Source organism: Pangasianodon hypophthalmus, chromosome 19 (assembly GCF_027358585.1).
Source record: "Pangasianodon hypophthalmus isolate fPanHyp1 chromosome 19, fPanHyp1.pri, whole genome shotgun sequence".
NCBI classification, from domain to species: domain Eukaryota; kingdom Metazoa; phylum Chordata; class Actinopteri; order Siluriformes; family Pangasiidae; genus Pangasianodon; species Pangasianodon hypophthalmus.
In genome coordinates this window covers 9,979,992-10,081,550 of record NC_069728.1, presented here as the reverse complement: position 1 = coordinate 10,081,550, position 101,559 = coordinate 9,979,992, and the positions used below count along the sequence as shown (strand labels likewise).

The 101,559-nt window shown below is 38.6% G+C and overlaps 9 protein-coding genes across 12 annotated transcripts in view; 6 read left to right on the top strand and 3 right to left on the bottom strand.

The window, feature by feature from the left end:
* The window catches only part of LOC113545266 (G-protein coupled receptor family C group 6 member A-like), an 8,794-nt gene extending 6,484 nt beyond the window's left edge, over window positions 1-2,310 (top strand). The window contains exon 6 of the mRNA XM_034313835.2: window positions 1-2,310. This exon is cut by the window's left edge and continues 862 nt beyond it. Coding sequence (XP_034169726.2) covers window positions 1-40 — 40 coding nt within the window. The 3' untranslated portion in view covers window positions 41-2,310.
* A 7,947-nt stretch (window positions 2,311-10,257) lies between these two features.
* Window positions 10,258-15,815, top strand: pcare2 (photoreceptor cilium actin regulator 2). The gene is made up of 2 exons (XM_053242272.1): window positions 10,258-13,473; window positions 15,544-15,815. The coding sequence occupies exons 1-2, from the start codon at window positions 10,688-10,690 to the stop codon at window positions 15,653-15,655; spliced, it is 2,898 nt and encodes a 965-aa protein (XP_053098247.1). The 5' UTR covers window positions 10,258-10,687; the 3' UTR covers window positions 15,656-15,815.
* Window positions 15,816-19,842: 4,027 nt separating this feature from the next.
* ypel5 (yippee-like 5) lies at window positions 19,843-24,228 on the bottom strand. 2 transcript variants are annotated; one of them, XM_026944552.3, is made up of 3 exons: window positions 24,116-24,228; window positions 23,188-23,332; window positions 19,843-20,826 (listed from the first exon to the last, which is right to left on the bottom strand). In XM_026944552.3, the coding sequence occupies exons 2-3, from the start codon at window positions 23,326-23,328 to the stop codon at window positions 20,602-20,604; spliced, it is 366 nt and encodes a 121-aa protein (XP_026800353.1). In that variant the 5' UTR covers window positions 23,329-23,332; window positions 24,116-24,228; the 3' UTR covers window positions 19,843-20,601. The 2 variants fall into 2 exon arrangements, with proteins under 2 accessions (XP_026800353.1, XP_026800352.1); XM_026944551.3 differs by having other exon boundaries at window positions 23,976-24,203.
* Window positions 24,229-29,929: 5,701 nt separating this feature from the next.
* LOC113545259 (phospholipase B1, membrane-associated) lies at window positions 29,930-56,210 on the top strand. 2 transcript variants are annotated; one of them, XM_026944513.3, is made up of 43 exons: window positions 29,930-30,067; window positions 31,617-31,666; window positions 31,947-32,001; window positions 32,777-32,840; window positions 32,933-32,967; window positions 33,133-33,202; window positions 33,336-33,387; window positions 33,608-33,685; window positions 34,595-34,648; window positions 34,746-34,807; window positions 35,164-35,239; window positions 36,001-36,105; window positions 36,208-36,282; window positions 36,363-36,431; window positions 36,605-36,688; window positions 37,494-37,554; window positions 38,123-38,181; window positions 38,370-38,437; window positions 38,739-38,782; window positions 39,236-39,344; window positions 39,442-39,493; window positions 40,013-40,093; window positions 40,675-40,740; window positions 41,409-41,509; window positions 42,133-42,214; window positions 43,143-43,244; window positions 43,358-43,453; window positions 43,777-43,848; window positions 43,951-44,028; window positions 44,186-44,246; window positions 44,899-44,957; window positions 45,196-45,263; window positions 45,397-45,440; window positions 46,417-46,519; window positions 47,104-47,155; window positions 47,632-47,712; window positions 47,816-47,881; window positions 49,310-49,404; window positions 50,345-50,426; window positions 51,004-51,108; window positions 51,209-51,304; window positions 52,088-52,162; window positions 53,083-55,690. In XM_026944513.3, exons 1-43 carry the CDS (start codon window positions 30,016-30,018, stop codon window positions 53,344-53,346), a joined length of 3,303 nt encoding a protein of 1,100 aa, XP_026800314.3. In that variant the 5' UTR covers window positions 29,930-30,015; the 3' UTR covers window positions 53,347-55,690. The 2 variants fall into 2 exon arrangements, with proteins under 2 accessions (XP_026800314.3, XP_034169381.2); XM_034313490.2 differs by having other exon boundaries at window positions 29,963-30,070; window positions 53,083-56,210.
* A 214-nt stretch (window positions 56,211-56,424) lies between these two features.
* Window positions 56,425-61,117, top strand: fkbp3 (FKBP prolyl isomerase 3). Its single transcript, XM_026944545.3, has 7 exons — window positions 56,425-56,696; window positions 57,130-57,231; window positions 57,385-57,483; window positions 57,602-57,737; window positions 58,889-58,956; window positions 59,049-59,146; window positions 60,687-61,117. Exons 1-7 carry the CDS (start codon window positions 56,592-56,594, stop codon window positions 60,739-60,741), a joined length of 663 nt encoding a protein of 220 aa, XP_026800346.1. The 5' UTR covers window positions 56,425-56,591; the 3' UTR covers window positions 60,742-61,117.
* A 4-nt stretch (window positions 61,118-61,121) lies between these two features.
* Window positions 61,122-64,661, bottom strand: faua (FAU ubiquitin like and ribosomal protein S30 fusion a). Its single transcript, XM_026944547.3, has 5 exons — window positions 64,553-64,661; window positions 63,753-63,835; window positions 62,161-62,305; window positions 61,760-61,815; window positions 61,122-61,295 (listed from the first exon to the last, which is right to left on the bottom strand). The coding sequence occupies exons 2-5, from the start codon at window positions 63,825-63,827 to the stop codon at window positions 61,170-61,172; spliced, it is 402 nt and encodes a 133-aa protein (XP_026800348.1). The 5' UTR covers window positions 63,828-63,835; window positions 64,553-64,661; the 3' UTR covers window positions 61,122-61,169.
* Window positions 64,662-66,110: 1,449 nt separating this feature from the next.
* Window positions 66,111-73,395, bottom strand: prpf39 (PRP39 pre-mRNA processing factor 39 homolog (yeast)). 2 transcript variants are annotated; one of them, XM_026944519.3, is made up of 14 exons: window positions 73,238-73,395; window positions 71,126-71,697; window positions 70,914-71,039; window positions 70,679-70,797; window positions 70,395-70,562; window positions 70,081-70,252; window positions 69,566-69,673; window positions 69,230-69,394; window positions 68,690-68,816; window positions 67,725-67,993; window positions 67,318-67,502; window positions 67,032-67,106; window positions 66,738-66,855; window positions 66,111-66,547 (listed from the first exon to the last, which is right to left on the bottom strand). In XM_026944519.3, the coding sequence occupies exons 1-14, from the start codon at window positions 73,248-73,250 to the stop codon at window positions 66,458-66,460; spliced, it is 2,307 nt and encodes a 768-aa protein (XP_026800320.3). In that variant the 5' UTR covers window positions 73,251-73,395; the 3' UTR covers window positions 66,111-66,457. The 2 variants fall into 2 exon arrangements, with proteins under 2 accessions (XP_026800320.3, XP_026800321.3); XM_026944520.3 differs by lacking the exons at window positions 66,111-66,547; window positions 66,738-66,855; window positions 67,032-67,106 and having other exon boundaries at window positions 67,366-67,502; window positions 67,646-67,993.
* Window positions 73,396-75,126: 1,731 nt separating this feature from the next.
* On the top strand, window positions 75,127-78,384 carry arf6a (ADP-ribosylation factor 6a). Its single transcript, XM_026944546.3, has 2 exons — window positions 75,127-75,504; window positions 75,659-78,384. The coding sequence occupies exon 2, from the start codon at window positions 76,331-76,333 to the stop codon at window positions 76,856-76,858; it is 528 nt and encodes a 175-aa protein (XP_026800347.1). The 5' UTR covers window positions 75,127-75,504; window positions 75,659-76,330; the 3' UTR covers window positions 76,859-78,384.
* A 9,038-nt stretch (window positions 78,385-87,422) lies between these two features.
* LOC113545269 (E3 ubiquitin-protein ligase pellino homolog 2) lies at window positions 87,423-100,926 on the top strand. The gene is made up of 6 exons (XM_026944531.3): window positions 87,423-87,725; window positions 94,308-94,437; window positions 94,591-94,692; window positions 95,456-95,650; window positions 97,650-97,835; window positions 98,605-100,926. The coding sequence occupies exons 1-6, from the start codon at window positions 87,652-87,654 to the stop codon at window positions 99,196-99,198; spliced, it is 1,281 nt and encodes a 426-aa protein (XP_026800332.1). The 5' UTR covers window positions 87,423-87,651; the 3' UTR covers window positions 99,199-100,926.
* Window positions 100,927-101,559: the final 633 nt, after the last annotated feature.

The window sequence follows — 101,559 nt, the reverse complement described above, 5'->3', positions numbered from 1 at the left end:
ACAAGAGGATCCATGTGCTAAAGAGGAATTACAAAAGTAAATCAACATGTAGAACAACCTCATAAACCCAGCTTAACCCTCCTGACTCTTGACAGGCAGATGGTCAGAAGTCATTACTGTTTCCAATAGGCAAAATATTTAGACCAAACAAAAACAAAGCTGAATATGTTACAATATTAAAAAGAAGTAAATTATCTTAAAACAGGATATATTTTTCCAGGCACACTCATTGTATCTTCAGTTGCACTAAGAGTGGTAATGGATATTTTCATGCATGTAGCTAGTATTATTCCCAAAGCATGAATTATATACATCAATACAGAAATAGTTGCAGGGCACAAAAACAATGTTTCCCAAAGATCATATCATTGCAAGGATTTTAGCTCTGTTGAAAACACAATAAGAATATGTAAAGCCTCTTGAAATGCTGTGCATAGAGGAAAGGTCTAAGATCTCTCATCAACCTTATTAGACACTATAAGAAGAGAGGTTTAAAATAACACTCTACAGCATTCCATGGTATCTAATCTGACAGTATGAGTCATTACTCTTTTTTGTATTATACTTTTCATGAATGGTGCCAATAATTGTGGTATTTTTAATTTTACATAAATTGCATACTTTTGAAAACAATTATTGTATTTATTGTATGAAACAGTTATTGTACACTGCTCAAAAAAATTAAAGGAACACTTTTTAATCAGAATATAGCATCAAGTCAATTAAACTCCTGGGATATTGATCTGGTCAGTTAAGTAGCAGAAGGGGTTGTTAATCAGTTTCAGCTGCTTTGGTGTTAATGAAATTAACAACAGGTGCACTAGATGGGCAACAATGAGACAACCCCCAAAACAGGAATGGTTTTACAGGTGGAGGCCACTAACATTTTTTCCCTCTTCATCTTTTCTGACTGTTTTTCACTAGTTTTGCATTTGGCTAGGGTCAGTGTCACTACTGGTAACATGAGGCGATACCTGGACCCTACAGAGGTTGCACAGGCAGTCCAACTCCTCCAGGATGGCACATCAATACATGCCATTGCCAGAAGGTTTGCCGTGTCTCCCAGCACAGTCTCAAGAGCATGGAGGAGATTCCAGGAGACAGGCAGTTACTCTAGGAGAGCTGGACAGGGCCGTAGAAGGTCCTTAACCCATCAGCAGGACCGGTATCTGCTCCTTTGTGCAAGGAGGAACAGGACGAGCACTGCCAGAGCCCCACAAAATGACATCCAGCAGGCCACTGGTGTAAATGTCTCTGACCAAACAATCAGAAACAGACTTCATGAGGGTGGCCTGAGGGCCCGACCTCCTCTAATGGGCCCTGGGCTCACTGCCCGGCACCGTGGAGCTCGAGAATTGGCAGGTCCGCCACTGGTGCCCTTTGCTTTTCACAGATGAGAGCAGGTTCACCCTGAGCACATGTGACAGATGTGAAAGGGTCTGGAGAAGCCGTGGAGAACGTTATGCTGCCTGTAATATCGTTCAGCATGACCGGTTTGGTGGTGGGTCAGTGATGGTCTGGGGACATATCCATGGAGGGACGCACAGACCTCTACAGGCTAGACAATGGCACCCTGACTACCATTAGGTATCGGGATGAAATCCTTGGACGTATTGTCAGACCCTACGCTGGTGCAGTGGGTCCTGGGTTCCTCCTGGTGCACGACAATTCCCGGCCTCATGTGGCGAGAGGATGCAGGCAGTTCCTGGAGGATGAAGGAATTGATACCATTGAATGGCCCCCACGCTCGTCTGACCTAAATCCAATAGAACACCTCTGGGACATTATGTTTCGGTCCATCCGACGCCGCCAGGTTGCACCTCAGACTGTCCAGGAGCTCAGTGATGCCCTGGTCCAGATCTCGAGGAAATACCCCAGGACACCGTCCGTTGTCTCATTTCCCCCGACGTTGTCAGGCATGCATACAAGCACGTGGGGGCCATACAAACTACTGAGTACCATTTTGAGTTGCTGCAATGAAATTTCAGCAAAATGGACTAGCCTGCTGCATCATTTTTTTTTTCACTTTGATTTTCGGGGTGTCTTTGAATTCAGCCCTCTGTAGGTTGATAATTTTCATTTCTATCAAACGATGTGGCATCCTTTCGTTCCTAACACATTACCCAGTCCATATCAGTATAGATATCCAGCATGATATTTTTCCCCATTGAGATCTGATGTGTTTTCAAAGTGTTCCTTTAATTTTTTTTTAGCAGTGTATAATTAAAGTTTTGTTTAAATTATTTTGGATATTATTGAAAATTCTTTTTCTGTGGTGTAAAATTTTAATTATTTGGAAATGTATGCATATCACATAAATAAACAGTTGTAAATTCATATTTTTCTTTTTTGTAAAATTATTTTTTTATTTATCCATTTCACATAAATAGATTGCTGAAGTTAAAAAACAATTTTTATTAAAATGTGAAACATCCATAATTTACATTTACAACCTTTTCAGTTCATCTTGGTAATGAACACAGATAACACATCTGGCAGTCAATGGGAAACTTTAGTAGAGGGAAATCACTTGAAATACCAGCTTTGGTGCCAGTAAATATTTTGAGTGGTTGTTATGAGCAATAACAATAGAATTTAAACTAAAAGACATGTGCACACAAGAAGACAATAAGCAAGTTTATTATTGGAGCAGAGAGGAAAAATGTATTGAGAAGGTGGGTGCATAGTCAAGTGCCAGTTTGTGAATGGAAGGCAGAGCCGGGAAACGTGAGTGGTAAGGATCCAAACCTGTGCAGGACTGTGCTCTAATGTGTTCTGTGTTTCAGTGAGCGGCAGCAAGGATAAAGTTGAGAGAGACGAGAGACGCAGGAGAGAGGTCTGAGCTGCACAGAGATGTGTGTGTGCTCACGTGTGGATATGTGTGCAGAGTGAGATAAAATCATTGAAAAGCTACAGAACTAGTGAAGGAAAATAAAGAATCCTTTTTTTTTTATTTGTCCCAAGCCTGCCTCCCATCTCCTCATTTCCCTCTGAACCGAAGAGAAGTGTTACACCTGCATATACTTATACATGGCCAAATGTGTGTGGACACCTGACCATCACCATATGTGGGTCTACTTGCTGCTGCTACTGTTGGGGGAAGCCTAGTTCGCGGCCCAACAGTTTCCCCTAATGGCCGTCACTATCCAATACCAGGGACAAAAGCATAGAATGCAGCCGGTGGTTAGTCCCCACCTAACGCATTCACTGAATCTAGGGACAAATTGGCTGGCATTTCAGATGTTGTTGAGGGGAATGGGTGATGGGTCAGACTGAGGATGGGTCAGATGTGAGAATGGATCCTGCAGCATTGTAGCATGTTGTGGGATGTGTGCAGCATTGGCTGGGGAGGCGTTGCCTGGGCTGTCAACATCAGCTCTGCATCAGGAGGACACAGAGGATGGGGAGGGCCCTGCCCACTGCCCTTTGGTTGAATTCCCCTCGGGGATTTCCATCTGGAGCAGACAAGAGATGAAACCCTCAGGCATGCCTTCAACCAAGCGAAAGTAAATGATGGTCAGCAAGTTCAGCCCAACGTTGCGCTCTCCTTTAACTATTTCATGATTATTGAAATTATTCCAAGTGAAGCAGGACACTCAAACAAAAGAAGACATGACCCAGTTATCAGTCCCAAAGAGCCGTCGGGAAATGTTACTCCAGGCGGGGAAGTTAACAAGTTAATCCAATGGCGGGGCACTTAGGGGAGGACAAAAAACTGAACCTACTTATGGCCCATTTCTATTGTCTGGGTATTAGCAGCGATGTTCGCTGGTGGTGTGTGGCATGTCGCAAATGTCAGCTGCTGAATCCACCGGCCACCCCAAAAGCGCCTTTACACCCCCTTCCATTGATCAAGGTCCCCTTTAAAAGAATTGGTATGGACCTCATTGGGACATTGGAACGAACTGCATGAGGGCATCGCTTTCTGTTGGTCCCGGTGGATTATGCAATGCGATACCCTGAAGCAATGCTTCTTTGCAACACCTCAGCACACAGTATTGGAGGAACTCTTCAAAATTAGCTCCAATTACAAGTGCATCAATCCCGGCTGTATAATGGGGCTACATTAGTTTTCACTGGGAGACAAGGTGCTTGTATTATTACCCACATAAAACTCCAACGTACTCGTCAAGTGGGAAAGGGCCCTTCGAGGTCACACAGCAAGTCAGGAACATCGACTATATGGTAAGGCGAACGTATGAAGGAAGAGTGCAGCAGATATAGCACCTCAATCTCCTTAAACTGTGGAGAGAGGAGGTCCCTGTGGCTTTGGTGATGGTCGTTCTAGAGAGGGAAGAGCTAGGACCAGAGGTGAATCTAAAACAGGTGGCTCAATCCACCCCGGTCCCTTGTGGAGCCTACTTCTCACCATCCCAAATCAGGTTGGCAGGCTGGCAAACCTCAAAATCAAAGGTTGCCAAGTTGCAGGAGGAATTTTCAGATGTGTTTTTGACTCTACCCGTTCACACTAATCTCCTAGAACACCACATTGTGATGGTGATCTTGAGATGGGTGGTGGTATGCAGCCACCCCTATCATTTACCTGAACACAAAAAAACAGGTGGTGTGGGAGGAGCTCAAGGCCATGCTCGACATGGGGGTAATCGAGGAGTCCCACAGTGACTGAGCCAGTCTGGTGGTCCTGGTTCTCAAGGCAGACAGTTCAGTCTGGTTCTGTGTGGACCCGTGTAGAAAGGTCAACAGGGTGTTGAAATTTGATGCATACCCAATGCCCCGCTTTGACGAACTGCTTGATCAGTTAGGTGCAGCTCACTTTTACTTGACACTGGATTTGACAAAGGGTTAATGGCAGATCCCTTTGACTCCCATGTGTCAGGAAAAAATGGCTTTTACCACAGCATGAAGCTTACACCAATTTGTGACCCTTCCTTTTGGGTTGTGTGGAGCCCCAGAGACATTCCAGAGACTGTTGGACAGGATCCTCCACCCACATGCTGCCTACGACGCTGCCTATCTAGATGACATCATTATTTATAGTAATGATTGGCAGTGACACAATCAGAATCTAAGGATTGTTCTGAGATCATTGAGATGGACAGGACTCACAGCAAACCCAAAGAAGTGTGCAATTGGGCGGGTGGAAGTATGGTATCTGGGCTTCCACTTGGGTCATGGGCAGGGGCATCCCCAGATTGACTGTAGCAAAAAAGACTGTAGCAATTGCGGCCTGCCTGAGACCCAAGACCAAAAAGGAGGTGAGACATTTCCTGGGGCTGGCTGGCTATTATCGTAGGTTTGTGCCTAATTATTCAGATGTCTGCAGCCAGGAAAGGTGAGTGGTAAGGATCTACACCTGTGCAGGATTGCTCTAACATATGTTCTGGATAAAGTTGGGAGAGACGAGAGATGTGGGAGAGAGAGAGCTGAGCTGCACAGAGCTGTGTGTGCGTGTGTGTGGATATGTGTGCAGTCCACAAGCCTGTCCCAAGCCTGCCTGCCACCGAAGAGAAGTGTACATCTGCATATACTGTATGTATACACTACATGGCCAAAAGTATGTGGACACCTAACACCATATGTGGGTCTTCCCCAAACTGTTGCCACAAAGTTGGAAGCACACAATTGTATAGGATGTCTTTGTATGCTGTAGCATTACAATTTCCCTTCTCTGGAACTAAGGGACCCAAACATGTTCCACAGCCATGCTCCGAAATCTAGTGGAAAGCCTTCCCAGAAGAGTGGAGGTTTTTATAACAGAAAAGGGATACTAAATCTGGAATGTGATGTTCAAAATGCACATATGGGTGTGATGGTCAGGTGTCCACAACTTTTGTCCATATAGTGTGTCTACAGTCAGGTCCATAAATATTTGGACACTGACAAAGTTATTGTTATTTTAGCTGTCTACCACAGTATGTTGGAGTTGACATTAAGATTCAAGATACAAAGCGTTTATTGTCATGTGCACAGTGAGGAAACCAAGTTTCCCTGAACAATGAAATTCTTCCTTTGCTGTCCACATTGAATACCAAGATAACAGAAACTATATAGAAATAAAAAATAAAAACAGACATGCGCATACATAAAAACAAACATAATAAAGTGTAGACTATGTTACAGAAGTAGAAATATAGATTATATATATAGAAATATAGACTATGTACATCTGTATGTGTGAGTGTGCAATGTTGACTTGTGCATATGAAGTATATCTCTATGTGCAATATTGACCTATGTACAAAACAATACAATACAAATACAAAAACAAAAACAATAGTACAGTAGCCTGTAGTAAACTGAGTGCAACTACACAATAACAATAGCAGCTGTCACATTTAACAATGTGCAAATCGAAATGAAGCTTCTTGATAAGAAGTAGCAGCAATAACATTTACAAATGTGCAAATTGGGCTGTAGCAGTTCAGTCCACCTAATCTATGAGATGTGTGAGACTAGTCTGTGTCCACTGGCTACCCATTTAGAAGTCTAATGGCTGAGGGGAAGAAGGAGTTCCTTAGTCTGGAGGTTCTGCATTTCACACTCCTGTACCTCCGTCCGGAGGGCAGGAGTGTGAACAGTCTGCATTGTGGGTGGTTTGGGTCCTTAAGGATGGAGGCAGCTCTCCTGTGGACTCTGCGGTGGTAAATAGTCTGCAGAAAGGGCAGTGGAGTCCTGATGATCTTCTCAGCAGTCCTCACCACTCTCTGCATACGTTTGCGATCCCTCACTGTAGTGCTGCCATACAGCTGTAGAAGTTGTTGAGGATCTTAGGCGACATGCCAAACTTCCTCAGCCTCCTCAGGAAGTACAGCCGCTGTTGTGCTTTCTTAACCAGCTGGGTGGTGTTGAGTGTCCAGGTGAGGTCCTCGCTGATGTGGACCCCCAAATATTTAAAGCTGCTTACCCTCTCCACTTCAAGCTCTGAGATAAACAGTGGCTGGTGAGTTCTCCTCTCTTTCTTCATGTCCACAATCATCTCCTTTGTTTTGTCCGTGTTGAGGGTGAGGTTGTTGTCCTCACACCATGTCACAAGACTGGCCACCTCCCTCCTGTAGGCCGCTTCATCTCCGCCAGTGATCCGTCATATCACTGCGGTGACGTCGGCGAACTTCACGATGATGTTGTCCTTGTGGGAGGCGACACAGTCATGTGTGAACAGTGTGTAGAGGATGGGACTGAGAACACACCCCTGTGGGGTGCCAATGTTTGTTATGATGGTGTCTGAAGTCCTATTTCCAATCCTGACAGACTGCGGTCTGCCAGTCAGGAAATCTAGGAGCCAGTCGCAGAGTGTGAGTGTAGTCCAAGTGCAAACAGTTTGTGGGTGAGTTTATGGGGGATGACCGTGTTGAAGGCAGAACTGTAGTCGATAAAGAGCATCCTGATGTAGGTGTCCTTATCTTCCAGATGAGAGAGAGAAATATGGAGGGCAGCAGCAATGGCATCTGATGTGGACCTGTTGGTCCGGTATGCAACGATTAAATAATGAATCAAATCAGGTGAACGGTGTAGGAATTACTGTTCTTTAAGAGACCACAAGTAGGAAAGTCTCACTCTGAATGCACTCTAGTTCACACTTTGTATTTTTGCGCATGCTTTCTAGTTTTGACTCTCATTTTGATTCTCTGAAAGATTCTCTTGAGGTTTTTTATTCTGTTTTTTTCCCAAGAAAGTCTGTTTGCTAATCACCATTGCATTATAACCTGTTGTAATAAAGTCTGCCTGCACTTGCAATGATCTCTACTACCTGACAAGTTTAAAGGAGCATCTGCTTTTTTCAAAGGATAAAATCCAGCATCACCAGTATCAAGGGCCATAGTGGAGAAACGATAAACATTGTTTTTGTTCCAGAGAATATCTTTGACTACTCTGATCACTAGGGGTCAACATAAGGATCACATTCCGATGACCATAATGGGCTGCTCCCCTTCCAAAGGTCAATTCTTTGCTTGAATCTACAATCATCAAGACAAAGCTCTGCAGTTTGAATAATAAGAAAATAACAGTGATCACCTTATGAGCCAAACAGAGCCTCCTGAAGTACTGATTGACAATGAAGAGAAGGTCCTACTGGTGATGAATATAGCAGTAAAACCCAAAATCAGAGGTGTTTGACACAAGACAGAAGTCCTGTGTTTCTCAGTGTCCAGAAGCATCAATGCAGACAGTATTTTTACTCCCCAGCTCTCTGAATATCTTAGAAACCTGTCCTAATGGATAGGATTTTGTGGACAAAAGCCACCCAGAGCAGGACAATGACTAGCCAATTGGGGATAAAGATAAAGAGAAAGATGAAGTAATTTGTCTTTTCCAGCACTCTCAAAAATTATTCATTTGTGTCATTCCACTGACATTTTAGCCAAGACTGTAGTGCTCAGCATGAATTTCTTTGTTTTGCAGTTTTGTGTGTATTTTTCTACCCCTCTGTGTTAACTATCTTCACCCATGTTAAATAGTCATTGTGTTTACCTGTGTTCTGCCTATTTAAACCCTGTTTTGTGTTCAGTTCCTGGCTCAGTCTGGGGTCTCCTAGCCTTTTATTATGTTTGGAAGATTTGTCACTTACCTGTCTTTTTCATACTGTACCTTTGCTTGGATCTGTATTTGCTCTTTTTTATTTTGTGCTATAGACTGGCCACTCCCAAGGGAGATTACAAGCTACTTGCCTGCCCCAGACCTTCAGCAGAAGCACCCCCTTACAGGCCCACTCTTACTGACAACCAACTATTGTTATCTAGTGTCACATAGCCCCACTACCAGGACAGTGAAGCTACCACTTTAAACAATAAGAGGTAATTGCTTCCTTTACTACTACCATAGAGGGTGGTATGTTCAGCAGAATGTACCACTAGAACAGTACTGCCCTCCCTGCAGGACACTTACATCAGACAAATCAGAACATTATCAAGGACGCTTCCCTCCCTAGCAATGGTCTTTTGACTGCTAAAGTCAGGCAAATGCCTCTACAGACACATGGCCAATACATAAAAGCTCAGAAGGAGCTCCTTCCCACAAGCCATCAGGATCATGAACTCACACAAGTACTTTAAGATACCTGCACACAAATACATTCACTCTCAGGTTTTTTCAAGCACATTGCACATCATAGTATTCTGCAACCAGGTCCCAGCACCTGGTTGTCTACTACATACTGTAAGAAATTACAGAATCTGCTGGACAAGTGGGTTTTGATCTGATGGGATCTCAACCCACATTGTAGGGCTGATAAGCTGTTACAGCAAATGTCCCAATCATCATAGTCTCAAAAAAGGTCTGGCCTCAGTTTCCCATGTATACCAGGAATCCCCACTTAAATCAGGAAGTTGATGAAATCATAGGATGGAAATGGTTGTAGATTTAAAAGGACCGTCTCAGTCAAAAAAAAAAAAAAAATACCAGTGTTTGCATATGGGTAATAATTCCTGTTCAAGAAGTATACAGTTCCCTCCAAAAGTATTGGAATGGCAGGGCCAATCCTTTTGTTTTTGCTATACATTGTGGACATTTGGGTTTGTGATCAAAAGAGGAATATGAGATGATAGACTTTCATTTCCATTCATTTCCTAATATTTTCATCTAGATGTGTTAAAAATAACCAGGTCACTAATGTGACCAGGTGATTTTTTTTTTCTAATCTTCAACTATCCAGTTTCTATAAGCCTGTGTCCACTGTAGTCTCAGATTCCTGTTCATGGCTGACAGGAGTGGAACCCAGTGTGGTCTTCTGCTGTTGTAGCCCATCCAACTCAAGGTTAGATGTTTTGTGCATGCTGAGATGCTTTTTTGCTCACCATGGTTGTAAAGAGTGATTATTTAAGTTACTATATCCTTCCTGGCAGCTCAAACCAATCTGGCGATTTTCCTCAGACCTCTTTTTTCAACAAGGCGTTTTCCCTAACAGAACTGTTGCTCACTCAGTGTTTTTTGTATTTCGCACCACTCTATGTAAACTCTAGAGACTGATGTGTGTGAAAATCCCACAAGATCAGTAGGTTCTGAAATACTCAAACCAGCCCCCCTGGTACCAACAAGCATGCCATGATAAAAGTCACAGGGATCACACTTTTTCTTCATTCTGATGTGTGATGTGAACATTAACTGAACCTCTTGACCTGTATCCGCATGATTTTTGTGCTGCTGCCACATGATTGGCTGATTAGATAACTGCATGAATGTGCAGGTGTACAGGTGTTCCTGATAAAGTGGACGGTAAGTGTGTATTAGTATACGCATTAGTTATTACTAGTATTACATATTAGTAGTAATTACAATGAAGAATGTAAACCAACAGCCACCTTGTTTTTTTATGAGATTAGCCTCTTACATGTGCACTTTATTCTTTTAGTGTGGCCATCTGTACATCCTAAGACCAAGGATCTCCAATCCTCCTTTATCCTCTCAATCACTTGTCTATTCGAAGGCACAGCATAGATGAGAATGCACTGGTTCTATTCTTAGGTGAATACGAACTGGAAAAAACTCTTAATAAAGAACACCCAGACTAAAATCACAGCCTAAGGCATAGGGATTTTGGCAGATTTAAATAATTTAAAGGCGCATCGTTTTTTTTCAAAGGATAAAATCCAATAACAGCAAGAAGACAGCATCAGTGGGCATGGTGGAGAAAGCATAAACATTATTAAGGACTTGCTATTTTTGTTCTAGAGAACATCATTGACTACGCTGAGCACTACATCAACAGAAGGATAACATTCTGATCATCGTAATGGGCTGCTCACCTTCCAGTGGTCAACTCCTTGCTGGAATCTATAACCACCAAGACAAAGCTCTGCAGTTTGGATCATATGAAAGCAACAGTCATCACTTCTCTGGTGGGACAGAAATTAAGAGCCAAGCACAGACAGAAACAGTTTCCAGTGGACTAAGTTTATTACAAGAAGAACACACTGCTGTACAACTCCAAGGTAAAAGACCCACAGTTTGTGATATAGTTAGGGCAAGTGTAGATATAGGAGAGACGCAAGGGGAATTACTGACAAAAGTAAATACAGACAGAAAGGATGACAGAAAGATGAAAAATAATGGATGCAAAAGAAGCAGGCACAGAGAGAGACAGCAGGAAACTGTGTACATGCAGTCAAACTTAGATCTTCCACAAGCCATGGTAAAAGCTCACGAGGCAGCCTATGCTTATCTAAACCATAATATACCTAAATATGAATCCCTCTTAGGGCTCTTGGAAAAAGCAACACAGACCCAACTTTCTTTACAGCCTATGGTCACCTTATTAGCATTACAGTATGAGGAGATAAACCAGGCCTTAGATGAAATTGCAACTGAGGGAGAGCAGATGCTAGAAATACATGGAAACCGCATGGCCTTGCCAGCTGCACAAAATGATGTTCTGCTAAACCCAGACATAAAAGAAGCTGAGAGCAACTCAACTGAAGGTTCTCCAGACCTGCTGCAGCATATGCTTCATCACTTGATTAAAAAAATGACTTTAGTAGGGGATTCTGTAAAAGGGCTGGGGGACACATCCTTAGAAGAAACAGGTGACTACTTTGGCACACTCTCCCAATTGCTGGCAGAAAAGCTGGGGGCAAAGAGAGCAGCGGAGTTGCGTTTGAAACAGGTATTGGCTTGTGTGGAATCATATGCCTTGAGAAAGCTGAATTCAGAAGACTCTGCTCTGCACAGTGAGGACAGTGGCATTGGTGTAGAGAAGGAGTGCCACAATGGTTCAGTGGGTTGTTGCAGCCACCAGGAGAGCTCTGGATCAGGAGCTAGAACTCAGTCATCATATGGTTGTCCTGAGGGCAGTTTACCAGATCAGCGCTATGTTAATGAGGATGAAAATGATGATGATGTTGACAAAGATACTGATGCTGAAGATAGCAATGATGATGAAGCGCTAAAACATGAGCAGGGGAGCAAAACTGATATGATGGACAGAAAGATATCTAATTGGTCTCAGGCAGACCCTAGTCAGTATCCAGTCCAAGTCAATCTGGAGAACAAGAGGCCAACCAATTATACTTTTGAATGTAGTGATCAAAAAGAGAGAAACATCAGGCAGCCCAAAACTGCAGATGATTCGTCTGTGTCTTGTCACAGACATTTTAATTTATGGGGTGCAAAGCGGTCACGATCAGCAGATTTTTTATGTATAAGAGTGAATGACTATATGGTACAAGGGCAGAATAGATTTCCAAATGATAACCAAAAACCTGAATGGATTACTAAAAGACAGAATCCATCACAATTTTATTGTCTCCAAGATGGGAATAATGGGCCATTTAAGCCTGGGCTAATACCAAGCTTAACTCCTGCCTTTACACCTGTACCCCCTGGCAAAAATGCCGTCAGACGACTCATTAATACATTTAGCCAAGGGGTTTGTCATAGTTCCAACCAAAAACCCCTTATTGGGCCCAAAAGATTTAGAGGAAGGAAAAGGAGCTTTTTGCCTATAATAACCAATTGCGGGTCAGGTGTTTCCACCAATGGCAACAACAACAGTTATCCACTTGACCAGCAACTCTCAGAGAGACCTGATAATATAGATGTGAACAGCCTTCCACCTCCTCCTCCTGAAGTACTAATGGACAACTCCTTTGAGAAAAATGAAGGTCCTACTGGTGATGAATATGGAAGCGAAACCCAAAATCAGAGGTGTTCAACACAAAGACAGAAGTCCTGTGTTTCTCAGTGTCCACGAGCATCAATGCAAACAGTATCTTTACTCCCCAGCCAGGATAGTATTTCAATGGGCTCCCTGAATATCTCAGAAACCTGTCCTAATGGACAGGATTTTGTGGATGAAACCCATCCAGAGCAGGACAGTGACCAGCCAATTGGGGATAAAGACAAAGATAAAGCAATTGGCCTTTTCCAGCACTCTCAAACAATCAATCATTTGTGTCATTCCACTGGCATTTTAGCAAATTTAGGCCCAGGGGATGAGGGTAATATCAAGTATATATCTGAGAGGTTGGGACAAACAGTAAAACTGGGAAACAGGGACTCAAGTGAAGGAGAAGGATCAACCCTTTATGCTAACAGCCACCCTCCAATTACTCCACCAGTCTCCAGAGCTCGAATCCCACCCTCAAGTTATTCTACATGCCATAGAGTTCCAAGTCCTACTGCTTTACCTCCATCCCCTACCCGTCCTGTCATTGGTCAGGGGGAAACATCCACATCCTCATTTACTTCTCAAATCCAGACATCGACCAGGAGATACAGTGATGATGCAAATGGCTTCATGACTGCCTCTAGTTCAATGTCATTTTATGATGCTCGCTCTGTGTTTTGTCAAGTGAACCAATCAGCGTCCCTGTCTGTCAAGCCTTTCTGTAGATCCACACTACCAAGACCATGGGGAGAGTCAAAGCTCTCCAAAGAGAGACTACAAGCTACTTGCCTGCCCCAGACTTTCATAAGAAGCATCCCTTACAGGCCCACTCTTACTGACCACCGACTATTGTTACCTAGCGTCACACAGCCCCACTACAAGGACAGTGAATCTACCACTTCAAACGATAAGAGGTAATTGCTTCACTTACTGTTTCAGTAACAGACAGTGTGAATTGTAATTATTTGTGTGACAGAATGTGCATAATATCAAATTACCTACAAAAATGCAAATGAAAGATTATGTGATCACACAAATTCCAGCTCTCTGTTAGCTGTATCTTGACCCGACTGTGTAACATTAGTCTGCATATCAATTCAAGTGGATTTTTATTGTCGTTTATCTATATACAGTAGCTTGCATACATTGGAATGAAATGTAATTTCTCCAGTACCATGGTGCAACACATAAAAGTACAATAGCACAGTGCACAGATCTACATAATAGTACAGATACATGACAGTGTGAGACGAGTGCAAAAAAATGAACTAAGTTTTAATATTTATATTTTTATTTTTACTTAGGCAGCTCACAGGTGTTCATAAGAGTTTTATATTAATAATTTAAATTAATAATTTAAAATGAATAATTAAAATGAAAGCAATCTATTTCCTTTATTTCCATAAACAAATTATGAGATTATGGTTGAAATACCTGTTATTCAGTAGGAGGAAAATATGTAAAACAACCTTTGCATACTACTTACAGTATTATTACTTGCTGTTATGTGTCATATGATTCCATTTACTCATTTAGAGACAGCCAGTAAAGCACTATCATTACCATAAATGAAAAAGGGCTTCTGTTCCTGCAAGAAGCCAGTTTGTTGGAAACTGGTATGAGAAAGTAGAGGCTAAACAAGACACTCATAACTAGTCAATTACAGAAAGTTGTCCCAAATCTGACAGTTAATCTTTATAATAGTACAAATTAATTCCAAACCATATACATTTCATGTTAGTTTAATATATTTTTTCTATTGAAAAACCGTTACAAAATTGCCAAAATATTATTTTTATTAGCAAGTTATCTTTATTATCTAGCTCAAAAGTTTGCATCTCCATTGACACTGACAAGCTTAGTATTTTTTATGTGCCTCATTCAGGTGTCTAATAACTTAAGAGAGCTAACACATGATTACATAATTAAGTCCTCTTTACCGGTATGAAAGTTTTAAACAGGCAATACCACAAGCAGTCAAATTAGGAGTCAGTACAGAATCAGGAAAACAGCTATCACAAGGCCTAAAACTGAAAATACTGCCCTTTAACACAGCTGGAAAAGGGTATAAAAGGAGACCTCATTACTAACAGTGAAAACCATCATTAATAAATAAATATACAAAGATTGAATAGAAAGAGCTGAAAAATAACAAAAAATAAAGAGGCAGCCTTGCCATTATGTGACACACCTGAAAGCTTATTTAAAAAAAAAAAAAAGGCTAGTATAGTGTTCATACTAAGTGTTGTAGTGTAATAGCTTCAAACAGTAACCTAGTGACAACTAAATTATCTGTCAATGGATGACATAATTAAGATAGTTTTGTGAGATTCATACACATTATAAGAGATGAATATGAAAAAGTAATTCTTAATTACATGATGATAACAGCAGATATTTTCCTTTCGTATTTTGATTATACAAAAATCAAGACAGTTTCGGTTACTAAAATTCTCTGCATAACTGAAATCTTTTATAGACACAATGCTCTGAGGTACTTTCAAAATTGCTTGTAAACAGTTTTGAACTTGCTAACTGAACATACAGTATAGATGGACAGCAGTGGAGCAACAAAACCCCCCCTTGACATTATCTTAATGCTATTAATAAGATTAGTGCAGTTCAGTCTAATCCCACTAGATTAAGAACTCTTTCTCTCTCTCTCTCTCTCTCTCTCATTGCTGAACCATTGGTCTGTTTTCTTTCCTGATCACCTATAATAATGTATTGCATTCTTAAATAGGCAAGACAGTGCAACTGAGACACTCACAATCTTGTTTAAATTTTTTTTTTTTTAAATAAAAAAAAAACTGAAATGATAAAAAAAAATTGTGAAACAATTTGGATGTATATCAGCAGCCTTATGGCTATGAAGTATCTTCAAAATTATATCACAAATATAGTTGCCTTGATTTACTACTCATATATATCAGCACCACATATCTCAAAATTCCAGTCCCACTACTGTCTCTTCTCTCTTCCAGGAAAGAATATGTAGCTGAAACAGACCAGTGCTCGAAGCAGGAAATCCTAGTGAGCTGCTCGGTGTTTGGTCCACAGGAGGCCGAGGCCAACGTTATGGATAAAATGGATTAAAGCATTTTCTTTTTTTGTAACCTCTCTTCAGAAGAGAGAGCTAATTCTGAGAGGGGACACTGGAAAGTATTTCAAAATTATCTGGAGACAGCTTACAGATGAAACACTGTCCAGAATTAAATATACATTTTGCTAACAATTAAACTATACATATATAAATTGCTGTTGTTTATATTTTAATCTTTTTTTGACCTTGTGATATTTTCCTTTAGTTACATTAAAATATTTATCTAAATATTGATAGTTATTTTTAGTTGAATAATTCAAATACATCATGATGGTAGATACTAAAATGTGTTGCAGTATCTTGTTACTGCAAAATTCTTAGAAATTTCAAATGGTTTGTTTCCTTGTTATGATAATGCAGTTGTATATTTTTATGAAATTTTGAATCATGTAGAAATGTCTGTCACAATTGTGTATCACTGTTTATCATTTATCGGTATTGCTTTGTGGCTTTAGTCTTCACATATAATACAGAAAACTTGTCTAAATCGGGTGCTACGGGGCTCAGCACTTCGTGTGTACTAAAGCACTGTATAGGGACCGTTGTCCAAGAGGACAATATGTATCGCTTAGTGGAAACAAGTGCAGGAGCGGAGTGGACAAGGAAGGGCACGCTGGCCGCCAAACAGCTCCTCCAAAAATGAGCACCTCACTCAGGGCATGAACCAGTTAGGTTGTGCACACCACACCGTAGCGCTAGCCACCAGGCTACATCCAGGGATAGTAGATGTGAGGGTAGTAGTGTTTATGTGACACTGTGAGGGATCAGAAATTTGGGAGCTCCAGAGCCTATGGCTCAACACGAAAGCACCACAGTGAGGCGGGGAACAACAACTCAAAATGGCCTTATCATTGGCCGAACTTAAAGGCACCAAATGATAAAGGAGCAATTCCTTTTCTTTCTAAACCTCAATATTCCCTTCTCTACTTCTAAATCTCAGTATACTCTTCTCTACTTCTAAACCTCAATATTTTCTTCTCTAATTCTAAACCTCAAATTACCAACCAGAGTAACGTGAAGGTGCTCTGTTACCTGGCACAGATCTATGTCTGCACACGGAGTGAGGCATTCAGAGGGCTTATAAAGAGGCACAGCCAGGTCCATCGGTAAGCCATGGACCCAGACCACATGTTGCAGGAGGAACTTAACTGTCTCCATGCAGAGGAATGAACGTACAGGCCTTCAAGAAACGATCCACAATGGCCAGTATAACTGCCATCCCCTGGGATGTCGGCAGACCTGTAACAAAGTCCAAAGTACGATGGGACCATGGGCGAGAGGGTATGGGCAGGGGATGAAGCAAGTCAGGTGGGTGTGTGTGGGGCTCCTTGTTTTAAGCACAGACCTGAGAGGTTGCCACATAGGCCCGGACATCCTTATCCATATTGGGCCACTAAAAGTGTTGGCGCAAAAACTCCAGGGTTCTGACATCCCCGGGATGCCCAGCAAATGGGGATGTATGACCCCAAGAAAGAGCCTGAGGTCGTACAGTCTGAGGTCTGGCTTCTGACAGAGAGCATTGCAGATGGCTTCCTCCAGGCCCCAGCGCAAAGGAGCCGCAGCTACAGGGGGAGGGAATTATAGGCTGGTGGGTGGGTTCCCAAGAGTGTAGGTCAGGCGCTTGGACTCCTGAATGTAGGCCAGGTTTTTATGGTCTGTCTAAATAATAAACCGGTGCTTGGCACCCTCCAGCCAGTGCCTCCACTCCTGCAATGCCAACTTTACAGCCAGGAGTTTGTGGTCCCCAGTGTCATAATTCCTTTCAGGCCAAGTCAGACGGTGGGAAAAGTATGCGCATTGGTGAAATTTCTAGCTCTGAACGTTGGGAGAAGACTGCACCTACTCCTATATTCAAGCCGTTGACCTCCACTATGAACTGAGCCTCAGGGTCAGGCATACACAGCACAGGAGCTGATGTCAACCATCCCTTCAAGGTTTCAAATGCCTGCTGTGCCTCCCTCATCCACTTAAAACTGGCCAGGGACTTCTTGGTCAGTGCGCTGAGGGGAGCTGCCAGGGTGCTAAATTTCCGAATGAAGCGTTAGAAAAAATTTGTAAACCCCAAGACGCGCTGTCATATCCACTGTGCCATATCCAATACACTTAAATTCCTTTGTCCTGCGAGCTTCACATCCATTCACCCATGTTACGGCCCTGCTAAGTTCAGGCTCTGGCCTAGGGGAATAATGCAGGCTTAGTAACATGAGTTGGAGATAGATGATGAAAAGCTGGATTGGTGGGGAATGAAGAGACTTTGGAACTAGGGTATACTTACAGTGTTTATTTCAATATACACAGATATATTTATAAGTGTCTTCTCTGTGAATACATAATATTCACAGAGAAGGCACTTTGTAAAGCAGCTTTAATAAGTGGCAAGTTGAAGGGACAACCAGTGTAGCAGGTGGTCCCCTAGGGAGAGCACTAGACTGCACCAAAGGAAAAAACATAAGATACACTTCTACACCCTACTCTGGATTCACCCTCTTACCTAACTACCAAGAAAATACTAGCTACTACTTTACCTTAAACCTCTACAAAATACAAGGATTGGTACCTGTCCACTTACCTAGTGTGTCTAGACAGGGAAATTCCTGCATGAGGGTTATGTATGTGCACGCACATGGTGACCTGTTCATCCTCCCTAGGGTTGCACCACGTGATGTTGTTTTGTGCAGTGTTCAGTGATGAGTTAGATAATACAACACTAACATAGCAAACATTATCACGACATAGGCAAACAGAACAAATAGCAGAAACAGTTAGTGCAAAGCAAAGAACAGCACAGAAGTGCAGCAAAGCACACAGATGGTACATGGGTACATGCCCACATGAGAGTAAAAACCACCTGCTCCCATGACTGTGCACACCTCTGCAGACAATGCTAGCCAATGCCAGAGTGCCACCTAGTGGTCAAACAAACAAACAAACAAATAGCCAGCACTGTGTGATTTGATGGAAATAGGCTGTGGTACACTGGCTCAAAAATTCTCTCTAGGTTTTGTGCTTCTGAATTGGAGACTTTCATTATAAAGTGCAGGCCGTTCTATCTACTCCTGTATTCTGATTGCTGTCTATAATCCACTTCAATCCTTTGCACCCGCTGCCTCTCTGCAGTTCTCAGAAGCCTTCCCTGACTGGGAGGTCATAGTTCTTGGGGATTTTGATCACATGAACAAACCTAAGCAGAACCAAGCATGAAAAACTGGACTGAGCCTCTCAAAAGAATTGAAGAACAAAGAATTCAGTAAAATGGTAGAGCCCACGTTACACTGACCTCTTAATATGATTTTGTCTTTACGATGTTTTCAGGAAACTAGGCCCTGATGTCAACACATGGTTGCACAAAGAAGCCCTTTCAGAGAGAATCCCACAAAAGAGCTACCAAATGTCATAAGAACTAGCATTGGCATTGTGTGTTTTCGGAGTGCATACATAGAAAATCCCCCATAGCTACAGTAAAACATGGTGGTGGATCACTGACGATTCAGGGCTATCTTGTGGCTGGTAGTCCAGGAGTTCTTGTGCAGATTGATAGCATCATAAATTCCATACCAGGATATTTCAGCCCAAAACCTGGTTGCCTCTTGCAGGAGGTTAAAACCTAGTAATAGATGGCTCTTTCCACAAGATAATGACCCAAAAAAACTGTTTTGCAACAGTGATCTCAGTCTCCAGATTTGACCCTTAGTGAAGATATTTGAGGATGGGATCATGATGCAGTGGACAGTGTAGTTGCCTCACAGCTCCTGAGTCCCTGTTTTGATCAAAGACTGGAATAGGCTCAGCGCTGTTTAATACTGTTACCTAATACTAATTGGACAGAAAAGTCCAAAGCCCTGCTAACTGTTTATACCAGCTTCCACTGTTAGTCATATTGTAGTCATTTTTATACTTACATCTTTTCATACTTTTTGTACTCAGGGATATACGAGAGAACACACATTTCATCACTTCACTGTACCAATGATTCAACTGTTGAATTTACCAAAAAAATGTACAACAGTGTTGCCACAAAATATAATTATACAAAAATTGTCATGTTAATGAAGAAGTCTTCTTTCAGCTGAGTTATGTATTTATAATAGCATATATGAGCTAATGTTGTGACAATACATCATTATGACAGTATATATAGTGTGTCCTGTGTTTTATTTAAGACTCAAGAAAGACGTACTGCTTGAGCAAGACCATTTACTTTATTAAGATCAAATGAACACATTTTTATCATCATGTCTTAGGAAAAGAAAAAAAAATAAACAATACATACACTCAACTAAAAACAAGAAAAAGTATAACGCTAATTAAAATGGTGCTGGACTGAGTTTATCATTAACATAGGGTTCTTACTATCCACCAATTCCAAAACAATATATATATAAATAGCAAGGGACCATTGTCACTCTATCTTCCCCTTGTGTCACTCTCTATATTTGAGGGCTGAAATAGGACATGCTCTGAGAAAATGAAATCAGAGACATCAGCATCTTGGCAAAAACTGACATTGCATTCTGCCGAACTAGCAAATGCATCCCTCACAAAGATAACTCTACCTGCTCTAATCATTAATAGCTGGCTCAGATCCAGAACTATAAAGCCTAAATTGCAAGAGTATACCTAATAAACTTTGACTGGCTGCCAGATTTTTTTTGTTTGCTTGCTTTACTGATCTACAGAGTGGCTGCTGGATTGGGGGCTGGGTTTGCATTTTTATAGAGCCATACATGGGCAGCTGGATTGGTTTGTTGCTTTACAGAGCCATGGGTGGGCTGCTGAATCGGTTTTGTTGTTTATTAGCAGTCTCTATGCAAGGCCGGACCAGCTCGTGAGAAGCGGATACGTTGTTCAGATGTTCAGATCGTGTTCGGACACGGCAGTGACTGAGATGAGCAGCATAACAGAGAGAGATTTAGAGAGAGAGATAAAAGAGAAGAGAGATTCAGGAGGCATCAGATGGCACATGTTCCTCGAATCCCTCACTCTCTCTTACAAGTGCCCTCTCTAGGATGACACGGCCTTCTTTGTAGCGCTGACTGTCCTCAGTGGCGAACTCATAGATCCAGCCCAGCTTACTGTTGCAGTTTTTACAACTGACATCACGCACCATGTGCCTTCCTGTGAGCATCACCCGGTCCTGCACATCACTGTACTGCAGGTTCACCACCTGGGGAGAAAAAAGTTTTCATAAAATGAAAATCTCTTCCTCATGGGTTATCCCTAAAGGGACACCTCTAAATAGAAATTTATATCTGCTGTTCAAACTTTGACCACCAGGTGTCACTACTGTGCACCATATCAACTCTGTCCCAAAGTCCACACTAATAGTTTTGTGCATGGTTTATTTTGATTTGTTTGTCTCACTTCTCAAATCTCCAACAGTACAGTGTGTAACACCACGGTATGTGTATATATATATATATACACATACCGTGGTGTTACACACTGTACTGTTGGAGATTTGAGAAGTGAGACAAGTGAGACATTATATATATATATATCCCCTTTTATTTGAATCCTATAGTTCAATTTCAACTGTTTAAAAATGCTGGAAAACTTTTTTTTTTATAAAAACATGTACGATGCAAGACACTGCAAATTGTAAATACTTATGTGTAAGGTCATAGTCTCTCATTTGACACAGCTTTTCAGAACCAGAACAACTGTGAAATGTTTCAACGAAAAGCTAACAGAGCTTCTTTGCATTTGTATGACAGTTTCACAGAGACAAATATGCATCCCAGAACAAGTGGTCATCGTAGGCTCTCGACTTAATCCTCCAGATACACAAAAGGTACATGGGTAAGTATGTGAACAACGCTGCATGCATAGCAGCAGTTCACATATACTTGATATACAAGTATGTGTGTAACACTGGCTAACTGACTGTCCTGACTGTCTCTGTTGATCTTGAGATGGAAGGAACCTTTGTCTCATTTTATTTAGCTTGTTCTGGCACTGTATGGGGTCCTGTCAAACCCCATCACCTTCATTTTTTTTAAGAAAATCTGTTCAAACACTTGTAGTGTTTTTCTGATCTGTAACTTAATGGTTCCTTATATAATCCTCACCCCATATGTTGTGAATTGCCACTGTCTCCTCTGATCACACGAGTCTTTGCACTGCCATGCTTCACATTTTTGAGCTCAGCTCAGCTGTAACATCACAATTGAAGATCAAAAAGAAAAAGTGATTTTGAGAAGGATGCTACGCACACTTCATATTCACAGCGCATCAACAAATGAGACCACAAAGCACTTGAAACTCAGCACTTGTACTCAGACTACCTCCCGAAATGTTCAGAGTTCATTTGGAGAGTTCACATATGGTGCAGATTGAGGCGGAAAAGCACCAAGTCCACTTATATTGGCTGAAATGAGCCATGTGTGAAAACACATAGCTCCCTGTATATCTAGCCCCTTGGACATGTAATTTGCAATATTGGCTTTCAATTCTACTCTGATGATACACAATTATGTTTGTCCAAATCAGCAGCACAGCTATGAAAATCTGAAGAATGTGTAAAAGACAAAGGTTTGGATGAATAGATATTTCCTTCTTCTAAATTCTGACAAAACAAAAATATTGATGTTGGGCATTAAGTCTTTCTGCCATAAGGTTGCTGATTTCACCTTGGAGCTTAATGTCTTCTGTAAGTTTCCAAAAAGCTTCAGCTAATTCAGAAATCAGCAGCCCACATCCTTCTCAGTCAGAGCACACTACTCCAGTTTTAATAAAGCTACACTGGCTGCCTATAAAGTTCCAAATTGACTACAAAGTCCTGCCTACTACCTTTCAATCGCTGAAAAAGCTTTATTCTGTGGACCATATGTTTTGGATCACTGTCCTGCTGAAAGATCCAAATACTGCCTCTGCCAGTTGTAACTTGGCAAAGGCAGACAGTTTTGACCTCATCATACTTAACAGTGGGAATTGGGTTCTTTTCTTTTTAACACTAAACCCTTTTTGAGTTTTGCCAAAAAGCTCTATTCATGTCTCATATGACAGTATAACATGCTTTGAAAAATAAATTTGTTAAGCAGTGGCACTACAAAAGAAATAGTCAGTACACCATGTACCCCTTACCATCAATTTGGTCAATCAGGTACAACCTATTTGGTGTCTGAAGTTTGCTCGTTTGGCTTGTAATCTAGCAAACAAGCAATACATTTTTACAGTTACAAGATCATTACGACTCTGAGCAAGCAACAGACTTAGGGGGGAGATGTGATGTCTGAACTACACCGTAATGTTTGCTTGCAATGTTTAAACTACACCTTTCAACTGATCTGAAGTTCTAACAGGAACTGTGCATTTACTTTTTTGTGATATGAATGTATTCTGCTACTTTAAGAAACAAATTATTTAACATGCACATGTTACATGTGTACTTAAGCAAAACCAAAAAATGTGAACTTCAGGACAGGTTTCTTGATACAGTTGTAAGAAATGCTTTGTTGGTTTACAAACTTTCCTCTTCCTATCACTGGCTGTACAAAAACATACAAATTGGAGGTAATCGTTTGACCTTGTTGAAGAGGAAAGCACGGCCTGTTGCTCCTGTGAAGCGTGTGGAGATGAGCTCAGAGCGATTGGTCAGGATTGTGTCGCAGTTAGCACATGAGAAGAGGCGAGTGCCTCCAATGTGGTCCAGGAAGATACGGCCCATCGTGCTGCAACAAGGAAAACAACCACTCAGGACATGTAATATTATCATAAATCTCCTGTGGGTGAGTAAAAGGACGTTATAAACTCATTCATGTGACTCCATAAGATGTTACATGCCATCAGTCCTTAAAAAAAAAAAAGAAAGAAAAATAGGGTGGTTGATTGGTAATGTAGACATTCAGTGTTACTGAGCTTTCAGAGAGATCTCCAAGAATTTCAACTGAAACTTCTCACGTCATTAGAAAATTTCAGGTTTGGGGAAAATTGGGAAACCGTGGAGTTGGATATCAGGTTTCACGATAAATTTACAACATATCAGCTGCCAATTTGTCCTTTCATATGTTGTTACACACTGTTATGTCTTTTAGGCCTGCTGCAGACAGATACACAGCTAACCAAGTTTACAAACAATTTGTTTTTCAGTCAACAAAGTCGACAATAACATATCACTTAACATGTTACCTAACATAGACACTGAAACAAATAACAAGACATAGGTAAATCTAGATGAATCCAGCAGACAATAACAGTGACATCTGAGTCTTTTTTGAGATTTTTACGACAATAAAAACACAAAAAAAATTGCTAGTAGGTTTGCTAACAGCTAACGTTAAGCTAGCCAGTTGTTTGTATGTGACGACGTCTCACCGTTTTTTGTTCTTCTTGTAACTTAATCCGTTCGTTTAAAACAGAACCGTTTTGGCTGACAAGGCTTTCTACCCGATTTTTTTCGATGGTTCTTCTTTCTATGTCAATGTTGTTTTGTTTTGTTTTGTTTTTTCCCAAACCTTTCTTTCAAAGCGTCCGTCTGTTTTGGTGCTGTGTTGATATGCTCTCAGCTGTTCCGCAGCCTATAGCAACATCCGGTGTTGCGTCGGAAATCGCCCCCGTGCACAAAAAAAAAAAACCGAATCACATTGTGCGCATGCGTATTGTCATGCAATCAATCGGCTGGGTGTTGTGTCGGAAATTGTTTCAGTGTAAAGAAGGAATCACAAAGTGCGCGTGCGTGTGGTTTAAGATACAACATTGGACAGTATAAAACGTTTACTCTCATAGCTAAATGAGTTTGTTATTTGATAAAGAAATTTAATCAGTGTGGATAAAGGGGAATTTCAGAGTTGAGTTAACAAATTAACACTGTAAACAGCGCTGTTGCCACAACACTAGTGCAGCAAGCTATCACCTTGTGTTGAGACACAACATGTCAGATGAAAACGAAGACACAAGCCACACGACTTGGCTGTAACTTTTTACAAGCATGAAAAACTCGAGATTCAGTCCCCGGGAATTCAAATACTTATGGCCAAAAGTTTGTGGACACCTGACCAGAACACACATCTGTGTTTCTTCCCCAAACTGCTGCCACAAAGTTGGAAGCACACAACTGTCTAGAATGTCGTTGTATGCTGTAGCATTAAGATGTCCTGAAAGTAAGGGACCTAGCCCAAACCTAGCATGACATCGCTGAGTATGCGGTCCATAAAGACCTGGTTTGCCATGTTTTGAGTGGAAAATCTCGAGTGGCCTGCACAGAGAAGAGTGGAGACTGTTAAAGTTAATATAATTAATGTCCATGGTTTTGGAATAGCACTTTCAATGGTCAGGTGTCTACAGACAGTACTTTTGGCCATTTAGTGTAGTGCGCTGTGTGTGGGAATGTCTGAGTGTGTGTGCACTCTGCACCTATAAAAAACAATATAAACAATACACAGAGAAGCACTAAGAGAAGCTGAGTAAAATGACCTTTAAATACATATCCATTAGATAGTGTTTATGGGCTTCTGACATTATTTATTTATTTATTTATTTATTTATTTATTTATTTATTAATTAATTTTTTTTATTTGTTTATTTATTTATTTTTGCCATGCTGAATTGGTTGCCTTCTTGTTGTTGTACTCTTTATCAGAAACACCACCAGCTTTCCTTCTTTTGACTTCATTCACTGTAAAAGATAAAACCGGATAAACGGTCAATGCAGAGCTCTACATGTAGTGGCTTATAGTTACTTCGTGACCCTGGGATCTCTGCATTCTCAGCTAAAATGCATATCTGCACTTGCTATTGCAATTCACTAACTGCAATTACTAGTGACCTTTTTTCTTGCTTATCTGCAGCAAGAGTGAAAAGGACAGTGAGCAATAAACATGATCAGACTGTGTTGAATATAACACTAACTCAGCAACATTGTTTTGATCACTAATAATACACTCAGTCCTATTATGAGCTTCTACCTCACTAATTGCTATACAAAGAGTACATTGTATATTTTAAGTAAAATTATATATTTCGTCTATATTATTTTGCAAGTATAATTTGAGTTTCAATAATCCAATTTCATTCAACATTAATAATCAATATATTGGAGTGTACAATATAATCAGTTACTGCAGAACAACATTCAACTATATACACCTGGTGTAGTAGCTTATTTTGACTCCATAGCTCAACATAATTGTACATATGAGAACATATTAATAGCAAGGTTTACAGAGAAATTTGCTGAGTTTGAAATATGCATCTAATTAATATTTAGATCTCTGAGATACTGTTATCTGCACTGCCAACTTTACATTCCATAGAAACTGTGATTATTATAATATCTGATACAGTAAGTCAAGTGGGTTTGTCTATATGGCTTGTATACATTGGAATGAAATGTTGTTTCTCCAGGACCATGGTGCCACACATAACAGTAAACAAGACAACATAAAGTGCAAATACACAACAGTGTGAGGTGAGTGCAAAAATACATGACAAAAATTGGCCAAATTAGGCCAAAAATACATGAAACAATATGTATATAAAATAACAATAATAATAATAATAATATGAAATTAGATGTTAAAGGGGTTATTTATATACAGTCGAACTGAATATTAAGTGATAGATATGCATAAAGTGTGAAATTGGATATAGAGGCAATTTGATTTATATTGTAACATACAGCAAGGTAAAGTTAAAGCATGTTTGCCCTTTAATAACAGCATACTGATAAGCCAGCCATGAAAAATGCACAAAGCTGACAAAAACACAAGACCTGAGATAATAGGCAAACAGAATGAGATCTTTACACAAGAGTTTGATCTCCATGGCAGTCCACAGACCCACTTTAAAGGACCTCTGTTTTCTTTTCTTTTGGCCCTCAGTCCTTTATATAGTAATGCTAGGTTGTACTCCCAGCTTGTCCTGCCCATGCATAAGGTCTTGCTGATGGCAGACTGGATTGCCTATTATCTGAATGGGTAAACTCGTGATGGCAGCAGGCTGTCCCAGTGTGCCACAATTATACACTGGCCTTGTCCATCACCAGCTAGGAGACTACTAAAAGCTAACCAATATTTTGGGGTCTGGGCATTTTTTCAAATCAGAATAATACATATCTTGAAAAGCCTCTCAGCAGGTACATGTTTCTGACATAAACTAGAAGTCACCTGTTGAGGCCTCTGTCCACTCTGTACCCAGTTCTACTGCACTGCTCATGTTGCCTCTTCATTGCATTAATCCTGTAGAGGTCAGCTGTTGTCTGCTGTGATTCTTCTCTGATTCTTCTCTGGTCCCTCATAACACATGCATCTTTCATGCAGAGATGTCGTGACAAGGCATCAGAATTGGAATACAAATGCCAAGTATAGTGATGAAGAGAGAGGCATTTACAGTGATGAAGCGTGAAGCAGGAGGCCTGAGACACTTGCAAATACCTCACTATCTGACCTTCAAAAGCCAGGTAAGAAAGGCATGTCCTTGCCAGTTCAAGGCCTTGTACAAACACATGGAAGCTTTCCTATACCCTAATGACCACTAAACTCAGCTTCCTTCCCCATCTGTCAGTGCAAGGGTATGTTGATATCACTAGAAAATCAAGGTACACAAAGCAGTGACTGCATGGCACACCAATAAACAGTCTTCACTTCAGTTGCATAAGTGTATCAGGAGCATAACACTGTCCAAACAACTGCCAAAGAATAAATGCTGTCTTCTCCTTCACCTCAGGAGCAAAGGCCATCTGATAGTAGGTTACATTTACATTTACATTTATGGCATTTGGCAGACGCCCTTATCCAGAGCGACTTACAATAGTGCTTTGAAGTCTATCAAAAATACATTCTGATATTGGCTCGCTAGGTCACAAACTAGGAATACCATCAGTCCAAAACTCTGTTGGGGAGGTGTTTTTTTGTGAAAGTGCTAATTTAAGTATTTTATGAAGAGGTAAGTCTTTAGACGTCGTTTGAAGACTGCCAGTGACTCAGCTGTTCGGACATCTAGTAGCTGCTTCTCAATCCAATAGCTAAACCACTAGTACCCAGCAATGTAATCAAGAGCATTATCAGTTCAGAGCAAAATGTAGAAAGTTGCTGTCATCCCATCTGTTCGCAAATGTGAGAGACATCTGCTTCTCCAAGAGTAAGCTCTCAAAAGATGGTCCAACACCCCCACTGAGCCCCCTGCTCCCCGTCCACTTGACCCTGAGCTTATCTTTTCAGATCACCATAATTGATTGCTTCTTCCCATTCACCATGCTTTGCAAGCCAAATATAGCTAATGTGATCAGTCACTGAACTGAGCCCACTGGGCTGCTTGACCTCTTTCCAAAAAGTCTTATTTTATCCCATTTACTCCCAACATCTGCTGTTGAACTGTATCACCACTGAAAGGAACTGTCAGGTAGAGTGAATTCTTCAACCCTCAGGGATGATAGGAAGTCCATCCCAATTATGCACAAGACCTTGATTTTGGATAGCCAGAACTCATGCTAGCAGTAAATAAACCCAGTGATATCCTGAAAGTGCCACAATCTGTACAGCCTCTCCTGTCACTTGATCATTGGCTCAAAACTGTTGGCATTGCTTGGCACATTATCACCTTTCACTCAATAAATTTCTGGTTTTGTCAAATGAGTTAATTGAACAACACTGTTATAGTAATGTGGTTGGTCTTCTGAGACTTTATTAGTGACATTTGGTTTAATAATATAGTAGGCCAAGATTTCAGCGGTATCATCAGTTTTTTTTTTATTTCCTCAAAGTGGAGACACGTAGGCAGACAAACATATACTCTTGTCCTTTCGGGGAAAGTTGTAGGCTTTTATTCTCCTAATTGTGTGTCTTCTGTGTCAATCTTTCTAATTCTGTATGATAAGAAGGATTAAGGGCTTAAAGATGTACGATAACTTATCCTTTATCGCTGTCCTTAAGACTTCATTATCACAGAATAGTGAGTTGTCATTGTGCAACTGTCAATGTGTTTAATGGTAACCCACCTCCATATATCACTTTATCTTTTGCTTTATCTTTAGCTTCCTCAAAGCCTAGCATTCAACCTTTCTTTTTTCTTCCTCTTTATCTGTTTCTTTTCTCTCTTCTTTATGTTACTCTATCTCTCCAAGGACACGATAGCTGACACAATTGGCATTTTATATTCGGCCTGATCTTTCTCTTTGTGAAACTCACTCATCTTTGATCTATCTATCTATGTATCTATCTATCTATCTATCTATCTATCTGTCTGTCTGTCTGTCTGTCTGTGTGCCTGTCTAGCTATCTAGCTATCTAGCTATCATACTAACTTGAGTAAAAGTACTGCTACTGTAGTAATAATTCACTTGAGTAAAAGTAATATTAGTGATCAAGAATATTACTCAAGTAAGAGTAAATAAGTTGTCTGGTGAAAATTCACCTGAGTAATTACTTTATAAATAACCTTTTTACATGTCAGAAATTCTAATTCTAAAATATCTAAAAATGTTCTATATCTTAGGAATGTATTTTTTGAACAAATGCTGTTAAATGCTGTTGGGGTTTCAGTAGCTTGTTAGGTTCATTAGCTAGCCAGCTCATGTTAATTATAGTTACACGGTTAGCTATCTACCAAAGATGTCCCTTACACAATATTCTGAGCATTACCTATAGATATATATTTAACCCAACAGCCATTACCAAAACATCAAAAGTGACATCTTAAGTTTAATGCAGAGCTTTCATACTGTAAAACATTGAAAGATCTGGTTAGGTAGCCTAGCTCACTCAGCTAGCTAAAGGTTTACCTGTACATTTTTCTGCAGGTTGGATGGTGAGCTGTGAAATGCCATCATCACACTGTTGGCTTTGAAACATTTAAAACTGAAGATACCTGATAAATTGGGCCAGAGATGCTCATCTGTCTCCACTGTCTCAGACATTTCTGCCGCTAACTAAAGCATTTGGCACCTGAAGTGTAGACATTCAGCAGGAAACTGCTTTATTTTTGATTGGATTTTGAAATTGAATTATTTAAAAGTTGCACATACGGTCTTTTAATTGATTTACAGTCTTCCAGGGTTAAATGCATTGTTTTCTACTCTGTAACGGTGACTTTTATCAAGCAAAAGTTCAAGTACTATGATTTAATTACACTAAAAAAAGTACCATTATGGTGAACCATAAACTAGAGTACTATAATGAGAGTACATGTAATTCATTACTTTTCACCCCTGGTATTAGCCATTGCTGAGCTTTGCTCTACCTTTGGGTGATCAAGCCCAGCCTCCTCAATACTACTGAAATCCTTTACTGATAAGAGATGCAGCTGTCAATCATGTCTTAGAGGACCATAAATGATCATAAAAGACCATTAAGGACATAAAGGTGCAAGTGTGTGTGAGAATCTTTCTCTCACAAAGTCTCCAGAGTTTCGAGAGGCTAGTATGAAGATGATGGATACCTGTTGGATGTTCTTTCTCCTGTCCTTAATCTCAGGTTGTTGTTTTTATATCAATCTTATAATTTCAAAACACTTTTTTTGAGAGGTGGGTCTTTAAAATGAAGAAAGAAGAATTACATTTTGTGTGTTTTAGCAATAATGTAACAAACATTTTGCAAATGTCTGATGTTTCTCTGCTGAGATTGCTCTCGTGCTTTTGCTTCTTCATCTATGTGCAAACTTCACTAAGTAGTGTTTTCACTAAGTTTTGTTAACTTCCTGGTGTCAAATTCCATGATTCCAAAGCAAATCTCCTCATTTTTAAAATATCCTCTTGGCTAATTTATTGTTAGTCAGTATTTTTCTCAGTGATCATATAAATGGGGCATTATCATATCAAATAATAAATCAAAGCTGGTTTAGGATTTCAAGAAACCTAAACCTAAGCTAACCTAAACCTTGAATTTTAGCCCAATAATTGAGCAACAGCCTTCTTCACAGGGTGTAATGGTGGTTTTCAGAACAAGTGCACAGATGTGATATCATGCATTTCAACAAAAATGTGATTACTGAATAGCTCATGTAGACTGTCCTTTATCACAGTACTGGAGTACATTTGAACACACTGGATGAATTATTTCCCCAAAAAATTTTTTTTTCAATTGTCAGATTATACAGTAAATAACAACATAACTTGCTAGTTGATGCTTAGTTAGCTAAGTAATTATATTAACATTTCACAAGCACCAAGTGTATTTAAAAAGCCCAGCTGTGTCGGTATCTAACAATGACTAATAAAACTGAATCCTGAATGAGACACTGCTGAAGTTCATTTATGGTTAAAAGGATGTCCCACAATTACTGCCACAGATAAACATACTTTAAACAGCATTGTTAAATTATCATAAACTGTGATAAACTGTAATTAGATTGTGATAAACTGTAATTATAAAGTTATTTTACATGAGCAAAAAATGTATTTACAGTTTATCATTATAAACTGTGATAAACTGTAATTACATTTTTTGCTCATTGAGGAGTAAATATGTTAAGCAATATCTTAATTTAGACATTATATTGTTAAAAATGGTTCTACTGATGATTTTTCAAAATTGGAAATTTATAAAAAGAATCAAGTAATTGTCCATGTAATGAATTTAACGACTTGAAATCAGATCTCATTTCAAAATCCATGTTCATTATGTTTTTGAGACCATATCTGATGGGACAGGATGAGGAACTTAAAGATGAAAGATATTCTTTATCAGTGTCCTGTAGATAAGTCTGACTATCTCCACTATCACAGAATACCTGGTTGTCTTACTGTCAGAAATTGCAAAATAACTTTCACCTCTTTGCTTACTTTTGAACTTTTCTAAGCTTCGTATTTCAAAATGCCATAAGTGTAGTGTCTGCAGTCTTTGCTGTAGAATATAATTAATTATAAACCTGGTATCCGAATACGTTCATATGTAATTATATGGATGAATGTGATGTGTAACTAACACCAACCCCACCCCAACCATAACCTTAAACTTGGTAACTTATCAGACCTTGTAAAAGAAATCACTGATTGAGGCCTGTTTGGTTGTTTTCGTCTTGCAGGGTCAGTGTTTGGCCGCATTTTACCTCAGATTATTGAGGAACCCAATGAGGTGAGTTACAGAAGAGAGTGCACAAAAGTATATCTCCTTTAAAACATATAGCTGCAAAATTTGGTTCCAGGACCTAATAAATGAAGTGGGCAGTGGTGGCTCAGTGGTTAAGGTTTTGTGCTCGTGTTCTGGCAGTTGGGAAAGTCATTACACAGCAAAGCTACCACTAGTTGAGCATTTTAACAAGGACCTTCATGCAACTACTATATATGAATGTGCTGAAGTTGTGCTGTAAGTGTTCTTATCATTTTTTGCTATGTGTCTGATATCTGTCTGTTAGAGAATCTCCTGGCCTTGTTCTGACACTCCTGTTGGCACACACAAACCTTCCTCAGGTAACTCCCTTTTAATCTTACAGATGAACACACAGTCCAGTGACCTTGAAGTATAGTAAGGGGTTAATAACCCAAAACAGGCCTTCCCATCAAAAGTTTGCACTACACTGAACCTCTCAGTGCAACTGTAAATACACTGTGCATACACATATAGCATCTTCATCATTCCTGTACTGGTAGATATTGCACTATTTTACTCTATACACACTATTTATGTTTTTTTTTTTGCACTATTCTGTGATGAATACAATCATCCTCATACCTTTGTATCACTACTTGCACTACATTGTATGTTCTGTATCATATTACATAATTTGCACAATCCATGCTACATATGTGCAATCTCAAACTTGCGCAATACCTTTTCCCCACTTGTGTGCAAATCTCTCCTTATGTTGTTGTCTAGTATGTTTTCTCTGGAAGTTATGTTGTATGAATATTTGCTCCAGGAGTTTTAGCATAAGAATTTCATTGTATATACTTTGTTTCCTTGGAAAACATATGACAAAGCTGACTTTGTCATATGTGATTTGACTTCACTCGACTTGACTTGACTTTTTTTTTTTTTTTTTTTGCTATTTTAAATACGAAACAAATCATTGAAACCATCATCAAGTCAACAAGACCAACTTTTATTTTAGATTCATCATAGTAGCCTTGAAACGTTACACACTCTAGATTTGTGTTTATATGTTTATTCTTTTTGAGCTGTCTTTTATAAGAAAATATAATAGTGAGAAACTAATTTTTTAAAGCAAATATTCAAATATTGCAGTGCATTCACTGAGGCCTGCAGACATCACAGTCTTCTCTGCTGTTGGTCTCCCACATACACCGAGGTAAGACACAAAATCATGATATACATGTGTATGTGTTCACTATAAAATGAGCAATATCCATAAATTATGATGTTCCTCTTGTTTTCCTGCAGCAGTGTAATGTCATCAGTTATAAGCAGCCTTCACGGTAAGTTGATCTTACACTCACTCCTAATGTAGTGAGCCCACTGTGTATACAGTCAGACATGAACCGTGTGTGTGTGTGTGTGTGTGTGTGTGTGTGTTCTTTGGGGGAGCGAGTGTTTGTTTGTGTAATGAATGTAACTGATTGTTGCTGTTGTTGTTTTCTCAGATGTGTTGTCCATGTTCAGTCCTGAGTTTACCAGTGTGTCACCCAATGGATTTAACTCTGCACAATCCAGGTAGAGTGTGTGTATGTGTGTGTATGTGTGTGCGGGTGCATGTGTGTGTGCATGTATGTGTGTGTATGTGTGTGTATGTGTGTGTGTGTGTGTGTTGGTGTGCGTGTTACTCACTGCATCTCTTTGCTCCCAGTGGTCTGGTGAATCAGGCTGAACAAGCAGTTTACCTTCTGAACACTCAAAAGGTAATATAATGTAATTTCCTTATTATATTGTTGTTTATTTCCTTTTTATTTATGTTTTTATACAGTTATACAATATACAGTGTATATACATATATATATATATATATATATATATATATATATATATATATATATATATATATATATATATATATATATATATATATGTGTGTGTGTGTGTGTGTGTGTGTGATGTAATTTGCGTGTGTGTATCTTTTAGCCCTACATATCAGAGTCTGGCTGGAAGCTGGTGATTATCTTCGTGTCAACTGATCGACGGTGTATGTGTGCTGAGCAGGTTAGAGAGCAAGCACACAGTCTCTCTCTCTCTCTCTCTCTCTCTCTCTCACACACACATACACAAATCATTTATTACACATTCCCTAACACTAATTATATTAATTATTGTAAATCACATTAATAACCACAGTATAGACATAATTATCCAGCTCTATGCAATAACACTCATCTGTATCAGTTAGCACATGTAAAAAGCAGTGACACTGAGCTGCTCGTTGAGGTAATGCAGTGGCTTCACAACTCTCGAAAGAAGTGTATGTTAACCTCTACCCTCCCACACTGGTCATTGTTGTGCTACGGGGAGAGCTAACTAGTGGGTGGGAACTGGCAACAACAAATGATATACTAACTACTACAGATTTCCATGGTATTATGATATCCTGATATATTAATTTATTGTCACAGCCCCATACCCAGGGACTGATATAAATTTCTAGCCAATCAGAATTATTTTAAAAGCCTTATCAGGACTTTTTGCCACCTGTTGCAGCAGGGGAATCACAGTGGGAGGTAAGAAAATAACTCTCAGGGCTCCATGTGGAGAAGCTAATAAGAGGCATGGGAAGTTGTAGTTTCAGTAGGTAGGAAAATAGGAAATATAGACACTGGATTTACACATGCCCTAGAAATTTGTAAAACAGCTGTAGAAACAAGTATTAGTGATTCAAGTAATATTACTCAGTTCACTTAGTTTAGTTAGTGAAAATGGGAGTCTGTGTTCAGTACCATTGCTAAAATTGCTTTGATTTTGATTTTTTTTTATTTGTTTATTACTTTACTTTGTATTGAATAAAATTAATTATTATTACTTTATTTTGTATAATTCTTGTGTTTTTTTTGTAATTGTTGCATGTGCGTGTGTGTGTGTGTGTGTGTGTGTGTGTATATATATATATGGCTCTTTCAGGTCACCACTGTGGTTCAGGAAGTGGATTCTGCACTACAAGTGCTCCACTCTCAGGTATGTGTGTGTGTTTGTTCGTTGTGGGCACAAACAAGGAATCACTCTATAGCAGTTGTTTCTGATTTTGTTATGATGAACCGTATGTTTGTTTCAGCTGAAAAAGGCCATAGTCAGTGTTGTGCTCCAGGATGCTGAACCTAACAGCAGACACAGCGGGTGATTACTAGATTATATTAGATATATAATATATAATACTTGATGCCTTATTGATAGTCTCAATGTGAATCACAACACTTCTATATTGTGAAAATTTCTTAATATTATATCACATATTACTATATTATTAGGACAATATTATATACTCTGACAGTTCTAACTGCTTTTTTCAAACTTTCTTGGCGCTCTCATGCAGTGAACAGCAGTTTTCTCCATGAAGGGCACAAGCTATAAAATAGGACCCTTCAGAAGATAGTCTAAAGTGGAAATGATTCTGATTCTATGTAATAATATGTGTGTGTGTGTGTGTGTGTGTGTGTGTGTGTGTGTGTGTGTGTTTGTTTGTTTGTTGTCAGAATGTGTTCTTGTCCGCCAATAGACTCAGTTGAAGAGCTGCGCTTGACAGGTGCAATTTATTCACACGCACTTTTGGTGAGACTACTACTAATACTAATAATAATAATAATAGTAGCCTTTTTTTTTTAGAACCTTAAATTACTGTTTGTAGGGTTCTATAAAAGTATACATAAAATAAAAACAATATGATAAAACATTAGGCTTAAAATAAAAATAATCTTAAAACCACTACAACACTGCATGTATACAGAGAGGCTAGATTAACCTATTTGGATTTTTTTTTTTTAAAGTAAACATCATTTAATCTAGACCCGATATTAGAAAGGGTTGTCATGTGGTAGAAGGAGAAAAAACAATAATATTAATATTATTGTATTTTCTGAACTAGACTACAATAGATTTCAATAGATTTTGATTCTTTAGCATAAGCTGTGATTTTGTGATATTGTGTGGTGATATACAGTACTTTTTCAAATTTCTGTAAAATGTTTTTCTTGGCTTGCATCTCATTCCTAGTTCAAGAAACAAAATCTATTATATAGGTAACATATGAATAGAAACATTTGGTATGAAATACAAACAATAAATCCATAAACACTATAAAATACAATACAATAAAAACAATGTTCCACTAATTATTAAAAAGATCATGATTAAATCTCCTACCTGTCTGTTAAAATATTATGTAGTGCTCAAACGCCTATATTTCAGGAACAGTGGCATGTGGAGCATGTTGGATGTAAATAAATCTGTTAATGTGTTTCATTTAAGATGAATTCATACTTTGACTGTTTGGCTTCCTTACACCTGTTTTTTGCTGTGGGTTTTTTTTCCAGGAAGATTTAAAAGAGACACTAAAAGAGAAAGACTGGTACAGCAGAGATGATTTCACTGTGCAGCTTCAGGATGTTCCTCTGTTTTCAGATGTCATTTCTACCATTGTAAGAAAGTGTATTTTTTGCTAATAAGCTGTAAAAGAAAGATAATCATTGACACTGTTTTAAAAAATATTTATCTTTTTTTTTTTTTTGTCCTGTGTGAAGTACAAATGGACCTCAGAGGAGAAAGTGAATGACCATCAGGCACACACGCTCTTTCTGCAGCTCTGGGAAAACCTTGTATGTCAGAATAACAGAATACAGCACAGAAATCTAGCAACCTTTATACAGAGAAGCTGATTTTATTAACTGTTTTGCAGCTCCAGCCAAACACCAAGCAGGAAAATGTGAACAACCGTGTTGTGCCTACAATTCGATGCCCTACTGAGGTGCGATTTACATGAAAATTAAAATGTCAACTTTGGAGATTTGACACTACAAAATTCTTTATAATCATGCAACAATGATCACACTCATCAAATTGAACTTGTTGATATAAATGTTGGTGTTTTGAAACATATATTAGCAACAGCACACACTCACTCTTTTCTTCCTCATACAGCATCAACCGTTTCTCAGAACAGCGAAGAATTCTCCATCCGAAATGAGTCCATCATCCAGAGGAGCTGCTCCAGCTGTTGATGCTGTAAATTAATCCACAATCCTTGCCAAGTCATATCTACTGAAATGAAAAACACATAAAGGATGAATAAAATTAGCCAGCTGCATCTCCCAATTTTGTATCACAGGTTGAATCTGTAACTCTATCACACTCCTTATAATACTACTCTTCATGTAGTGCAGGATTATTGCAGCCTCAAATCACTACATCTAACTAACTTGTTATAGTCAAATCAAAACCAAAGAATTCATAATGCTGTGTTTAATTACATCTTCAAGTGTGGCTGCTCTTCCTAAAAACCTCATGCGGGGACCAGGAATCTTTTCAGCTTTTCGTTTATTGTTTGTATCTGGGTAAAAATCTATTTTATTTATATACAGTTATGATATGCCACACAATGATCACTTATCAAAGAAATTTTCCATGTGACCTCACCTTAAGTCTTTTTAATGGGTCCAAGCTTTATCTAAGGTCTCAGCACATTAATTTTCCTGAGCTACAGACAAATTGATAAGTTGCAACATGCAAAAACAACTTTCAATGAATAATATTTATTTGTATAACCAAAATATCTCTTAATCCAGCATTTAAATTGTAATTCATTTAATATATTTTTCTTTTTCTCTCTTTTCTTTTTGCCACCTAGTTTATATTCTGAAATGCAAACCCATATGGAGTCATTAAAAGAGTCAGATCTGTCTCATTCACTGTAGCCCCCTGACCAATGGCATAATGAGTAGCTGATTTGAGCTATGATAGATTGTGTGTGTGTGTGTTTTATGTATGTGATGTATTTTATACCTGCTGTATGTTGTTTGTGGTATTGTAGGTATTGGGCACTGAGATGCATTGTGAAGATCTGAGTCCCTCCAACACTATCCCCACCTCAGGTATACACACACATACACACACACACACACACACACACAATCACACACATCCTAACCTGCTCACACGCATACCATTTTCATATAATCCATGGCAGGATTACTCATTTACACATTCAGACACAGACCATTTTAAGACTCAGTGTTTCTCTTTTCTCATATTAATCCAAATCTTATAACTATACCATGGACCTAGCTATATTATTTTGTAACTCTATATGAATGTGTTATAAAGGCACTATGTAGGTACCCTTCAAATAAAGTGTTATCCATTATGTTTGATTGAATGCTATTATATTCAAATAACAGGATGCCTCTAATGTAGACCTGGTCAGAAATGGTCAGTAGTGTCTTAATCAATACTCCTGATACTGTGTAACCATGGTAGAATTTAACCATGACAGCAGTTGTCAGTAAAGTTTTTGGGCTTATATATGGGGGAAGTGCTGTTTGTCTCTGCCTGGTCTATTCACTTCTGGTAATAGAAGACTTTAGCAGCATATCTTTTCTAATCACAATCATACAAATCACTGCAAGAATGCGTAACTGCATATATTGCTCTTCTCTATAGTGCATGGAGTGAGGCCGGCTGATATCCAAGTTGTGGGAGCAGTTGGTGATTCTCTAACGGTCTGTGAGACACACACACTTTATTATTTTCCTATAACAGCAAACTTCATCATGTGTCATTCCTTATTATGCACCCATTTATTTGAAATTACTGCCCTTTATTTGCCCTATAGTGCTTTTTTTGTAATGTAGAGCACTTAATTATAATCCAGTGCACTCTTTTACATGTGTCCCAATCCCCTGTGTAGGCAGGGAATGGTATTGCGTCTACATACCTGGTGGGCGTGCTGATACAGTACAGAGGATTATCATGGAGGTGAGTACAACAGTGTTACTGCTCTGCGTTAGGTCTGGAAAGATGTTTGTGGAAAGTATAGCTTCCCATTTTCAAAAAGGATAATATGATATGGTATAACAGTGCAGCAGCAGAGAGAGTTGTTCGAATCTTATTTAACACTAAGACTTCAGTGAGTAACATGAGACTTCAGTACAATAATGTAGAAACACTGTTTTTTCTGATCCTCATCTTTTTAGAAATCAGTAAATATCTTATACCAGTATAGCATAGCATTACAGTATGTCACACTCTAATGTTCACTGTCTTTTGTGTTTGACAGTATTGGAGGAGACAACAACCTGTCTACAGTCACTACACTTCCCAGTTCGTTTCTGATTTTTTTTTTTTTTTTACTTCGTAATTTATTATATACATCATTAAAGGTGGGGTCAGTGATTTTTTTTAAATGAGAACATTTTATAATACTTGGTGAACTCCTCCCCATATTCAGGCAGCTTCAAACAATGTAGACCACCAAAATCCACTCATGACAACGAGCCGTCTCTACAAGTCTGTCAATTATGTTCTCAGTCATGTTGTATCAGAAAGCTCCCTGTCTTTCACCAGCATTTAGGCATTCTAGCCTAGCCTGCAATTTGGTAGCATGGCGTAGGATTGAACACTGAAGGGAGGGACAAGCTTTAGCTACATCCTACTAAAATCACTGACTATACCTCCAAATGCTGCATATTATGTGGTATAATATACTGTATATGTTTTATATATGCAATATATGTATATTATATATGAGTTTTAATTTTCTGTCATGCTGCTCAGACATCCTACGTGAATTTAATCCGGAGCTTACAGGATTTTCGGTTGAAACGGGGAAACAGAACAGCAAACAGGCTTTCCTCAACCAGGCTGTGGCAGGAGCCAAGAGCTCGTGAGTTTGTTACTCAATTAATAATCATTTCTTCTAATTTGATTTTTCATGTATAATATCATTAATAAAAGGTAACATCCTTAATTTGGTTTGTCAGTGACCTGCTGAGGCAAGCTGAACTGCTCGTCAACAGGATGAAAACCGATGATGTGAGGAATAACCTGCACTCACCAAATGTCTTATATTATTATATATTATATTATATTATATTATATTATATTATATTATATTATATTATATTATATTATTACTAAAAATAATGCTACTACTACTACTACTACTACTAATAATAATAATAATAATAATAATAATTCTATAAGGCTATAATAAAACAGAAGAAGAGGCAGAATAACATAATATTTATAGTATTATATAAAGTATTATTGTTCATGCATTATAGAGTGTTTTCTAGGTAGGTAAAAAAAAAATCCCCAAAAACAATAACCAAAAAATTATAAGCATGTTGTGAAATAAGCTAGCAAGCGCTACATTGTCATTCAAGTAAGTTACCTAAATATTAATAGGTAGCTAGCTAACAGCTCCATAAAATAAGGTATTAAAAATGCAGCTCACTGATCAGAGGCTGTCATTAAAAGGCTGTCGTTAGAGTGCAAGTAGCAACAGTCTCTTAGCTCTGCTCATTGTTAAGTGATGATTGTTTTCCACAGCGTATCAATTTCTATTCAGACTGGAAGGTGATCACCATGTTCATCGGAGGCAATGATTTCTGTGACTCCTGCCACAATCCAGTATGTCCATTTCCACTTTTAGAGGACTTTTAGAGGACATTTATACATCTTACATATAAAAATCTTACATATTTGCAAATTATAGAATTTCCCAGTTTTTTATGTAGATCAGCAACTCTACTTTGTGATGTATTATCAGTATCTATCTCAAACCAAGTGTACATGTAAGACTTACTGTTTCTGGTTAGAACACATTCTAATAAGATATATAAGAATTTGGCCACAGTTTCTTTAGTCAAATATAGAGATGGCACCGATCTGATACCCAGTATCAGTATCAGGCTGTTACCAGCAAAAAATGGTGGCTGGGATATCACATACTGGTTCCTGTAGCAAATGGCAGTATTTTAATTGTATTTGAAAAAGAAAATTAATCTTTGGAACTGGAAATGTTTGCATATAAAAAGACTTGTTTACATATAAAAAGGCTGTTCTTTCTTTTGTAAGGACTGATTTTATTATATTTATATTTTATTACATTTATAATGTAAGTCATTTTGTGTCAAAAATACCTTCGGGTGTAACACATTACTGTGTGAGGGCAAAACAGTCATTCATTTCATTCTGTCTTTCATTCACAGCCGCATTATTCTCCGGAAAACTTTGTGAAACGTATCCAGGTAGCACTGGACTTCCTCCACTCTGAGGTGAGATGTCAAATGTCAACTTTATTTATAAAGCCGCAAATATGAACAGTTGACACCCCCACCCAATCCTTAGAGCCTCCAAAGAAACTCTTGCAAAAAATTAGTTCAGAAAAAAATGACTGGGGGGAAAAAGGAAAAATTGAAGACAGCTTAGGAGGGAATCCTGAGATAAGCTGAATGTGGAATAAGTGATGAACACAGGAATTTTCTTCAAGTTCTCCGGTTTTCTCTCAACTCCCAAAAACATGCTGTTAGGTGGATTGGCTTCTCTAAATTGTCCCTAAATGTGTGAATGTGTGTGTGCATGGTGTCCTGTGATGGACTGCATTCATCCAGGGTGTATTCCTGCCTGAGACCTAGTGTTCCTGGGATAGGCTCGGCATCCACTGCAACCCTGACCAGGATAAGCTGAAAATGTATTAAGAACTGAATGAATAATTCACAACGGATGTTATGAGATTTAGGAAATTTTAGCAGTCGTTCACAGTGACAGAATAAAAAAAGTTGAATAATTGAATAGTTTATTTGAATGTCTGAAATATCTAGTGTGTGCAGTGTGACGGTATAGTAACATATAAGCATTGTCATTCCAGTGTACATACTGTATACTTCATAGTCTAAACAGAATAGTGTATATGCTATGTATGTTACATATGCTGAATTTTCAGGTTCCTCGTGCTATCGTTAATCTGGTGGAGCCTCTTCACATCACCCCACTGAGAGCCATGCACCAGGACTCCACTCTCGGCTGCCCCACGTGGCTTGTGCGGTGAGTGTGTGGAGGATAGTGTAGATCTTATTAGATACTTACATGACTATGAAGTGCATTTAAAGCAAAAAGAAAGCAAGACACTTATTATTAGTAGTAGTAGCAGTAGTAGTATTAATCCAGTTATATTATTTATTAGTTATTATAATAATTAATCCAGGTAATAATTATAACTGGATTAACACAGTACATTCACTATTTTTCGCCTGCTAATTAGCACTGAATTGCTTGCTAGTTAGCTTTGTGACTAGTAGCTTTATTTCTGTAGTTAGTTTTGCTTATTAGTTCACTTTCATTATCCTGTTAGTTTTTGGTTGCTAGTTTGCTTTCTCTCTCTAGTTTGGCTTTCCTTTGCTAGCTTGCCTTCACTCACTCATTTGCTCTCACTTGCCATTAGGCTGTTACTCATTAATTAGCTGTCACTTGCAATTCAGCTTTCCCTTTTAGGTTGCTTTGGGTAGGCTGGTTAGTTAGTATATGGTTGCCAGTTAGCTTTTACTCACTAGTTGTTTTTTCTTTGTATTTGGCTCTTGTTCCTCTGGCTAGTGTTTGTTTGATAATAATAATAATAATCATCATCATCATCATCATCATCATAATAATAATAATACTTGTTCTCGTAGCATCCTCTGTTCCTGTGTAGTTTCACCAGAAGATGGATCAGAAGCTTTGCAGGACCTGGAAGATCTGAACAGAGCGTATCAGGTGAAACATTAAAGTTGGGCATTGGGCCACAATTAAATGGAATCATATTTACTATGCTTATAAGGTTTCATATAAGTTGCCTAATCTCGTGGTATTCACAGCTTTTCACAACTCTTATACTAACTCAGAGTTGTGATGCAGTATTGCTTTTTCTCTTTATGTTCGAATCCATTAAAGCTCAGCTTACAGTCAGTGTGTTATCACAGTGTATTTTTTCACAGTATGGAGACTTTTTTAGTAATTTACCAACACATATGAGTGAAATATTGATATTCCTGATCCCTTTATCTCTGATAATAATAACAATGTAAAAGCACTCCTCAGAAAGCACACATATAGCTAAAGTAGGCATAATGCATGCAATTAATGTCTCAATGATGCAGAACGTAGCTTGTTTGCTAATTGAAAAGACATCAGCACAACATAATTTTGGATCACTCTTAATAAATGTTCATAATATTCCACTTTTAATAGCTTTAGAAAAGTTATTTATTCACAGGAGGAAGATTTAACTTTTACTCTCTATAAGCTTTTATTTGCTAGGTTACATTTTGCTCACTATGTAAGCTTTTGCACACTATTTAGCATTTATTTACCGGGTAGATTTTGCCAGACTAGCCCATTTATATGCATCCATTTTGCTAGTTAAACTATTGTTTGTTAGTTTGTTTTCTCTTGCTAGTTAGTTTTGGTAGCTAGCTCATTAGCCAACTTTCGCTATCTAGGTTAGCTTTCACTCACTATTTAGCTCTTTGATTGGTGAGGCTGCCTTTACAGAAGATTAGCCCCACCCACATCACTTTGAAACAAGAGAAACTGTGTTAGTGTCTGTGTACTTCAGAACATGTTCACTTATGTAAAACTGATACTGCAAGTTGGGCCCGTAAAAGTGAGGGTGTGTGTGTGTTTGGCTTTTTTCTTTTTTCAGAGAGTGCTGAGAGATTTGGTGGAGTCTGGCCGTTATGACACACATTCAAACTTCACTGTGGTGCTGCAGCCTTTCCTTAGGGATATAGCAGTGCCAATGCTGGTTAGAAACACACACACACATACAAGAATAATAAAATCTGTATTTTCTTTATTAAGCAGTTAGTGAGTTTTAGTATCTCTCTCTCTCTCTCTCTCTCTCGCTCTCTCCTGAAGGATGGACATCCTGATCGTTCATTTTTCTCTCCTGATTGTTTCCACCTCAGTCAGAAGGCTCACACTCTCATGGCTCGTGCTCTGTGGAACAGCATGGTTGGTTATCAAATACACTAGATAAGTCTAAAAACTTTTTTAAGTACATTAGCGCAAAATGATTAATGTCTGCAAATATTCACTGATTCATTCGTTCCTTCATTCATTCATCTTCAGTATCCTGATTGCAGTGAAAATAATAGATTTAAAACAAGTTTCCTGATAAACAACTGCTTAATTTAAAAAGTCAGCACTATCATCTCACTACTGCAACATGTTAATTAAACTAGCTAGCTCTTTGTTCATAGGTAGCTCAGCTAAACACTGAGATGCAATCATCTGTTGTGCAGCTTCAACTTTGAACAATTTCTTTCTGTCACCAGCTGGAGGAACTCGGGAATAAAACCTGCAAACAGGACTTCTCTCAAGTTCTCCAGGCTAAATGTCCATCAAAGGTAAAACCTCTCACACTGCTCTTTCACACACACACACACAGAGCAGGATTGAAATCATCAGTGTTATAGTACTTTTTTTTATAATATTGTGTTCTTTGCCAGACTTTACCCTTTCTTCATACCTTTGAGAACAGCAATTACACGTATAAAAGCCCGCTGCCACCCCCACCTCCAATTTCAGTATGTATTTTTATTCATTCTTCTTCTCTGTCATCCTCTTCTTCCTCCTCCACTTCTTCTTCTTCTTATACTACTTTTTCTTTTTTGTTTTATTATTATTATTATTATTATTATTATTATTATTATTATTATTATTATGTGCCTTTCTCTTACCCAGAACTGGGGTAGTGATTTCTCATGCACAGACACCAAGCCATCGATCAACATCCCTAACTCAGGTAAGACTGAGAGTGACAGACAGAAAGACATACACAGAAGAAGAGAAACAGGGAGGAAAAAGAAACAATAATAATGTTACTATTAAAAAGACCATAAACAAATGACCTAAAAAAGCAAGTAAAGAAAAATTTTGCATAATCAAGATTCATGCATTATGTTATTAACACGTTATGTACACAGAGTAGATAAAAGCTAATGAATTGATATCAGCGAATAGTGGATGTGGAGGATGTAAAGAAGATGCTGTAACAGTTTGACTTCCTCATGACTGAATCATAATAGCAAGTAGTGTCACTATTTTAATTAACTAAATCGTCATTTTAGTTAGCTAAATTAGTAGTCATCTCACATATCAATAGGCTGCTATATGATTGTTGCTATGGTTACATCTCGAAAGCAGGCGTTATCTGTTCTTGTCACTTTTTATTAAATAATTCTGCACACTGAAGCCTATAAAATATTTCTTTCTGCAGAAGTAAAATTAATTATGGTGGTGAAGAGTAAATATAGGTGTAGTCTTTAAAATTGAAAAACATGAATTAACTGAGTAAACTGAGTTGGTAGCACTCTGTTAAGACCATAACGAATAGTACAGTGTTGTTAACTAAATGAGGGTGGAATCATTTTAATATTCGTTTTGTATATGTTCAGTTCATCACCTGCGGCCTGCAGATATCAAGGTGATCGCCGCACTCGGAGACTCTGTTACTGTAAGTTACCTCCTTGTGTGTTACATAGTAAAAGCATGAATATCTCTGGATGTCCTAATTAACTTTTATCAGCTGCAGTGGTGTTGTTTAATATGTGACTAATTTATCTCTCATCCATAAATGAGATATCACTATCACTTGCTAAGCATTTTTTATATAAGTTTTCTGAGAATCCCCACAGTACCCAGTCAAACAAAAATCGCTGACTTTATATTTATAAATTGTGTGTGTTTTCCAGGCTGCGCTCGGTACAAAATCAAAGAACTACACTCAGTTTCCTACAGAATACAAGGGAGTGTCATGGAGGTAAAACACAGAGGATTTTTCTTCTACGTGTGAAGAACAACTGTGATAAAATGTGTAAAATATGATTTACAGAATGCATGATGTAACAGTAGTGTGTGTGTGTGTGTGTGTGTGTGTGTGTGTGTGTTTGCAGTATTGGGGGTGATCATTCATTGGACACTACTACAACACTGCCAAGTGAGTTTATCTCAGCATTAATTTTGGACACTGTCCAAAATTTTACTATCTCTGTGATGTATTTACATTGATTGGTGTGTTCCCTTTCTCCCGTGTGTAGTCAATGTATGATGTCTGAAGTTTGCTTCTTGCACTGGAGGCTAATATTGATAACAAGTAATGGAAGTTCATAGCTAGCAGTTTAGCCGTGTAGAATCTATATGAAGTCATCACACATCTGTAACACCATTTGTACATAAAGCATTTCTTAAAATAGTAGAAGAAATCCATTTTGTAGAAATATACTTATCAAACTGGAACTCTATTATTTTCTTAGCCACTTCTAACATTCCACCTTTAAGCTCTGGGTCATTCCTCTTGTCTGATGCTTGTGCTCAGTGATCTCAAACTATTTCCAGAAGAAGAAAATTATTTCACATTAAAAGCTCTATTTTTATAGGTAACATCATTACAGTCCGTTTGAGATATTAAAAGTGGTTTAAGGCGAGTTTATGATGATCTAGGCATCCAGCGATGATGCCTTTTTGCATGATGCTAAACTGGAGGTTATAATCTATTGTTATTTCAGACAGCAAACATGGCTGATTGTATATACTCGGGGTATGTTGGAAAATTTGTTTACAATAGATTTTTGGACAAACTTCCCCTTTAATGTATGTGCGTAATAGGTAACACGTTGTTAGTGATAACATTAACAACTCAGATTATGCCTTTATCTTTTTTTTTACTAAGTGTTTCATTTAGCTCATGTTCCTGGTTAAATAAAATAAAAATACAAATATAAAAATACAAATATAGTAGAATATCAGTATCAGGATTTTTAAAAATGGTACTGCGATCCTGCTTGGCAAAGCTAGATAAACTAAAAAGTAGCAGGTAATAGTACGCTTTCATCATATCGCACAGCACTATATAGAAAAAAAAGTAACTGCACTGATGCACTACTGAACCGATTGTGTGTATGTATGTTTTACAGATATCCTGAGACAGTTTAACCCATCTCTACAGGGCTTCTCTGTTGGAGACGGCGTGTCAGCACAGGACGGCTTCAACATGGCCGTGTCTGGAGCCACAGCCTCGTAAGTATTCTCAGCTTCTTTCTGCTTTTGCACTTTTGCTGGAATATATCTGAATATTTTACTAAAGATTAAATCGGGTTTTTCAGAATAAAAGCACAGGACTGTAAATGTACCTGGGGTTGGTTACTTTCATTATAAAAAGTCACATTTTATGTCTTAAAGGAACTTAAAGATTTCCTACAAGGACCCCATAAGACAATCTTTTATAGTTCAACCAGAGTGCTCGAGCTGTAGCTTGCGTATTGCATAAAATAATACATACTCATATCAGGGGATATCTGATATCTGCATTGGATCTGGCTAGTTGCTCCATTTCAGGCCTCAATTTACATTATTCTGACCAAAAAATGAGCTCTGCCCCCAGCTGAAACGGATCTGCTTGACTCTGCCCCATTTTCCAGCTAACAAGGCATACGCATTTAATGTTTCTCTTAAATTATAATTTAACTTGCTGGCAACAGAGGGCTCTAAACATTACAAACTACTTCTTTAAGTCTGAAACCATAAATTCAGTTTGTCCAAATGTTATTTTCTATATATTTCTATAGCTATATTAACCATCCCGGTCTCTTTCTCTCTTCTAGTGATCTTGTAGCTCAGGTCAACAGACTTATTCAGGCCTTAAAATCCAGTGAGGTGAGAAACATTTCCACTTTTTCACAGTTTTGGCTTTACAATTTCAGTGCAAATAAAATTTTAGGATGCAATAGTCTGAGTACAGAGTGTGAAATCACCATGCTGAATTAAATCTGGAGTTAATAAAAAAAAATTTTGTTTGCTTGTTTGTTTGTTTACTTAGATTCAACAAATCAATTTCATTGCTAATGTGGCTAAAACTACACTCTGCACTCAGTATTGCTTTCTTAAATGTTATTTGCAGGGACTGCTAGAATATTGTTAAAGTGGCTTTGTTACAAATGGATTTGTTAGGAGGATCGCTTTGAGCATTTATTATTTTAACAAAACAATGTAAACTCCATGTTATCTGTTTCTTAACTTCTTAGAAAGGGGGTCACCATGTTCTGTCTACACTAGTTAAATATAGCATTTACAATATTAGCCCTTTCAGGTTCCCTTATCACAGATGTACCTAATAGAAATCTCCCTTGCAGAATGTAGATTTCGAAATGGACTGGAAGCTGATTACTGTGCTTATTGGCGTCAATGATTTATGCCAGTATTGTATGGACCAGGTAGGTGTCTTTTTGTCTTGTCTAAAGCCTAATGGTTGTTCTTGAAATTGTAAACTGAATTCTTTATTTATTAACACTTTGTTCATATGTTTCATTTATGCAGAACAACCTGTCACCACAGAACTACAGTCAGCACCTCATGAAGGCTCTGGATCTGCTGTATGAAGAGGTTAGAACATGATGGTCTAGGACTGTGGTAACGAGGACTGTCCACACAAGTCAATAAGTTAACTAGTTAATCATAGTACACTTGGTTGACTCAGTGGACTCATTTCTTTATTTGTGTATTTAGTTATTTGTACATTCATATAAGTGAATTAAACAAAAACTGTAGATTAATGAAATCTACTTGTTCAGACCTGTTAACTCTGATTTCCAATCTATCTACAACACGTTTTGTAGAGTTTGGACGTGATCAAAAATCTTGTAGTCCTTAGCCAGCATCTGATCCAACTGGAGATAAGCTAGATCTTGATTGTCCTGTAGTAGCTATACAGCTGGTCTGATCTACACTGCCAGTCAAAAGTTTTTGAAGTTTTAACATTTCTGTTTAAATTACCTCATTTTACATTTTACAAAAAAAATTTAAACATAACCAAGGAATAAGTATAAGTGAATGAAGAAATTTTTATTATTAAATGTTTAGCAAATTGAATAATATTAGGAACGACTGTTTTATTAGAACAATCTAGATCTGATGTATTTGGAAAAAGCCAAAATTATCTAACACTTTAATTAGACACTTGTAGCACACCACATTTTTATGTTTTACAGTTAACCGCAGCCCTGTCTAGGAGTCATCTACGTTTATGGCATTTGGCAGACACCCTTATCCAGAGCAACTTACAATTATCTCTCTCTCTTTTTTTTTTTTTTTTTTTTTTTAATACAACTGAGCAGTTGAGGGTTAAGGGCCTTGCTCAAGGGCCCAACAGCAGCAGTTTGGCAGTGCTGGGATTTTGAACTCTCAACCTTCTGACCAGAAGTCCAATGTCTTAACCACTGAGCTACCACTTCCCATAGTGTAGTGGAGTCTTTTATCTATAGGCTTAATAAGTTTACCCTCCAAGTGCCCCTGTATTTAATAAAGCACTTATTTTGTGTCCCATTATGATCTGAGAGTGCGTTTAGTAAGTTCCACGAAGATTCAGGTTTTCTTATTTAACTGCTAATCTGCCTTTCATTTGGTCTCTAGTAATATCTGTGATTAAATGGTAATAAAACACAGGGAATTCCAGGTATTCAAAAATCTTTGACTGGAAGTGAACATACAACTGGACTTACATATATTACAATTGTTCATTAATAGAAAAAACTTCCCACAATGGAAGTTTGGACCAACAAGTCAGTGAGTCTAGGTACAGAATCATGGAATAATATGTGATGATAAATATCTGTTGAGGATGGTGTGTAAACTCTGCTAACTCTTTTACCTACCGGGATGTAACTGTCTAGCCCTAATGTAGCCTTTAAAAAATGTTTGAGCCAGTGTTATCATGTTTGTACCACAGTTACTATAAGTGCGTAGGGGTAATTATCATTATCACTGACATCATTATTATCTTCAGTTAATTGCCCTCTATTTCGTCCAATACAGGTACCTCGTGTTCTAGTGAATGTTCTCACAGTTCCAGAAATCGAGGTCTTGAGGCTGGTCAAGAAGAGTTCATTAGGCTGCAGTTTTTTCCCCAGGTTTCTGAAGTTCCATCAAATCATTTCTGCATAAAGATCTAATCCTCCTGTACTGTCAAAAAGTTGAAAGCCTCTGTCTTAAATTTTTACTAAGAATGGGACAGTACAAAAAATAATATTTGAAAGATGCAATTTTAGATCGGCTCCATTTCTCCAGTGAACATGGAGAGTTGTATTACTATAAGATAGGGGATAGGGATACTACAGGGATACTCTGGGGCAATGAGACAGAACACTGCTAAGTAGTGAACACTACAGGATGGTTGGGTGCCCATTTAACCTGATGAAGTGCTTGATAAATAGCTGAGGGTTTTGGTTAGTGCATAGGAAAAAATGCTGATGGCATTCAGGTCTGTAGTTGAGAAACACTCACTAAATTTAGAAGAGCTCTGGTACATAAGACAGCACCATTTATAGGGGGGACAGTTATAGAAGGGAATTATTTATAATTGCACTATTCGTTGTCACCCAGATAAGGATGGGTTCCCTTCTGAGTCTGGTTCCTCTCAAGGTTTCTTCCTCATGTCATCTAAGGCAGTTTTTCCCTGCCACCATCGCCTCTGTCTTGCTCATTAGGGATACATTTAGAAGTTTAAAACTTATATCCTGAATTTATATATTTCTCTAAAGCTGCTTTGTGACAATGGCCATTGTTAAAAGCGCTATACAAATTAAATTGAATTGAAATGAATTGAATTAAATTGAACCATGCAGGGCTTTAAAAGGAGATGTTTATTTTAGTTCAGTCTGGGCCTTCCATAGGTTTTGTAAAGTCTGTTCTTACTTCTGTAGGTTCTGACCCAAATTTGGTCTGACATACCATCAGTTGGTATACCAACTGATCTTTATCTTCTGGAGTGTGTTGTTAGTCAGGCCTTCATGCCTTGTGCAGTTCCTTGCAGTTCTACTCACTTCTTATTTATGTACCTGTGGTTTTCAGAGATGTTTGTCCATGCCTCATGACCCCAGCTGACAACTCATCAGAGCTGATAGAGCTAAAGCTCATTAATCAAGAATATCAGGTAACTTGATTGAAATGCGTTTTTATTGTCTTACCAAACATATACAAGGTTTCATTATAAAATTTGGACCTTGTAGTCACTAGAACATTAAAAACCTTAATTCAAAGACTGAAATGATACCATAGTGTAATGAATGACCCTCGCAGCAAAATGTTGAATGACCTCATGGCTTCACTCCACCCCATGCACTTTTGTATGCTAGGATATCTCTATATGTATGCTACTCTTAAAACGACAGCACAACATTAAATATGGTAGAAAATACTTTTTAACTGTGGATATCTTTCACTGTGGATATCACTGTAAAGCAACTCTTTATACAAGTTTACACTGGGATGAAATGTCAAGTCCTCAGACCACGGTTTAATGCAAGAAAATGCTGTGCCTCTGTACACACGATTGAAAATAGTACAAGTGTAACACAAGAGCCATGTACAATTCTCAGAACAGACAGGATTGGTGGGTTTCATGTTTATGTGGGTCACTTAAGTCCCAGGCAAAGTCTTTTAACCTTATAATAACCTCTTTCTGTTCTGTTCTCTCTGTCGCTCTCTCTTTTTTTCCCCCTGCCTGCTAGACTGAGGTGGAACAGTTAATATCTGGGGAACGTTACAATGGCCGTGAAGATTTCACTGTTGTCCTTCAGCCTTATCTTCAAAATACAACCATTCCTTTAGATAAAGTGAGTGTGTGTTCAAGTGTTGAACTCTGGCTGCACATTATGGCTCTGAAAGATTACAAAATGCTAACAATTCCTTTTTTCATTTCTTTACATATTCCAGGATGGAAATCCTGATCTCAGTTACTTTACATTAGACTGCTTCCATTTCAGTGAGCGGGCACAAGCTGAGATGGCCATTTCCCTTTGGAATAACATGGTAAGACACAGAACTGAGCTGCTTTCCATCCAAAAGATGTTTTGAAGTGTCCTCCTTTTAATATTGTACCTTTTCCATCTGTAGTTGACAATCTGTGGAGCACTGTTACTTTACTAGCTAGTTAGTATATTATTATTGTTATTGTTATTGTTATTGTTATTGTTATTGTTATTGTTATTATTATTATTATTATTATTATTAACTGGTCTTGCTTGTGGTTCTTGTGGGTCCATTCCCTTTGCACTCTTATGTTTGACAGTTTAAGCAAAGCCATCCATAAACCTGTAATGTCACAACAAAACAACTCACTGATTGCATTCTTTCTTAAATTATAAAATTATAAAATATAGATTAAGCCAAAAATATAAAGCAAGATCTAGACAAATATCTGGACTGTTTTACTATAGTCTAATAGGGAATTGGGTTAACAGCAACATGTAGTGCAGCAGGTAGCTTCACAGCTCCAGGGTCCCTGCTTCAAGCCTGAACTTGGGTTACTGTGCACCCCATGTTTGCATGGGTTTCCACCGGGTTCTTCACTTTCATCAAGCTGTCCAAAAACATGCAGGTAGCTGAATTGGATTGTCCAGTTCTGTGAATGTGTGTTTGAATGGTGCCCTGCAACAAACTGGCATCCTATCCATGGTGAATTCTTCTACCTTGCACCCAGTTTTCCTATAATAGGCTCTGGATCCACTGTCACCCTGACCAGGATACTGAAGATGAATTATTGTTATTATTGTATTTTCATTAACATGGCACACTGTTCTCCTGTTTCTCTAGTTGGAGCCAGTGGGAAATAAGCAGACCTTCAACAACTTTACATACGATCGCACAAAACTTAAGTGTCCATCAGAGGTGAGTGTGATCAATAATAAACTCAGCTTCAGTAATGGAGTGTACAACAGTAATGGGTGCTAATAGGGAAATAATAAAGATGATGCATAGGAGCTGTTAAAACATTACACAACGTACAGATATATATAGATACACATTTAAATGAATGTGTATTGACATAATGCCTAACAAAGGTATCTGTATCTTAGAGATAGTAGTCATATGTGTTTAGATTCCTGTGTCAAACTCTAACTGAGTGCTGTCTGATATGGATAAAAGCTGTTGTACATGCTAAAATGATGATACCGTATCTATGTACACCATCTCAACTATGTTATTTTCTTGATGACTGTTACATTTTTAAAATTAATTAGTTCATAGTCTCAGAAGGTGAAGTGCTACTGCACAGTCTTAAAGAATGCATATTTTATATAGTATAGGATAATAACCACATTTGGTAAAGTGACAAAAATAACACATTCCACAAATAAAACACTGCACTGGCACACATTATTTTTTAAGATGTGTGCTAACAGTTCCTCGCAAGTGTTCTATGATTAACTAGTTGTTTGCAGTGAGGATTTCACATGATTGTATGAATTCTTTGTGAAATGCATGCTGGGTAATCTAGTGACAGATCACTAATGGACATTTAAAAAAAAAAAAAAAACAACAGCAATACAAAACCCTGCTAAAACTCTATAGCTGAGAGAACGCTCCTTTAAGTTTACTGTTTGTTTTTGCTGATGGTAAGGTTTCTTGCTATATTTAAAATAAAGAAACCATAATGCTATCAAAAGCAAGTTCTGCTAAAGACGATGTCAGCGTGTATTTTGAGTTATGGTTGGGTGGAAGAAGTGCTTTGATCCTTATTTACAGTAGGACTGCTCTATAGGCTAACTGTTTATGCTTGTCTTTCATGTCTGTTTTCTCTGTGTCAGAATCTCAGACCATTCATTTATACCAAAATGAACAGCCACCCCGATTACTTGACAACTCCAGAGCCAACATCTACAAGCACCCCAGTGCCCAGCACCCCGGCTCCCTGCCCCGACAGTGTACCTGTGTGGGTGCCAGCCATATTTGGGGTCACAGGTTTACTCATTGGCTGGGTGGTCACGTGGCTATTTATGCGCCGGTGGATTAAGAAGCAGAAGAGTGAAGACAAGGAAAAGGAAACAGAGATGAAGAGAACTAGCTTTTAGCAGTGAGCTACATTTACAGTGCTACTGACTTTGGAAAACACATATGCTTTTTTAGACTGCCGTACATCCATCAAACTAGATGTGTATGGTTATGACATGACTTTTATATATCAGTGTGAATCTACACACACATATACACAAGGCTGCAGTCCATTCTGAAGTGATCATGACTGTCCCTTACCCCTGCGAAATCTACACCCTCCACAGTGAGTGCTCTGAGAGAAGGGTCCCCCTTTTGTAAGGGTTGAAGGTAATAGCCATTTGGAGGGTTCTTTACAATAATGTGTCACCTAGCTACTGTTGTTATCTAACTTTAGCTAGAAAGGTATAATGGTAGTCAAGTTTTAAAAGGACTAACACCTACTTACCGTTACTCAGAATAATTATCTCATTAGAAATGCATAGTTGCAATTTATTATTATATAAAAAAAAATTTATTTTATTAAGTTAGAGTGCAGTGAAATTCTTTTCTTCACATATCCCAGTAAGCTGGGGTCCAAACAAGGTCAGCCGTGAACCAGCAGCCCTGGAGCGGATAGTGTTAAGAGCCTTCCTGAAAAACAGCAGCAGCTTGCTGAGGCTTGAATCCCTGAGTTTATGTTCAGTAACCCAGAGCCTTATCCACTGAGCCAGTATTACTAAACAATATTTCACACGTTCATACTCAGTACAGTTTTAGAATCTTTATCATATGATTATGAATATAAAGGCTTTGCAATTTTATGTAACTTATGAGAAATATTCTATACTGTAATTCTCTAGATCATTGTAAATGTTTTTTATTTTATTTATAAAATATGATAATGTTTGTATTAAACTGTAACTTATCTTTAATATTACTGATAATATGTCTAAAATTGGCACTGAAATACAATAATTAAGAATAATTCTATTGCTCTTTATTATTATTATTATTATTATTCCTGTGAATCCCTCAACTGTATCATATTTCTATTATTTCCAGTTGTCCAGAGATGTTATTAGAAATATGAAGTGCAAATAGTATACATCTGTAGTGAAAGTGTAAGGCCTAGAAAGTGTAATTTCCACTCCACCTTCTATCAGGTTTAGGACTGTGTTTCCATCAGGATTCTTTAAATTGTAAAAATAAATGTAATTAATAAATGTGAACAGACTTGTCTATGTGCTTTTGCTCCTGGATTGATCTCCAGCATTTTTTAATCAGCTGTGAGAGGCCTTGTGTATGACAGTAATGCCCAACTAATATTTACTACTGCCACCTGCTGTTCACTTCATCTTTCTGGTATTTTCTGACACCATGAATCAGGGGAGGTACTGTATGATAGGCAGCCAGTGCAATGTCACAACTTTTACTACTTCACTGCCCTTGAATTTGAATCAGCTTTATACATGTAAGTACTAAGAAAGTCTGTTTTGAATGGAAAAATTATAGGTTGGAAATGAGTAACAAATTTGACCAAATATATAATCAGAAGCAGCCATCCCAAATAAGTTAACTACTTTTTTATTGGAGGGCAAGAAGCAGTCCCATACAGGACATGAAAGAATTAATATGCAACAACGTATTAAACATGAGCAGCAGTGGCTCATGAACATACATTTTTGTAACTTTTTCAACTATGTCTGATACAGCAAGTGTAATTTCCATGTACAAGATGAACACAGTAGAACTAATGTCATTACCCACAGGTTTCACAGGTTTCAGCAATATCTCCAATCCAACTACATCTCAAAATCCACACAAAAAAACTTGAAACTAGCTCAAAAAATTCAGCACTGGAAAAGGGAGACACAGTTCTCTTCTGTTTTCACAGTCTTTATGTAGAAAACAAGGTCATTGTGGTTCACACACATTTCTGATGTATGGATATTATCCACTCTATAATCCATCCTTTCCCTCTCCCAATCTTTGCAGTATGATGTATCTTACAATAGACATGGTTCTGTATATCAGAGAGACACACTGTCTGTACTTTATTAGATTTAATTACGAATATTTGCTATAAACAACGTTTTGTCTGAGTATTTTATCCTAGCTCAATCTGTCTGCGGCTCCTCTCCCAAACATGGGACAGTGTGATTCCTGCCCCAATGGGCGTCTATTTGTGCTTGTTGCAGTTCCCATCTCTGAGCACTAGGTGCTATAATAACTCTAATAAAGCTAAGCTTTTGAGCTGTGGTTGTGGTGAAAAGTTTTACTGAGACCTAGCAATACTGCACACCAGTGCACATTGGCTTTCTTGAGTGCTAATGTTTAATGGCCAGCTGCTCCTAGTCTCATATACAGCTGAGAAAATTATAGAAATGCATGCTGTGGATCTCTCATATACTCTCATTTAATAGTATTTAAACACTATAACTCATACTGTATAATACTATTAAAACTAAATACACTGATTTTCTATACAACTTGACTACTCCTAGAACTGTATATGCAGTGTATGCAAAAGTTTAGGCACCCCTGGCCAACATTGGGGGTTCAATTGCTGTGAAGCAAGCCATGGCCAGAGTTCCACTTCTTCAGACTCATTCTCACTGTCTCCTGTGAATCTACATGCACTCATTTTCTCTGTCCTTCAACAAAAGAACAGTTTCCTCAAGGTTTGTGTGGCTTCTTTCTTCTAAAGAAACACAATGTCTTGCACAGTCATTTCAAAGCTCTAATACTAATCTGGTGCAGACATGCCAGAAGATTACTTTATAGGTTAATGTGGACTTGTCTGAACTGTAAGTCACATGTGGGTTTGATTGTGCTTGTTGATTTTGCCACTGAGAGTCATACAAGTTTGTCATACACGGACAGCCTCATTTATTGATGTGGTTTTTTCCCGCAAAGTTGAAAAGCACTTGTTTCTTTGCTGGTTCCATAGCTACAAAACATTGCTAATTCACACAACCTGCCACTCCCTTATACAGCCTGCTAATCTGCTTCTGCGTTTCATCTGAATCGGTTTCCATAACAGTCACGTGGGTGTGTGCTGACTCGACGCTTCGCACGTCATTGATCACGTGTTTATGGCAGAACGAATCAAGCACTGATACAGTGTTTAGAAGTAAAGTGTATTTTTGTTGTTGTTGTTTTGACACAAGCTTCGGAGCTTTAATGTCAAGAGTGACCTCGCTACATTCTTAAAGTAAAGACGCTAAAGGGGTGTAAAAAGTCTCCAAATGTTGCAGTAAAGTCCGACAAGGCATAGACGAGCGTAAAGCAATCTGATTGGCTATTTTGCAAGAGGTCAGAGTTCGCGAAGTTCGAAAACAAAATGGCTGCAGAACCAACACGAGAGTGGAGCAATGAGAAACTGAACAGTGAAGAAATACCAAAAAAAGACTTAATCAAGTTTCTACAGGACAATGCATCACATTCGGTATTCACAGTTAATATTTGTGTTGAGAGGCTTTATATAAATGTTGCTTTGTTCTGCAAATGATGCACTAAGGCTAACGTTAGATGGCTTCCCCTCACATAGGGTGCATCACAGCTGGCTCCCTAGTCCCTAAATATGTGTACTGAATAGGGTATGAAATAATGATTCTGAATCTTATATAATAAAGTGTACAATAGGGAGCCATTTGGAAGTCAACATATTTCAGTCTTGTACATTCTCTCAGTTTTATGTGTTTTAATGTGTTACAGTGTGACACTATAGAACAAACACCAGAGTCATCTAAGCAATGTCATACATGAAATCATAAAAATATCTCCAAATGGACATCTACACATTTTTGCATTTGTCTAGTATAATTCATAGAGTGTGACTATAGGTGAATGGATTGCTCAGTATTTCTTTGTGCTTCCAGTTTCTTGTTGAGCACAAACTCATGGGAAATATCAAGAATGTTGCAAAGACTGCAAAAAAAGAGCAGCTTATTGTTGCCTACGACCAGCTGTTTGAGAGCAAGGTAAATACCAGGTGGTTTAATTTTGATAATCTCTAAGAACATATTTCATTGGGTATCTCATTTTATCTGTATTAATTCAAAATAAATCCACTCAATTTGGTGAATTCATTTGCAAAAGATTATCAGTAGATGACAAGCCGATGTCTTGTGCAGAGGTTTAAAGGCACGGAAGTGGAGCAGGTGACTGAGGAGGTGAAAGCTGTGAAGATTGATGAGAAGCCCAAAGAAACAAAGACAGAAGTTGTAGATGAGGTAGAGAAAAGATTCACTGTATGCTGTTACAGTTGTGCTACTTGACTCTGACTAAAAATGTAATTTAGCATTAGAAAATGGTCTTTCTTTTCTCAGAAGTTTGTTTTTCTCTGCACAGGGCCCCCCTAAGTTCACAAAGGCAGTGTTAAAGAAAGGAGACAAGACCAACTTTCCCAAAAAGGGTGACACAGTGGCGTGTTGGTATACTGGCATGCTTGAAGATGGCACTGTTTTTGATACCAACATCCCTTCAGGTAGAACTGCCATCCTAATGCCAATATTTGTGTGTTTAGGTAGCATTCACACCTATGTGGTTAACGTAAACATTCACACATATCTGGTTAAAAAATGAGAGTGAGAAATCCATGAATATGATATTATTATAAACAATGTGGGGCTGTAGGGGTTTGTGCACATTCAGTCACAAGACTAATTCATCCTAAAGGTGTACAGTGGGGTTGAGGTCAGGGCTCTGTGCAGGACGCTCAAGTTCTTCCACACCAACCTTGGCAAACCATGTCTTATAAAACCTCACTTTGTGCACAGGGGCATTGTCATGCTGGAACATGCTTGGATCCCTCAGTTCCAGTGAAGGGAAATCTTAAAGCTACAGCAAGACTTTCTATACAATTTTGTGCTGCCAATTTTGTGAAAAAAAATTTGGAGAAGATCCACAAATGGGTGTGAAGGTTAGACGTCCACATACATTTGGCCATATAGTGTGTATATGACACAGTTGTGCTGAATTACAGCAGAGACTTGGTGTGGCTAGTTAGTGATCTAGGAGATGACAAGGGTGTACAGATGAGTAGGAGACAGAGCTGAATAGACTAAAGGACTAAAGTGCTGCTGCATTGCTGTCTTTAGATAAAGTAGGGGTGTAAACATGATGACACTATCTGTATATGTTTAGTCCTCAAAATATTGGTACCTGTATTCAGATATTCATACCAACGCAAAGGTGGTATGCGCTAATCCAGTATTTACAAAAATATATATATATATATATATGAACCCTACTGCTATGTCCCCTGGAAACACTGGAAAACAAACACATCTCTAGTTTTAACCAGATGCCTTGTGAACCCTTCTGGCAGGCTTTCTTTAAAAAAAAAAAAAAAAAAACAACAACAAAATAGTGCATCTCCTATTCTCTATTCCTATTTTCTCTGTTTGTATCCATTATCTGTTAATTCAGTCCAGGGTGTCCCCCACCCTGTGCCCTGAGTCCCCCGGGATAGGCTCCAGGCTCCCTGTGACCCTGTGTAGGATAAGCGGTACAGAAAATGGATGGATGGATATGATATGATATTAGTGGTGGAGTTTTCCATCAAGTAATCCACATATGAAGAACAGGGCCCTGATTGGTTGATAAACAGTAATTGACCATGACTGTCCTTTGCAGGGGCACGGAAAAAGAAGCAGGCCAAACCACTTTCCTTTAAAGTCGGGATTGGCAAAGTTATCCGAGGGGTGAGTGTTTTCTGTTGTTCATCATATAAATGTCTCTTTATTTATCTATTGTTTGCTAGTATTTTTACATTCACTCACACTTGCACTTGCAGTGGGATGAGGGGCTCCTGACCATGAGTAAAGGCGAGACTGCACGCTTGGAAATTGAGCCAGAATGGGCCTACGGTAAAAAGGGTCTTCCTGATTCTAAGTATCCTTTCATAGCATTGAAATATTATTTTGAACATTCCCTCACCAATTTGCCCATCTTAAAGGCTGTTCCAGTACTTCTATTAGCTCAGGTGTAGTGCATTGGATGCATAAATAGAGACCAGTGAGACTCCAACATGACTGTAGACTTTAGAAGCAGGATTCCTTTTCAAAACAGTAAAAACGTTGTATGCCACTATCCTATTTGTACGGAATTAAACACAACAGTGCATGCTGTTACAGGAGAATAATCAGTAAAAAAGGTGGTGTGATGCACCCCAATGCGAAGCGGAGTTAGTTTTACCGCCTGGAAGTTAATTATTTTCCAATAACAGCACATCCTGGAGTGTTTTATTACTTATACCACAGTAATTTACCACGGTCGTTTTGTTTATTAATTAAAGAACGATACCTCATACTTTTTATGTTTATAGTTATGTTTAATGTTGAGTAACATTCATGAAACAAATTTCCTGTTAGTACTTATATCACCTATAAACGTCATCATGCACCAGCATCTTTTTTTCTCTCTCTTGAAGTTAATTTTTTAAAAAAATACAACCCGTCATGTTACCGTTAACCCACACAGCCCTCCATCCTGTAGACTTAACAGTGTTGGAAAACTTGCTTACAATTTTATTATAGCTCTGTTACAAAGAACTGACAGCAGAGACTCCCTCCAAAAATGTGAAATAAGTGTCTCCTCGTAGAAATACTCACTTTATCAATGATTACACACGGTTTTAAAATCTTTTTATATGAAGCCTCCACCATACATCACCATAAATCCCTGTAACTATAGAATAGTATAACTAAAAAAAAGATAACGTATTAGAAAGTGTGCAGTAACATAAAGCATATTTAAAGTTTGATAAGCTGATTTTATGTTGCGTCTGTAAACAGCCAACTAGTCCATCGACGTATAAAAACTTTTATTTATTTTTTATTTATTTATTGACTAAACATTATTGCACTTTGCTAATCAAGGTTGAGATTGTTTCCAAAAGTCTGCAGTCACACTGGTGCGACTTTGCTGCCACAAAGACATCCATGTTTTATTTTAAGTGGCAATGAAGCTGATGCTATTCTGTATATTATTCAAAGGAAATTACCAAAGTATTGTTTGTTACATTTTTTCAAAAGCATGTGTGTTTACGTAGAAATCCGCTAATCTGCTCATGTTCTTGTGCTGCAAGTGGCCACTGGAGTGATGTAGGTAATACACACTTTGTAATTGGCCATTTGTCACTAAACAGAGAACCAGAGTTTTCATATTTACACATCAGATGACAGCCATTCCCACAGTAATCTGGCATTCAAATTTTTTACAATCCATATTTAATAATTTGTTCATTATTATGGCATTACAGTGCAAACACTGGTTTGTACAGGTTTGTTTGTGTGTTCTGCACATTGGTCTGGTCATTTTAAGGCTAAAATCAGGCCAGTGATTTAATTTAGATTATGTGTTAGTGTACAGTTGAACACAAGTTTGCAGAATTGTTTTACTATTGCACCATTTTCCTTAATTTACAAACCAGAATCCCACCAAATGCTAAACTTATTTTTGAGGTTGAATTGGTATCCATTGAGTAGGATTGCTAATGTTCATTTCAGCAGAGGAGGATTGACCCTTACAGCAGAACTCAAGATCATGTTTGTGTCAGCCTTCATGTTAAACTCAGTATTTTAATACACTGCAAAAATACTCCTCCATACTACAGGTGGAAGCAGGACATGATTTGTCAATGTGATTGCTCACATTACTTTGCATGATTATTTTTGTTGTTAGAGACATTAATAATTAAAAAAGGTTAGAGCTAGCTGTGTGTCTGTGTGAGTGTGTGTATTTCCTTCCTTCCTCATCAGTACAGTTCCTTTTGTAATAACAGGGATTGTAACCCTGATCCAGGTTACTATAATTCATTTATAATTATACTGAATGTGAACAATAAAAGAGAGATCAAGTACACAGCTGTGTCTAACCTCCAACTTTATTATGAACACATGTTACAGAAAACTATTTAAGAGTTGGCATTAGGACCCTTCTTCTTTCCGAAGGTGGGCACCACATTCACAAAGCGACGGTTGTACTGGATGCGGCGCTTAGCACGGCCTGTCTTCTTTTTCTTCTTCTCCTGTTTGTCCACCTGAAAGCAGCAGGAGAGAAAGAGAGCAGATATGACCTCTGCTGTTTAAATCCTTTCACTCAGTCATGTCTGTTTTATGTAAACTCAGATCATCACCGAAAGGATTTCCTTGCTCTGTGTTTGAGCATACAAGTAGTATGCTAGTGCAGCATTATACAACCCAGACCATAATATGTGCATATAATTTGTAGGGAAAATCTAAAACTAATGAATACCTAACTCCTTTAGGATTCAAGTGAGAAGGCACACTACAATCCTTTTTCCTGAATCAAAAAGGCTGATCCAGAAAAAAAAAAATTAAACACCCAGAGTATTCATAATTCACAGCAAGTTCTTAGAAAAATCTAGTGCTTCATGTTGTGCTGACTTTTAAAGTTTTATGATTAGAGAAGACACGGACAGGTCCCAAACATCATAACACCCATTTTATTGTGGGCCATTAAAAAAAAGGCCTTTGCACTCACCTTGGGTGTCTGTCCTCGTACTTTACCAGCACGAGCCAGAGAACCGTGGACCTTACCTAGAAAGAGAAGATAAAAGATTAACAAGAGCAGTGAGTATTTGCTTAAACACGATGAAAATAAACATTTGATGCTACTTTATTACAAGGATCATCAGTCATCTCTGCAAATGGCTGGCATGGCCACAAGTTTTCATTCTAACTATGCAGGAGCCACATCAGATTCCACCTGCTTTACAAACTGTTTTTAAATGACTTTTGGAGCTACACCTAAAAATTTGCAGTAATTTATAAACAGCAAATCAAACTGTAATAATAGTTCCTTAAACACTACTTATGGCTCGAAAGAGTTTAGAAGTGTAGGTCCACACACCAAACAGTGGTTTCTAAAATTCATGTACTTGCCTCCCAGAAGCCTGCCAACAACCTCCAGAGTGCAGTGCTCTGAAATTCCACAGCTCACAAGGGTAGCGGCATCTTCAAGAGGGGTGCCAGACAGGAGAAGTACCTGGTCCTCCACAGACAGACCCTCTAGAGTCTGGACATGGGCCTGGGACACACACCACCACATTTAGTCAGCAGTGTCTATATAAGCACAGGACACTTACAGACACTCCACATCATTCGCTTCTCTCAATACTGGCTTGAAATGCTGAAGGGCAGACTACATATGTTCCTATTCAGGAGTGATGTATTTGATGTCATGAACATGTGAAGTTGTGAACACGTGATCTTATACCAAAGCGCTGTTGAATTCTCGAAAGTGATTGGTCAGAAGGTGTTGTTTAATTTCCAATACACTATTTCAATCTGGACAGGATTAAATTTACATGGGGTCCTGGGGTAAATTCCTATTTTACAGGCGCTCTGTGACTTTACCACCATCTAGACTGGCGTGTCAGTGTTTTTCCTCCATCCTCCTCTGAGAAAATAAGAAACTGAATTATCAGAGGTTTTCACCAAGCTCAGTAGTCCTCTGTTCATTTTAGTGCTGTCCAAATGCACATTAGTAGTTTTCTATGTAGTTGTCACCTCATGTTGGCTGCTGTTACTTGCTGTATTCAGTCTCTTAGCTTGTGGATCAGTGACCCTCCCCCAAATATTAAACATTTCCTGAGTCACAAAATGAAAAATGGATGCTTCTTATATACTTTGCGATTGTTTGATTATTTCCAAATTGTTGCTGGAACTACTTTGGCTCGTCCCAAAGTAAAATAAGAATCAGTGTCTCTTCTCTACCCCAGTGCCTCTTCAACCGCTCAGACGCCATGTTGTGAATGGAGTATGATCATATGTCCACATGACACAAACATATGGGTGCACAGAAAACACAACCCACTAGAAACTCACTGCTCATGTGGTAAATTTATTGCTGTCTGGATGTGAGATTTATATCACTGAGGAAACGTGGGGGGGGGGGGGGGGGGGGGATGCTGACATCCCCCTGATAAACTAATCCTACACAAATAGGGCCAATGAGATAAAGAACAACAGAGTTACTGTGCATATCTGTTCCTAACATTTTCTGTGACACCATTTTTAAATGTGAAGCTGTCAAAACAAAATGATTACTTCTTGTGTTTCACAAAAAGCAAACCAACAAATGACAAGTCATTACCTGATCTTCTGAACTAGAATGTAAAAACAGGTTTTCTCCACAGACCTAAAACCTTTATCTTAAGCGACTACCCTCATTAATAAAGTAAAAAATGTAATCACTAGCAAACTGCTTTGGTATAAGAGGAATAAAACACTTTGAGTCATGCTGTTATACCAGTAGCTCCACTTCATGTTGGACTGCATCACCCCCATCGGTCATGTCTTATTCTTTACTCAAAACAGCCACCATCATGGCTATGCCATTTTATACAGCTTAGCATTTGCATCAGAAGCTCGTAAAGAGCTCACTCCATTACTCTGAGCCTTCATTAGCTGAAGCTCAGCACTTGGACATGGGCATTGTGTTAGAAACTAAATGAGATCAGTGCATTTCTCACCTTGATATCCTGTACAGTCTCATGCCCTGTCACCTCAAGGGTGTGCAGGTTCTGTGCACGCACAAACAGCTGCATGTTGATTGCTGAGGTAAAGAAAAACAGTCAGATATGATTAGAAGTTCATATTTTCATGGTGTATTTAATATTAAATATAGTATTTAAGCTTTTAGACGGTACACATGCGTTTGCCTGGTGGCAGACATTTTCTTTTTTTGCTACGTCATTAATTACTTATTCAGTGTATCTTGTAGCCTTTGGGTTCTGTCGTAACTAAGATCAACTCTAAACCAGGTAATCAGTCAGAAATGAACCAGAATCATCATAAAACCAGAGTGAAAATAACTAACAGGTTATGATTAATGTACTCCAGCTGTTTTCCTCACTTCCTGCCCCATTTTTACGAAAAGATAGCTTAAGGGGAGCTAGCGCACCACATTCCGAGTTAGCTACTAATTCATTATTTTAATCTTTCGTACTGTGGACTCAAATAAACAGCTTATATAAAGTAATCCAGCAGGAAATAAGGAGGTGTCGTGAAATGACTCTAGTGTTGTGTGTTAGACATGCCGTGCACTGTGCTAGCTTTAGCTTTAGCTTCTTTAACACACTGTTCCGCTCGGCACTCAGCAGCATGAGGCACGCGGTCCAAAATATTAAAAAATACTCCCAATATACTGCACATTAGCCTGAAAACTTGTACAGCACATACTCCAAGTCTTATATACGCAAACAAACGCTATTTAAACCCGATATTAAGAATGAAAACATAATAAAAGCATAAAGTGAGAGAGGGGCCTTACATCGCACGGTGCTAATCCGTCCACACGAAGCGAGAAAAGGACCAGCGTGTTGTCTGATGTGCGCATGTGCACGGCTAAGAATTCTGGGAAGGCGTTACGTCACTGCTCAAGAGTTTGAAAACACCCACTAGATTGCCCTAATAATAATAAGCACTTTTAGATAAATAATTAATTTAATAAATAATTTCTGCATTAAACAGAGTGGGACAATTGTGATATATAATAAATAATAGCAATGATATATAGTAATGACAATATTCATACATAATATATTTAATAAACAGTAATAAATAGTACTATTTAGTAATAATAATAAAATATTATATATATATATATATATATATATATATATATATATATATATATTTCCATATTGAGGGTGGAAAACGTTCTGACATGATTTATCTTGATTTCATTTTTTACATAACAAAAACCTGCCATTTCAACAGGTGTAAACTTTTTATATCCTTTTTTTTTTTTTTTTTATTTTGACTGTTTTTTACTTAAGCTGTTCATGCTAAATTTTAAAGATTGGTTATGACTGGAAATATTGAAGATTTTCTAAACCCTGTTATTGTTGTTATTGCTGTAAGAAATGAATTACAGTATGTAGTAATTTTAGTCTACTGTATTCATACAATATCAGAGTATGGTGATGAATTTGGAGAAGACTTTTTAAACCTGTTACTGAATTGCAATTTATTGATGTCATAGAAGAGTATGGGAGCTCAATCGCTCAGTGGGTGGCATCGGGTTACTGTCTGAGTGGAGTTTCCTCCAGGTTCTCTGGTTTCCTCCCACTGTCTAAAAACATGCAGTTATGCAGATTGGCAACACTTGTTTGCCCCAGGCGTGAAGGAGTGTGTGCATGGTGCCGTGGTTCTCCAGTGTTGCTGAGGTAGTCTCCAGATCCATCGCAAGCAGTTACTGAAGACAACTAAATAAATATACTACAAGTAAATAATGATTTATACATGTAATTGTGGATGAAAGTAAATTACCAAATTACCAAACATCATTTAAAATGGTTTTCAGTCAGTCAAGAGTAAGCCATGCTTCTTTAGAATACTTACATCAAAGACAAAATTCAATCTGTCCTATCACACATTTCCCTATACTTGATTGCACTGGCTGTTTCTGTAAAATACTAAATATATTTAAATATTGCTTTTAATTATCAAGACAGATAGATGTCCAAATGTAAAACTGAAGTTTTTTTAAGTGCACAGCTTTATACCTGTTAGGCTTTTAATTTTCCTCTTTGTTGTGCATTTATTTGAGGAATTTTATACTCTGCAAAAAGCCATTATGTTTTCAATATTCTCTTGATAGCTCATTTGTTTCTTAGAGGAATTCTGTAAAACACATTAGATCGACATTATTAAACTCCCTACACGGGGAAAACATCAAAAGAAGCATAAGGAAAACGGGTAATCTGTTGTGCAAGTAATGTAGATTACTAATCACCTACTTCTGTTGTAACTCACTGTACTGAGAAGTTCAATACAAAGATCATTAGTAATTAATGTCATCTTGCACATTAAAATCAAGACAAATGTCTCAGCAATCTCTTTATTATGAAATTAATTCAAAATAAAAAGCCTTCATTTCACATTTGGCTCTGAAAACAGTGATGAATCATTTAGGAGGGCAGAAACAGGGTTTCAGAATTTTCTACTTGCTTCCATACAAATTTAATTCATCCAAAACAACTAAATTTCCAAAGAGACCACACTAAATCAAGCTAAAATGAAGCATCCACACCTTTTTACAGAAAAAGAAACTTCACTTCCAACACACATGCTCAGAACACAAAGAAACATGTCAAATGACTGAGAATGTCAAGAGTAGCAATAAGAACAGGTAAAAGGGACTTCAGCGTCACTCCATCAGACTGTACGCCATTCATGTCGGGGGTGGGGGGTAGTACTGGTTATACTGGCCATACTGGCCGTACTGGCCCCAGGTGTTCTGACTTCCCCAGGAGTTGTATTGCTATAAAAAAAAAAAATAAAAAAAAAGGAAACAAAACAATGGTTATGAACAGAACACTGCACCTCTCAAAAGCAATTTTGGCAAAGGATAATGACAAAAGACAAATAAATAAATCTTAAAAGGCTGCACATTGAGTCCAAATTCCTGGCAAAAAAACCAGGCCATACATGGTATTTACAAAAACACACACCTGATACCAGTTATTATAGTTGTATCCTCCGTGATTGGCTTGCATGTCTGGCATCATCTGGCCAGATGCCACTGAGCCATCGTCCATGCGCTGTCTCTTTGAATCTGGCTCTTGTGACCTTCATAAGTAAAAACCATTTTAGAAATGTTAATAATTTTTCTAAGGAACTGAAGAGTTCATTTCCATTTATGCCCAAATGGAATAGCATTTAATATTTAAGTGTTAAAGAAGTGTTTGTGATAATAAAAATTAATTAATGCACTGCCAATACATAATTTTTCAGGGGGAACTTACCCATTTTCTGCTTTCCTCTTCGTGGACTCCTGCTCTTTCATAAGTTTTTGATGCTGTTCATAAGCAGCTACAAGCCTGAGTGAGAAAGAAAAGCAGATCTCTTTATAGCACTAGACATGTTATGTGAAGGTTGTAATAAGTACATATTGGTGGGACAATTATTAATTTTCTGTCATGTGTTTCCTGACTCAGAGGAGCTACCTGAGAGCCACAATTTAGGAGGTGAAAGAACATAAAAGATGATTACAAGTGATAAAAGTTTTAAAAAAATAAATAGTGAACTCACACATTTATATCGCTTCCAAAGTCCTCCAGAAACTCTACTTTTCGCTGTGAGAAAGTTACACGCGCCTCTAACGGCATGGTGCTGCTGAGCGCCCGGTCGAAGCATGCCAAGATCTCTGCCTCGTTCTGCTGCACGTCTCCACTGTACTCCAGTTCCAGCAGGTTCAGGTAGAGCTTGGGACTGGTCTGGGGGGAGGGGTTAGATCAGAGACAGAATGAGCCCATCAAGTTAGAACACATTTAAGTTTTCCTGCATCTTTAGCAGCTCTTTAATGCAAGTCATTTTACCCCAAACACAAACTAAACACTAGTTAAAAGCATCATCAAACCTGTCATCATTGTTAATCTCTTCAGTTATGTGACAGATGATGAAGGTGTAGATTCAAGTCTTGTGAAAAGCCATTTTACCTCATCCTTTTCAATGGCCTCTAGCAATACTTTTTTAGCCTTTCCAACACTCCTCTGTACTTTGAAGAATTGCCTAGCCAGCTTCACGGAGAAGAAGGTCGATTCACTTGTGTTTTTTGCATTCTTGATGGCGTCCTCCAGAAGAGCTACTGCTTCATCCAAGTTCCCGTGGCGACGTTCAAGGCTCACACGACGTAGTCTCACCATGGCCAAACCAGGAACTGCCTCCTCTAGACTTTTCAGGATGCCTCGAGCCTCATCAATGTTCCCTGGAGACAAAGTTAAAACTTAAAATCTCAAATACTTTATAGATCAGTATTACAGCATAGAGGTGTGCCTCAGGACTAGGATCCTGCAAAACCCAATAAAGGTGTTTAGGGAGCAGGCATTCAGATATGAAACTTGCAGGACAAAGAAAGGCTGTGCTGATTAAAATAGGAATGTACTGGACACAAGGCACTCTGCTGCACGTTTACTGCTTTCAGTGTTTATTTTGGAAAGCACAACTAATCAGAAAATACCACATATCAGTACAATCTAAAATAAGTTAGGGAGCAGCCAAGGTGACAACACTGATAAGAAATTCCTAAAAAGCTATTTTACCTTTATGATGGCCAACAAGGTGTAAAATGTATTAAATGGGAGTTAAAACACATCCTATCCTGTGCTTTAATTTTTAAACATGTCTGTTGATATAGAAATGCAAAGTACTCCATTTACTCATAAAAACAAAACAGCACCCCCTTGGCTTTTTTTTTTTTTGGGCATACATTCAATTTCTCTTGCTCAGACACTCAGATCTAGACAGAGGAACTGATAATGTGATGCCACTGAGTTGCATGCATTAACAGCAGAAACATGATTTCATACAGGCCTGGGACAGTTGATCTGTATGCTCTAACACAGCTCCACTCATACAGACAAATGTGGACAATACTCTACACCAACAGTACAGTGAAATTCACCTTGTTGTTCCTCAAAAGCTGCCCAGAGAACATGGATGGTAGGCTTTTTTGGCAGGTGGACGGTGCATGCTTTCTTGAAGATGTGCCTCACTCCCTCTGTGCTGTAGCTCTCCAGGTACTTGGCATACTTCAGAAGTAAAGAAGGAAAGATGAGAAGGGGGAGGAGAGAAAGAGAGGGACAGGGAATAAAAGGTAGAAACGGGAAAAGAACACAGACATTAAGCTTTCATTTCTGATTCCTGCACTGGTGAATTTCCATTGACAAGATCGTTTTGAGAATTTCTGTTTTAAACCCATCAGCACCTTCATGGAACCAATAAGATAAGTTTCTGTAAGGTAGTGGGAGACGGAGAGATGCAACGAAGTTGGCATATGCTGGAGTCAAATCTTGTGTGGCAAGCTGGCCATCTCCTAATACAACAGATACAGTCAAATATCAACGTTACACGCAAAGAGTGCAGGAAGTTTTACTGAGGAAGTGAAAACGTTGATGGGGGGGACAGGAGCAACGAAAGTCTCTGCGAACGGAGCTCTATTTACCTTTATCCAAAACTCCTCGTACAGGGCACAGGCGATCAGGCAGCGCTCAAACAGAACCACTACACGCTCCGGTGTCCCGTTCTCCAGCTCAAAGTCCAGGTACTCCCTCCAGTTGGTAAGCTGAGTCTTCTCCAAGGCTTTCACATGGAAATATGGACGCTTGATCTAGTGGAAGTGTTAAAAAGGGTCTTGTTCAAAATCACCGGTGCAGAAGAAACACTAACCAACTTCCATACCTCATACAAAATGATTCAAAACTTATTCGTGTAAATGACAAGCATGCTACATTTTTACTAAGTAAATATACAACTAGAGAACGTTAAAATCAACACTTACCCCTTCTTCAAAGGCCCAGCGCTTGCTGACTTCATGTTCATTGTGGTTAAATATCTCTTGACGCGTCTCGATCACCTTATGTCGCATGTTCTCGATCTCTGTGACTCTCTAAAGGAGAAATGGACAATTATGTGCCATCGCATTACAACATGCTCAACTTATCTCGAGTGACGTGCAAACTGCATATTCAGCTACCAAGGTTTTACATCACCATGAGCTCGAGAGAAATTAGCAGCATCTTGCGCTGGGATAAGTACGGTATGCACACCCTGCACATCAGCTGTCGCCCAAGCCGAGGGAGGGCTGAGGGACGGTGTCATTCTGTCACGGTCCCATCCCACTTTTAGATCGACTCCCTGATTGGATGCCAACTTGGATCCTCAGGTATTCATTGGCTGCTAACGGAAAGACACCTCTTCAAACCTGTACAGTTTTGCTTCTCTCCAGGATCAGGTAGGATCCTCCCTATCCCTGGCATGTTTAAAACCCACAAAGATTCCAGCTTGGGCTCTTACCTTTGCTGGGTCAGGAAGGTCTTCTGTGCCTGGTGGTAGCTCCTCACTGGGGGTTTCCTCCTCTCCCTCTCCACTGGGCTTATTGGCAGCTGCAAGTTCCAACCTTAGCTGAACAAACTCCTCTTCAGACAGGAAGTGCTTGGGATTATTGTTTTGCACATGATCCTTGAACCTGGAAATAATAGTATGTATACAGTTAAATGCAAAATGATATTATTTTGTATTCTTAAATCAATCATCTCTGTGGTGTTATCTCCTGTGTTCACTTAGATAGCAGAGAACACATATATTACACACATGTTTATAAGACAAACCTCTGGAAGTGCTGGGAATACAGCTGAGTAGGAATACCCAGGACACGGTCATAAATTGCTGTAACATTGGCCAACTTGTCCTGCTCAGTCTCCCAGCTAATATAAGCTTCCCACAGACGGTCTGACCGGAAGTCTGTACCCGCAGCAAGAACTGCATGCTCATAGGCACTGAAGAAGAAAAAGGGGGGGGGAGCACATTTAAGACCTAGAATAAAAGCAAACAATAAAATAGGATCCATGTTATTTGCTCATCCATCTACTAAACTTGTGGACAATATACTTACGCTCGTATGCGATTCTCAGCTTCTCCATCACTAGTGTCTTGATTCTCCTTTAAGAAAGTTATATAATGAAGCCAAAGGTCAACGCTGAGTGGGATGGCCTGCAGACCTCTTCGATACACCTGAGGCGACAGGAAAGAGTTAGCACCAAGTCAAACATGTGATTGTAATGCACTGGATAAAATCGAAAGTAAGTAAACTATAGCCTGGGTGTATTTACAATAAAGAGACACCTTACCTCATCCGCCTCCTGTATGCAGCCATGCTTTTTTTCTATGTCTGCATATTTCTTCCAATAGCCGTAACAATAGGGATAGCGTAGAAAAAAGGCATCAAATGCCTTTCTCGAAGCCAACAGGTGATTCTGGAAAACACATGCACATCTTTTAATCTACAATGAACCTGACATGCTCTTTGTTTAATCTGTTTATTGGATTATGTAGCACTCACCTCTTGTTCAACATATTGCAGAAGGTAGACCCAGCCATTAAAGTCCTCAGGATCATCCTCAACTACCTTATAGAGCCTGTCGAAATCAGTGGGGAGCGAAGGTTTTGACAGTGAGGCATCTACTTCACTTCCCTCTTTGGACCCATCCTCAAGCTCCATATTCGCTGGGCTGTCCGAACTGCCTGTTTCAGCCTGCTTTTCTGAGCTCAACTCAGACTCTTTGAGATGACCCTCTGCAGCCTGTCCGTTTGTTTCCGGCTGATTTCCATCAACATATGTTGAATTATCGTGTTGTTCGGAAAGGTCAGATTTTTGCCCCATTGAAGACTGTGACTGCCCATCTACCAAGTACTGTTCGTACTGCTCCACCTGGCCTTGTTCTGGGTTCTGCTGATTTGCAAGACCAGCAAAAGTGTCAGGTACTTGGTCCATTGTCCACTGAGCATCAGGAGCCATGTTAGGAAGGTCAGGAACGAAGCTGTCTCCTGCACCTTCCATAGCAGTAGCATTCCCATTGTCGGAGGCATCTGCACCAACCATCCCCGTCATGGCCTCGTCCGAGAGCTGTGGATCTAGAGAATTATTAAAAAAAAATGAAAATAAAATCAGAACATTGTAATGTAAAAACTGATCTCAGATGGCAATTTAAATGCACTGTTTCCTGATCAGGTGTGGGTCTCCTCACTGAAAGAGCAGTGTGTTGTACATGGAAATGTAGAGGTTCATTTTTGTATATTGTTTTTCCAGTCCACATCATAGTACTGTTGTAAAATAACAGTCCCTGCAGGACAGTTTTAAAAAAAATTCAATCATAGTGAAATTTAGGATCTTGTGATGAGCTGATTATAACTGAATTAACATGAAGTTAGAGATCTGCACTGACCATCATATGGCTCATTCTGTTCATTACACAGCTGCTTACAACCATTAAAGTAATAGCTGAAAGAAACTCTTTCACCCCAAGTGAACAGATGAGATGGACACCTGGCATCTTTAAACATGTGTCGAGAGAATACTGGCAGTTAGTCAATCCTGTAGTTGACTGGGCAGTCCTGAGGTGCTCACTACAAATGTGTCCATATGCATCTCTGACGCCTGGGCAAGTCATTTAAGTGGTCAGACCACATGATGTATTCAACCCTTAGCTCTGTCCCCTTGTGATCACCTGGGACCAATGATTCCTGATCCAGCTCAAAAACAACGGGATATTGATGCTAGAGTCTGCCAGCGAAGCAGAGACCCATCAGCATGTGCTGTGAGAAATTTGCATAAGCAAACAATACAATTGAACAATTACAATCCACTAACCATTGCTTACATTTACAAAGATAAATGGCTTACAAACGACAAAGGAAGAAGAAAACGGCAAGTTCTTCCCACAAAACTGATGATCAACCCACCAAATGTCACTGCTGTGTATTTTTCGAGACCAGATGCCACGTTGCTAATATTTAGGACAGCCTTTTGAATGGTGCGCTGCGTAAAACTTCCTGAAGACAAACCGAAATGAAGCCGTGCTCGCGCCTGGGTTTATGCTAAAATACCAAACACGAGCTAGCACGTTAGCCGTGCAAGCCAGCTCTCTGAACTAATCTTTACTAATTTGGGAAAAACTAACTTGCATACACGTGTTGCAATCTGCTAATATCCTGCAGTGTGTTTATGTAAATTTGCCCATGTCGTAAACGCCATTCCAGCGCTTTTATACGGGAAAGCTGGTTAATAGTTAACTAACAGCTAGCCTGCTAAAGTTAGCCTGATAACTAGATAGCCCGCCACTTAGCAAGCTACCTCTGAAGACCAGTGCGCTCTTTTTTATTTACTTTTTTTTTTACAAAATAAAAAAAGACAATAAACTAAATATAATCCAGGCCTAAGGATTGATTCTAGCTGTTCAGGATAGACCAGCAGGTTACGCGACAGAGAGCAGTGCCTGCTAGCAAAGCTAACAGTATCGGTTTGGTGTGAGGCCTAGTCCGTTAGCCACAAAGCTAAACGCTAGCAGCATTAGCCTGCACACACTGCCGCCGAGATCTCCACAAATAACTTCAAACATACATTAAAAAATGTACTTATAACAAATTCAAAGCATTCTTGTGAGCGTTTACGTACCAGATTGTTCCATGAAATTTTGTTTGCAGAAAAATTTCTCTCAACTTTTGAAGTTATCTGTTCAACAACATGTGGCCGCGGTACCGAGCGCTCATGCTACACTTCCTCACACCACAGCGCAGCTACACAAGGGCAAGACCGTCCCGCGCATGCGCACTGCGCCTGCAGCTGCTGAATGGGCGGGTAAGCTGACCAGGTGCCAATGTGTTGGCTTCTTTTTGGGCCTGTTTTGAACTTAAAGAAAAGTGTGTTTTACCTCATTATCTGCTGATTAACAGCTGGAAAATGGTCGAATTTATCAAAGTAATATTTTTTATGATACACATGATATTCCTTTCCATATCCAACTAAGAAAACACTATAAAGTTTTCTAAACAAGGCCTCAAAAATAATCTCCCATTAGTAAGAAAAGGCAAACAAAAATCTCACACGTGTCATTCTTTAACAAAACTCTCCAAGAAATCAGCTCCTCACTCTAGGTTATATAAGTGGATCTTTATGTTTGTTTTAAGGATTATTATACACGTCACACTACTTTACCTACACACTTGAGCTAGGAAAGCAGTAGTAGCAGTTACACCACCACATTTTCAAGTCATGATGTATAATTTACTAATAATCTGTTGTCATATATTGTCTTAATATATGTCATATATTGTGGATTCGTGCACACACGCACACCAGCACCAAATACAAATTCCACCAAAGTTATTGGGTGGCAAATAAGAATGCTGAAACATATGCTCAGCAAAAAGCTTTATTTAAGCTAAAAACCTGAGATAGATTAAAAAAATGCAGTTGGTTTATAAACCGTGAACACTACCTTAAGCACTTTAGGTTTGTATTAACAGTGATTGAGTTGACCTGAAATGTAGCAAAATTCTTGCGTAATCATAAGTTTGTCATGCAAATTACAGTAGATGTGTGTATCTGAGGCTACTAGATAAAAGGGTGCCTGAAGTGGTCTGAGCTAAAAAGTTTGTATAGATAAGATAATCAAAGAAGGCACAGGGTTAAAAAAAAAACAAAAAAAAACCATGAAAACCATCAGCAAAAGTGTACATGTTATTGATTTCAGCTGACTGTCACTCGGGAGTTGTTGTAGGTGTTCTTCAAGACAGTGCGAGACTATCAGTGCATGTTACACTAGACAACCAACAGAAACCCAAGCAGACGCTGGAAGAACATGCAAAGCTCCACACACACAGCAACCCCAGCTCAGGATCGAACCGCAGACCCTACAGCTGTGAAGCCTTGAGCTACATGGTGTGCAGTTATAATCAGGTTAATCTGTTAAGAAACCTTTTAAAACCTGTCTTTTATTTTAAAATTAATATTGGCCAAAATTACAGTTCCCTTACCAGCCTAAAATTCTACTATTTTTCGTAATTGCATAAGAGATATACTGCAGAGATATAATTTAAACACACACACACACACACACACACACACAATGTGGAGTCAACTGACAAACTGATGGTAATTGTTTATCTACTATATTTATTTATTGTTTGTTTTCCCCCATTCCTGTTTTTTAAACACTTTATATCAACACTTTATATTACAGTTGTTTTTTATCTGTATTACTATTATATATTAATAACTTGTATGGTAATTTTATTACAATTACTTGTAGGTTCATTTGTTGGCCCACAATGGAGCAGATATTATAATGTGTAAAAGAACAGAAAGCGTTTACATTTTTCGCATAAGATGTTCCTGGTGAGCATAGACCTGCATTCAGATAATTTTTAAAAATATACTTGTTACGAGTTTAAAGTTACAATAAAAAAAGAGGCTTTAATTCGCCGACTGTTCGAAGCATTATTTAAAATCGGTATGACGTCACGGAGCCCCGCCCCCTAACGTAAAATGACGCCACCGAGCTGGTTTCCTCTGGTAGGCTGTAGGTCTGTGATATAGCTTCGTAAACCAACCACGTGATTATAAAATCGTGTAATATATTTCTTGTACACGTTTAAGACTTGAATAGCCTTCCAGGACAGTCTGAAATAAGGTGGAAGCCACGGTGCTTTACAGTGAATGGCGTCCATTTCATTCAACCACAGATAGACTTGTGCTCGAGCCTCTCAGCGCGCGAGCGCTAAATGGCGTAGCGCACGAGCGCTTCAGAGGAAGTGGCGGGTGAAGCAGGTCCGCACCTTTTCCGGTAACACAGCGCGGCTGAGGGACTGAAGCGAGCGACTGGAGGGGGAGACAAGAGAAAAGGGGATAGCGGAGTTGGGGGAGTCCGCCGTGTTTGGAAGGTAATATGATTTTTCCTCCACTCCGAATGGCGGTTTTGTAATTTCCACAGCGGTTTATGTGTATCGCGAAAGTAGGCGACGGAGCGGCCGATTAAAGTTGTGCTCTGTCCCTGTTTGTTACCCCTCCCTTTTCTCAACGGCTCTTGTGTTTCAGGGAGAGAAGACACGGAGAGCGGAAACTCGGATGAATCAATGACCTTTGGAGTTTTTTTAGTTTTCTCCTCGGCTGGTTGTTCGGCTTCCAGTTTGCTGCTACGCCATTAGGAGCACGATGGTCACCATGAACTCCTGAAGGGAATCCCGGGCGCTTAATGTGCCGAGTGGCTAAAGCGAGCGGAGAGCCGGCGCACAAGGAGGAAGTCGGGGCTGCTGTGGGCCAGCGAGTGGGCCGCTGGGTTATTTAAAGTGTAAAACACAGAGCTACAGTAGTTACAGCACTGTGCACCGGAGACAGCCGGACAGTCTGAAGAGCTAAGAAGTGGATTTTTCTGGACCTGTCTTTCAGAAGGTGTTGAGCCACCAGGACACCCAGACAGGTTCAGGAAGGCTGCTTATCCACACCCTCTGGTCTTAACTTGGTGTTCCAGTATCTTTCATTCCTCTAAAGTATGCAGATTGATCTAGCTCAGAAGAAGTTCTCCTCTGTCTCATAGAAGAGCCATACTTTTTGTTGCAAAGCAATAGTTTTGCAGTCTGTTACAGTATCTAAGAATTGTGGTGTTACACCTGAAGTATTACAGCAGCACATAACCTAACCAAAGGTACGTTACCAAAAATCCTAGATCTTTTCCTCCTTAATAAACATAATATATGCACAACCAACAAGATGGGGAAAATGCTTTCAAAGATCTTTGGAAACAAGGAGATGAGAATATTGATGCTTGGACTTGACGCGGCCGGTAAGACAACCATCCTTTACAAACTCAAACTGGGACAGTCGGTCACCACCATTCCAACCGTGGGCTTCAACGTGGAAACCGTCACATATAAGAATGTGAAGTTTAACGTGTGGGACGTGGGAGGTCAGGACAAGATCCGACCGCTTTGGCGGCACTACTACACAGGCACACAGGGGCTCATCTTTGTGGTGGACTGCGCTGACAGAGATCGCATCGACGAGGCCAGACAGGAGCTGCACCGCATCATCAATGACCGCGAGATGAGGGACGCCATCATCTTAATATTTGCCAACAAGCAAGATCTGCCGGACGCAATGAAGCCACATGAGATCCAAGAGAAGCTTGGCTTGACCCGCATCCGAGACAGGAATTGGTATGTGCAGCCTTCGTGCGCTACCACAGGTGACGGACTATATGAGGGCCTGACCTGGCTCACTTCAAATTACAAATCTTAATGCACTGCTCAGTTGGACTGGCCAGTGCAAGAGAAATAGATAGATTAAAAAAATGAGCAAGAAAAGTTAAATGAGAAAGAAAAATATAAAATGGAAGCATTTAACAAATAATTCCTCTTGCAAATATTGGCAAAAAGAAGTTTGCGCATAATCCTGTTTCTGTTGATTTTGATCATGCCCTGTAACAGTTTTCTTTTATATTATGTACTGATCCTTTTGGCTGGCTCTTAAGTTCGCTTTTGGCACTATTAGAATTATATTACATTCAAATGCAACTTATTGTCTTTCAATATTACATAAAGTGTTTTTTTGTTTTTTTTTTTGGAAGTATGGAGATGTAGATTTCTTTTGCTCTCATTAAGATTTCTTTTTAGTCACTGCAATATTTTTTTTTTTTTTTTTTTTTTTTTGGATCCCTGATCATCTTTTGTTTTAACCACATCACCATTCTTATGTTGGTACTCTGCTTGCATTTTGCATTCACAGAAGCCAGATTTTGCCCATGAATGTAATGGGAGTGTTACCACTCACACACTCCAAGGTTTCTTTCTTTCCAGACATGTTATCTGTCCCAGAATGGCGTCATAACTGCAGTTTGTTCATTTGTCTTCAAATGACATCATGTCACAATTTGTCATCATGTCTCAAGAATCCAGAAATGTAAAGCGTCTCTTTGAGTGCAAGGAGTTCAAATAGGAAAATAATGTTATAGTTGGGACAGTTTTGGCATAAAAACCTGTGGATACATGATATCATGTTTTCCCTCATTTGTGACACTGGCTTTTTTTTTTTTTTTTTTTTTTTTTTTGAGGGGGTGGAGCCTCAATTGTAAATGAGTATTAAAATTGTTTGGCTTTTTTTTTTCTTGGGAAGCACAAACAAAACGTGTTTCACAAGAGATGAGCCAACATGAATGAGAGCTGGGCAGAAATTACAGAGGGAGAGATGCATGTAATGGTGTCAGTGAGGGAACAAGTACAAGGGCCATTTGCTGAAGTGAGCAATTCCTGATTTCTGTTCTGACCTTGTACCCCAAAAAGTGTTTACTAAACCTGCTACCTTTTAGTTACCTGGATCTTTCATGGTGCTCTGGATTCTGATCTGCAAATACAATAACCAACAGCTGCACGCTGCAGTCAGAGAAGCCGATTTTTGTTTTAATAAATTACAATAAATGCTTTGTTGTATTATTTAGAGCAATTTGTTATGCCGAAGAAAAAAATAAAAAAAATAATCATATTCCAGTTCAACAATGAAAGTGCACCTTCTTGAAATCGTCAGTATAGAATAGAAGTTGATTTATTTATTTATTTTTTTCCTTTCGTAGACAACATTCCCAGAAGCAGTTCAAGTAAAGTGAGAAGAAAATGGTTTCAGTATTAGGTCAGTCTTAGCCTGTTTTAATTCAGTGAGTTCTTCTGTTGTACCTTGTGGAAGGATTGTTTAATCGTAACCTCAGAATTCTATATACAGCATGATGATCTCTTGCTTGGTTTAGCACATTAAACAAAACCCAAAGTTCCTCAGTTCAGCTGTTAAGCAGTTGCATCATTCCTTTCTTAATGATATTCACACGTACTAATATCTCAATTTTCCGGGTTTGATTTCAAAGCCTTTTTACACCACAAGATGAAAATTTCATGAATGACTTCAGGTGTATTTAACTTCATCAATTGCTTAATATTTCCACTGAAAAATGTCGTATATAAAGTTAGATATTTTAGGATTCTAAAATGTTGTAATAATCCTGAATCATAGTTTACCCCCCAAAACAGTTCATTAATGTGTATTAACCAAGTTTAAATCTCATTGTTAGGGATCAGAAAGAGCTAACTATATCCATCTACATAAATATGTATTGACAAGATACCTGAAAATATGACATACTTTTTGTCTTGATGTCTAGACCATGTTTACTGTGTTCTTAGATGATTCATTATTTCCGGTGATCAGACCAAAGATATGCTTTTCTTTCAATTTTGATAGCTTTATCCAGTTGTTAGTCATGCACCTGACAGTAGAAATGTGGAATGCTCCTATAAACCTTTTATGTTTAATAGTAAACTGCTCAGACCAGTTTGAGAGCGACTAGAAGAAGAACTGTGAATACTAGATGACCTCATCCTCTAAATGTAGGAACGGCTGAATGAAGTCATAAGAGCTTTCATGTCTATATTAACTGCTCATGGTGTAGTTAAAATTTAAGATTTAACTTTCAGCCAACCTACTGTTATTAAAGGAGTGTGATGTGACACAATAACATGAAATACCCAGGTCTGTAGTGTTTATTGGATTATGCTAGTTTCTGTACTAGTGACCTCACAGTCTACGATCTAATACTGTAATAAGGGAATGTCAAGCCAAAGCTGCAAATCACTGAACATATTTGTCAAGTGGAGGTTGCGGTGGAGTTTGACCTGTTGCTGTGTTGAAAGAGCTGTGCCAGCCAGATTACAACCGAGATGAAGGACACTCAGCCAAAGTTGGGTTAATAAATTCCTAAACAAATCAAATAAGCATCTGTTACCCCAAATGTGAACAAGGGCATTCCATATGCACATATATACTTCTGAGCTCTGTGCTATATTGTTAGTGTTTAAAATGAAACAGGGATGTTTGTGCATAAAGCTAAAAGGTAACATGAATATCTAAGGCACACTTTTATCCGTCTTTGCACTCAGAAGTTCTGTGTTGTTATTAAGTGGTTGCTTTTGTCCAAGGTCATTTTTAGGCCACTTTGAGAACCTCACTTTGGTCTGTGAACCATGGCCAGGGGATCCATGTTGTTGTTTTTTATTATTAGAGAAATGGAAATCACTATCAACTCATTATCAAAGTTATTATATGTATTATTAAGTTCATATAGTGATTAACCTGTATGACTGGTCTCTTGAATTGAATTGGTTGAAGCCAAAACTCAACTCAAAAACAAGTAGGATTATAAATAATGTAAACCTGGAGCTAATGTTCTGTCAGTGTAAGGTTCAGGAACAGGAAGCTATTTGGCTCTACTAAATAGACAAAATACTGTATGATGTATTGTATTTAAATACTTTTCATGCAGTAAATCTGTAGTGGCAGAGTCTGAAATTTTACAGTTAAAGGGGTCCCTGGCTACAAAAAAGTTTGAGAACCCCTGCTTTGAGCGATATTTTCGCTTTAGTAATGTAGTAATTAAGCTTTGGGCAGATAATAATCATCTAACCGTGGTGGTTGGTTCTCCATGGCTGGTATTTATTTACCACTATCCCGGTTGGTTAGCAGCCCTCATCAACAAATCAGATAACTGTCAAGACCCTTCCTGGGTCAACATGGTTGTTTTGGAGCAGGGAAATTACTCAAGTATGCAGGGCATATGTACTCCACGCCTTGTGCTAGAAACCACTGACCTAATTAAATATTGTTAATACTATCCACATATTTTTCAGTTCCTTACAACGATTGTTAAAAAAAAATAAAAATAAAAAATGGAAGTTACTTCTAGTACATTTCTGTATACTGTATGTGCTGCAAAGACACAAGTACTCTGTCTTTCTAGCTGTTTCTACTTGTTCAGATTGTAAAAATGATCAGCAGTTCTGTTTTACTCAGTGAGTCAGGGTGGATTTGTGTACTCTGTCAGAAGGTAAAACAATGAGGCTAAACGAGGCCTTGTTAGTTCCATGTATTGTTCACTCAGGCAGCACTTCTAGTTTTTAATCCTGTTTCATACCTGCAGAAGCAAGGCCAGAATGCTGCATATAACCCTTATAATAGAGAAAGAAAGTATAATCCAAACAATAACACTAAGAAGTCACTAAAACACAGATTATACTGTGACAAATACAACAAAACCAACTATGTGTATGATAAAGTGTTTCATTTTCTTCTGGTCATAACAACAGCCATGTTAAATTAATGTACACTCCACTTTGTTAGAAGTTACAGTACTTTCACAAAGGCATGGATCGTGTCCATAGGGAGAGGCCGGCTGTTCTTGTGACTGCTGAGTCAGATCACTGGCTTCCTACAAATCAGGTCCAGTCATTAAAGTGATTAGCCCAGGATACATTACGCAAAGTAGTAGTGCACACATTATGTCAGTTTTAACACTGTAGCTGTGTAATTCATCAGTGTAAGGCTAACCAAGAACCTAAATGTACAGCTGCTCTTTACAGAATACAGGTTCATTTGCAGTCTTCACACAGCAGTTACAATTGAAGTTACAATTTCCCACCCATCCTTCAGGCAAATCATTATTAAGAGTTCTCACTGCATATTTGACTAACTGTACACATCTGGGGTTAACGGTTGCTGAGGTGTATATATAGAGAGTCTAGGCTAAATTCATAATATAACAAATACTAGCATTTAATACATTTAACCAGTTACATTCACATTCAGTTTAAGTTATAGATCACTTTATTTCTAGATGTCATTGAGAAACCACTGACAGCCTGAACTGTTTAAACATACAAGTGACAATGCTCTTTGGACTTTGGCTAGGTATGTTGTATGATGGATGTGTGATTTTATGTTGGTTTACTGAACATATAACCAAAGTTTTCAACTGTAGTATTTCTGTGAAAGAATAGTGAAATTCACTATACTGTTTGATTAGATGACAAATTACATTAGTCAGACTTTAGCTGCATCGAGATGTCTATAGATAGTAGTGCCAAATCTGTAGTGCCAAAAAGTCTTCTGAAAGTCAGACTTTTTTTTTTTTTTTTTTACACAATATGCTTTTTCAGCACATAGCATGATAGACATTTATTTAAAAAAACTACACTAACCCTGTGCTCATTAAACAGTCTGTGGTAGAAGAATATTTATGTTCACTGCTTATTTAGAAGGACAGTCCTAGTGCCAGTGCATTGTTTCAGGTTAGTTTTACTATTTTAATTCTTGTATACCATGCTTTCTTTTATACCTGTTATCAGTCCTCTCCTCTGAAACTCAGTACACTATCTATTCATTGTACCTGTCTGGATTACCCCTAATATATTGGCCTGTAAGGGCAAAACACTTTACCACACCAAAAAACTCAACTGCATATCAGAAAACACAACAGGAAAAACCCAAAACAGAGCAGCAAAATCAGAAACACATCAACATTAACTTAAAACGGAAAGGGTAGGTCACGCGTTCAGTCACAGCACGTGTCAGTTTGAGAAACCGTGGTAAGCGGAGAGTTGGAGGATGTTCACAGTTCACAGAGGAAACATACGCCTAAATATGTCTACTGCTGCTACTGTGTTTATTTTTATCAAGGGCATTCATATGATTTTATTTTATATGCACGATCTCTGCATGGCATTAATATGAATATTTGAACACTGAAAGCCAGAGTATTCAGAAGAAAGAATTACTACTTACTAAAACAACATAAGTAAATTTGCATTTAATTATTTTAGGCTTGTGACATATATGTCACATATGTGAGATTAGATATGCCGTGTCTAATCAGCAATGAATATGTGATATTCAGTAAGGACCTATGCTTTCTGTTTTGAGTTAATATTGATAGATTGTGCTGTTGTGTTTTTGGTTTTGTTGCTGCGTTTTCTAATGTGCTGTTATGTTTCTCAATTTGTTCACAGTTTGTTGTTGCATTTTTGGTTTGTTAATGTGTTTTACACTTAAGGCCCAGCACCCAGAAACAGTTCTAGCCTTGTTATTCATGCAAACAATTACAAGGCCTTCAGGGCTTTGTGTCTGATGACAGTTTACTTTGTCAGTATGTGTGCTCAGTGGATAGGAGGGTGAAACATGTGATAGATACAGGAAATGATGTCAACTGCTTTGCTTTTCAAAGGAACGATTATCAGTGCTATTATCCAGTATGACAGAAGGTGATGTGCAGCATGAATCCAGCAGGACACATGGTCAGGCTGGAGCTGTGACAGATGGGACCATTGTTGACACGCACACTGTCTTAGGGCCAAAAGTTCAAGCCTGGGGAATCATTATGAATGTGATGAATAGGGGATTCATTTTGTTTAACAGATCATGACAATAAGTGCTCAAGCAGACAAAGGTTATATCTCTTTTATTCAATGTGCTAACTAAAGTAGGATAACTAGTGTAGGAGGGTTTGTGAACATGTTAGACCTATTCATATGCAAACAAAAACAGTACAATCTAGATTCCTAAAGGTTTTGTTTTTGCTTTAACCTGATGAGATAGAAATAATAGAATTCTTTAATATAGCACCAGTTCTTTATATGTTCAAAATATGTTCTTAAGACCGCTATTGGTGTGAAGGAAATTGAGCATGTCACCAGTTGTAGTGGGTCTTGGCAGCCGGGATCAGGCACATACTCTGGTAACTGCTGGACTAAGACAACTTTGGTATGGCTAAACTTACACTCCTCCTCCTCCAAACAGGACTGATCACTTACAACACAGTGGTTTCAGGTTCCACCCTGTGCCACAGTAAGTTTTTTTTTTCAAGGCAGACTGTGTGGATCTAGGACAGAGAAGATCAAGCCATGAAAGGAGAGGCAGTGTTGTTTTGCAGAGGCGAGCTAATTTTAATATTTTAACATCCTGCTTTGTAAAGCTAAACATGTTTAGCAATAAATTAGAAGATATTTTATTGTTCAGATTTCCTACCTTTTGATCTATTCATTTTGTAAAATACAAAGCTCTTCCAGGACAAGCTCAATTCAGGGTGCAAAATAAAATACAAATGATGCTTTAATAATTCCCCTGATGGAATTTCCAGTCTAATCCAATATCATGTGTGTGTCAAACAATGCCTTTTTCAAAAGAGTTATGAGTAATAAAATTATCTCACCTGGAAAAACTGGTGGTAGGAGCAGTTTTTTTGGAGCAATATACAGACAGTTGACAAATTAAAGGAAAAACGGTGCCTCTGTTATGCTGTAAGCATTTTGCTGCCATGGTTTGAGTCCACTTGTCTCCTTAGAGGGAAAGTTCACTGCAAATGAATACAGAGTTATTCTGGCTGATCAACTTTATTTTATGATGAACCATTTCTAGCCTGATGGGTATGGTCTCATCTAGAGTGACAATGTTCTCATCTACAGGGCATGAGGATTCACTGAATGGTATGATGAGTATGGAAATGATATAAATCATATAACAGATCTCAGCATGAACAGCTGGGAGATTTCAGAAGTGTTAGATGGCACTCTGCATCACCATCATCAAAACTGAGGAAATATATTTTGGAAGAATGATGTTCATCCATCCAGTACAGTTCCAGTACAGTTCACATGTCTTTAAGTGTGAAGCTGAGTGGAGAATGAAGGGATGTGTTGAGATCTGCAGGGGTTACTGGTCTGGGAAACAGGAAACAGGAAAATTCTGCCAGAAATTCTTTATCCATCAGGAAATACCAAATAACTGTTATATCATTTTAAATTCACACATTCTAAAATAGAGCTTTTATAAAACACTTTATTTTATGTATTTATTAACAGTACAACCCTGACCTTTACAGTGTGTTAAATACCAAAACTGAAGGGAAAAAAATTGCATCCAATGTTTCCTCTGAAGTAGGAAGCTGACCCACTGGGTCATGCAGTCTGGTCTGTTTCTCCTGTTTTTGTGCTGACTGATGGATGGCTTCTCAGCAGGAGCACAAACTTAACTTAAAGCCTGCACAATGTTGCACACATCAAGCAAAAAATCTCCTGCAGTGGACTGCAACAAAATAACTATTCTTCTGGTTTGCATAAACATTTTATACCAGGCCATAGTTACATTATGACTGCCAAGTCAGATACAGTATTTATTTCATTATATTATATCACTGCTAAGCCTCCATAGCTACCGAACATGTACTCTAATGTGGTCATCTGTTTTAATAATATATTGACCCAAAATACAACTATTTCTATGCATAATATCAGAATTCATTGCGTACCTGCATACTTAGTTGTATTGGTTCATAATAAATCTATTCTCTGACTAAAAAATATATGCATTTTTAAAAATATGGAAGCAAGCACCATCATTAATAATCACTGCAAGCAACTGTAACAGTACAATAAAGATTGCATCTGTGGTTTGCTCTTCTGAAAGTGTAGCTGCTTATTACTGCACAGGATTATTATTATTATTAATAATAATAATAATAATAATAATAATAATAAATTCCATTTGTTATTTATTTAATTCATTTAATTCAATCCATTCATTTAAATGCCATTATTATTATTATTATTATTATTATTATTATTAATATTAACATTAATATTAATATTAATATTAATATTAATATTAATATTAATAGTATATTGTGGGCCCCTTTCTACACTAATAAATGTAGTTAACTTCCTGAAAGATGTTCATGTATGTAAGCCTCAGATGGTTTATCTCGTACATCTGATCTGATGTTCCTGCCTCTGCCAGTTCTCTAAGCCAATTTTATTCTAGCACCATCAGCTAGCTATTATTAGTTGTTGTTTTTTTCTGATAGGACTTGATAGCTAGTCAGATTACTACTTGCTTTCTGACTTATAGCAATACACATTGATTTTGCAATATATTATTAGCTAGTGATGCTCCTTCAATTTACTCGGGTTTGGCATCTAGTTATAGCTAAATTGCATCAGATTTTAGATAACCTCATTTGTCACCACCAACTTTATCTATAACCAGCTAAATATAAATTCAAGACTAATTTTAGCAGTTAAAATAATGGAATTAAAATACAAGCTTGCTAAACAGATACACACAAGCTCACTGCTAAGACTGCTGAGGGTTTGAGAAGACAAATGTAGCTAAAGTTAGCTATCAAAAGCTTCCTCAGGTCAGAACCCAGCTGTCTCCCTACAACAAAAGAAAAAGGGACACTTTTTTGAGGACGACAACATACAGATTCTGGGAAGGACTCCACTCCTGGTAAATAAGCCATGCCTCCTCGCTATCATATGAGTGGTGTGGACATTAGGCAAAGCTGCATGTGCTAAACATGTGCTGAAGTTGATAAAACAGGAAAAATATGAAGATGAAAAATAAAAAGTGAGAGTAAATGATAAAAGAAGGCATGAGAGTCTTATTAATGCATTGTCTGGAAGGTGGGCCAGTGGCGCAGTGGGTAGCATTGCTGCATCACAGCTCCAGGCTCCTGGGTTTGATCCTACATTCATGTTCCTCTGTGTGGAGTTTCTGTGCATGTTCTCCAAGTGTTTGTGTGGGTTTCCTCTGGGTTCTCTGGTTTCCTCCCATTGTCCAGAAACATGCAGTTAGGTGGACTGGCTACGCTACATTGCCCCTAGGTGTGAATGAGTGTGTATGTGCATGGCGCACTGCTATAAACTGGCTTCCCATCTGCGGTACTGTTATTGGCTCCAGATCTGCTGCAAACATAACCAGGATAAAGCGGTTACAATATGTGAATGCATGAATTGTATTGACTGTTTGAGACTTTAGAAAATAATAACAGATTTTATTTTGTAAGTCAATCTATAGTCAATTTTTGTATTCATTTAAAACTCTTTAATAAACCTGTTAATGACTTTAGTTGTTTTTGGGGATTCCATACATACATGTCTAATGTTAATCATAGTTAATCATAGTCTTGTTCATATAATAAATCTGTTCATATTCTGTGTTCTGTGGACATATTTTATTCTTTTGCTGAAGCTACATTACGTAATATAGCCTAGTACTAGGAAAATTGCTAACCATCATGTGTTCTTAGAACCAGACAACAAAAAGCCTGTATTCCCTGTACTGGATATTTTAGAGGTTTCACATGTTTAACCTCGTGAATATTAAAAGTTTAATGAGCTGAAGAGCTGTGTTGTGCTGGGAACAAGGGAAACACCTCAAACTGTGCAGTGCATGGGGACACCACTGCCAGGAAATAGTGCTATTAGTGCACACTGAACGTCAACGTGGCCACTGAAAGCTGTGTCAGAGTGTGCGCCTCCCTGTGGATAAGCTGCTTTTTGTGCAATGTGCAAATGCAGGATTTCCTGTGATATGCAGCGCTGATGCAATATGAGATCAGACTAGACAATCAAAGTGGCTGGATCGGTTATACACGACATAGACAATCATATTTCACAGCAGTGCAAATGACTCTGACCTTAGCCTATACTGAGATCTAATTCAGTTTCTATCTAAGATGTCTATTTCTCTATTCTATGAATGGACCATGCTCTCTTTCAACTTACTCGCGCGCTCACCCCTGAAATCAGAGGTATAACAGTCCTGTTATAACGTTTTCACTTGGCATAAAGTCTTACAATTAATGATCGACACTCTTTTAATAGTGTGAGAGATTGACATTTCTGTAAGTGTAAGCAGGGATTTATCACATAGTACTCTGTAGCGTACTATCGCACACTGACGTAATGTTAAAGGCGAGCTTCGCTCTGAGATCGTACCATTCATGCTACTTCCGAGGGGTGAAACGCGATCAAAGAAATGCTTTAATAAATCCACTGGAGAGCTTTGTCTTTAAGTATGGTGTGTATGGTGATTATTAGACTTTATATTTTCTATGTTCAGGTGCAACAATGGCTTAAAAAGAGGTTAAATGTTTTCAGAAGTAATACCAAGTGTTTAGTGCTCCTCTGAAAATCATGGTACGCGCCACTCTGCCGCGAGCCTTTTTTCCATCCTCCACCAGTTCGGACTGTTCGTATCGAGCTGCCCCAGGTCTTCCGTTCATTAACACAACAGAGATGTGTCTAAGGAACCCAACCTACTATTTTTGGAACTGTTAAAACCGAGGCCTATCAGTCAGCACTCTAGTTATTACTGAAGTTACTTGTTCCAGGCTTTCGTGAGCAGGAAAGAGTGCGAAAAGCGACGTTAGCTTCAGTCCCATGTTGTCGCCGAATCAGAACGAACATGCCCGCTCCAAAGATCCGGTGAAATACGGCGAACTGGTCATCCTCGGGTGAGTAACGGGATGTTAGCTAGTGGAAAGGCAGCACATGGGCACTTCACCCTCTTTTTACCCTCTCTGGCCTTTGACATGGTCGTATTTCCAACACGTTTTAGCTATTACAGTTCCCAGGAGCAGGTAGTCATGGGTTTAACCAACAGTGTGTTCAGCAAAAGTAGCCTAGTAACAGTAACTGTACTGTCACAGTGTAACGTCAAGTGTTTACCAACTACAGTTACTCTAACCTACCATAATAAAACCTCGTGTGTATTATGTATCATGTATTAATATTATAATGTAATAAGTAACGAACATATGCACTATAGTAAATGTATCCGAAGATCAGGGTTAAATATGTAATGCACAGTTTCTGCACCATAGTAAGATCATGTTAGTATCCTGAGTAAAGCCATGAAAAAAGCACCACATTGAAATTACTGTTATTACAGTTATTACGGTATCATACACTGTAATAAAATTGGCTGCAACTTTTACAGTACTTTACTGGCAGCAGATTTGCCAATAAAGTACTGTAATATTTTCAATAAACATCTATAAAACATATGTACAGTAAAGCACTGTAATATTTTACATAGTATATAATAACACATAATGTATAATAACAGTACATTTGCTCATCTGGTTGGAAAAAAAAGACTATTACAGTTAATGCCGGATACAGGATACTGAGCTGAAGGTTAAGGTCTTACTCATTAACCCAATCACGGCAGTTTGGCAATGCTGGGATTTGAACACACAACCGTCTGATGTGTTACTCAAAGACTTTACCACTGAGCCACCACAACTAGTTCAATGCAATCTTTAGTGTGAGTTATTTCAGCGGTGGAAGTGGTCGAATCAGTGCAAGCTAGTTGAGCTAGTTGTGGTGACTGAGTGGTTAAGGTTTGAGTAACACATCAGAAGGTTGTGTGTTGAAATCCCAGCACACGGCAGCCAAACTTCCATGGTTGGGTCCTTGAGTAAGACCCTTAACCTTCTGCTCAGGTGTATCCAGCATCAGTTGCAAGTTGCTTTAAAAAAAAAGCATCAGCCAAATGAGCAAATGTGCTGGATTATGTGTTATTTTATGCTATATAAGATATTACAGTACTTTAGTGTAAATATGTTTTACAGTTGTTTACTGTAGATTTTACAGTACTTTACTGGCAAACCGCTGCCAGTAAACTACTGTACAATTTACAGCCAATTTTTTTTACAGTGTAGTAAAACTCAATAACTTCAATTCATTCCAATTTTATTTATATAGCAGTTTTAACAATGTACATTGTCACAAAGCAGCTTAAGAGCGGTTCAGATGTAGACCTAGATCCCTATCAAACAAGGGACAGTGACAAGGAAAAACTCCTTTAGAAGACATGAGGAAGAAACCTTGAAAGGACCCACACTTAAAAGGGAACCGATCCTCTTTTGGGTGACTCTGGAGTGTGGGACTGTAAACCATTACTCTTCTGCTTTAGTACTGTTTATAAATAATGATAAAATCATACAGCAAAACCATAGCAGACCAAAGGTTTTCTGAATCCAATCCAGTTATGCCTCAAGTTAACACAGATAGCAGAAAAAACATGGTTTCACTGTAATCAAAACGTGTGGACATGAATGGAAGACAAGGCTAAAACTGTCCCTTACTTGTAAATTGAAAACCTGCTATGGCTTTGGGGCAATGTACAGTTTTAATACCTCCTGAAGTTATGCTTTAGTTGATATATATTAGTTAAATATTAATCTTACTGAAACTGTAATGATTTATAACTTCCAGTGTTCTGTCTGTGGAAGACTGAGCTAAATTTAGGAACAACAAGTGAACAACACTGTGTATGAAATAATATGTTGTACATCCTATCTAGCGCAATATATATATATAAAAAAGATGTTTTGGGATTGAGTCTGTCTCCTGTTGGTGTTAGCAGACTCCATGGGTGGCACTGCAAATTAGTGGGTCTTTTTGCCAGGTCTGTCACGATGTGATACTGTAAACAATGGGAAAATGAAGCCATGTGTGTTGTTTCAAGTTGTTTAATTACAGTTATGGCTGCTCTGAGCAGTTTGTGATAAGCCATGCACGCAATGATTGTAATATGTATTTATGTGCTTGAAATACTGTGCATATTGCGTTTGGTATTTGATAGCCATGTTATAAAAAACATGTATTTACACAGCCTACTAATTACCTGCAAATAAGTGTTCAAATCGATTAGTGCAGTGGGGAAGGATGCTAGTGCAGTTTCTTTATGTAAATGCTTAACACATTTGTTCTTATCTGGTTTTCTACTGACAAAAAAAGCCCTAAGACCATATTGCGACTGCTATGCATTGATATTTGAAGGTATTTGAAATATTGGTAAATTCTCAGTCCTATTTAAAAGAGCGTTTGAGGTAAAAATGGAGGGTAAAAAATGCGGCTCATTATGTAGCTATTTTTAGGTAACATTTTCCACACAGGAACAGGGAATACCACATTCAGTAAACAGGAAACCATAAAACCCTGTCCATCCAGACAGGAACGTAATGAAATCGGATCTCATAATTATTGTTTATTTTGACATTTTAATCTCTCAGATTCCTTCAGTGTCCAGAATTATATTCTTTACAATATACCTTTCCTAGTAGTTTCTCTAGAGCTACTGAATCATTAATTGTAGTTACTAAATAATGCTTTAAGATGAATAATTGTATAATAAAGCTAGGCAGTTTAAGCAGTTAATAGAGTAACAGGTTAATAGATTGTTTTGATTCTTAAATTTATTCATATGAAGAAATAAAAATCATTAACTACTTTAACTAAAGGCTGTTTTACACTCTGCTCTCACAGACAAAAATCACCAATCGTGAAAGAATTCCTTGGTTGTGAGTTAAACTGGTGGTCTTACATCAATTATTATAAAGCAGTTAGTTCCAGTCCACTAATTTGATTGGACAAGCAGAGATCCAATAATGCTGATATTTAATATAACAGCACTGAGACATTTCACTGTTTGTGTCACTCCACTTGTCTGTGTTCGACACATAAAATTGCAATTTTAGCAACGGTTCGTTGAAACCGTTACTACACTTGCTATGGGCTGTCAGTCAGTCTGTGCGTTACATGGCAACTGTGGCTTGTTTGAGAACTATTTTCATTGACAAAAATAAACAAAATATTTGGCCATATTGTGTCAAATGTCAGTTACTCGATATTAATTTCTTGTTTATACAGTAGAACTGTTCTATAAAAGCAACATCACACTCACAATCATGCCGTTGTACTGAATATCAGCAGGGCTGTGAATCCCTGCGGCCTTGTGCTGATATTCAGTAAAACAGCACTCTTACTCATGAAATATTGCTTAATTATACAACAGTTAGTTCCGGTCCACTAATTTGATTGGATAAGCAGCTTTCCTAGAGTACTGTTATGCTAAATATCGGCATGGCTGTGACTACCTGCGGCCAAATCACAGCTCTGCTGATATTCAGTACAACAGCACACTTACTCATGTGATATTGCTTAAATATGGTCTTTGGCAGCTGATTTAGCACCTTTCACAGAGAGAACATGCAAAACTCCATACAGACAGTGACCCAAAGTAAGGTTTGAACGGTGGACCCTGGAGCTGTGAGGCGGCCATGCCAGCTGCGTCTTCACTGTGCTGCATTATTATCAGAATGTCATCACTTTATCACATCTTATTAGTGTAATATGTCTTGCAGCACACGTCTGCCAAAGAACTTTATCATGTAAAGTTTGTCATTATCATGTACAGTGTGACATTCAATAAACATGTAAGACCCCTGTTATAACACAGAGTAAAACAGCCTTAACATTGCATCTTCCTCAATCCTTAATGCCCTCACCTATAGGTGAGAGTGACTGCAGCCTACTAATAATAAGTTAAAAATACCCCAATATGTTCTGGTTTTTTTTATATAATAATTTGAATCAGTTTTAACATGTTTGTAGTGAACAAACATAATTTGCTTCTCATTGTGTAAATCAACTCTCAGCTGATGGCACTTTTCAGAATTTTGAGTCACATTTTTAAGGCTCGATAAAACTCTCCCATGCTTCTCCTCTGTTCTGAATGCTTTCATGTAGCAAAGTGTCCATGAATTAGCCCAAATCAGAAGTAGTCTATACAAAACTAGCTATCGGGGTGGAATGAGAGAACTTGTATTTTAAAGACCGTTGTAAAGAATACATTATGGCTACACTATAAATGAAATACTCGGAAAAGGTAGATAATTTAGTTGGTGTAGGTGGTCTTTTGATTTGTTCATGTAACTTCATGTAATTTCAAGTTCAAGTCGTAATGTGAGCGTGATCAACTTTGCACAGGATACAGAGAGCTGGAGTGTCACGTTCTGATCATCACATTCTGATCACGCCATCTTCATTTCTCCTGTTTCAGGACCACAAACGACCTGCTGTGTTCAAACTAAATAATAAATCAAGACTGAGTCAAACTCTAGGCTTGATCGAGTCATATAGCAGGACGTGTTCAGACAGTGCTGTGACACAGAAATCAAAATGAATCATTATTTGGCTGATCAATTGCACTGCATGAGAGATTTGTGTTTGAGTACAATGTAAACAGTCATGTATTTTGCACACCGCAATAGAACTGCATGAAACCAAACAGTATTCAGTGTTATTCCATATTATGTAACAAATTAATTGTAATATTACAGTGGCAAGCCTTTTGTTGGGACGTTTACCCAGAATTGAAGTTTAAGCAGGTGATTTCATTATAGCTTGGGGTAATAAAATGTATATTGCATTAGGAAAGTTTATGTAGCAGACGTGCAGAGGGAGAAGTCTTTGTCATTCGGCTGAATCGCTTCTACCAACACATTTGTTATGGATTGTACATAAAGATTTGTTCATGAATCGTACATGACTTTGTACTAGGTCTGTTTATGTTGGCTTTTACTGTAGTAATTATTTGTATAATTATTTGTGCATGACTAACGATATTTCACTTAATATCTAATAATACACAAGTCTTTTAGGCCAGCATGAAAATACAGGAGGAGAGGTGTTTGAATATTTCATTGTGTGTGTGTGTGTATGTGTGTGTGTGTGTATGTATGTGTGTGCGCGTGCGTGTGTGTGTGTATGAGGGTGTGGGTGTGCATGTGCGCATGTGCACTCACACGAACACTGGTTCTGCTGTGCTGCTCTTCTGTCTCTGCTGTCTCACTGTGCAGTGCTGAACTGGCACATTGACCAGTCTGGACACGGTCAATGCTTTTGCACCACTGCAAGCAGTGCAGACATTTTACAAAGCCGATTCACAAATGTGGCCAATATCCATACAGTAAACTACAAAATCAGGTGTGTATATAGACCTCTTCCAATGAAAAATGAGTATGAATTTAAATTCATACAGAAAGTGCTAACCCAGCCCCTAACCTGAACTTTAATGTGTTTAACTTTTCATACAAAATGAGTTTGTGTGAGACCATGTTACAAAGCTAGAGGCCTGCATGGAAACCTTTTCAAACATCCAAATCTGACTTGCTATTTAGTCTAGATTCATTATTAACTAGACACAACCCTGCTTGTCATAACTACCTGAAATATACAGTAAACACATGTCAGAGCTCATAGGACAGGGTTGTGATTGCCTTTAGGGCTGCTGAAATACAAACCGGACGAACGTCTCTGCAGTTTCCAATGCTTCGCTTCAGTTGTGCTGTTTGTCACTGATAGCTGCTGAAAGAACAAAAGAGCCTTTCTATGGCAGCAGCAAACTGGAGGCTGCAGAGACTAAATGCCAAACTGAGTTAGTGTGCCTGAAGCATTCAGATGCCTCTGAGAACCAGAGCGTGTGGAACACCGGAGAGATCTCTTTACCTATTATGGGGCACCACGTGCATCTGAGATTATCTGAAAGCCTCTTAAGTGAAGCCTTCTCATCATGTTTTCATCCTTGCCATATAATCCAAGCACTGGAAAAGAATTCCCCTGCTTATTCTGTAAAGGCTTGGAGTCTAACCTCTGAGAACACGACTAGACCAGACACGTTTCTTCCTAATGCCATGCATGGTGGCATTCATTGTGTGGCCAGGTACCGCCTTCCAAAACCTGTTATAGCACAAATGTTTATTGTTATAGACAAATGGATAATCTTTCTGCTCCTTGGTTTCTGCCCCCCTCCTCTTGTATATGTGTGTTTCAGTGGCGTATGGGTGTTTTAGCTAGAAACCAACCTGCCAGTCAAAAGATTCAAGGAAAACGAAGGGAAATAAATGGTTCATGTTTACAGTACCTCTATGAATTTATTCCGCACATAATCAAAACCATTCATTCTGACTAAAACAAATGGTTTTGGTAACAAAACTGGGCAATATGAAGGAAAATGAGTCTGATAAATATTTCAGCAATGATTGCTGGCAGACAGAGAGAGGGAGAAAGGGAGAGAGTGTTTATCAGCACAGATGTCATAAAAATATTGATAATATAATTTCAGAAATAATGTAACGTAAAAGAGTTGTCAGTAGAAATGTCAAATGGTAAAGATTATTGGTAAAGATTTTTATTATCATGCATTTTTAGTTGATGATGTATGTATTTTTCTTATTCATCCGCAGGTACAATGGCTCCCTTCCTGGTGGAGATAAGGGGAGGAAAAGGAGTCGCTTTGCTCTGTACAGGAGGGCAAAGGCTAACGGTGTCAAGCAGAGTGCTGTGCACATCCTCAGCAACCCACAAGACAGCAAGGTGTGTAGTGTAATTTAACACGAGTAGATTCATTCCAGGTGTTTTGAGCATCCTGATGGTTATTGCACTTACCCATTTAAAATGGCTCTAATGCATTGCACTGATGTATCACTGGGGTTGTAATTAAAGAGGACGTGTGACCTTTTGTTTCAGGCGGTTAATAGCAGGGGGCAGCACAGTATCTCCTTCACGCTCTCTAGGAATCAGACTGTGGTGGTGGAATACTGTCATGATGACGACACAGATATGTTCCAGGTGAGACACTGAAAATATCCTGTAGAACATTTATTCAGTGAGCCAATACATACAGAGGCGCCAACATCTACAGTTTAGACGTAGCATTTACAAGTTTTGACCCTTTGTTATGGCGATAAGGGACACACCTTAAAACCAACATGCTGGTGATACTGACAATATCATGTGATCTGTTAGATTGTGTGCTATCAAAAAGGCTGTTTGGATCTGATTAGGAGAAAAACAGTATGCAAAAAATATATGTAGAAAACAATTTAATTTGATTATTTAATTTAATAATCATGTAATTATTTTTTGGCATCTTTACAGCATTTCCTTACATGTTCCTAGGGCCTTTGCACAGCACTGTATGCTATATCATTTATGCTGATGGTATGGAGCTGTCTCGTCCATACACTATGTAGTAAAATTCAGTTTTTTCTCTCTGCCTGCAAGGATTTTCTTGTTAGCAATGTTGGTAGGGTGCAGACTGAAATGTGAAAAGGATGAAGCTTACTGTTTCCAGGGTTAATCTTGTATTATGGTCTCAAACTTCGTTTGGTTCCCAACAATACCAAAGTTACCCAGCATACAAAATATACGTATGTTTTTCACTTGGTTGGCATTTCAGTAACAACAAAATCTGATAGCCAGTTTTCATCAAAACTTCCGGATAAGAGCAAAATGTAAATGCCATGGTGTGCAATGGACACTAACTGAAATGAAGCATTTAATAAATGGTTGTGAATGGGTCATAAGTCACTTTGTTTGTCCTTGTGTCTAGATTGGCCGTTCCACTGAGAGCCCCATAGACTTTGTGGTGACGGATACACCAGGAGGATCAAAAGAGAGTGAGGACTCTGTTGCTCCCAGCACCATCTCGCGCTTTGCCTGCAGAGTGGTGTGTGAGCGCAACCCCCCCTACACTGCCCGTATTTACGCAGCTGGCTTCGACTCCTCCAAAAACATTTTCCTCGGGGTTGGTATTCCTCAGTGGCTTTTGGAAATATTTGTGTCATTTTAAGATTTGTTTTTTTTATTATTATTATTACATAAAACTGTAGGACAACATATGGTTGTCCATCATGTTCTGCACGCTGTCAGCAGAAGGGAGTGCAGCATGACTGTCTTCCATGTGGCATTCCTGTAATGTAGTTATAATAATGGATTGCCACACTTATTGTAAGTGTTAGCAGACCCCCCTCCCCTCTTTATAATGTGTCTAGAGAGATTTCCTTTCAGAGCTAAAGTGGTCAAGAGCGTAAAATGATGAGGGTTGAGCACTGGTCTCTTGTTCCAGCTCTTGATTTGCATGAAAGCTAATGAAGAGTGTGTGTGAAAAGAAAACAAATGAAAATATGAAAAAAAACAAGAAAAAGAAAATAAATAGGAAGGATAGGGTGGACAAATCAGTAGAGACAATAGGTTTATTATGTTTACATGTCAAGGCTACTGTAAGTTGGACAGCAGACAAGTAGGCTCAGTAGGCTAGCGTTCCACCAGTTTTTTTTATCTCTTGTTCAACAACCAGAGAAAGAAAAAACTATTGACTTTTGCAAAACAAAAAGTTTTGTTTTATTTGGTTTTTATTTCATATATAAAAAAGTGCTTTACGGTGATGTGACGGATCTCGATGCTGTACCTTGCATGTATGCTACTCATTGTAAATCCCGCTGCCTTCTGCACTACACGCTTTTAATTAGCACGCGTGAAAGGCATACGGAATCAGGAACATGCAGGTATGAGAATACACTAACAAAACCAAGCAAAATAAAGTGGAGTGTAATGTTATCATATAACTCTCTTGCTAGCACTAAATGCAGTTACCTCATGGTTAAACATATTGAGAAAAAATAAAGATGCTAGGCAGTCTTGAATAATATTTTTACTTGTGATGTGAGGACAGAACTGCAGCTCATATCCGAAAGGTTGGCCAATGACTTGGTGGCTTGTGGTCGAGTGCGTAAACGGTCTAATGTGCTCCCTCAGACACTTAGAAAAGGATAACGACTATGGCCGAGTCATCCCCTACACAGGAAATGTGTGTCTTTATTAATGCATTAGCTAACTAGTTATGTTAGCTAACTTATTTTAGCTTAGTCAGTTAGGTTTTCATGCAGCCAAACATGGAACTAGGCTAGAGCTTTTCCTTGCCTGGTGGGCTTAGCTAATGAAATTATTTTTTGTCCAATTTTTTAACATGTGGTTTTGGACTTCCAGTTTCATCGTTTCTTTAATAGTTTCAGTAGAGGGCTGTTTTTAGGTCATAACTTGAATTCTCTAAACCTGGGAAAAGCTCTGACAGTCAGCAGACACCCCTTTTGAGGTTTTGAATCCTCCTCTGTGTGGAAGCAATATACACCATATGGCCAAAAGTTTGTAGACACCTGACCATCACACCCATATGTGGTTCTTCCTCAAACTGTTGCCACAAAGTTGGAAGCACAATTGTATAGGATGACTTTGTATGTTGTAGTATTACAGTTTCCCTTCACTGGAACTAAAGGGTCCAAACATGTTTCAGCATGACAATGCCACTGCACACAAAGTGAGGTCTGTAAAGACATGGTTTGCAAGGTTTGGAGTGGAAGAAGTCGCATGGCCTGCACCGAGCCCTGACCTCAACCTCACTGAACACCTTTGGGATGAACAGGAACGAAGACTGCATGCCAGACCTCCTCATCCAACATCAGTACCTGACCTCACTAATTCTCTTGTGGCTGAATGAGCACAAATCCCCACAGCCACGCTCCAAAATCTAGTGGAAAGCCTTCCCAGAAGAGTGGAGGTTATATATTATAACAGCAAAGAGGACTAAATCTAGAATGGGACGTTTAACAAGCACATATGGGTGTGATGGTCAGGCATCCACATACTTACAGTGTTTGTGTTAGGTCTAGGTTATCTCACTGGATATTATTACATTGCCTCTGTTATATGTTATGCACAATCCTTCATATATCATTTTCTTCCTGCAGGAAAAAGCAACAAAGTGGAAGAACCCGGATGGTCAGATGGATGGCCTCACAACCAACGGAGTACTGGTGATGCATCCACAAGATTTCCCAGAAGAGTCCAAGCAGGGCATGTGGAGGGAGATTTCTGTCTGTGGAAATGTCTACACTCTGAGAGAGACCAGGTCCGGCCCCATCCGAGGCCAACTGGTAAGTGATATCACTAACCATTTACTTCCCCTCTCCCACAGAAGGCCACAGAGGAAGCACATTTTTTTTTTTTTTCAGAAATACTGTAACGCCAAATTCTGAATATAAGCAAGTACATAAAGAAAAATATATGTTATGGCACCAAGTGCTTTGTTTACACCAGCAGCAGTCAAAAATGTCTAAAACAAGCTTGAGACACATTGTCTTGTGTATACTTGTTTTGGATACCATTGATAGCAAAACAGGGTTACTTAAAAGGTAAGTTTAGACATATGTCGTGATGCACAGTACCAAAAATGGAACAGCCATAAACTTTAGTTATTCATTTGTGTTTGTTTGCTTGCTTGCTTGCTTTTTTGGCTATTTCCTTTGAGGCACAGTTCATGATCCTGATATTAATCTGTGATGTCTAGCTGGCGGAGTGAGACTGGCTTTAACCAACAGACAAGGAGGCAACTTCCAAGGAACCAACTGTCTAGCCAAAACCAATGTCTGTTGCACTAACAAATTCTGAAGTCCATAAGGAAATATTATTTTGAAATACATAGTTTATCAGTGAAATAATTTTTTTTCACTATTGTAGAGACAGCTAGCACGCCAACCACATGAGAATGAGTACCTAATGTCCCTGCAAACATTCAGTATGTTCTGTTTATTGTGATTGCTAAGTTGTTAAATAATGTTTGGTCTGTATTGAAAGTTTGAAGTTAAGTGTTGAATTTTATTGAGTTTTCTCTCAAGTTGATACTTTTTTTTTTTATTACTTTAGGCTCAGGATGAAAGCAGCGCCCTGAAGGACGGCTCTCTGGTAGACCTGTGTGGTGCAACATTGCTGTGGCGCACAGCCGAAGGCCTGCTTAAAGCGCCCACTTTGCGTCACCTGGACGCACTGCGTCTGGAGCTGAATGCAGCTCGTCCACAGTGCCCAGTGGGCCTGAGCACGCTGGCGTTCCCCAGCCTACCCCGTAGTCACAGCCTGGAGGAACGCCAGCCCTGGGCGTACCTTACCTGTGGCCATGTGCACGGCCGACATGACTGGGGCCAGAAGCCTGAGCACAGCCGTGAGCGCGAGGGAGGTCCCAGCACAGGCGGCAGACGGGAGTGCCCGTTGTGCCGATCGCTAGGGCCCTACGTTCCCTTGTGGCTGGGCTGTGAGCCTGCGTTCTACGTGGACGCAGGTGCTCCCACCCATGCTTTTGTTCCCTGCGGCCACGTGTGCTCAGAGAGGACGGCAAAGTACTGGGCTGAGACATCGCTGCCACATGGGACCCACGCCTTCCAGCCCATATGCCCGTTCTGCTCCACGCCTCTGACAGGCACACCTGGCTTCACACGCCTCATCTTTCAAGGGCCTGTCGATTGACAAGTAGCCATGGGGGTACAAAGCATGATAGGAGTGCTTTCTTGGGATTGTGTTCATACTGTAGATACACATGCTGAAATCACATGCAAATCTATCGTAGCTTCCTTAGTATATGCACACACTTAACTCAGTATGTGTATTTTGCATTTGAATGCAGCCCTGAGTTAGCCTGGTGAACAACATATTTTTAATCTTGCTAGTAATGTCACCGTATTTCTTTCATGGATTCAGTCAGGCACTGACCCAGTAGAGAGCCAGATCTGCATTCCCTGATGAGTAACAGAGGTACTTCATGTTTGATGATATTTGAAGTTAATGGCTAATTGATTGAAGAAAAGCTATTGAGATCCATACTTGCTGTATTAATAACTATGGCATAACTAAAAATCATGAGCCCAGTGAAAAAGAGGTTCTTCTGGGTTTAGCTTATTTACCAACTTGCTAATTTGTGATGGTGATATACACAACCAGTGCCAGACAAAATCTATGGAACTGAAACAAATTTACAGTATTAAGTACCTCTTTAATTTACGATTGCAGTATAATACCCACCTATTGCATACTAATTACTGGGCCTCTGGATGCTTGATATAAGTTGATGGGAAGTTAGATTGCAACTCTTTGATGTTTTAGTTATTAGGATCTCAGGACAGGAAATGGGCATCTGCTGTGGAAACCTGTGACTTCTCGAAAGTTTACATCTAGCCTTTAATCTAGGGAGTAAATGTCCATGCTATTGATGGACTCCTACCTCCATCTATGACTACTTGTACTGCTTCCTCAGTGCATTATAAGTGCTTTCACTGCACTTAACACTAAAAAGGAAACACCCCTATACAACACCCATCTTAAGCAATAAGCATTCCTAGAATTAAGCTAAAGCTCAAAAGAGAGATGCAACGACTTAAGTGTGTACTACCTGATTCCATCTTATGTGTGGTGAACTCACATTTTAGTCGTTGAAGGGCTTTACCAAGTCATAAGAAATGCAGCCCTGGTGATTTTTATTTTTTAGATTGTTCTTTGTATTGGTATGATTGTTTTAGCATTTAAACGACAGTTGAAGTTGTAGCTGCAGTATACACAGTAGTAGTTTAAAAAAAAAAGTCCAGATGTAATATTTTTGTACCTGGTTGTGTTACTAAACTTTGGCCCAAGGTCAGTTTTTTATATAACAAGTGTTTCATGTATATGTATAAATATATTATTTTCATGTGCAAATATGATTTAAATCCTGGAGAGCCCACAGCAGAAAAGTATGCCTCACTGTGTCACACTCCAAAATGTCATAGGAAACCCTCAATATGGTAAACAGTATGATGAATGTACTATTCTAGGGCCTAGATAATAACTCTGCTGTTCTTGGTGCTATCATTAAATTTAAATGCTTCTTATATATTTTTATCTGAACATCACTGCACTCCTTGAAAATATTTAATTGTTTTGGTATCTTAATGTCGAATTCACCCCCTAAATTACTTCTACACATGCAGGCTTTGCACTATGCATGTCTATGATAAGATTTTCACAGGAGAAAGCTTTTAAATTGCAATTATACAGTGTTAACACAGATGCGCTCTACTTTACCTCACATGCAAGACAAGAGACCTCAACTGAACATATTTTTATATTAACAGGAAGAGATAATGTGATTGATTTTCACTTTTCTTGCTTGTCATGACTATTTACATACAACTGAATTAAATTTTGTCCTCTTTTTCTTCCCCAGGGGCATGTATGTCCTATTTGATGCATTTTGTCAATAAGCACTAATACTCCTGAGTTGATCTATCTTGTTTAGACAACTAAAAATGATATCCAGCTGTACTGTACACATCTCCTTTCTGCCAAGTTAATGCATTCCTTAGTTTTGTCACTCCTGGAGACCGAGACCAAGTTCACATCTTTGTTGTAGTATTTTAGTGTCTTGCCTATATATATAATGTATATACACATAGACATGATTCAGTGTCTTCCCGATGGCTCAGAAATGCCGTTCTGCCCCCATTCTTAACCTGCAAACAGGATCTTGTTCCTTCTGCAAGCTGATAATGGGTGATCTCAGGTTTACACAAGTCAAAGTTTACACTCATCCCAGTGTCTCTATATACTCAGTTGCCAGGGCACCATTAGCAGGGTTGGAGATATGTGTGCCTGTGTGTGTTAATATAATTCAGTGTCCACTATTTCTCACAAGGTCTTACCTCGTAGAACACAAAATCTGGGGCATATTCAAGATGAAATACTTTATAATAGTCTAGTTCACTATCTGCATTACAGTTCTGTGCTGTACCTCCAAGTCAATTTTGCCTTGCTTGAAACGCAGCATATACAAGTTGCTCGGGGAGGATATGCCCTTAA

What these genes read in the sequence shown, in the direction of transcription:
- pcare2 (XM_053242272.1), top strand. Translation starts at nt 10,688, where the DNA reads ATGGGCTGCTCACCTTCCAGTGGTCAACTCCTTGCTGGAATCTATAAC. An exon ending in ACCACTTCAAACGATAAGAG is followed by an intron (nt 13,474 to 15,543) that starts GTAATTGCTTCA and finishes TCTCTCTTCCAG; the next exon opens with GAAAGAATATGTAGCTGAAA.
- ypel5 (XM_026944552.3), bottom strand. Translation starts at nt 23,328, where the DNA reads ATGGGCCGTATCTTCCTGGACCACATTGGAGGCACTCGCCTCTTCTCA. An exon ending in GTGCTTTCCTCTTCAACAAG is followed by an intron (nt 20,827 to 23,187) that starts GTCAAACGATTA and finishes TTTTCTCCCCAG; the next exon opens with GTGGTGAACCTGCAGTACAG.
- LOC113545259 (XM_034313490.2), top strand. Translation starts at nt 30,016, where the DNA reads ATGAAGATGATGGATACCTGTTGGATGTTCTTTCTCCTGTCCTTAATC. An exon ending in AGTTATAAGCAGCCTTCACG is followed by an intron (nt 32,968 to 33,132) that starts GTAAGTTGATCT and finishes TTGTTTTCTCAG; the next exon opens with ATGTGTTGTCCATGTTCAGT. An exon ending in GTGTCTGGAGCCACAGCCTC is followed by an intron (nt 46,520 to 47,103) that starts GTAAGTATTCTC and finishes TCTCTCTTCTAG; the next exon opens with TGATCTTGTAGCTCAGGTCA.
- fkbp3 (XM_026944545.3), top strand. Translation starts at nt 56,592, where the DNA reads ATGGCTGCAGAACCAACACGAGAGTGGAGCAATGAGAAACTGAACAGT. An exon ending in ACCAGCTGTTTGAGAGCAAG is followed by an intron (nt 57,232 to 57,384) that starts GTAAATACCAGG and finishes TGTCTTGTGCAG; the next exon opens with AGGTTTAAAGGCACGGAAGT. An exon ending in AAGGGTCTTCCTGATTCTAA is followed by an intron (nt 59,147 to 60,686) that starts GTATCCTTTCAT and finishes TTTACAAACCAG; the next exon opens with AATCCCACCAAATGCTAAAC.
- faua (XM_026944547.3), bottom strand. Translation starts at nt 63,827, where the DNA reads ATGCAGCTGTTTGTGCGTGCACAGAACCTGCACACCCTTGAGGTGACA. An exon ending in AGACTGTACAGGATATCAAG is followed by an intron (nt 62,306 to 63,752) that starts GTGAGAAATGCA and finishes TGTGTGTCCCAG; the next exon opens with GCCCATGTCCAGACTCTAGA. An exon ending in TACGAGGACAGACACCCAAG is followed by an intron (nt 61,296 to 61,759) that starts GTGAGTGCAAAG and finishes TGCTGCTTTCAG; the next exon opens with GTGGACAAACAGGAGAAGAA.
- prpf39 (XM_026944519.3), bottom strand. An exon ending in GCTGGGCCTTTGAAGAAGGG is followed by an intron (nt 69,395 to 69,565) that starts GTAAGTGTTGAT and finishes CACTTCCACTAG; the next exon opens with ATCAAGCGTCCATATTTCCA. An exon ending in AGCTTTTGAGGAACAACAAG is followed by an intron (nt 67,994 to 68,689) that starts GTGAATTTCACT and finishes CTTTGTCTCCAG; the next exon opens with GGAACATTGATGAGGCTCGA.
- arf6a (XM_026944546.3), top strand. Translation starts at nt 76,331, where the DNA reads ATGGGGAAAATGCTTTCAAAGATCTTTGGAAACAAGGAGATGAGAATA.
- LOC113545269 (XM_026944531.3), top strand. Translation starts at nt 87,652, where the DNA reads ATGTTGTCGCCGAATCAGAACGAACATGCCCGCTCCAAAGATCCGGTG. An exon ending in ACGACACAGATATGTTCCAG is followed by an intron (nt 94,693 to 95,455) that starts GTGAGACACTGA and finishes CCTTGTGTCTAG; the next exon opens with ATTGGCCGTTCCACTGAGAG. An exon ending in GCCCCATCCGAGGCCAACTG is followed by an intron (nt 97,836 to 98,604) that starts GTAAGTGATATC and finishes TTATTACTTTAG; the next exon opens with GCTCAGGATGAAAGCAGCGC.